Below are 144179 nucleotides of genomic sequence, written 5' to 3'. Positions count from 1 at the left end.
TGCACCATACCCACTGCTCCTAGCACAGTGCCTGGAATAAAGCAGGTGCTCTAAAACATTTCTAAAACAAGTGAATTAATTAATAATGTGCTAAGTGTTTCAGGCACATACACAGAGGGGTAAAAGCCTGGAAGAAAGGCCCGTTGATTCTTTGGAGTTTAGGAGTGGAAATGGAAAGGAGACAGGACATGAATGAGTCCTTGGATGGTGATGCCAATGGCTTCCACTTTTGGGCCCAGTGTCACAGGAGTCTGAGTGACTGGTCCCCTTTAGGGCTCTGGCCCTGGAAGGTTGAGTCCTTTGCTCAGTCCTGATATCCCTTTTGTGTATCCAGTTTTCTTCTTTGGTGGAGGTATCCAACCCTGCTAATTTTTTTTTTTTTTTTTCCAAGAGAGTGAGTCTTTTGAAGCGATGTGTGGACTGCCTTGCCTCAGCCTCCTGGAATGTGACCTCATTCCTTCCCCAGGTCAGTCCCCTCATTAAGCGGCCTGCCCAGTCCTGCTCCATCAGGCAGCCTGCCAGGCATGCACTTGGCATAGGAGTGCCAACTCAGGCACCGACGCAGCCTTTACTATTTAAGAGCATGGACTTCAGACTCAAACAGACCAGATTTTTGGATCCCGAATCCATTGCTGATTAGCTGTGTGGTCTTGAGCAAGTCCCTGCCTTGACTCGATCATCTGTAAAGAGGAGTTAACAATAGTGCCTAGTTCATAGCATATTTGTAAGGATTAAATCAGATACGCCATAAGCCTATACCACAGGGAGCTCAAAAACAGGTGGAGATTATTTTTCTGCTGAAGGACTTCTCCTGTCCTCGGCAAGTCATGAATTTCTTTGGGATGGAGCAGGGATGAGGGAGAGAAGGGGCAGGGGTAGGGGGTGGGGAGCATGTACTGAACACTTACGATGTACCAGGCACTGGGCTGGCATGTCCACAAGAGCTATCTTCCCCACACCACACAACAGCCCTTTTGCAGTGTCTAACATTAGCCCCATTTTCCAGCAGAAGGCATGCAGACTGTAGAGGAGACAAACCGTCGGAATGCAGGTTCTAAAACGCACTTGCCATGTGAGCCTGGGTAAGGCCCTTCCCCTCTCTGGGCCTCAGTTCTCCACCGGTTCCTGTTTGATAGGCTTTCTGTGTGGGCTGAATGAGTCAGTGCTACATAAAAATGCTTACCCGAATGATGCTTGGTATGTGTGACTTCCTTCATTCCCAAGGGGACCCTTGGTTAAGAGCAGGGTTTGAATGGAGAGAGGGAGCACATGGGGACATGGCAGGAAGAGGCATCCCAGGGCATCACGATTCTGGAGGGGACGCATTCTTTGACTCTGCAGAGAGGTGGGCTGCTATAAACACCATGAGTGGATGTCCCTGTTGGGCTGGCACAGAGACTCTGATGGCTGGCCATCTCCATTCCCGACCTTTGGGTTTACTAATGAGTAACGGTAATCACACCAAATTATAAGCTGAGGTCCTCAAAAGCAAAAATTCGATCTTTTTTCATCTTTCGCACCCTAGAAGGCACTTAGAGCGAGCTAAACAAGTGAATGCGCTCTGCAAAGAACTGTGCCCAGGTCGAATCCGCTGCACTTGATGAACATCACACACACACCTACACACACACACACACACACACACACACACACACACACTGGACAACTCCTCTGCCACTTTCCTTTGTGTGCCAAAGACAGAAACTTGTACTAATGTAGGTAGGGGAGAAGCACTGGCCTGCAAGGCAGGAGCTAGGTTTCTTTTTTTCTTTTTCTTTTTAATGTTTATTTATTTTTGAGAGAATGAGAGAGACTGAGCACAGTGAGGGAGGGGCAGAGAGAGAGGGACACAGAATCCGAAGCAGGCTCCAAGCTCTGAGCTGTCAACACAGAGCACGACGAGGGGCTCAAACCCACCAAGCGTGAGGTCATGACCTGAGCTGAAGTCGGACGCTCTACCGACTGAGCCACCCAGGCACTCCAGGAACCTGCGTTTCTAATCTCAGTGCAGCTCTGCTTGCCATCTGATCCCGGGCAAGTCATTTCCCCAAACTGGGCCTTTGTTTTCCCATCAGTGAAAGGAAACAGTTGCGAATAGATGGTGGGGGGGGGGGGGGGGGTCCCCTCTAACTCACAAACTGTGATTGTGTTTGTGTCTGGAGTTTCCTCAGTCAGGGATGCTCTAAAGGAAAGGAGACATGGGCAGAAGGTGGCTGAGCTGGCAGAACTGGCCACCTATAGGTACAAGAGTCAGGGCTTTCCCAATACCCCATAGCTGGAAGAGGGCAGAGTGCCCCAGAGCCAGAACATGGTACCTTTCTCTTTCCTGTGCTTCTGCCCCTCCCTAGAAACCAAGGCCTGTGGTCTCCATTCCAGCTCCTCCCACCTGTCTCTGCCCTGTGATGCCAGCATCTGACTTGAGGCTTTCCTGAAAATAATTAGAGCTTTTGCTGCTTTGCCTATTTAAGCTGGATGCGGATGGGAAACCCTCTGCGACAGGGAGGAGCGGGGAGGCTCCATACACCTTAGCAACGTTGACTTATTTGTCACAAACAGGTTGGCTGAGTTGGGCGGCCAGCACCCTGTTTCCTGTTGTGATTCGTGCTACACGGAGGTAATCCTGACGTTTGAAAAAGTGCTGGTTTGGGACAGCAGAAACTAGCACTTCTGCTAAGCTAAGAGTGAGCAAACTACAAACCACGGGCCAAATCCTGTGTTTGTATGACCACCTGTTTTTATACGGTCTGTGATCTAAGAATGTATTTTACATTTTTCTTTCTTTTTTTTTCATTTTTTTAATGTTTACTTATTTTTGAAAGAGAGAGAGAGAGCGCGCTCGAGCATGAGCGGGGGAGGGGCAGAGAGAGAGGGAGACACAGGATCTGAAGCAGGCTCCAGGCTCTGAGCTGTCAGTACAGAGCCCGATGTGGGGCTCAAACTCACGGACTGTGAGATCATGACCTGAGCTGAAGTCGACCCTTAATCGACTGAGCCACCCAGGTGCCCCTGTATTTGACATTTTTAGATAATTCTATAAGTATGCCCAGAACAGCCATGAATTTTGCTCCTTAGCCAACAAAGCTTAAAATACTTACTATCTAGCCTTCTACAAAAACAGTTTGCTGACCTCTGCTCTAAGTTTTTCACATAGATGAAGTCCTAATCCTCACAATAACCTTAAGAAGTGGGTAACTATTGTTCCCATTTTACAGAAGAGAAAACAAGAGGCCAAGAAGAGTTAAGTATTTTACTGAAAATCAAACAGCTGGCAAAAGGTAAGGTCAGGCTTTGAACTCAAGCAGCTGGTTTCTGTGTTCCTTCTTAAAACCAAAGGAATGTTTTCACTAACTGGCTGTGTGACCTTGAAGAAGTCATCACAAGGTCTCTGCTAAGAGAGGCAAAGCCATTGAACTCCATTAGAGATTCTAAGTTGAGGGTGGGAGGGCCCTTGAGACAAATAAACTCCAGGGAATCCAAGATACCACCAATGGAAACCTGATCAAGGTTAATGAGTTTGGGTAAAGGTTAGTGTTTGTGCACAGTTGCATTTATTTGAGGAGAGAACCTGGCAATCTCCTCAGAAATGGATTCCATGACTCAAAACAGATGAGAGCTACTGGACTAGCTTTCTTGGAAAGTCGTTTCCAGGTTTAACGTTCTTTGATGTTACCAGTTTGGGTTGTCATTTTTGTCCTTCAGGTGTTATCTTTCTAGGCTGCCCACATGTTATTTCTTTCAGTCATTTTTTTTGTGTACACATTACCTATTGGATTGCATTTTTCCCCCACCCCCTACCCTTAAAGCTCTAGGTACTCATCCCTGAGAAACACTAGAAAAAGCCAACACGCTTAAGAGCAAGGGAGGTTTTTCTAGCGACGTGTTCTGTAACTAGGCGAATAACTCATGTTGGTGGGGAGGGCAGGCACAGGACTGCATACCCTTTATTGCAATATTTCATGTTTCTGTGTTATCTGTTCAACAAATATGCACTGAGCCCTGACTTGATGGTCATTGCTGTGTGGACTGTGAGGTCCTCAGAGTCAGGGGTTAGGTGCTATCTGCCCTTCAGCCTCTTGGCCTAGTACGGACCTGGCACATGGGAGGCACTCGTGAGCACTAGAAAGTAAAGCCTGGCTGGCTGGATGAAGAGATGGTGAACGGGTGTATGAGAAACCAGCAGTGTGGGTGGGAAAGGGGGTGCGTGGTGCCGAGCAGGTTAGTTCTGTTGGCTCCCCATTGCCTTTCCAATCAGCAGCCTCCTGTGTTGTTGGAGAAGCTTTGGAAGGCAGTCTTCATTTTCCCAACAGCCACAGTTTGAAAGGTTATAGCTGAAGGTTAGCTGACACAGCCAGGACTTCCCACATGAATCCAGAGAAATGAATCCGATTTCTTGCATCCCACTTAGGCCAGAGGAACAATGGGGGCTTCCTGGTCCTTTTTCTTGGACTCAGACATCCCCCGCATTGGAGAACAATGAGCTCTCCTCTCTCCTGCCTTCTCATTCTGCCCAGACTTCTGAACTTTTCCTCTCTCCCACTCCTCCTTGCCTCTACTTCCGTCCGCAGTCGGACTCACAACTGCTGAGGGTAGGAGTGCAAGCCCCTCCACACAGCTGGCTCCTGGGCTGATGGGTCCGGAGACATCTCCAGATAAACAGCTGCAGAGGCAGGGAAGAGCAGAGGGCAAACCACAGCACAGGACAGGGCGGGGGTGCGCGAGCCGGCGGAAAGGCAGCACAGGAGCTAAGGAAAGTATCTGCTGCGGGGAAGGCTGGAAGGTTCTGTCCTGCTCTTGAGCTTTGGACAAGCCATTAACCTGCGCTCAGCTGGACTTTCTTCATCTGCACAGAGTGCGTAATGCCTTGTCTGTTTCCCTCAAAGGGTGAGTTCAACCAAGATGCCAGATAGCAAAACTGTAAGTTGTCCTATAAAATCGAAGGCGTATCATTACTTGGATTCAGTTGAGAGACTATTCAGATGCTCTGATTCAGTAGCTATAGAAGAAAAAGAAAGTGGTGATGTGGTTTGAATTGGTATAGGAATAAACTTGTACAAAGGTGTTGTGGAGGCTAAAACATTTGTGTTCAGGAAACTCACAGGGTCTGGAGTAGCATGGTGTAACAAAGACCATAATCTCAGAACCAGGCAAAAATGAATGTGAATTCCAGCTCTGCCATTTACTGTCTACAGATTCTCAGGCAAGTGCCCTTTGGCATGAGTTTCTTATTTGTGAGGCAAGAAAAACAGAACCTACCTCATTTAGATGATGTAAGGATAAAGATAACCCATGTGAACAGCTGGCCAAAAACAGGCTCTTAGTATATTGTAGATCTTACAAATACTGCCCAGACGTCATCTGTTCCAAGAAAACAGGGAATTAGTAGATAGGTAGGGGACAGCTGGGGTTACACCTACCCTCCTAGACAGAAGAGTGAGGCAGGTCAACAGAAACAAACCCTCCGTCACAACTTCCACAGGATCCTCGGCTGGTATCTCCCCAGACTGCCTCGTTCCATAACATCATGTGTTGAGCTACAATGTTTTGCATTGCTCCAAGAACGGAAATTCAGATAGTTTGTGAAGATCACAGAGGCACAGGGTTTCCCTGAATATTATGACGAACTTTCTCATGGGGCTGGTTGGGATTGGGCCGGGCTGTCTCGTGGAGAGGATGGTTGATTCATCACCAAAGCAGCGCATAAGCACCTACCTGTTCAGGACTTGGACAAGGGACTCCATACTTTGGGTGGGAGACTGGGATAAAGGACCTCTGATGTCCTTCTCAATAATCCTGAGGAGCATCCCTTGGGCCAGCACTGCCCAACAGGCAGGCTAGTTTGGGAGAGGCAGCAGCAGCAGCACATTTGAGACCTGTCGCCACTGTCCTCACCTTGGAAGGGCCAGAAGTGCTCAGAAACAGCAACACCTCCACACCCCTCACGGGAGCATCACACCTCAGCTGGCTAGCTCTGGGAAAGGAAGAACCATGACTCATAAACATGGGGTTGGAGAAATGTGGCTGCCCTGGGGATGTTGTGATGAGATTTCCCAATCTCTCCTCATTTGCTGCCAAATCTCTCCAGAAACCATGGGCCCAAGAGCCAGTGAGATCAACTACAGAGTGACTACACAGTTGTTGGGTGTTTTATCAGCTTTTTCCTTGAGTGTAAGACCCTTGGAAAAGAAGCCAACTACCACTAGAGGTAGAGACCAGATGCGAGGGGAGGGGGCCAGTTATGGTTTGCACTTCCTGATGGGGAGATCATGACAAGAAGATCATGAAGAGAAGGTCACAGGTAGGAGATACCGAAATGAAATAGTGACACACACTTTTCAGGTGAAACTGCAGTCCCTTTTCAAATCCTGATGGACAACAAAAGCCAAGCAGAGCCACGGATGGCACAGCCAACCTCTCCTAATAAACTGAGTGAGGCCTCACCCAAACAAGCAAACAGAGGAACTATTGTCTTTTCCAGAAAAGTGAAAAGATCAGACATTCCAGTGGCTAGGCAGCCCAGACCCAAACCACACCCACTTTACAGACCACACCCATTTTGCCAATCTTTCCTCTTCCATCTACTCCTGTTCATTGAAGACTCTTCAGCAAGACCCCAAACTTTGTCATAGAAAAGTGCAGATGTCCCTGTCACCAGACTTGGGTTCAAGTCCTTCCTCTGCTGAGTCCTAGCAGGGTGATTGTAAGCTTCAGCTTCCTCATCAGGCAAATGGGAAGAAGAGTAATTATTTTATAGAGTTGCTGGAAGGACAATAGGGGATCTATTTATAAAGTGCCTGGTACAATGTTGGTGATCAATACATGGCAGTTCATATTAATAACAGAAACTATGGAAATGGGAAAAAAAGACAATTAGAAGCAAAAACAGAAATTTTACCCCAAATACTTCTAAAACTTAACTTGAGGGATTGACTTGTTTTAAAAATGTTTTCATTATAAACATTTTAATAATAATAAACAAGAAAATATAGTGAGTTTATCTGTACCCTACCCTAGCTCTTTTGAATTCTAATGCTTTGTAATACTGTTTTAAACATATTTTTAAAGAAATGAAACATTAAAGCTAGAATCATGTACCCCTTATCTTTTTTGTAGTCTGCACCCCCACTCCCCAGCCCCTGGGCTGACTTCCCATTCTTTCTATGGTTTCTTGGGGTCTCCTTCCTCCATCCTGAGCTAACAATCACCACAGCTTACTTCTCTGTCTGTGTTTTCTGCATTCTGGCTGAAGGATCACCCGCTTCCCCTGGGGCTCCAAGCTGTCTCTGAGAAGGAAGGGAAACCCTGACCAGCCTTCTTGCATTGCCCATTGTCTCAGTGACTGCTCCTGATAGAGGCCAGTGCTGACTGTGGTCACAGGCCAAGAAGAGTGAGGCATCTTCCAACCTGGCCCAGGCAGCTTCACAAATGTCACACCATAGAATCCCCACCACGTCACTAAGAGGCAACATCATCGCTGTTCTACAAAAAAAAGGAAACCAAGCAGAAAGACCTGCCCTTAGCCTGGCAGTGCAGAATTCAAGCACAAGCTGTTTCATCACAACAACGGAGACAGCAAGGAACACGTCCACTCTAGCGTGGGAGGAAGTCGTGGTTAATGGCCTAAGTCCTAGGGTTTCAGGTGTGGGCTCTCTGCTATGCCCTACACAAGTAGCTCTTTTTTGCTTTTTGCAAAACCAGAACTTTCTAAGGGTAAGAAAGAAAAAGAAAAGAAAATCCGAGGAACATGAGATGAGACTCTATCCTCTTGACTCCTTCAGTCCTCTTCCATTTTTGTTAATTTGTATGTACATGTGCTGTCAGGAGACCCAGATGCTAGGCCTGGCCTTACCACGCACAAGCATGTGACCATGATCAAGTCCTTCTCTTCTCCTCCCAAGGTCTCTGTTTCCACATTCTGTAAAATAGGGGGCCAGGATGACAAGGGCCCTGGGGCAGCTCCCCTCCCTAACAAACAGCTCCTTGGGCCTGATCTTTGGCAATCTCCACAGTCACCAGCTTTGTGCAGAAACCTTTAATGATCTCAAAGCATCCTCACACTCCTGAGATGGCTGATAATAACAGCTAAGGTTAATTCTACTTAGTACATGCCAAACATTGTGTTGGGTATTTTATATTCTTTATCTTGAGTCATTAAAATAATTATAGATGGTAAGTATTTTTTTTTTACTAATCAGCTAGAGTTTTGTTCTTGTGTTTTGTTTTTAATAAATCACACCCTTATTGGTCTCATACCAAGCAAAGTCAGATAATCAACACCAGTTTAGAAAACAGAGTATAAGAACATATGAGAAGTAGGAACTTCAACTGAAGAAAAGCATGTTCATAATCACAAGGTGGGAAATTATCCTTTTCACAGATGTTAGGGAGATGGAGACATTAAGTTTTAAGAGATAGACATGAAATTTTATAATTAAGGAAACTGAGGCTCCCAGGGGTGAAGTAACTTGTACAAAGTCACACAGCCAGTAAGTTATGTGAAACTAGGATTTGAGCCTGAGTCTCACTAGATCCAAAGTCCATTTTCCTTCAACCTCACTGGACTGCTTGCCTCCAGAATCCCCATCTGCTCATAGACTGTCAGACTCTATCTCTATTCCCTATAGCACAGTCTGATGAAAGTTTGGGATCATGCATAAAAGCAAAAGTAACAGTTCATCATTACTCAGTCTTCCTTGAAACTGGGTGTTTGAAGGTTGCGTTAGGGTGAGGATAGAGATTCATGGCTGGAGTAGGCGATGAGAAATGGACAGCAGAGAATTGAAATGGTCACAATGAACACTCCCAGGAATGTATATTGATACTGTAACATTCTGGGAACAACTCAATGTTAATTAACCCAATAAACATTACCGAGCCCCTAATATATGCTGGCGCTGGGGTTATAGTGCTCAGATATGGTTCTTGTCCCTGGTATACATTTGACAAGGCTGAGTTCATGGAATGCTTTTGTTAAATACTTGAAAATTAAAATGAAAAAAAAATACAAAGAGCTAAAGCTAACACGTGAAATTTTACAGACATAGTCAGGAAAGGGATGAAACGAGAAAGGAGAATCAGAGCTGAGGCTGTGCTTACTTAATAAGCTCATCTTAGGGGCGCCTGGCTGGCTCAGTCAGCAAAGCATGTGACTTTTGGTCTTGGGGTTGTGAGTTCAAGCCTTATGTTGGGCATAGAGCTTACTTAAAAAACTAATAAAATATTTCCCAACTAACTCCCAAAAGAATCTATACAAAACAATAAAAAAACAAGCAGCACCAAAACAATCAACCAACTCTTGATTTTGGTTCAGGTCATGATCCCAGGGTCATGGGATCGAGCCCCATGTCAAGCTGAGCATGAAGCCTGCTTAAGATTCTCCCCCTCTCCCTCGGCCCCTCTCCCCCTCTCCCCCGCTTGTGCTCTCTCTCTAAAATAAAGTAAAAATCAAAATAAATTTAAAAAGTAAAAACAAGACAAAAACATTACTTATCATAGTGTTTGTGTGCCTGTTGGGGGAAAGCCTGGCAGATCATAGAATTTAAGAAAGGAAAGAGGGTGGGGTGGCCCTCCATGTTCCACAGAGGATACTGAGAATGGGCTCCTTTTATCCGCATCCTCCAAACACTTACCATGGATGAAAAAGGCCAAGGTTTGGAGACCTCAGAGCTCTAGCCTGAGAAAGGTCCAGCCATTTGGGGCTGACCTAGCTAAGCAGCCAAAAGCACCATTGTGGACATTGCTCAGCCCTGAGAACCCTTCCCCATTAGCTTTCCTCCTGCCAGCCTGGGAAGCACTGGACTAACCAGCAGGTAGCTCTGCCCCGTATAGAGGATTGTGGCTACGTAGTCAGGAGCTGGTAGAACAAAAAGGATATTTAAAAAATAAAAATGCAACCTGACATGTTGACCGTGTCTTACATTTTACAAAACTTTGGTATTTACCGTCTCATCTATTTTAGATTTGGTTGTTGGAATGTCTCATGAAATAGACAGATGCTACTATCTCCATTTTACACGTGGGCAGACAGAAGCCCAGAAAAGTTAGTGTCGCTGCTCTGGTGCGTTACAGGATTTAGGAAAGCACAGAGAGGGAGCACTCCCCTGAGTGCGATAGACAGGGCCTCTCAGGGGAGGCTTCCTGGAAGCGATCCAAGGGCTCAGTAAAAACGCACAATTATGCACTAAATAGATGAGGGGAGAGTACATGACTTGACAAAGGCTTGAAAATGTGAAGAAGACTGGAGACACTAGCAAAATCAAGATGAGGGTGCTGATGGTGGTGGTGACCACGACAGCAGCTGACCCCTATCCATGCTAAGTGCAGACACTGTTAGAACAGATACTGTTCTAGGCAGTTTATCTACGTTAATTCTCATACCTACCTTGTTAGGTAGGTACTTTTATTATCCCCATTTTACAGATGAGGAAACTGAGGCATAGAGAAGTAGCTTGCCCAAGGTCATATATGATCTTGTTTGCCACTTAAAAAGTGTGACTTCTACGGGTGCCTGGGTGGCTCAGTCGGTTAAGCATTCAACTCTTGATTTCAGCTCGGCCACGATCTCGCGGTTCATGGGTTCGAGCTCCACATTGGGCTTTGCGTGGACAGTGTGGAGCCTGATTGAGATTCTCTCTCTCCCTTTCTGCCTCTTCCCTGCTTGTTCTCTCTCTCTCTCTCTCTCAAAAATAAATAAATAAACTTAAATTGTGTGATGGATAGCTTTCTTTTAAAAAAAAGTGTGAATTCTATACCAAGAGCCAAGAGCACCTCCCACTCTGTTCTCCGCAGAGATAGACACAAATTTGTGATTTAGAAAGCCTTCTCTGACCACAGGGAGGACTGGGTGTTGGAGAAGGGAAAAGACACTGGAATCTGACTAGGCTTTTGGTTCAAGAACCTAAACAGAGGGGGGTGCCTGAGTGGCTCAGTCACTTGACTGGCTGACTCTTGATTTCGGTTCAGGTCGTGATCTCAAGGTTGGTCAGATGGAGCCCTGCATGGGGCTCTGTGCTGACAGTGCACAGCCTGTTTGGGATCCTCTGTCTCTGTCTCTGTCTGCCCCTCCCCTGCTCGTATGCACATGCTCTCTCTCTCTCTCTCTCTCTCTCTCTCAAAATAAAATAAACTTAAAAAAAAAAAAAAAAAAAGAACCTGAACATACAAACAGAGACAGTGGTGGTAGAGAGCCAGGGAGCATTCCCACAATGCCCGGGGCTTATGGGTAAGAAATTGCCCCTCACGTGACTCTGCTTTCTCTACCTATAAATGCAGAATGGTGTATTTCCACCTGCCCGCCTCAGGAATTGCTTGAAAATTAATGGGGTAGAGGCCTCGCTGGCTTTCATGCGTTAAACAACACCCTTGTACCGCTCCTGGTGTTCATTAAATGCTGAACACATAAAATGTGCTTTGAACGGACGAGCTGGGAATAATTACAGCTTGCTAATTATTGTTAATTTTACCACAGCTTTGAAACCCTGGACTTTCTCAATGATTCAAAAAAGAGATTGCAACCCCTCCATCCCATTAAAGTAGCCACACAGAGGCAGACCCAGCCAATTTCCCACAGTCTGTATTCTTTCCTCATTTGCAGTGGTGCAGCAACTTATATGGGACACAGAGAAAGAAAAGCAACGATTTACTCTTTTAGAATCAAGTTGCACAAAGAACCCCTTATATTCTTGCTTGTTCTTTTTAAGAACTAGTTCCTTTTTGTCTCCCGATACTCAGTTCACGTATAAACATTATTTGTGTTTGTGTGTGTGTGTGTGTGTGTGTGTGTGTGTGTGTGTAAAGGAAAATGGTGTTTAACAGAACTTCTGACGCATTGGACACCAGGGCACCTGGGTTTTACTCATGATACGGTGAGTAACAAAAACTCCCTAACTTTCAGTTTCCATACACATTGATGTAAGTTTTCATAACTGCCAGTCAGAATACCAAAGACCCCTCCGAAGGATCTGAGGATATTGACGGCTGAGTGACTTTACGCCTCGGCCTCGACTGCATTGCTTATAAAATGGGTCTGAAACATTGTCCATAATACCTGTCAGGACCTAGGAGAGGATGAGATAATGCTTGTGAACTGTAAACTATGCAACTGACTGCTACTATAAGACCTGGGGGTAGGGTAGCGATAGAGGGTAGGAAACGGAGCGAGAAAGGCAAGCGGATAGGGGACAAAAGCGAGACGACCTCGCGCGAGACGACCCTACTTTTCAATGAAATCCCTAAGAATTCCCGTCCAGGAGGGCAGCCAGGACGCCCACGGAGGTCTGGCTGGAGGCCGCACCGACCGCGGCCCCTCCCCAGGTGGGGTCGGGCGGGCCGGAGGCGGGGCCCCCGCAGCCCGCAGGTGAGTATCGGTTTTCTTCTCCCGGGCTTTCGGTCCGGAGGAGGCGGGAGCAGCCACCGCTCCCCTGATCCTATCGCGGGCGGCGCAGGGCGGGCTGTGCCTTCCGTGGGACGGTGACGGGGGGCGGGATGTGTCACCCAAATACCAGAGGGTGAGTCGGCCGAACCAGCCGGGCAGGTCGGGCGGAGTATAAGAGCGGGAGGGAGCGGCCAGCGGCAGATGCCCGGAGACTGTCCCAGCTCGGAGCCGGAGCCCCGCGGAGTCCCCAGCGCCTGATCCGCCCGCGTCCCGTCTGCGCTCCGCGTCCCCACCATGGCCCGGGAGCCGGGCCTCGCGCTGCCGTCGCTCCCGCTGCCGCTGCTGCTGTTGCTGCTCCTGGCGGCGGCGACCGGCCCTGCGGCCGCGCAGGACAACTGCACATGCGCCACCAATAAGATGACCCTGTGCCGCGCGGACGGCCCCGACGGCCGCTGCCAGTGCCACGCGCTGGGCTCGGGCTTCCCGGTGGACTGCTCCACGCTGACCTCCAAGTGCCTGCTGCTCAAGGCGCGCATGAGCACCCCCAAGAGCGGCCGCGCGCTCGTGCGGCCCAGCGAGCACGCGCTCGTGGACAACGACGGCCTGTATGACCCCGACTGCGACCACGAGGGCCGCTTCAAGGCCCGCCAGTGCAACCAGACGTCGGTGTGCTGGTGCGTGAACTCGGTGGGCGTGCGCCGCACGGACAAGGGCGACCTGAGTCTGCGCTGCGACGAGCTGGTGCGCACCCACCACATCCTCATCGACTTGCGCCACCGCCCGGCCGCCCGCGCCTTCAACCATTCGGACCTGGACGCCGAGCTGCGGCGGCTTTTCCGTGAGCGCTACCGGCTGCACCCCAGGTTCGTGGCGGCCGTGCACTACGAGCGGCCCACCATCCAGATCGAGCTCCGGCAGAACGCGTCCGAGAAGGCCCCCGGCGACGTGGACATCGCCGACGCCGCCTACTACTTCGAGAGGGACGTCAAGGGCGAATCGCTGTTCCCGGGTCGCGGCGGCCTCGACGTGCGCGTGCGCGGCGAGCCCCTCCTAGTGGAGCGGACGCTCATCTACTACCTGGACGAGAAACCCCCAGAGTTCTCCATGAAGCGCCTCACGGCCGGCCTCATCGCCGTCATCGTGGTGGTCGTGGTGGCCCTCGTCGCCGGCGTGGCCGTCCTGGTGATCACCAACCGGAGGAAGTCGGGGAAGTACAAGAAGGTGGAGGTCAAAGAACTGGGGGAGTTGAGAAAGGAACCGAGCTTGTAGGTACCGGCGGGGCAGGGGGGCGTGTAGGGCGGGATACCCAGACCAAAGTGAGCCATGCTTCTTGACTCGTGGCCTAAAGGAGACATTTCTCTTTTCCAATTCCTGCCTCTCCCCACCCCATCAAGTCTAATAGATTCTGGGCTCAGGGTCACCTCTTTCTGACTTCTGCCTTCAGAGAAAGCATTTCTAAAATTCCTCCCCTTTGGGTCCAACAAGAAACCTGGCTCGAAGAGTTAAAGAAAGTGTGGCGCAGGGTTCTAAGAACCACGTGTCTGTATTACAGTCCAGCGTGGTTTGCAATCGATGTTGAAGGCTTAAATGCGCTTAGGTGGGGGGAACGGCGCTTTTACTGTCCTGGGTTAAGTTATTTGATTAGTTCCACCTGTGTCGTGGCCTTCCTGGTGAGAAGAGGATTTCGCCAACTGAGCCCGTGTCGTGTCCTCATTTGCTGTTGTTTGTATTACCAACCACATGTGCTTGTCACCGGGAAAGAAGCCTGTCTCAACTGCCTGAACACATTTGAGATGTCTTTTGAGGGCAGACTCTGCCCCCGAAACTCCGCGTCTGTGCTTCAGCCCGCCCTTATTATAGCTGATATTATAATGTTTCTTTTGTAAAATGTTTGTACATATTTTGTCGTTGATAATGCTAATGTGATTTTTTTAAAACACAAATGTAATAAAATATGGAAAAGGCGCAGACCAAAAGATGGGAGTTTGTGAAAACTCGCTCCAGATTTGTATCACTTTCAGGTCCTCTCATTTCCCTGGGCTCAGATTTCTCATTTCAAATCCTAACACCTTTTTTATTTTATTTTTTGCAGGAGCAGGCATTTCATTTTGCCTCTCCTGTTTTCCTGAGATGCATTAACAGGCTGGTTTAAATACTGGCTTTTCTAAATAAGATTGGAAGCCTCCCTCAGACTGCATAAGGGTGGGTCTGAAGGAGGCAGCTAGAATTAGCTGCTGTTGTAGGGAAAGGGGACCAGTTTTAGGTTTGCTCAAGAACCTCCAGTGGAGAAAGAAATGCGCTAGTTCTTTGAATGCCTGCCCTGCCTGAAGTAGTGGTATTATGTCCATTTAGCCCCTAGCAGTTTACTTGATTGCCAAGTATTGTGGCTCCCAGACAGGTTAAAGGAAGCTTCCAAGTAGTTACAGCCAGTCTGTAGTGGGCCTCACTCTCTGGCTGTGGAAGTGCGGGGGTGGCACGCACCCAGGTTGTTTTCCTAAAATTTCACCAATAATACACTTTAAAAACTTCTGCTTCCTATTAGCTGTAAAAACTAGCAACCTGGCTCCTTCATGCTTACTTCCTCATTTTCACCCCTTCGCATTCATTTATGTGGAGTGTGTTAGAAGGTCACTGTTGGGGAGCCTGCAGGTAAACAAGTTAGGGTAATTACTGGGAAACTGGGGCAACCATGGGTGTGCACAAAGGAGGGAGTGGTTGCTACCCCTGACAGCAAATAGCTAAATCAGGATTTCAGTTTCTTCCCCTGGAATCCATCTTGCCTCCTCCCACTCCTACCCTGTGGTTTCTGCCTGCCCCACAAAGGTTGAAACACAGGTAAGAAATGGGGGAGGTATCTTTCAGCTGCGGCCTTTCCGGCTTGGGGCTGTGGCTGGCGGATCCCTAAATCTGTAAGCACACCTGCTAGGGCGCCGCCCCCCCCCCAAAGTCCTCTCTGGTTCAGATGGGGCTTGGGGGGGGGTGGGGGAGGGGGAGAAGATGGATGTAGGCTGGCTTCCTCAAAGTGGAAGGGGCCGAGGCCAGAATGGGAACTGTAATAGTGTGAGACTCCACTCGTGCAGCTTCCCTGAGTCACTGAATAGCCAGCTTAGCTCAAGAGACCATGGCCCCTCAAACCTAGCCCCTCGTTTTACAGAGGGAACAGGCTAGTGACTTCTGGAGATGAATGTTCCCGTGGCACAGCTGGAAACTAGACAGGCTGGCATTCTTTTTACTACAGCAGACTGCCATTGTTTCAAGAGTCACTTCAAAAAACTCACCTGACTGCCTACAAAATAAACAGATTGAGGGTTGAGTGGGCGGCTGAACAAAGGAAAAAGCCCTGAAAATGCCAATTTCTTCATAGACTGTCCCTTCTGGATAATTTCTAAATTTCTGCATTAATTCAGGACTAAGAGTCTTTGCACTTTATTGCACTTAATACTTCACAAAAGCACTTTGTACATGAATCGTCTTTGAGACATGGGCTTCCTGGAAATAACCCAAGTGATGACAAACCTGAGTTCGAATCCTTCTCCACTAGGCAGGTAAGTAGGTAAGTCCCTTACCTCTCTGCAGTTTCCCTTTGTGTTGCATGAAACTACAGATCTCTTTCATCAATGCAAAGATTAAAGGAAGTAATTGATAAAGTGCCTGGAACAATATGAGCACTTAGAGTTCAGGGTATCTTAAATTAGTTCCTCTCCTATAGACCTTATCTATTTCACGTGACAGAAAACCGAGGTCCAAAGAGCTTGGGTAGCTCTGAATCACGCATCCTCGGTGTGCTAAAGCCAGGGTTGAGAACTTTTGTCTTTGGCCTCCTAGCCCAGGCTGTTCTCCTAGGCACCAAGTGGGTTGAGACACCTTTCTTCTTTACTTGTGTTAAGGAAGAACCCCTCACACGTATGTTTTGAAACTCAGCTTGCATCTGCTGAGGGCAGGAGTATCTAGAACTAGCTATATTCCGGGGTTTAGTCTCTACCTCCAGGAGTTCCCCTCAGAATTCCTCTTCACTGCTGTGTGCACAGGCCTGGGACTGCCCTTGGAAGGAATGTGAGGAGCAGGTGTGGCTCACCAAACAGGTCACGGCTTGTCTTGTGAGCCCCGTGGGAGGCTCATCTGGCTTCCTTGTTTCGGTCCCGGGACTTTCTCCACTCTTGCTATTTCCTTAATTGGAGCGATTTGAAAAATCATAGCCTTTTCCCGTGCTCACGTATTTTTGGCTTCACTGTTTTCCAAATAGAATCACCACACGTCAGAGCTGGAAAAAGGATCATTGAATCCGCGACTCCATTTTGCTGATGGAGACATAGAGGCCCAGAGAGGAGAATGGATTTTCCCAAGTCAGGCACATAGTCGCAGCATTACCCTAGAGCGCCAATACTCGGATTTCTATCTTGTCTAGTGTTTGCTCCGCTTGTCTCCCTAGTTAGTCTCCTGTTTATTGTTTTCTGGATCATTTCTGTTCTTAAATTGTCGTGTTCTTTAGCTTTTTGGTATCACTTAAATGGGAGAGATACTTTGGTTAGGTGTAAAATGTATGGGATTTGAAGTTACGTGGTCTTTTAGACTCCCATTTTTTCTTGTGTATATTTTTAAGTTATTTATTTATTTTAGAGAGAGAGAGAGAACACATGAAAGGAGCAGAGAGAGGGGGAGAGAGAGAGAGAATCCCAAGCAGGCTCTGCTCTTGAACCCACACATCGTGAAATCCTGATCTGAGCCGAAGTTGGATGCTTAACTGACTGAGCCAGCCAGGCGCCTTTGTGAAATAGGTAGAGTCTTATCTAATATGCTTGATTTTATAGATTAGATAGAAGAGGGGCGCCTGGCTGGCTCAGTTGGTGGAGCATTCGACTCTTGACCTCAGGGTCATGAGTTGAAGCTCCACGTTGGGGATAGGTTTACTTAAAAAAAAAAAAAAAGATTAGAGGACGCCTGGGTAACTCGGTTGAGCACTGACTTCGGCTCAGGTCATGATCTTGCGGTCTGTGAGTTCAAGCCCTGCATCAGGCTCTGTGCTGACAGCTCAGAGCCTGGAGCCTGCTTCGGATTCTATGTCTCTCTCTCTCTCTCTCTCTCTCTCTCTCTGCCCCTCCCCCGCTTGCACTCTGTCTCTTGTCTCTCTCTCAAAAATAAATAAACATTAAAAAAAATTAAAGATTAGATAGAAGACATGAAAAATTGAGTATGTATTTGTAAATGATCACTCTTGTTAGAATGACAGCAAGGCCCCCAAGAACCTGGGGAAAAAATAACTAGAAATGGTTAAGCTCTCTCCAACAATGTGAATAGCACTTCCATTGTACTTTCTTAAGGGGATGTCTCTGTCCCTGGACTTGCACTATTAGGGAGCTAGAGCAACCTTGGAAGTCACCTATTTACAAAGGCAGAGCCATGGCCACCTGGTTGGTATATCGGATAAAAGGGCTAGTATCCAAAATCTATAAAGTCACCAAACTCCACACCCGAAAAACAATCCAGTGAAGAAATGGGCAGAAGACATGAATAGACACTTTTATAAAGAAGATATCCAGATGGCCAACAGGCACATGAAAAGATGCTCAATGTCACTCCTCACCAGGGAAATACAGATCAAAACCACACTGAGATACCACCTCACGCTGGTCAGAGTGGCTAAAATGAACAAATCAGGAGACTATAGATGCTGGAAAAGATGTGGAGAAATGGGAACCCTCTTGCACTGCTGGTGGGAATGCAGACTGGTGCAACTGCTCTGGAAAGATGTGGAAGTTCCTCAAAAAATTAAAAATAGATCTACCCTATGACCCAGCAATAGCACTGCTAGGAATTTACCCAAGGGATAAAGGAGTGCTGAGGCATAGGGGCACTTGTACCCCGATGTTCAACATTAGCCAAATTATGGAAAGGGCCTACATGTCCATCAACTGACGAATGGATAAAGAAGATGTGGTTTATACATACAATGGAATACTACTTGGCAATGAGAAAGAATGAAATCTGGCCTTTTGTAGCAACGTGGATGGAACTGGAGAGTGTTATGCTAACTGAAATAAGTCAGGCAGAGAAAGACAGATACCATTTGTTTTCACTCATATGTGGATCCTGAGAAACTTAACAGAAGACCAGGGGGGAGGGGAAAGGGGGAAAAAAGTTACAGAGAGGGAAGGAGGCAAACCATAAGAGACTCTTAAAAACTGAGAACAAACTGAGGGTTGATGGGGGGTGGGAGGGAGGGGAAAGTGGGTGATGGGCAGTGAGGAGGACACCTGTTGGGTGCCAATTTGACAATAAATTATATACAAAAAAAAAAAAAGCTGCCCTTGCCAAGTGGCCCACCTGTATTATGATATGAGAAGGAAATAAATGTCTTGCTTTTGAAATTATATTATAGGTCTCTATAATAGTCTTTTATTTTACTTTAACATACTCTTTCGCTAGTTTGAGTGGCTGTATTATTATTCGTGTAACTGATGAAAAAATTAAGACACTGAAGGTGAAATTAGTTGCCTGTGGTCACAGATCTAGTAAGTGGCACATCTGGGATTAGAACCGGGCAGATTGGCCCTCAAATCCAGTGTGCTGTACTGCCTCCCAATTTGTAAATTTGCAAGCCAGAGCCTATTAGTTTTTGCTAATTTCCTGTGTTGACACACATTCATTATCTGCTAATTCTCCAGGTCAGAAGTCCTATGTAAATCTCAGTAGGCTAAAAATTAAGCTGCCTGTAGGGCTGTGGTCCTTTCTGGGGATGCCAGGGGAAATTTTATCTTCCGTTTATTCAGGTTGTTGGCAGAATTCATTTCCTTTTCTGTTGTAGATCCCAGATCTCTGCTTTCTTACTGGCAGTGTAAAGTAAGGGCTTTCCCCAGTCTGTAGTGGCAATCCACTTTCCCTGGCTCATAGTCCCATCCTTCCTCTTTGCAGCAAGCAATGGCAAGCTGAATTCTCACACTACATCCCTCTGATCATTCTTCCACCATGTCTCATCTCTTTCTGGCCGCTTCTGGGCAAGGTTCCCCATTCACGAGGACTTGTGATTAGACTGGGTCTACCCACATAATGCCAGATTAGATTATCCCATTCTCTAGGTCTCTAACCTTAATCACATCTGCAAAGTCCTTTTTGCCATGTAATGTAACATATTCACAAGTTTGGGGGATTAGGAGTGGGCATCTTTGGTGATGGGGGGCATTATTCTGTCTACCACATAGAAGATGGCCCCCAAATCCATGTGCATAACCAATATACTATCTTGCCTCTGTGGAATCGTAAGGCAGGGTGCATTTTTGTGTTTAGTTACAGAAGAGCTGTTTCTCCCATGGCCCTCTCCTCCATCCTTTTTTGAACAAATCCTTTCCAAGGGGAAAAAGGGATTCTGGGGGAGTTATTTCTATAACCCACACTGGGTTGTCCAGGGTGCCTGGCAACTAATAAGCTCTCAGGAAAGTGTGTCAAATTGAACTGATACCTATGGCTGCCATTTATTAAGCACATAGGACATGGCAAACACTGCCCTACGGTGTTTTCATCCTGATGCTCTCATTTATTTCTCAATAACCCCGTGAACATGAAGTATGTTTTGCTGTTCCTGTTTTACTGATGAGGAAACTAAAGCAAAAAAAAAAAAAAAAAAAAAAAAAAAAAAAAAGACTTTCCAGCAATGACATCGCTGGTAAGGAGTACAGCTAGAGTTCAAATCCAGGGCTCCCCTCCTTAGAGTCTGTGTTTTACCACTACACCCTACCCTATGACACTGCAGGGTAGAGACCCACACTCCATGCCAAGTAGTGAAGACGCTTAGTCCCAGGGACTTAGATAGAATCCCTCCAAGGACGTTTGGGAACATAATTGATTTCTTTTACAACCAATAGAGAACCCTGGTGGACATCTTCCAGCTGTAATTTCCCTCCTGAAACCATTCTGTCTTTGCTAAATACCACTAGACGTTTCTTGATTGCTTTTTTTTATGACAGTCTTCAGGAAGGAATTGTCGAGAGGGTGGGAGGGGGAGAGGGCTGGGCCCATTCACTTCTAGGGTACACTGAAGGCAGGAGAGCTGCCTCCCCAGGTACCACACAGCCATATGTCCTCGATTTAGGGGGAAATTCACATGCACCCTGTGCAAGGAGGCCAAACCGAGATGGGTGAGAAGGGAAAGAGAAAAGATACTCAGTGATGGTTTGAACACATTAACAGCAGGCAGCTTACCAATCCATGGCATCATGTCTCCTTGGAAAAGACAGAGACGCCAATCCCTTGGCTGGTTCATGCTAACCCTCAGAAGGCTTGTGCACTCAGGGCTCCCACACTGCATGTGACTCAGTCTCCTTAGTACTACCCACTACTCTCAAATCCCTTGTTAGCTGATGCTCTTTGAGGGAACGTTGATGGGAAGCACATTATTATATGCCATCGAACCACAATGTGATATAGGAGGTATCAACTAGGTCAGCAGGTTTATACTTTATGTCTTGGTTTTCTCTTTTCAGCTAGGTGATCTTAAATGTGGTAGTTCACCTCCCTGAACCTCACATTGGCATCATCAGATGGGTGTGATAATATCTACCGATTCTACCTCACAGAGCTCTTGTCTTCTGATCTTGCCTAAATAAGCTTGACGGAATGGCCAGTTTGCCTGGTTCTGGGTATACCTGCAGTGTAGACACCCTGAGTGACTGTAGGTGGTTATCCTGAAGCAGTCCCAAGTTGGACAACCTGTGTCTTTAAGGATGCTGAGGGTAGATCACTCGTTCATTCCTTCAAGTATTTTTTGTCTTATTTTAAGTCAGATATTGTGCTAATAGGGGGAATATATCATGAATTGAAAGATTTGGTTTCTCTGGTGTTCATTTGTCAGTTTTTTTTTTTTTTATCCAACTTACCTGGCATCCCCACAACCTTCTCAAATGGGGGAAGCACCTCATTTTGTGAATCTTAGTGGGAGGCCCGGTGACCCTGTTCCCTGGCTGGTGGGATACGGCATGTGACCAGGCACAGCCATCGAACCTTCCTGCCTTGGACACTGACCTAAAGGACATGAAGGTACATCAGGCCACCTGTTCAATTACTCCCAGCAAGGTGTACAGCTGTTCCATGGCTGCCATGTACCCACTGGTAGCAGCATCAGTGAGGCGTTTCCATCAGACTGTCTCATTGCTTGACCTTGGCCATGTTCCTGCTGTCCAGGGAACCTTAGTTGCTTACCATTTTCTGAATCTGGTTCTCCAGTCTTCCCATTGACTCTGTGAACTTACTCATATCCTCCCAATAATTTTTTTTTTCATTAAATTTAGCTAGAATCAGTTTCTTAGCACCTGGCCGGTTAGCTCAGTTGGGTAGAGCATGTTGCTATTAGAATGTCTCTGTTGCTTACAACCAACAATCTGACTGGTAGAGTTCTTGCCCTTGTGGAACTTAAAGGCAAGAGGCAAAGATATTAACTCTACAATCACATAAGTAAGGGCACAACTTAAAAATGAGGTAAGTGTTGTAAAGAAAATGAGCATGTATAGAATTCTGACCTAGTCTTAGCAAGAGTCACATTCTTAAGGAATTGACATTTAATCTGAGATGTAAGGTACAGTAGATGCTATTTGTGAGTGAGGAGAAGCATTTTGGTAGGAAAGAACAGCATGTGCAAGGGTCCTGGGGCACAGGGAGTGTGGTTTAGCACAGGGAGTACCTGAGAGTAGTACAGCATGGCTAGAATATAAATAACAAGGGGAAGGTGGTACTACATGAGGCCGGAGATGTAGGCTGAGGACAGACTATGGAAGGCCTTTCAAGCTTATTAAATATTTTCACCTTTGTGCAAATTAGCAAAGGGCATGCCCTCTGTGCAGACATAAAATGGCATCCTTTCTAGTTGAACTAAACCCTGCCATGCAAGGACTGGCATATGGGCTGGTGAGAACGTTTGCATGGAGAAAAAGGGGTCCCCTCCTCCCTAATGACACAACTTCACCCCAGACAAGAGCATAGGGAAATATGCACCAGACAAGAGCATAGGGAAATTGTTGAAAAAAATATTTTTCAGGGGATGACATAATCATATTGTGTTCTAAAAAGATCACTGGCTGGAGTACGGAGAACAGACAAAAGGAGAGAGTAGAGGAAAGGAAACAACAGAAGACGAGAAAAAAAGAATCTCAGAGAGATGAAGATAGTTTGGCCTGAGAGCAGGTGTATAGGATGGTGGGAGTGATGGAGAAAAGTGGGTGTTTTGGAGGGATGCTTAGGATACAGAATCAGTAGGACTTGGGAATGGATTCAAATATAGGGGTGGTAAGGAGGAGAGAGGTGTCAAGAATGGTTCCCAGGTTTCTGTCCTTTGTGACTGGTTGGTGGTACCATTTGTTCCCTGTGGCAGAGGACACAGTGAGAACATCTTTGGTGGGAGTGAATTGGTGAGGATCGTTTTCAGACATACTGGGTTCAGCCAGGCGTTGGATATAGATGTCTGGTGTTTTATGGGCTGGAGCTGGGAATTCTGGAAGCACCGGCATATGGGTTTTGAAAGGCACTGGTAGTAGTACTTAAAACCACAAATACGGATGCCGTTGCCTAGAGAAAGGTAAAAGACTGAAAAGGGAAAAGAACTAGCACTGTGCCTCCAAAGACCCCAGCTCTTCAGGGGCAGAAAGAGGAGAATGAGTTGTAGAAGGAAATGAGGAAGGGTCAAAACTAGAAATGGAGACAGAAGGACAAGCCCAGGTTGGCACCAGGAGACAAGGCCATGTCAGAGGTTGGGGGCCACTGACCCGTGGAGGAGGAGGGTGTTGGTAGCAGCAGAGCCCCAGACCGAGAGACTTGAGTGTCTGCCATTTGTGATTATCGTCCATCCACTGCCTGCTGTTTAGGGGCAACCATCTGAGAACAGGGTGGGAGGGCTGGAGTAGGCAGTTCAAGTGACCAATCTGTGAGAGTCCTGTAGGAAGGCAGGTGGCTGAGACGTGTGGGTGCAACTTCTGGCAAAGCTACTTGTCAGTGGGTGAGCTTGGATCTGGGTACTTACACTCCTCATGCCTCAGTTTCCTCACTTGTAAAATGGGGACACTAGTATACCTACCTCCTCAAAGGGTTGGTGAGATAAGTAAATACGCTAGTGCGTGTGAGTACTTAAGCTAGTGCCTGCCACACTGTGAGCTCTCATAAATGTTAGCTAATGTTAATAGTTACTTTAAACTTGAATACACAGTGTCCAATGCAAGTTCATGAAAGAAAGAGCTGTTTCTTTTTATTTATTCACCTCTGCATTTTCAAATTCTAGCACGGTTCCTGGAACATAGCAGGTGCTCAGTACTTAATGCTCAATAATTAATATTGATTAAATGGCTGGATAGATGAGGTACGTATAGATGTTCCCCCAAATGGCTAGTTCTGGCCTTCGACATCAGGGATTAACCATTCAAGGAGGTAAATTTCATATGCTTCTTCCCATATGTCACCACTCAAAATAATATTCAGTCGCAAAAGGAAGAGAAAGAAAGCCACTTAGAACTCCATGAAGGTTTTGTTAGTGAAAAGCAATACGGAATGCATTTGAATAATTGATGAGTGGAACAAATACAAAATAATAAGCAAGGAAAATACAGCACAAAATAATATGCAAAAAGTTAATAGCTTTACTATATAAAGAACTGAGACAAATTGATTAGAAAAACAATGATCTAATCAAGGCCTTAGCTAGGTACCTTTGTGCAAATTAAAAAGGGCTCCCCTCTCTGGGCAGATAAATTAGAAAAAGACACCCCATGTAGTTGGACCCAGTCTTATAGCGCAGGCTTGCCAAGTACACAAGTAGGCAGGAGCCTTTGTAAGAAGGAAAAAGTGTCCCTCAGTTGAGGGTGCACAGATAGGTAGATGATTGGAGTCAGACTTGATTTTAGCCACTGCACCCTGTTTGTCTTGGTGCAGTTCATACACAGAACAACCTTATGAGATGGTCCTGACTTCAGTAGGAAATGGGCAACGGTCCCGAACAGACAATTCCGGAAGAAGAACTAGAAATGATAATAACCATCTTTTTTTGTTTGTTTGTTTCTTGAGTTTTATATATTTACGTAATCTCTACACCCAACGTGGGGATTTGAACCCAAGACCCTGAGATCAAGAGTCACATCCTCCTCCGACTAAGCCAGCCAGGTGCCCCGATAATAAACATCTTTTAAAAATATATCTAACATCACCAGTAATTACCGCACTTCAAAGCAAAGTGGGATAAAAATTCTTCTCTGTGAAATTGATACAACGGGTCTTATTCAGTGCTGGTGAGGGACGTGTTCATTGTATAACCTTTCTGGAAAACAAGCTGGTAATATCCACCAAGGACCTTAAAAGTGTTTATTTTCTTTGATTTCCTAATTCCATGTCAAGGAATTTATGTTGGGGAGATAAATAGTGATGCACACAAAGGTTCACAGATAAGATCTGTCTCCTACAGCAGAAAACTTATAATAACAAAACGCTGAAAGGAGCCCAAATATCCAACAGCAGGGGGATGGTCATACAGGTCCACAACTCCTCAAGAGAATGTTGCCCAATTCAGAATCTTGGGTTTTTAGGAGAACTTGGTACATGTTATCTAGCCCCCTCAGTAGGGTTTGCGGCAGCATCCTCAACAGAGACGGGTTTCTGCCATGAAACTTATTTATAGTCACACTAATTGGTATAAATAGACCGTAAATAGCCGTAGGCCACTTCAGGTCAGCTTTACTGCCACCTGAGCTGGCACCAAACGTTCAAAACAGCATTTGGTTTTCAGAGCAATTTGGATTTGAAGATAAGGAATTGTGGATCTGTACAAATTATAGTATAACCCTTGAGGACTTTCTAATATGGGGCTGGGGAAGAATAACAAAATTATATAATGATCCCACTCTGTTTTATTTAATTAAAAAAAAATTTTTTTTAATGTGTATTTATTTTTGAGAGAAAGAGAGGGAAACACAGAATCCGAAGCAGGCTCCAGGCTCTGACAGCACAGAGCCCAGCGCGGGGCTGGAACCCACAAACCATGGGATCATGACCTGATCCAAAGTCAGACACTCAAGTCACTGAACCACCCAGGTGCCCCCCACTCCATTTTAAAAAACAAAAATGGGATTTGTTACTTTATATGCACAATTTGCTGTTTTATTCACATCAAAGCTGGCCATAACTGCTTTCCTTTCCTTTTTTCCTTTTTTTTTTTTTTAAATTTTTATCAGGGTCGGGATCAATCTTTGCTCACTCAGTTTTCTTTGAACAGCCGCTGAGGCAGAAGAAAGGGAAGTCCTCCCTGGCCCCAGGCCTTTAGTGGAAGCCAAGAATGGGCCTTTGGATATGCAAAGGAAGGGCCCTTGCTTGGGGGAGGAGCAAAATAACCTAAATTGCTTTGCATCCAGAAGCAAGAAGGAATTTTTTGGCAGTGGGTGGACGCTGGGGGGGGGGGGGGGGGGGGGGGGGAGGAGGGCATGGGGGTGGGGGCAGAGAAAGGATCCCTTGGCCAGGGGTTGGAGTCTCTATTAGTTTCCTGGAGCTGCCAGGATTAAGCACAACAAATTTGGTGGCTTCAAATAACAGAAAACAATTATTTCTCATAGCTTTGGAGGCTTGAAGTTCAGAGTCAAGGTGTCAGCAGGGTGGTGTTCTCTCTGAAGGCTCTAGGAAAGCATTCTCTAGCTTGCTGTGGTTGTCAGCAGTCCTCGGTATTCCCTGGCCTGTGGCACCAAAATTGCAACCTCGGCCTCCTTCCCGAGGGGGTCCTTCCCCAATCTCCCTCTTCTTGTAAAACACCAGTCATTGGATTACGACCCACGCTAATCTAGTGAAACTTCATCTTGACTTGATTACATCTGCAAAGACCCTTTTTCCTAATAAGGTCACGTTCACAGGTTCTAGGTGGACATGATTTTGAGGGGTGGGGGGGGGATACTATTTAACCCAGCACATAACCCCTAGTGTGTGACTTGACTGAGAAAAGGGAATTCTAATATTCCATTTTTTTTGAAAGGCTATTTCTGCTGAATGAATGAATGATGCATATGGACCTGTGATGTGAATTTCCTCCTTGCCTTTACTGCCAAATTTTCAGTACAAATTGGCCGTGAAAGTGTGCTGTATGGGCAGTGTCATTTGTGTGGAAATCAAGAAGGAAAAGGCATTTCTTTGTTTCTGTGGGATAAAGGACCATGAGAAGTGAAATCAGGAACCCCAGAGGAGCGTAAGGTAAGAGCAGGAGCTTCCTTGGGGGTAAGAGCCAGGATCTGAGCTGGTGTCTGGTTATGGATGCACACAGAAATAAAATGCAAATATTCATTGATGGGGATAATAGAGCTTTCTGTTGTCTCCAGCTATGCTTTTATGTATTTCCTAACTTTTCCACAATGATTATAACTGGTTTTAATAATCAAGGAAAAAATGCAGAAATTATTTAAACGAAGGGCAGTTTGTGGTGCTGTATTATTTAGACTTTAATTCAGATCTTCAGGAAATGCTTAAAGAATTGGCAAACTGGGTTCTTCCATTATTTCGTCTAATCAGACCACTAAATACTATTAAAGCAATAATTTTTATCCTTCATGAGTATAATTATCCTCTTCTAATTACTCTCTTTGATCAGCCTGGGGAGTTTAAAAATGTATTATTATTATTTCATTAAGAAATCCTAAGTAAAAGCAATTACTAGCTTATATACTAAAAATTAATCAGGACATATTAAACAACTGTCTAGTAGCCACACAGAAATAGTTAGGCTTGGTCATTGTTTATTTTACTATACTTTTCAGAAAACAAATGAATATTCTAAGTTGTGAGTGACTAGACATTAGCCACTGACTATATTTCATGACTGTGTTGCATTAGTGATTTGGGGACAGGAGGATCAATACAAAGGCAATTGCAATAATGTGGGATGATTGTTATGAGAAAGGAGGACGGGGCTATGACAACATCCATTAGGGAAAACTGATGGAATCTGGGGTGGAGGTGGGTATCAGTTTAGGGAAGATCTGCTTGAGGAAGTTCTACTTGAACTGAGACCTGGGGATAAATAGGGATTTGTCAGGTATGAGAACAAGAGGGAGGGAAAATGGATCGAGGGAGACAGCAGATGTGCAACACTGGAGTGTATCAGCAAGGACTGTTCCAGTTGCAAGTGTTAACAACTCAAACTAGTGTAAGCAAAAGAAATTTGTTGACTCGTAACTGGAAAGTGAGAAGGGGAGATGTTAGCTTCAGGTATGGCTGGATCCAAGGGCTCAACTAATGTCAGGTTTCTATTTCTCTCTTCATATCTTTATTCTGCTTTTGGGTTGGCTTTGTTTTTTAGGCCAGCTTTGTCCACATCATGGGCAAGATGGCCACCAATAGTTCCAGTCCTATATTCTAATTTAAGGGCCTCAAAGGAAAGTTATCTCCTTTAACTTTCCTTTGGAAATAGAATTGTTGTAGTTGTTAATTAAGGATATTTATTTATAAATAAAGACAGTGTGTGAGTGGGGAAGTGGGGCAGAGGAAGAGAGAGAATCTTTTTTTTTATTATTATTTTTTTTAATGTTTATTATTGAGAGACAGAGAGACACAGAGCATGAGCAGGGGAGGGGCAGAGAGAGAGGGAGACACAGAATCCGAAGCAGGCTCCAGGCTCTAAGCTGTCAGCACAGAGCCCGACGCGGGGCTGGAACTCACAAACTGTGAGATCACGACCTGAGCTAAAATCAAGAGTTGGATGTTTAACCAACTGAGCTACCCAGGGGCCCCTAAGCTGAAGATCTTGAGAGGCCATCATTCTGGACTTAGGGTGGGCCCCCAATTTAATGACTGGTGGGTGTCCTTATAAAAAGAGAGGACGCACAGAAACACAGAGCAGATCATGACATGGAGACAGGGGCAGAAATTGGAGTCATGGATCTACAAGTCAAGGAGCTCACTTGTATGGAAGCATGTTAGTGATTTTGTTCTGGGATTTAGAGTGGGCCAACCTGGGTCTCAGAGCCACCACTTATAGTCTTAGTAGGAATGACATGAGCACAAAATGCTCCTGGTGCACAGAAAAGTGGGACAAGTCACCAGGCCTGGTGCAGATGCATACAAGACTTGCCAGAGTGGGCGACTACTGCCCTGTGTTTTGAAGAATAAATTAGCCAGGTGACAGTAGAAAAGGCATTTGTAGCAGATGCTACTGGTGCCCACTCATACCTACTGGCATGTTGGTGCCTGGCCCATATTTCTGCACATGCTGGTTCAGCTTGCAGCTGTCAGCGTCTGAATCCCTTTGCTGGAGGCTTTTTCTGAGCTTCCAGGAGCACATGAAGGAGGCTGGAAGTGCTAGAGAATTAATCATCCCCAGGACAGCCCTCAACCAATGAGTAGCTGGAGTTAGTGGATAAATAGACCAGCAACTTCATTCCTCTGTTTGGAAACTCTGAGGTGTGTGTTACATGGTCTTCCCACATTCATCAGAGGGACTCTTTCCATCTGCCCCCAGTTGTAACTCGTTTGTTAATGCATCATTTATTGGCTTCCTTTCCTTCCCTGTCTCACTTCTCTGCTCCCCAACTGGTGCTGCCTGGGATCACTTCCCAAATGAATGATTGCATCTGATTCCTTGTCTCAGGGTGTCCTTCTGAAGGAACACCAAATTAGTCTTCCACACAGAAAACATGGCATGTGCAAGAGCCTGGGAACGTAAGTGTGGAAATCTCATGACACATTTAAGTGATTGTCCAAATTATTTGAGAATCTGCTGTCCTGGTCTTTTGGCCTACTGTGTGGACTCACCTGGGGCTTAGAAGTAAGTGGGTACCATGTTGCAATGACTCCTGTTTTATTTTGAGAGTTGTTGGAGTTTAGAATAGCAGGGGATTGTTAGTTTTCCCTGGACTCTCCAGACAAACACAGTGCCGGGCACGCAGTGTGCATTCCGTAAGTGATTTTGAATTAGTGAACTTGTTTATTTTATTGAAATTAGTGTATTAAAAAATTCCAGTGCCTACTGTATAATGCATGTTCAATAAACGTTTGTTGAACAGAATCTAAGGACATCGGGAAGTCAGACTTTCTTTGAACAGGCGTTGCGCCACCTAGTGGTGAGTTTGAGGAGGAGGGGGGGGGACTTTGCAGGCACTGGTCTTGTGCTCTAGAATTTCCGGGACTTTGATTTTAGTAAGGGTTCAAGGTTGTAAGCTGAGATATTTGTAACAGCAAAATGACAGGGACAGCTTAAATGTCGAGGGACAGCGGGGTGATAAATTAAATGATGCAATATCATTTCCATAGAACACCATGCAGTGATTAAAATGGATTAAGGTGATCTATATACATTGGTCAGAACTTTTTCCAAGACCTGTTGTTCAAGTGATAAACTGGAAGGCACAGAGAATACATATAATATGATGTCATCATGTTAAAAAAAACCCAACAACACGAAAATTCATTCTGTATCTTTGGTTGTTCAAGAGGTGGGCTCAGCAACAGATTGGGTGGGGTGACAAGATGGTTTTTAAGTCCCTTCCAGTTCGGAGATTTTATAATCCTAAGGAGTCAAAGTTTATAGTTCCTTTAAAAAATATACTGCTTTGACCCATATAAGAAGACTATAAAACTTTATGGAGGGACATAAAAGAAGACCTGGGTAAATGGAGACACATGTCAAGTTTCCTGGATTGATAGAGTCAACCTTGCAAAAGAATAAAATTCCTCAAAATTAATCTAAGTTTGTTTATTTATTAGAAAAATTTTTAACATTTATTCATATTTTGAGAGACAGAGCGTAAGTGGGGGAGGGGGAGAGAGAGAGGGAGACACAGAATCTGAAGCAGGCTCCAGGCTCTGAGCTGTCAGCAGAGCCCGACGCGGGGCTTGAACTCACGAACCTTGAGATCATGACCTGAGCGAAGGCAGATGCTCAACCCACTGAGCCACCCAGGTGCCCCTTAATTAATCTAAGTTTAAAAACAGCAATAACAGAATTAAAGTCCCAGTGCATTTTTTTTTGGTAGGGAGGACTTGAAAAGTTATTCCAAAAGTCCATCCTGAAGGTCAAATGTATTAGGAAGAGCCAGAAAATATTTGAAAATAAAATCTGTACTGTAAAATTAGAACCACGCACTACTGCCAGAACAGACAGACAAAGGAACAAAAGAGAAAAGCCCAGAAGCAGAGGATTTAGTATATACCAAAAGTGACGCTTCAAGTCAGTCAGGACAAGATGGGTTATTCAGTAAACTGTTGGGACAGCAGTTACCTTGGTGATCCTCCCATGGGCACAGCACCTGCATGTGTCTTTTGTAAAAGCTCCACTGGCCTGATAATTCAGAAAATATTGTAGGTTATACTCTTCTGTCTGATCTTGTACTGAAATGAATTCCTGATGAAGATTTAAGAGAGAACAAACTCAAATACCAGAAGAAAATATTGGTAAACATATAATCTTGGGTTTGAGACAGACGGTAAATAAATCTCAAAGGCAGAAACCACCATGAGAAGACAGAGAGATTTGTTTATACCAAAAATTTTTTAAAGTACGTATATCCGCATACACGAATTAACAAAGTTGAAAGACAGATGCCAAGCAGGGGAAATGTTTATTACGCAAACGGCAGACAATTCTTAACTATGTAAAGCACTTTTGTAAGACCATAAGATAATAAGGAATATTTTATAGACAAATGGGTTGAGGGCATGGACAGGAGATTTGCCAAAGAAGAAATCCAAAAAGCATATAAGCATGGAAAAATGTTTACATGGTTAAGAATCAAAGGACTGCACATTAAAAGGACAGCGAGAAACATTTCATTCTATCCAAGTTTTAAATACTTAAAGTAATTTTAATCTTGACTTCCAAGAGAGTGGCATATCTGAATGTTAACAGTGATTAATTATCTTTGGGTAGTGGGTTAAGGGTACTTTTCTCTTTTTTGTTTCATTTTTCTTGGTATTAATAGTTTTCTTTTGGGGCGCCTGGTTGGTTCAGTTGCTGAAGTGTCCGACTTCGGCTCAGGTCATGATCTCCTGGTTTGTGGGTTCAAGCCCCATGTCAGGCTCTGTGCTGACAGCTCAGAGCCTGGAGCCTGCTTCGGAATCTGTGTCTCCCTCTCTCTGCCCCTACCCCACTTGTGCTCTGGCTCTCTCTCAAAAATATTTAAAAAATGGTTTACTTTTGCAATAAAGGAGTAATAGTTTGTGCTGACTCTTAGAAAAGTGCTCAACTGGAATCTCTGGAAAACTCATCCCAGGGTAGCGAGCAAGGTTGTGTCCAAGCTGTGGCCTTGGAGTTGTTGACCCACATTGTATCATCTAGGCTTCAGCTTCAGGACCTGGGTCCAGGTGGCTGCTGGTTAGACAAGAGGAATGAGGTGAAGGCAGGAAGACCACTCAATGAGCTAGAGCATCACAATTCAGGTGGCAATAACATACCACTGTTTTCAGTGTGGTGTGACCACTGTTTTCAAGCCAAAAAAAAAAAAAAAAAGGAAAAGAAATTAAAGACATGTCTGTTCATGTTCTGTGGGAAGAAAGGCTGGGCTGAGAGAAGAAGAAAGTAAAGTCAGTCAAGCCCATGGATGAAGAAAATGCTGAGCTACTTTTTGTTGGAGTAGAACAGGCAGTTGTCTATATTGCTGCAGTTGTCTATGTTGGGTGACTTCAGACCCAGAACCAGTCATTTCCAACATCTGGAACAGTCATTCCTGGCACATGTTCAAGAAAAATGAAAGGCCACTTCAGTCAAGGAACCACCTGTCCATTACAGCCTACCAAACTTGTGACCCTTCTCAAGTCCTGTGGCCATCTTGTGTGGCTCTCAACATGAACTGAGATCAGTAGAGTTGTGCTATCTGTTGAGCTTCTTTCTGTCTACACCCGGTTCTAACACAAGCCAAGCCTCACAATTCTTCAGAGTTACTCAGTATTCAGCTTCTGGTACTTCCTCTGGGAGGTATAAATGAAAGTCTTTCTGTATCCAAGCAGCTTCCACTTCTGGAGAAAACCCGAGTTACCTTGGGTTGGGTTCCCTGGAAACAGACTCTGAGTCTCTGTGTTCAGGGTTTTTGGGGTGCAGTGGAGGGGTCCTCAGGGACAACACCTATAAGTGAATAAGGGACAGAGGCCTGGGCAGAGGGAGAAGTGGTTCTTCTTACCAATCCTAGGGAGAGCTCTGGAGCTGGGGTGGCCTTATGGGGTTGTCTCAATTGAGGCACAGGGGCCAGGCCTTTATATCTCCTAAATTAATCAGTCACTGCGGCCGCTTGGGTGTCTCAGTCGGTTAACATCCAACTCGTGATTTCGGCTCAGGTCATGATCCCATCCAGGGTGGGATCACACTGGGCTCCACACTGAGTATGGAGCCTGCTTGAGATTCTCTCTCTCTCTCTCTCTCTCTCTCTCTCACACACACACACACACACACACACACACTCAAATAGGAAAGGAAAAATTAAAAAAATAAAAATAAAAAACATCAGCCACTGAATGCATGCTGTTTCCTGGGGAGAAGGCATATTCTTTGATGAGGCCGGTTATATCAACCTCAGTCAAGGGAAGTCTCCAGGGAGGAAGGCAGCTGAATTGCCCTAGCAGACTGTAGGGGAAGAAAAGAGGTCCTGAGGGAAGTGAGCTTGCTCGAAGGATTTATTGTGTGGAATCAAAAGGTCAGACAGAGGGTTATGCTCCACAGGAGGTCCAAAGGACAGGCCATACTCAATGGCAATAGGAAATGCACTAGTGAGAGAAATACCAGCATCACTAAGAAGTTCAGAGGGGGCTAGGGTAATCTCTAGGGTAATGATAGCATCCTGAAGCGATAGAAGCTAGGTGGTGACTTTAACCACCAGAAGCCTGGAGGCTGTAATTACTATAATAGCTGGCAAGTTAAGAGGGGCTGCATGGGTACTTGGCCCTCAGGTGCTGTGAAGGTATTTAATAGTACAAGGTGTCCATAGGGGAAAAATAGATGGGCAGCCAATAGGGCGCTGCTTGATATCTATAACCAGAAGAAGGCAAGAATGGCAGAAGAGGGGTCTGAGGGTGGTTGCCTTAATAAAAAAGTCGCACTTCCTGTACAGTTCTCAGATCTAAGTCAATCTTCAGACCTGGACCACAGAATCCATTGACTGAGAAGAACCCATTCCCTAAGAAGAAGAACCCTGCAACACAGAAACAGATATTACTGCAATGATTACTCTGTGGCCTATGGCCATTTTCACAGCCAACTATATGTTAGGGAAAGAGAAGTACCCAGAAATTTTGCAGAGTCCAGAGGATCTTGTTGCCTAGAAACTCAAAGTGTTATCATGGCCTCTTTTTAAGAGTGGGGACTTATGGGGGTCAGGTAATGAGCACAGGTCTGTATAATATCCAGTTTACAGTGAGTCCATGGGAGCATGGACCTATCCACTAGTCTTTCCTCAGTCCCTGAGTGCATAATTGGGAGTATATATTGAGAGCAAGCTCCACATTAGGTCTTTGGCCTTGATTTCTCATGGTGAGGAAAACCAGGTGAAAGCCACTAAAACTGTCCCTTCCTTATCGAGTTGAGATAATAAATAAGAACCAATATTTCATCCAAGGGGCTAGGATGATGATGGTAGAGATTAATGCCACCATTAAAGACCTAATAGATACAGAGTACTTGTCCCTGTCATGTCTCCATTTAATTTGCCAGTCTGGCCACTTCAGAAACCAGGAGAATGGTTTATAGACAACTGAAGATGTAATCATGTAGTAGACTTGATTATAGTCATTGTGCCATCTCTGCAATCTGTCATAACACAGTCCAAAAGGATCGGGACCACCTGGACATCCCAGAGAACCTATCTGTTCTATTGATAACAGCCTGCTAATAATATAACCCTATCTGTTCTATTGATAACAGCATGCTAATCAGGCATGCTGAGCAAGAGATAGCTAGTACATTGGAGACCTTGGAAAGATACACGCACTTCACATAAACCCATGAAGATTCAGAGACCTGTCACTTGAGTTGTTAGGGAACCAGTGGTCAGGGTTCTGCCAGGATAGTTCCTTCAAAGTAAAAGGCAAATTATAAAACACAAATAAGCAAGGTGAAAGAAAACATTGCTTATAATCCTGTAAAAGCGACACGTAAAATTGTTCATAGTGTTTATATCTTTTAAGATATTTTTCATTGTGCAGAGAATATAAATATAACAAACTAATACAGAATCATATCACTATCTGATACCATGTTTATTTGCTTGTTTGCTTGCTTATTGCCTAGATCTCCTCACTGTGATACAAGCTCCATGAAAGATGCACTTGGTGCTGGATAAATATTTTTTGGTGGCATAAATGAGACATACCATACCCATTGTTTTGCAGCCAGCTCTTTTCAGTTAACTTCTGGATGCTTCAGGTTATACTTCATTTTTCTTAAACTGTGCCATTCCAGAAAGTCAGGTGAAAGCAAAATTCTCACACTCCAAAGACTGCTTCTAGCACTGCAACTTTAAAACCACGAAACCTTAGTCTTTGGGCTCCAGAAACCCTCTAGAATCTCTTTTCTTTTGGCCAGCACTGCCTTAGAATCTTCAGCGGTCACAGCCTTGCCTGGATCATTCTTTAGAGGAGCCAAATCAGGTTCCAAGGACGTGAGTGAAGAAGAGTACCAGGCAAACAGCACAGCCCGCAGGCACGTCCCTCGTCTAGCCACACGGGGGCGTGAGAGCGTCACGGTCCGCTCCCGGTCGGCGGCCCTCGGGAAGGAAGATTATGGGCGGGTGTGTCGACTGCCCGCTGTGGGCGGAGCAAAAGGCGCCAAGGACCGGGCAGAGGGCAGGAAGTAAGGAGGCGGGGCTTCTGGATGGGGTACGCGCTTGCGCAAAGGGCCGGTCTGAAGAGTCGTCTTCGCTTTCGCCACTCCTAGGGTCTGTCGTCTTTGTCCCCTTTTTATGAGTTGGGCCGGGCCCAGGGGTGGGGGCAGAGTGCGAGAACTTGGAGGGGCGCCGGGGTGAGGGGCGGAGCCCTGTGAGCACGGGGAGGGGAGTGGGGTGGCGAGGCCTGGGGGGAAGGGACGGAGGGGCGCCGGGTGTGTGTGGGAGAGGGTTGGGGAGAGCCGGGGGAAGGGGTGAGTGGAAAAGGGGTACGGGAGAGTTGTGTCTCATCCCTCCCCTCCCCCCGCTCCCGGCGTGAAGTGCAGGGACCCCAGGGTGCTACTCTGCCGGCCGGGAAGTTGCTAGTTAGCAGGTGGATGTGGTTTCCGAGAAGATACCTCCCTCTCCCCTCATCCTTTCTCTTTAGCAGCTCCTTTTTTAAAGTAGTATTTCTTATTAACACGGACGGCACGGTGTGCCTCACTTCGACACCTTCACCCGTGCAAAACCGCTTCCAACCGCCTACAGCAACTTGAGAGGCAGTCCCTCTCTTTCCTCCTCACTCTTAAAGTAGACAACATAAGTTTTCCTACCTAAACTACCTGCAATGAAGAACCCAACATTTCCCGTGTAACCAGTGCAAAGGCGTTTTGATACTTTCTTCATAAACTTGTTTACAAAAAGAGCTTTTTATACTCTTTAAATAATGTCACTTGCCTGTGTAAAGCTGAGCAACAGTTTTATTGTGCCATGCAGTCCTCAATGAGCAATTTTAGTCCGGGGCGACGAAAAGACCTCATTTGGAATTCAGGGGTTGATCCACCGTAGGGACCCCAACCAGTACCGTGTATCCCTCGCTGAAATGCAGTGGGTTTATATCCATCATCTCAGCCGTGGTGACGGGGTGCACGCAGTCTGACATTTGGAAGCTTAAGAACCAAGGCTGTTGCCTTCCAATTTATTTTTTTTTTTTTAAGTCTTCCATCATGTGTGTACTTTGCTTGAATGATTATTTTAAAGTACATGTCCTATTTTTGCCAACCTGACGGCTGTTTCCATAGAAACTAGAGAAGAAATAGTCATTTTCAGCAGAGTTGTTAAAACTGTCTTCCAGGCTTCAGCTGTGAGTGCCAGTGAGTGCTGTACTTGCTCATTCTGAGATGGTACTTAAAGAATTAAGGATGTGAAATGGTCTTAGAGGCTAACCATCCAAATTGCTTAATTTTCTCACATCATTACGTTAGTAATCCTTGAAGTTTGCCAGCCATGTTTGCTGACCTGCTCTCGTTCTTTGAAGAGGATAGGCCAGCCCTGAATCTTTCTTAGGCTCTGTGTAGTCTAGCGTTGGCTCTGTGAAATATATAAATAGGTTTCTTCCCCCAATTTTTTTTTTTTTTTTTTTTTTTTTACCATTTCTCAAGGATAAGCCAGGGATTGCAAAATATCAGGCTCCATTTCTGTTCTAAATGACAGTTTATTGTCAGTGATGTCAATGATAATGTTTTTACTTATGTTCATGTAATGTTTGGGGCTTTTGCTTGTACCTCCTGTGTCAGAATTTTTTTTTTTTTTGTAATTTCACATAAGTCATGAGAGATGAGCAAGACTTTGCTTGCTATAATTGCAGAGCTAAGCTGTGCAATTGATGCACATAGATATTAGAGATGAGAGGTTTTCTGAGGGGTGTAAGTAAATCAGTGGGTCTGGAGCTTAGGAATGGGTGAAGGACAGCCGGGGAAGGTGGCTGGAGAAATGGTAGGAGGTGGCATTATGAGAGGCCTGGTCTTTCATATGCAGGAGTTTATTGAAGCCCACAGAAACCGTTGGGAATTACAAAAATAGTTGTTAGTTTTGGGGCTTACAAAATAATACACCTTGTAAAAATTTGAACAGCACAGAAATACATGAGATGAAAATCCTTTACAATGACTCAAAATAACCACTATGAATAGTTTGCTATGTATTGCTTTAGATTTATTTGTATTTGTGTATGTTAGCATATTGCAGCATTACTGTTGCTGCAAATTGGGCAGAGATTTTTGTCTCTTTTTTTGTGGTTATCTCCAGCATCCAGAATGGTATGATACGGTATGTAAGACGCGCTCATTAAATATTTAATGAATGAATGACATCATTTAGATGGAAAACTGAATGGGGTCTTGTGTATGTTGGTTTGGTCAAGGTGGTTAATAAGCTTTGTTTTTGTTTTTGTTTTTGTTTTTGTTTTTTTTAAGTTGGTTGCCAGCATTTTAAAACTGCTAACTTCCACATAAAGTTTGAATTGCTTGCTTTTCTTGAAAGCATTGAACTGTTTGGTAACACTAAGTTCAAATTCCATTACACTTGTTGCATCTTCTTTAGATAGGCATGAATCTGCATTTATGTCAGGATGGCTTTGCCTGGACTCTACAGACTAGCACTGTGACTAATACAATAGCCACTAGTCACCTATGGCCATTTTGTTTTAGATGAACTAAAATGAACTAAAGGGGTGTCTGGGTGCCTCAGTTCGGTCGAGCATCTGGTTTCGGCTTAGGTCATGATCTCATGGTTCATAGGTTTGAGCCCTGCGTTGGGTTCCTTGTTGTCAACGCAGAGCGTACTTGGGATTCTCTCTCTCTCACTCCCTCTGCCCCGTCCCTGCTCAGGCATGAGCGCGCGCTCTCTCTCTTACAATAAATAAATGAACACTAAAAAATTCTTTTGCTCAGTCACACCAGCCACATTTCAAGTGCTCAGTAGCCATAGGTAGAAGTTAGCACATTGGACAATGAAGACACATTTCTATGACTGCAGAAGTTTCTGTTGTGCAGTGCTGGTTTACACATCTGAGTTTGCCATTCCTGATATACAGAATTTTGGCAAGTAGTATTATTATTTTTAAGATTTGTATATCTTTGTCATTATACAAATCTCCATTTTAAAAAAAAATGGTTGCCTTATATTTAGCAATGTAAGGCTTATGTGAGTTGTGGGAGTAGGATTCTGTTGTCTGATTTGTAGTTTAGATAGCTTTACTTCTTGTTTGGGGGGGACGAACTGGAGGGGTAGGAGTTGGTGGTAAAATGGGCAGAGAGATTGGAGGTTATATAGTCATCCACAGCCTAAGGCCACAGAGCCCAGGAAGGGCTAGATTGAGACGTTAAGGAGGCAGAATTGACACGACTGATTTAATGTGGATTGAGATCTGTTGTATGATAAAGTCACTGCAGAGATAATCCACTACTAATCTGGAACTGATTCAGTGTTGAAAATCGGGAATTTGGCTTTGCAAAGTATAGAAGGAACCCTCAGTTGTAATAAACAGCATGTATATTAAAATGTTATTAGCTTATGTATGAAGTGTATAACTTTTATACCTCGTAACCTCTTAAGTCAGAGGTCATTTATTTATGAGATACTCTTCCCTTTAAAGAGAGGGAATTGTTTTAGGGGTAAAGTAAAAGCTCATGTAGCTCAGTTAAATTAGAAAGTACAGTGGACTCTTGGGAACTGGGTATGGAGGGTATGAATCTTGCCCCCTCTCTTTCTCTTTCTCTCTTTCTCTTCTTCTCTCCTTCTCTCCTTCTCTCCTTCTCTCCTTCTCTCCTTCTCTCCCTGAGGCTTCATGATCTTTTACTTTCTGCACATTGATCGATTCCATCGTCCTTTCTCTTGATCCACTTCTTTTGCAAGGGTTTTGGTTCCCAGTTCTTGTTTGCGTGCTACTTTGTGTAGCACCAATTACAGCCCCAAATTATACATACCCTTGTACTTCTTTGCCTGATACTGCCTCACCAAAAGTCTTGTCAGTGTCAGATGTCCACGCCTGGCTCTGTGGCCAGTGGAAGGGGTCTCTGGGGAAGATTGACAGTCTGGGCCTATCCCTTAAATTGAGGCTATAGGATGCCCTTAGAAAGTGGGCATGTGATTGGACAAGTGTTTGAAGCTTATCTCCTATAGTAAAGAATGTGGGTTTGTGTTGTTTTTGTAGTATGACTTCTAGCAAAAGACTTTCTGTTGTTAAACCTTAAGTACACTTCCCCATTTGAAACAATCCTTTAAAAACTTTTTTTTTCTGCATCTACCCAAACAGCATAAAAAACAATAGTTGCTTTGAACTATTGTGCTACTCATGGAAGTCCTTTCTTTTTTAAAAATTCATAACAGTGCATAACGCTTAATAAGGAACTGTATTTTATTATTCCATAATAGTCTTACTTAGATACATCCCCCCCCCCCCCCCCCCAACTAGATTATGACATCCATGAGGGCAGGGACTGAATTTCATGCTGCATCTGTAACTCACAAGCCAGCTAGCCAATGAAGAAACTTACTGGTTCTCAAATACTAATTTTGAAATGATTTCTAGACTTCAGTTATTTTACTACTTTCAGCTTGGTTTAAAAAAGGAAAAAAAAACTAGAAAGTATCTTGTTAATAACATCCGATTATTATGTATTAAGTGTGGACTCTGATTTAAAATTGGTAGTAATTCCAAAAGGGTTAACTTGGAGTTAATGTTTACTTATCACGCCCTTTATTCACATTTTATGTTATATGCAAGGGTGGAATGTTATATAAAAAATGTTAGTAACTTTTAAATAGTCTAACATGTAGGTAATACTGTTTAATAAAACTGATTTTCTGAAGTTATTTTTCTAGATAATATTGTATTAGTCTAGGTTGAGTTAGATTTACATATTTTCTTCCAACTTTAATTTTGAAGATTTTGAAACAGAAGAATTGAAAAAAAAATTAATGAACACATATATAACCAGGACTTAGATACCATTGTTAATATTTTACTGCATTGGCTTTATGTCCTATGTAAGAGTGTGTGTGTGTGTGTGTGTGTGTGATACAAGTTGAAAGTAAGTTTTATTCATCATAAAGAGATACCTCCGCAAGTGTCTCAGGTATAAATTATTCACCTGCATAACCACATCATTATAACCTAATAAGCAATACTTACCTAAAATAACCTAAAAACAAATCTATATGTGAATTCCCCCATTAATACCAGTTGTCTTCCAAAGCTGATTTTTTTCTTTCAAACTAAGATCTAATCAGAGTTCACACATTGCATTTGTTACCTGTTTTTAGTATCTTTTGAAAAACAGCTTAATTGATTTATAATTGACATAAAATAAATTATGCAGACGTAAGCTATATAGTATAAGTTTTGACCTCTGTGTACACCTGTGAAACCTACATCACAAGCAAAATAGTGAACATATTCATTGCCTCCAAAACTTTATAATCCCTCTCCTGATCCTCTTTACTTTCCCATCCTCAGGCAATCAGTGATCTCTCTGTAAGTAAGTATAATTACTTTGCATTTTTACAGTTTATATTATAGAGCTGGAATCATAGAGTATGCACTTTTTTGGCGGTAGTAAGGTCTGGCTTCTGTCACTTGTTGGTATATAGAGATAAAATTTGTTTTGTATGTTGCTTTTGTATCCTGACACCTAACTAAAGTCATTGTAGGAGCTTTTTTTGTAGATTCCTTTGGATTTTTTATAGAGATGATCCTATTGTGTAGGCATAAAGACCACTTCTATTATTTCTTGTCTGGATGCCATTTATTTAGTTATGTATGTATTAATTCTATTGTATTGATTAGGAACTCCAGTATAATATTGAATTTAAGTGGTGAGAGTGAACATCTGTGCTTTTCTCCTGATCTTAGGAGGAAAGTATAGTCTTTCACCAATAAATATGCTGTTATAGTTTTCTGTAGATGTCCTAGTTTATGAGAGTTTTTTGTCAGGGTTGGGTGTTGGATTTTATCAAATGCTTTTTCTGTATCTATTGAGATGATCATATGGTGTTTCTTTTTCAGTGCATAGGGTGGATTACATTGATTGCTGAATTTTTCTTTCAACCTTGCATTCCTGGGACACACCTCAACTGGTCATGATGTACTGTCTTTATATATATTGTTGAATTAGATTTTCTAAAATATTAAGAATTTTTTCTGTCTGTGTTGATGAGAGATAGTACTTTATAGTCTTGTAAGTTTTTTTCTGGCTTTAGTATCATGCATGGTAATGCTGGTCTTATGGAATGAAATGCAAATTATTCATTTCTTTTCAATTTCCTGGAAGAGTTTGAATAGAATTATTTTTAATTATTCCTTAACTGTTTGACAGAATTCCCCAGTGAAGCTATTTGGGCCTGGAGCTTTCTTTGTGGGAAGGTTTTTAACTGTAAGTTAAATTAAAATAATAGATATAGGGCTGTTCAGATCAATTTCTTTCTGAGTTAGCTTTGGTAGTTTGTGTTTTTCAGGAAGTTGATCCATTTCATCTAAAATGTGAAATTTAAGATTTTCTCTTCCATTGGTTTTAAGAAATTTAACTAGGATATGCCTTGGAGTAAGTTTCCTTTGTGTTTACTGTGTGTGTGTGTGTGTGTGTGTGTGTGTGTGTGTGTGTGTGTTTTAAACTTGTTGGATTTGTTGGTTTACAGTTTTCATCAAATTTGGAAAATGTTGGCCATTCTTTTTTCTTTTTATTGTCTACCTACCATGCCTTCCCACTTTTCAGGGACTCCAGTTATACATATGTTAGGCCGCTTGAGTTATCCTATACCTTGTTGATGCTCTGTGCATTTTTTCTCTTGGTTTTCTATTTTGGTTTTCTTGGTTTCTATTGATCCGTCAAATGCACAAGTCTTTATTTCATTGTTATAATATCTAATCTGCTGTTAGTCTCATATAGTGTATTTTTCATAGAAGACACTAGTTTTCTTGTCTAGAAGTTCAATGTAAGTCTTCTAAAAAAACATATTCCATGTCTAACACTCTCAAATTACCTTTAGCTTCTTAAACACATGGAATATAGTTATAGTAAGCACTTCAATATCTTTGTCAATGCTGTGATTCATGCTACTTAAGAGTTAGTTTTTATTAGTGATTTTCTTAATTAAGGTTTACATATCCTGCATCTTTGCTGCCTGGCAATTTTTAATTATAAATTGTACCTTGTTAAGTGGTGGATATTTTTGTATTCTTAACAACTGTTTTTGAGCTTTTTTCTAGAATGTGGTTTAGTTACTTAGAAACAGTTTGATCTTGTTGAGTATTGCCTTTAATCTTTGTTAGGTAGGGCTAGAGTAACTTTTATTCTAGGACTACTTTTTCTCTAATGAGGCAAAACCCTCTGAGTACTCTACCCAGTGCCCCATGAGTTAAAAGGTTTTCTGCTTTGAAGAGTGTAAATAGGCCGGATGCTCCATGAGTCCTGCATGTTGCTCCTCTAATCCTGTCAGGTGATTCTTTCCCACCTCCAAGGACTTTCCTCACATGAGTGCCCTGATCAGAACTCAGCTGAATATAGGAGGCAGATTTTTTCTGCAGGACACACTCTGGAGTTCTTTTTCTGCACAGTTGTGTCTTCTCTCATACTGTGCTCTGCGAGGTCTAGCTACTATGGCCTACTTGAACTCCCAGCTTCATCTCTCCAATTTAGGGCCACTTGTGGGCTGTGCTAGGTTTGCCCTGTCTGCATAGTGGCCGGGAAACTCTCCAGGCAGGAACTTGGGGCAATTGTAGGACTCAGTTAATTTATTTCCCATCTCTCAGGCGTCACTTATTCTTCATTGCCTAATGTCCAGTGTTTTGAAACCATTGTTGTATTTATTCTGTTTTTTCACTTGTTTTCAGTTCCTCTTATTCCATCTTGACCCCAATTAAAAGTGCCAGGATTATATGTGAAAGGATCAAGTTTGTATTTTATTTTATATTTATTTTTTAAATATGTATTTTAAATTTACATCCATATTAGTTAACATATAGTGCAATAATGATTTCAGGAGGAGAATCCAGTGATTCATCCTCTGTGTGTAACACCCAGTGCTCATCCCAGCAAGTGTCCTCCCTAATGCCCCTTGTCCATTTAGCCCATCCCCCCACCCAAAACCCCTCCAGCAACCCTCAGTTCTCTATATTTAAGAGTCTTTTGTATTTTGTCCCCCCTCCCTGTTTTTATATTATTTTTGCTTCCCTTCCCTTATGTTCATCTGTTTTGTATCTTAAATTCCACACGAGTGAAGTCATATGATATTTGTCTTTCTCTGACTGATTTCACTTATTTTTTATTATTATTATTTTTTTTTAATGATTTCACTTATAATACAGTCTAGTTCCATCCAATTTGTTGCAAATGGCAAGATTTCATTCTTTTTGATTGATGAGTAATACTTCATTGTATCTATATACCACATATTTGTTTTTAAATGTTTATTTTTGAGAGAGAGAGAGAGAGAGAGAGAGAGAGAAACAGAGTGTGACCGGGGGAGGGGCAGAGAGAGGGACACAGAATCTGAAGCAGGCTCCAGGCTCTGAGCTGTCAGCACAGAGCCAAATGGCCCGATGTGGGGCTTGAACTCGTGAACTGCAAGATCATGACCTGAGCTGGAGTCCAATGCTTAACTGACTGAGCCGCCCAGGCACCCCTCTTCTTTATCCATTCATCTGTCGATGGACATTTGGGCTCCTTCCATACTTTGGCCATCGTCAATAGCACTGCTATAAACATTGGGGTGCATGTGCCCCTTCAAATCCCCACTCCTGTATCCTTTGGTTAAATACCTAGTAGTGCAATTGCTGGCTCGTAGGGTAGTTCTATTTTTAATTTTTTGAGGAACCTCCATACTGTTTTCCAGAGTGGCCGCACCAGTTTGCATTCCCCCCAGCAGTGCAAAACGGTTCCTCTTTCTCCACATACTCGCCAATATCTGTTGTTGCCTGACTTGTTAATTTTAACCATTCTTACAGGTGTGAGGTGGTATCTCTTTGTGGTTTTGATTTGTATTTCCCTGATGATGAGTGATGTTGAGCATTTTTTCATGGGTTGGTTGGCCATCTGGATGTTTCTTTGGAGAAGTGTCTATTCAGGTCTTTTGCCCATTTCTTCACTGGATTATTTGGTTTTTGGGTGTTGAGTTTGACAAGCGATTTATAGATTTTGTATAGTAACCCTTTATCTGGTATGTCATTTGCAAATATCTTTTCCCATTCCATCAGTTGCGTTTTAGTTTTGCTGATTATTTCTGTTTCCTATGCTGTGGAGAAGATTTATATCTTGATGTGGTACCAGTAGTTCATTTTTGTTTTTGTTTCCTTTGCCTTCAGAGACCCGTTAAGGTAGAAGTTGTTGCAGCCGAAGTCAAAGAGATTGCTGCCTGTATTCTCCTCTAGGATTTTGATGGCCTCTTGTCTTATGTTTAGGTCTTTCTTCCATTTTGAGTTTATTTTTGTGTATGGTGTAAGAAAGTGGTCCAGGTTCATTTTTCTGCATGTTGCTGTCCAGTTCTCCCAGCACCATTAGCTAAAGAGACTGTCTTTTTTCCATAGGATATTCTTTCCTGCTTTGTTAAAGATAAGTTGACCGTACGTTTGTGGGTCCATTTCTGAGATCTCTATTCTGTTCCATTGATCTGAGTGTCTGTTTTTGTGCCATTACCATACTGTCTTGATGATTACAGTGTTGTAATACAGCTTGAAGTTCGGGATGGTGATGCCTCCTTCTTTGGTTTTCTTTTTCAAGATTGCTTTGGCTATTCGGGGGCTTTTCTGGTTGCATACACATTTAGAATTGTTTTTACTAGCTCTGTGAAGAATGCTGGTGTTATTTTGATAGGGATTGTTTTGAATGTGTAGATTGCTTTGTGTACTATTGACATTTTAACAATATTTGTTCTTCCAAACCATGAGCATGGAATGTTTTTCCATTCTTTTGTGTGACTTCTTCAGTTTCTTTCATGAGCTTTGTATAGTTTTCATTGTATAGATCTTTTATCTCTTTGGTTAGGTTTATTCCTAGATATTTTATGACTTTTGGTGCAGTTGTAAATGGGATCGTTTCCTTGATTTCTCGCTTCATTATTGGTGTATAGAAATGCAACCAATTTCCGTGCATTGATTTTATATCCTGAAACTTTGCTGAATTCATGTATCAGATTTAGCAGTTTTTCGGTGGAGTCTTTAGGTTTTCCACATCGAGTATCGTGTCATCTGTGAAGAGTGAAAGTTTGACTTCTTCTTGCCAATTTTGATGCCTTTTATTTATTTGTGTTGTCTGATTGCTGAGGTAGGACTTTCAACACTATGTTGAATAACAGTGATGAGAGTGGACATCCTTATCATGTTCCTGACCTTAGGGGGTAAGCTCTCAGTTTTTCCCCACTGAGGGAGATATTAGTGGTGGGTTTTTTTTGTGTTGGCCCTTATGATCTTGAGGTATGATCCTTCTATCCCTACTTTCTTAAGGGTTTTTAATCAAGAAGGGATGCTGTATTTTGTCAAATGCTTTTCTGCATCAAATTTGTATTTTAAAAAATACATTTTAAAACTTAGATCTTACTATTCCATTACATGCTTTTCTGTAATGCCTCCTAGTTACTGCCAATTACTAAAGTTGACTGTTTTTGTTTGTTTGTTTAATCCATTTCTTAATCCCCAGTAATTTAACTGTTAAAATAAAAAGACTTCCCCCAAGCAAAACTAAAAAATGAAAGAAGAAAAAAAAAACAACAACCAAGTTTCTAAAGTATATGTTGTAGAGTAAAAAGAAGTGAGCAAAACCTTTTTTTTTTTTTTTTTAACCTCTTTGGTTTGTATTGCTGAGAGGCATTGCTATAGGGCTGGTGAGTAGAAACCTAAGATAATTCAGTCTGAGATGTGTCAAGGGAAGAACAACTGAACAGCAACAGTTTTATAAATAAGTATTTCCAGAGGTATTTATAACTTATTTTTTGTGTTCCAGATAATCCAGGAGAAGAAAGATGAGCTTCATCTATGGACTGCAATCTGCTACTAGAAACTGTGTTTTCTTCCGATTTCATTTGCTGACCAACTGGAGACTGTGTAACACACTAGCTGTCACCTCACCAGACTGCCATCAAGTACAAATTACTCATACAGTTAATAAGTATCAGGGTCTGGGAGTACGGCAGTGTGATACGTTGACTTTTCTGCCTAAAAATTTTTATTCTTATAGGACTCTTAATACCAAAAGACCAGGATGCCTCTTGAGCGTGAGCCATAAAGAAATTTGGAAGGTTACCCCAACATGTGGTGCACGGAATGACTCTTTTTCAAGACAACTCCTGATAGAAGAAGTTGCAGGAGCTCCTTTTCTCTCAGTATTGCGTCCCCTAAAGTGTCTTCGCATGAGACAGAGAGACATCAGGAGTTTCCACACTTCTCCTCGGTTTCAAGCTGCTCCGGTTCCTCTCTTGTTGATTATTCTTAAACCAGTGCAGAAACTATTTGCAATCATTGTAGGCAGGTAAAAAGCTTTGAAAAAAAAAAACAAAAAACAAACAAAAAAAACTTAAAAGGTATTTGTAAAACTATACTTTTAAAGAAAACTTGTTAGATATCCCTCCCATATTTAGCTCAAAATTAAGTTTCCAAATGGTTGGTTCTACCCAGTTTTGTTAGAAATGATTTAATCTTGAAATAATTTACTACATATTATAGTATAAAAATGAGATCTTTAAAAAATTATATAGGACACTTTTTAAACGATCTTCTATTTTGATTACAAGAATGAGAAATGTTGGGTATAGTTTGTAAGAACAATACTTAAAAACATAACTTTTTATTTTACGAAATCTGAGGCAACGGGTCATGAAACTGGGAGTTCACTTATTTAAGAATAGGCCCATTCCTAGCCAAGTTAATGCTTAATTAGCATCTATTTTTCAGTTCTATTTCCATCACATCTTTGTTATTTTCTTTTGGGTAGTCCTTCATAATAATTATGTTTTCACAGCTAAATAGTACCTTTTATTTAATTTAAACCTCCCCCCATAATTAATCTTCTTTTCTCTTATTTGCTCCATGAAGAACAAAGAAAGGTAAAGTTAAGCATTGTCTCGTCATACTTACATTTGATGACTGTGAAGGCCTTTCTAGCTCTCTTACTCCCATACTAACCAACCCAGTTTTCTGTGATTTGACACCGGCACCCAGAAAATATACAGTTGTGTTAGCTCTAGTTGTAGGTAACGACTGTCAGAGAAGACCAGAGCTAGAAAACAGTTAAAGCAGTAAACACAGATTTATGCAGAACTTTTGCAGTAGGGGAAGAGAGACCTAAGTATAGAACCAGAGTTAATCTGAATATACCATGGGCAAGTGGGAATTTATAGCTGAGAAGCAGGGTGGGGTTTGGTGGATAGAAAATTACTCAGACGAAGCATCAGGAATAAGTGGGGATTCTCCCTAACCTGACCCCACTAGGCTTCTTGCTAAAGGCAGGTGAGTGTGATCAGACATCATCTGGAGGCTGGAGACTGATGAGGAACTCGATCAGGTATCGAGGGTGATAAGATACGGAGGATGGGGAAATTCTGTTTAACCTGACTTAGGAGGATTCTTGCTAAACCTGGACAATGCAGAGATGAATATGGAAGTCCAGAAGTGAGGCCTAGTTGAAAAAAGTTCAGGGGAGCCTGAGTAGAGTCTGGTGCAAGAGAGTATCTTTGTCATAACTCAGCCCAGGGTCTTAGGCCAATGGCTCTTTCTCATCCTTTTTAATATTATTTTTAACTTTTTGTTGTTGTTTCCATTGTAATCACTTAACATTTTCTTTTAAGCTGTGTTTTCATCATACATTGAAGGCAGATGATAAGTCATATGAAGTTTTAAATGGGAAATAAATATACTTCATGGTCTGGCCTAAGTCTTTTCAGGTTGGGACACTTTGAGGCATCTTAGGAGTGTCACTTAATAAAATTAAAATAACTTGAAGTTATTTTGTAAGATGGATTTTGTCAAGAGAATGATGTATATATCTTAAACTTTTGTTGTGATTTCACAGATGAACTCACTAGGAAAAATTCTGTCTTGTTGAAAACATTGCTTGTCAAAATGTCTGTGATCTCTGATAACCAGCAGGGAGTATTGTTGCCTGGTAGAAATTAGACCTCCATGTGTTAACTACACAGTCTCTCATTTTCTCGTTTACGATGTTTATGCCCTTATTACCTTTCCTTTATTATGTTCTTGAGGGGATAGTGAAGTTTCTGCTGGTGAGCAGTGTTTATTTCTAAAATCAATGCTGAGGTAGTTTCCCTTGTACCTTGCTGAAGTACTGGCAGATTGTGCTGGAAGTCTGATGAGCAGGGGGTGTGAATTGTGGTTACAGGTATAGATGATTGTGCTGTAACCCCTCAGATGTTTATTTGAACAGATCATCCCTATCAAGTGGTTAAGTACCCATACTCTAGGATCACATGGTCTTCCTTGCCTGGTTTTCCCTTATCACCTCTGCAACCTTGGACAAGTCCTCGGACAGTTCTCTCTGTCTCAGTTTTATCTTTGGTAACAGGGTTTTTGTGAAGATGAAGTGAGATGACACATGTATAACAATTAGAACAGTAGCTTGCATGTGGTAAACAGTCAATAAATGTTAACTAGTGGTAGTTGTAAAATAGCTACTCATTTAGTGTTCACCTTTAAAATAAGAGGAAACTTTAAATGAGCTTTAGAATTTTTATAACTGGCTACTTTATCATCATTTAGCTAAGAATTTTATAAATGGAGAAAACCCATCTATACAGAGAAATAATTCACAAAAATTCAAGTATTTGATGACATAGAATTCTAGTATAAGATTAAGTTTTGTTGATATGTGCTGATACTATTGTCAGAACTTTGAATTTTTCTTTCTGCTCTAGGGGCATAAGGAAATGGTGGCAGGCACTTCCTCCTAACAAGAAGGAACTATTTAAAGAAGGTTTAAGGAAGAATAAATGGAAGTTATTCCTTTGTTTCAGTAGTTTTGGATTGCTCTTTGTAGTGTTTTATTTTACTCACCTGGAAGTGAGTCCTATCACAGGAAGGAATAAGCTACTATTATTGGGGAAAGAACATTTCAAACTTTTATCCGAACTGGAATATGAAGCAGTAAGTAGTGAGAATTGTTTATAATTAGATTGCTTAATATAATACTCAAAGCGGCAAAGTTTCTTAAGTATGAAAGATGCACTACTTTTTTATGTTAGTCTTTGATAGAAAATTCTCATTTTCCCAAAAGGCCTCCAAAGTTTCATACTTAGTATTCCTGCTACCTACATTGCATTTCCTTTCATTCATCCAGCTAATTCCTGCTCATCACATGCCACCTTAAATGTCACTTTCTCAGGAAAGTCCTCCTTGATTATCCAGACTGGGTTAGGCAGGTTGGCTACATTATGCTCTAGTGGGAATCCTTCATACAGACTGAATTATGAATCAGCTCATTTATAATTGTGTCCAGTGCTTGGCTATATTGGGGTCAGGTCTCCTGCTTTTATTTTCTTTTTGCATACTGTACTTTTCCTTTGAATCACTTATCATGGAGGTAACATAATTGTTATTTGCATAATTATTTCTTTACTGATCTGTCTCCTTTGTTAGACTAAGCTCTTTGGGAACCAAGACCCTGTCTGTTTTTATCATTTTATATTAAGTACTAGCACAATGTAGAAGGTAGTGTTTAGTACATATTTTTTGGATAAGTAGATATGTAATATGAATTTTTGTACCTTGAAAGTAATGTAGAATACGGTAATTTTTTCCAAAACCTCATTTTTGGCAATTATATTTTTTGAATGCAAAATCAAGTTGGAATTCAGAAGCCTTAAGTCTTTTTTTTTTTTTTTAATGTTTTTTATTTTTATCAAGAGATTACAAGCAGGGGAGGGGCAGAGAGAGAGGGAGAAAGAGAATCCCAAGCAGGCTCCATGCTGCTAGCACAGAGCCTGTGGTGGGGCTCAAACTCAGGAAACATGAGATTATGACCTGAGCTGAAATCAAAAGTTGGATGCTTAACTGACTGAGCCACCCAGGAGCCCCAAGAAGCCTTACTTCTTTAGAAAGTACAGTAACTCAGATAGTTAAGCATTTTATACCACTAGTGAGTTTCTTGAGGACAGACCCTTTCTCTAGTTGTGAGCACACACCTAGTATATACTCGATGAGTATTTATTGAATTGATGTCTCATGGTCTCACTTGACCACTTTGGTGAAGTCTTTATGTCTTTTTATTTCAGTTAAGCTTCTGAGTTTGTGAGTGGAAAGTTACCTTAAAAAAGAAATAACAATGTTTTTTCACAAAAAAGATGCATCTTTTCTAGTAGAGCTTTTACAGAGATTGGAGATGTTTCTAGGGTAGTCTTGTCTGAAGCAGGTTTGAGGAGAGTGTTCTGGAAAGATTGAGATAGGCCTAGTGTTAAATTTGTGTATCTTCCACCATTTGTCTCACTCAGAAGCTTTAAAAAATAATATATATGTACATAATACTCTTTTTTTTTTAGCCTACAAATATAATAACCTGCTTGATACTAAAATTCAAGCACATGTTCCTATAAGGATATGGTAAAGTACTATAATTATATATAATTTTGCTTGTTTTATTTCCTTCATATGGGTTAATAGTTGTTTCAGTTTATTTACATTGGTGACTTGTGCTTTTAAAAAATGGTATTGATATAAAGACTATTGCAGATTCAATTCTACAAAATCATCTGTTTTTAATACATCTAAGGGAAGAAGATTCTAAACTTCTTGATCTATATGTGAACGAAGCTACACATTTTATGGAAATTAATGTGATATTTTCAGAACACCCTTAATTTTCCTATACTTGAAAGGGTTTCTCATGAATATAGCTTCAGAAAGTGTGTTCGTACAGTGGCTAGTCCTGCTCTACATGGTGTAGAGAAAATGACATGCATGTTAGTTCTAAAATTTCAGTAATTTCCTATCATTCTGTGTGAATAAAACACTTAAAATTAATGAAATGTCCTTTTTTTAAAAATTTTTTTAAATGTTTATTCATTTTTGAGAGACAGAACAGAATTTGAGCTGGGGAGGGGCAGAGAGAGAGGGAGACAGAATCCAAAGCAAGCTCCAGGCTCCAGGCTCCAAACTGTCAGCATAGAGCCCGACGCGGAGCTCAAACTCACTGACCTCAAGATCATGACCTGAGCCGAAGTTGGATTTCTAACCAACTGAGCCACCCAGGTGTCCCCAAAATGTCCTTTTCTTTTTAGAAGTTTAACTTTTTAAATTAAGTATAGGGTGTTTTTCTAGTCAGTGGGTTATGAAAGTAATTTTCTTTTATATTGTTCTTCCTTATATGAAATCTTTGTTTCCTAGGCAGTATTTTGTTTTCTAAAATATTTAGGAAAGTAGAAATAATATTTAAACATTTTATTTGTTTATAGGCTAATAGAAAAGATGAAAGTTTTATTTCAACCAATTTATATGAAAAATCTTAGTTATTAGAATTTATTCCATTTGTGAGAAAGCACATTGCCTTTGCATGAATAATTCAAATTTAAGAATTGAAGTGTTTTGTATATGTAGATTTTTACATAATTAAAAATTAAAATGTTCAACAATAAGTAGCCATTTAACTCTTCATGAAGCAATATAAACATTTTGCTGAGCTAAAACTCTCTTAAAATAAAGATGACTTTTTAATCTTTCAGTGGATGGAAGAGTTTAAAAATGATATGCTAACTGAGAAGGATGCCCGATACCTAATGGTTAAAGAAGTGGTTTATCATTTGATTGAGTGCAATAAAGATATTCCAGGGATCTCTGAGATCAATTGGACTATTCATGTGGTTGATTCCCCAGATATAAATGCCTTTGTGCTTCCAGTAAGTAAATGTTCTCCCATCTAACTTTAAATCGTAAATTTAATATCCTTGTTTTTTTTAAGGTGTTCCAATTACTTACATTATTTTCTTTATGGTGCAGAATGGACAAGTGTTTATCTTCACTGGGCTTTTAAATAGTGTAACTGATATTCATCAACTTTCCTTTCTTCTGGGCCATGAAATAGCACATGCAGTACTTGGGCATGCTGTAAGTACCTAGGATGAATGTTCAGTTGTTGAAATACTGCTTTGAAGTGTGCAAGTTAAATCTTGTAAAACTGAATCTTTTCAGTTTTCTTTTTCTTTAAAAGATGGTATGTTAGTTTTTAGCAGTTGACTTACTCTGTTACCTGAAAAAATATGACTGGCTAATTTTGAGAATTTTTATGGTCTTTAGTATTTGATACCTGAATAATTAGTGTTTCTGTTAAGTACTATTTTTATCAGCTGTCTCTTTTGCTAAAAAGTAATTATTCTCAACCTCTAATTATTTCAAATTAGATTTTAAACTCTCCATAATTATTAACATACTTGTAATCTAGTCTGAAAGTTAACTATATGAAAGTGATATTACTATTTAAGTGGGTAAATCAGTTTTCTTGCTTTTTTATTCATTCTCAGAAGATGGCTTGGAGCATCTCTGAAAATCTCTAGAATGATATGCCATATATAATTAATGCAGAGTAATAATAATGATACCTTGCCATTTTACAGTTTGCTGAGCTTTTAAATACTTACCTTCTCAATTATAATTTTAATACCATCCTCATTAAGTATGTATTTAATATCCCTACATTATGTATGAGGAAACTAATGTTTAAAAAGACTTGGAATAACATGAGTAATGTGGTCAACTGGCCAACTGGGACTTTAACCCAGGTCTTCTGTTTGCAAATCCAGCCCTGCTTTCTTTTACCACACTTACCTGGGTATTGGCAGCCTTTTTTTTTTAATGGATCATAGAATTCAGGTTGATTTACGGTTCTGTAAATACACATCTGTTTAACTTGGTATGAGTACAAAAAGCTAATGTATTTGTTTATTCATATATTTATTTTTATTAAAAATAAGTATATTTTGTCCACATTAACTAGAGAGAGGTGTATTTTCTGTTGAAAACATGAAGGTAAATAGTGAAAGGATTGTGAAATGTTATGTCAGAAATGTAAGTAATATTAACTTTAAATGGAAATGCTAGTGTTATTAATCTCCTTAAAAGTCATTTCAAATTCTGTCTATTCCTTAAAGTACTAATAAGTTGAGGTGGGTCACAGTTGTGCTTTTCTGAAGCACAAACAGTAATTATCTCATTTATTTCTTCTGAATTATAGAAAAATATAAAAAAAATTTTCCTTAAATAGATCTATATAAGAATAAATCTAAGCAATCGAAAAAGATTGTCTTTCAAGAAAAGACTTCATAACTGCAAAATCAGTTTTGGCCAATTTTAGCATTTAAAAGATACTCATATTACATACACCTTTATTTTTCTGGCCTCTAGTTCACTGTCTCATTCAGCATATTGTTGTCATCTCTGTCAGTGCAGAACACTAATTAGATAAGACATAAAAAGAAAATAACAGTCTTAAAAATTGAAAGTAGTTATTAATATTTGTTTGTAGAGGCCTTAGACATCATCAGCACTATATTTTCTCTTTTAGCAGTCTCCATGTTTTCTTCCTTCCACAAATACATATTTAAAAATTTTTTTTAGTTTTCTAAGACTATGTAACGGGTAATTATATTCTTTAATAATTAATAATAAGGATTTTCTCTTTTATAATGACTTCATCATTTGTAGTGTTATTCTTTTGTGCTAAAATAATTCCATAATTGTTTTTCATGACACACAGTTTGTATAATGAAGCAAAGAATGCTTTGTGAGGACAGATTATATTGTTACAAGAAGTGTTCTGTGTGATTGTTTTTAGTTGTCAGCCATGTTTCATACGTTCAAGTAATGATTCCTGTATTATCAGCATTTATTAATCATCTTTAATGGGGAATGTGAACAATCCAGTGCGTTAAACTTGTATTTAGAAATTATTACTTAAAACAACTGTTTTAAGTAAAATTGGTTAGTTCTATAAATATAAAACTTTATAGAACTCAATTTCCTAGTGAGAAATACCAGAGTGATAAAATTGCAAACTTGCATAAATGAATCATACTGCATATATTAGGTCATGAAGTCCAGAAGTTTTTTACTAAAAATAAATTTCCAGTCTTTTTCTGAATTTTTCTTAACTATTTCATATGTTAAGCAGTGTTTAGTCTATCCAAAGGTATAAGGTATAAGCATAATGAGCACATTTATTTCCTTTAAAAAAAATTTAACAATAACATTAGAAACTAAAACTTCTGGGTTTGATTCCTTGTCCTTTTACTAATAGCTGTGTGAATTTTGGCAACTCTTTTAGTTTCTCCCATCTTAGTTTCTTTATAAAAGAGGGATAATCTATTTCACAAGATTATTATGCTTGTTAATATAAGAACTATAGGTTAGTGAACTTCTATTCATATCTGTGAACCTGTCATTGTATCTGAGTGATAGTAAGTGGTTCAGTACATGTTAGTTGAATGAATGTTTATACCTGTAAGCAAGGGATGGAAAGAAAAACACACAGAAGAAAAAGAACATGTGATCTTAGTTGGTGAAGGTAAGTTTAAACATGTAATTATTTAATGTGATTACACATCATGAGCTAGAAAATCTAAGGTTACACTGTCTTAATTTATTAAATGTAATTTTCATTATTTTGATTATTCTCAGGCAGAAAAGGCTAGCTTGGTTCACTTACTGGATTTCCTAGGTATGATTTTGCTCACAATGATTTGGGCTGTTTGTCCTCGAGATAGTTTTGCACTCTTGGGCCAGTGGATACAGTCTAAACTGCAGGAGGTAAGTGTGAGACAATAAGTTGGCTTTTAAAGGTATGTGGTGAGGATATTTTAAAGGTTACTATAAAGTAACAGATACAAGAGATGTTTTCACTTATCATGAAATATAGCTACTAATTTTTAGTCATATGTTTTCTCATTTTTAGGGGACATTCTTAAAAATGAGCATTCAAATTAGAAAATACTACATCTTTTAAATGATGGAGATAGATGGGTTTCAAGGGCAGAGCAATTTTTGGCTAACATAATATTTAGGGGCAGAGTGTTTTATATAGTTATTGGTCTTAGAGAAAACCCGGTCACAGATCCTTTCTATCCTTTTGTCACTTTACCTTCAAACTTTTCACTTTTGTCTCTCATAGTGACTGTGGTATACTTTCTGGATGACTCTCCCTTCTCCCAAACGTTTGCATTTTGATGTAGAACTCTTAAAACCTGTAAATTTTTATGGGCACAGGATTAGCTAAAGCTGCTTTACCATCCTCATCCTCTCACTCCCAGTTATACTAAGATTACCTGCACAATAGCGAAAGGATAATCTTACTAGGTGTTTGTTCCCTTTCATTTCTAGTACTTATGTATAATGGTGTTCATGTCATAAAATTTAGAGGCCCGCATTTTGTTCAAAACACTTCACTACTGAAAGTAGGTCTTGCAGTTTTGATAATTGCTTTGTTAACTATGATTAATTATTTTATTTTACATCTTTCTTCACATGTTTCCTCTTGTCCTGGGAGGTTTGGTTATTCAGGAACAATCTGTTATTTGTTTATTTAATGATTTGTGGAGCACCATCATTGTGCCATCTGGGTACTGTTTAAATCTAATGTGTAAAATTCTTTGAGACAAATTGCTTTTGAAATCGGATAACTAAATCTTTTATTCAGTGTTACCATATCATTTGGCTGCATTTATATTGAAATAAAGGCTCTTAAAGGGGAAAAAAAAGAATGGTTATTGCTTAGGTTATAGGATTTCATATTTTGTATTTTATTTCCATTATGTGTCGGGAAGTCAAAGGAGTTAATGTAGTGTTTACCCCATTTATCAATACATCACTTTTTTCTGTATTGGAATCTGAAGATTTTGTTATAGGAAATGTAACCTGTGGCTGTTTTTTCTTTAAAATAGTTGATGAAGGGGTGCCTGTGTGCTTCAGTGGGTTGAGCATCGACTCCTGGTCTCAGCTCAGGTCATGATCTCACAGTTCAAAGTTCAAGCTTCAGGTCAGGTTTTGTGCTGATGGCTTGGAGCCTGCCTTGGATTCTGTCTTTCCTTCTCTCTGCCCCACCCCACTTGTGCTCTCTCTGAAAAAAATTAAAAAAAAAAAAACTTGATGAATCCTGCTACTTCATATACTAATTAATAATTAAACTAAAAATAAAGTGATTACTTCTCTTTGAACTTTCTTCCTTAAATCAAGCCCCACCCCCACCCCCATGATTTTGGTGATGGGGAAATGTTTCTTTCTCTAGAAAGCCTTGTTCCTTGTGATTGAAGAGCAGGAGGGGATGCTGATAGTGAATCATTAAAGAGGGAGAATTGCTGACATTTATTTGCCAGAGAAAGGAAGAGATGAAGGAAGAAGGAGGGGCCTTTACATAACCAACCATTGGGGAGTCCTCTATTTTTGTAATTTTAAAAGATTTAGGTATAATGTAGCAGCCGTCATAGCGTGCTACCAGGTATTAATTAGTAATAATTACAATAGCTAATATTTATTGAGTACTTACTATATGTTAGGCATTAGGATAAGCACTATAATTATGTACAGAGGTTAAGAATACAGGCTGTGAACAGATGGACTTGTGTTTGAATTTAGGCTGTTAGACCTAAGTTCTATACTGGGCAGATTACTTCACTAATTATAGGTCTCAGTTTCTTCATCTACAAATGGGCATAATACTGGCTACTCAAAGCACTGTTGTTAGTTTAATGGTACATTTAAAATAGGACCTATTTTTTTTTTTTTTAAGTTTTTATTCATTTTGAGAGGACAGGGGAGGTGCAGAGCGCAAGAGAGAATCCCAAGCAGATTCCACAGGGTCAGTGAGAATCCCAATGCAGGGCTAGAACCCACGAACCTTGAGATCATGACCTGAGCCAGAATCGAGAGTCGGATTTACGCTTAACTGACTGAGCCATCCAGGCATCCCTAAAGTAGGATCTCTTCATCTAAACACTGTGACATTTTGGACTGGATAATTCTTTGTTGTGAGGAATTGTCCTGTGCATTGCAGGATGTTCAGTAGCCTCTAAACATCTACTGTAAATATCTGACCTCTACCCACTAGATGCCAGTAGCACTCCCCCTGCCCAGCAGTTGTGATGATCATAAATGTCTCCAAACATTTTTATATGTCCCTGGGGGACAAAATCGCATCCAGTTGGGAACCAGTGATTTAAAGCACTTAGCACGGTACCTAGTACAAAATGACTCAATAAATAGGAGTTATTATCATTTGCTCATTTTATCCTGTCTGCAACTCTAGGAGGTTGGTCCTGTGCTACTCCGTTTTACATATGATGCTACTGGGCTTAGATGGGTTAAACAATTAGCTGAGGGTTAACAGTTAATAAGTATCAGCATTTCGACTTAATGTAAGTTTCCATCCTTAAAAAAAAAAGCCAATGTTTTAAACCAGTTATACTATCAGTAGACTTGATGTACCCCTGCAGACTGCTCATTGAGAGTGAAGACACTATATAATATAGTTCAACAACCTAAAAAGTCATGATCAAGAAGGAAGAAAGTCCTATCTCATGGTTATATACTAGATTGATTATATTATTTCTAGACATCACTGACATGTAGCTACCTCTGTGAAATTGTTTCCCCTATTAATAACTCTGTTCTCAAAAGTCCTGCTTATTGATCCATCTCCTACAAATTTTAGTACTTACTGAAAATTAGAATTTAACTGGAAAGCATTCACATAAATACAAGTAATTAGGGAAGTTAAAGTTACGATATCTATTTGTATTTTTTTATTGAAGTTGGAAGAAAATTTCATTTTCCTAACTAATCAATACTTAAAAAAGAAAGACGGAGTTAAGATAATTTATCAAAGAAGGAAAATTCTGCTCTCTGGTTAATTTTCTAACTGAAATAAATTCTCTAGTAGTGTCAGTGGTTATTATATAGCCATATTTTTTCAATTTTCTTTTAAAACTGCAAGGTCAGAATGTTCCTTGGCCATAATAAAAGCTTGCGTTAAGAAGCTTTCTTAGGAAATCCTCTCCTTCCTTAAAATTCATGTTATGTCACTTCACCTTTAGGCTTTTTCATAAAAGCAAACATACTCTTTGGATTTCTTTTGGTTAGTGAGAACACGTTCTAATGTACTTCTTTTGCAAAAGCAAAGTAGCATAAGGCAAACTTTTGAAAGAGGGGTATACCTGTATAGTAGTAACTCCTCCCCCAATATTATCCATAGGGCTGAGGGAGGGTGGGATATATTCCCACCAGTGGTTTCCTAAAGCCTCAGATAGTACCATATCCTATTTACAGTATATTTTTTTTTCTATACATACATACATACCTATGATAAAAGTTTGTAAGTTAAGCACAGTAAGAGATGAATTGTTCTATAAATAGAACAATTATAATATACTGTAAAAAAAAGTTACATGAGTGTGGCCTTCTCAGAGTATCTTACTGTACTGTATTCACCATCTTGTGATAATGTGAGATGATAAAATGCCTATGTGGTGAGATAAAGTGATGTGAACAATGTAGGCACTGTGACGTAGTGTTAGGCTGCTATAGACCTCTGACAGTATGTCTGGAGAACCATCTGCTTCCAGATCACAGTTGAGTGGGTATCTCCAACCGTGGAAATTGAAACTGTGGGTAAGGGAGACTACTGTACTCTATAAGATACTATAGACTCTCTAGTGTAGGCCTAATTTTTTATGTTTTTAAAATATTAATATCTGATGGAGGAAATAAAGACTGTACTTTATGTTTTATACCATGGTGTTCTTTCTTTCTTTCTTTTTTTTTTTTTTTAAATGTTTGTTTATTTATTTAAGAGAGAGAGAGGCAAGCGAGCACAAGGAAAGGGCAGAGCAAGAATCTCAAGCAGGCCCAGCACTGTCAGTACAAAGCCTGAGGCAGGGCTTAAACTCACAAACTGTGAGATCATGACCTGAGCCGAAATCAAGAGTCGGATGCTTACCAGCTGAGCTACCTAGGCGTCCCTACCATGGTGTTCTTTAAGTGTCAGTCATCGCGAGCATAAAACCTTTATCCTAGATACTCCATGAAATTAATTTTAAAAATCTCACTTTGTTACTTATTTTGTTGTGAAATGATAAATATCCTTAATGAAACTTCTCTTTCTTACTTCTTAGTATATGTTTGATAGACCATACAGTAGAACTTTGGAGGCTGAAGCTGACAAAATTGGACTACAGCTTGCTGCAAAGGTAAAATGTTTAGTAGTTGAGACTACACAGTGTCCTTCACACAGTAAAAGATAAATACACATGGTCTTAATGAGCTGTGGTATGAAGAGAGAATGAGAGCTGAAATTTTTCATTAATACCTCTTAAATTTGTGCCCTCTGTAAACTGATACACTATCTTTATTTCACTATTCTCCCTTGTTTCACTGATCTAAGAAGGCTTGAGTAAAATAAAGTAAGACTATTTTTCCTCCCCTCAGAGAAAGGCTTATGCTGTTGTAGCTATGATCCCAGATGAGCAGATTGAATTTTTACCTTTTAAATAAATGGTAGAAGAGCAGACTTATTACTCTGTGTCTTTGAGATTATTTTTGTTGCAGCCAATGACTTACATTTGCTAGGCACAGAGAGCAGCCCTGGGCCTTTACTATGATTTAGGTTGGCTTTGTTCATGTCTCCTTTACAGGACATTTCATGTCTGGCTCCTATTTTTATCATCTGTGATAACTGATATTATTAGTAGTAGAATTTAATATTAGAAGTAAAACTGCATTTTTAAAGCGGAGTAAAAACAATGCCACTTTGTACATTAAATTCAAATTGTATTTGATCTTTGTTGAGTTTCCAGTAGTTATTAAAAAGTCCTAGGTATAAAAATAAACTATTATATGAACTTCTAGTTAGTTTTATGGATTTAATTTCATAAATGAAGATATTACTATTCACAAAAGAAAAGTAGTTATTTGAATGTTACGTAATAAGACTTAAGTGAATTCTCTGACTACATAGATTAAGAGGTTCCCAAATAGTGGACCACAGATTGGCTATAAAGGTAAGAGTGTTTTGTGTTCTGGTTAAGAAATCTTGGCCTATTTCAATAAATTGTTCCTGTTTTATTTCCAAGAAGCTTATTGTTTTATTAGCTTTTTAAAATATAAAATGAGGAAGAAGTCAAGATAATTTTTTTCCAATGTGGATATCTAATAGCCTCAGGACTGTTTATTGAAGAGTTATCTTTTTCCACTATTCTTGAGTGTCTCTTTGTCATAAATGTGGGAGGCTATATAGGAATCTATTTCTGGACTCCTTATTGTATTCTCTTGGCTTCTTAATCTGTCTCTGAGCCAATACCGCATTGTCAGGTAGCTTTGTAGTAAGACATGATACCTGGTAACTTCTGTCTTCCAGCGTGGTTCTGCAAGATTGATTTGGCTATTCGTAGTCCTTTTCCTTTCCATATACATTTCAGAATCACTTTATCAAATTACATACCTGTATAAAAATACGCTTGGAATTTTGATGGCAATTGGGTGAATTTGGAGATAGTTGACTACTGTCAAAAATATTGAGTCTTCCTGGGAAGCGTGGGTGGCTCAGTTGGTTGAGCATCCCACTCTGAATTTCAGCTCAGGTCATGATCTCAGGGGCATGCAATTGAGTCCCACATCAGGCTCTACACTGACAGAATGGAGCTTACGTGGGATTCTCTCTCTGCTCCTTCCCTGTGCTCTCTCTCTCAAAATAAATAAACACTGAAAAAATAATATTAAATCTTCCAATCCATGAATGATATATTTGTCCATTTATATGGATATTCTTATAATTTTAGTGATGTTTTTAAATGTTTGTGTGTGTATGTGTATAGGAATTATACATCTTTTGTTAGATTTATTGCTAAATGTTTGACATTTTAATTGTAAAGTGTTATTTAAAAAATAAATTTCTTCATATATAGAAATGCACTTTATTTTTATAAATGACCTTGTATCTAAAAACCTTGCTAAATCCACTTAATTCTGATAGTGTGTAGATTCTTTTAGATTTTATATATACACGTTTATGCTGCCTGTGAATAATGACAGATTTAGTTCTTCCTTTCCGGTCTGTGTACTTTCTGTTTTTGTTTTTTTGTTTTTTTTTTTACCTTATTGCAATGGCCGGGAACTTTAGTACAATGTTGATGGTGAGCACCTTTGTTTCTTCATCACCATTTTTCACCATTCTGATGTCTAAGTTGTTTTTCTTTTAATCTGACTTTTTAGAAGAGTTTCCCTGCTATTTCTAATATGCTAAGAGATTTTTTAAAATTATGAATAACAAATTTTATCAAATACATTTTTTATATTGATGATTATATCATTTTTCTCCTTTAATCTCTTAATGTGGCAAACTATATTGATTTTTTTTATGCATTAGGACAACTTTTATTTTTGAAGTAAACCCAATTTTATCAATAATATTGTTCTTCCAATATATTACTGAAGTTGGCTTGCTAATGTTTAGCTTAGAATTTAGAATGTTTGCATCTGTATTCATAAAAGATAATGGCTTGGCCTTTTCTTTTCTTGTAATGTCCTGTCAGGTTTTAGTATCAAGATTATGTTGGCCTCATATAATGAGTTGGGAAGTGGTTTTTTCTTTTCTCTGGAAGAGTTTGTGTAACGTTAGTGATATTTATTTTTTAAATGTTTGGAGATTTTGTGGGTAGAAACCATACAGATTTATTTTTTTTAAGTTTATTTATTTTGAGAGAGAGAGAAAGAGAGCAAGTGAGTGGGGAAGGGAAGAGAGAAAGAGGGAGAGAGAATCCCAAGCAGGCTCTGCACTGACTATGTGTAGCCTGACACAGGGCTCGAACTCACAACTGCGAGATCATGACCTGAGCCAAGATCAAGAGTCAGATGCTTAACCAACTGAGCCACCTAGGTGCCCTGGGCCTACAGGTTTCTTTGTGGGATGGTCTTTAGTTGTAGATTCAGTCTCTTTAATAGATATAGAGCTATTCACATTTTTCTGTTCTGTGTCAGTTTTTATAAGTTTTGTTTTTCTAGGAACTTCTGTTTTGTTTAAATTTTCAACATTATGAAGTTTTCTAATATACATATATATTTGTGTTTTGTATTTTTTATTGAAGTGTAGTTGACACAATATTACATTAGTTTAATGTATACAAGACAGAAGTTCTACAACTCTGTATGTTATGCTCACTGTACGTGTAGCTCCATCTGTCGCCATGCGATGCTGTCACAGTACCATTGACTATATTCTCTGTGGTATACCTTTCATTCTGGACTTATTCATTCCATAACTGGAAGCCTGTTTCTCCTGCTCCTTCATCTATTTTGCCTGTCCCCTCACCCCTCTCTGCTGCCAGCCATCAGTTTGTTACCTTTACCATATATGCATTTTTTAGAAGTTTATTTATTTTGAGAGAGAGAGAGACAGCATGAGTCAGGGAGGGGCAGAGAGGGAGGTTGAGAGAGAGAATCCCAAACAGGCTCCATGCTGCCAGCATAGAACCCAACGTGGGGCTTGAACTCACTGAACTGTAACATTTTGACCTGAGCCGAAACCAAGAGTCGGACACTTAACCGACTGAGCCACCCAGGTGCCTCCCTCCCTTACTATATTTTTAATGTCTCAAGGATACTGCATTCCACAGATATATTTTATTTATTTTTTTAAAAGTTAATACAGGGGCATCTGGGTGGCTCAGTTGGTTAAGCTTCCAACTTTAGCTCAGGTCATGACCTCACAGTTTGTGAGTTCCAGCCTCCTGCTCAGAGCCCACATTGGACTCTGTGCTGACAGCTCAGAGCCTGAATCCTGCTTTAGATTCTTTGTCTCCCTCTCTGCCACTCCCCCACTCACACTCTGTCTCTCTCTCAAAAATAAACAAACATTTAAAAATTTTTTTTAAGTTAATACAGTTTTTAAATATATTTTTAAAATGTTTGTTTGTTTTTGAGAGAGAGACCTGACAGCACAGAGCCCGACGAGGAGCTCAAACTCATGAGGCTGGAACCCACAAACCATGAGGTCATGACCTGAGTGGAAATCAGACGCTTAACTGCCTGAGCCACCCAGGCGCCCCGAAAGTTAATATATTTTTATTTCAGGAGTTTCACATGTTGTGATTCCTCCCACTGCCAACCGCCTTGGTTCTTCCAAAGTTTAAGTCGTAATTTTTAAGTCAGCCCTTTTTTTAAAAAGAAGTTTTGCTCAGTCCATAGTTCTTTTAGTTGAGCTTCTTTGATCTCCACTTGAATATGGACATGTTGTAAAAATTCTCCAGCTGTAGTATTTGGGATCCAGTTTCTTCAAGCAATTTTCCTTAGGGCCATGCTTAGGATCTGAGTAAATAGATCTGCCTAGTTCTCAATTTCAGACACCCTCTAAACATGAATAAGTTCAAACCATATTTACTGTTAAACTGTCACACCCTAGAATAGTACAGATTGTTGGAATGTGCCAATACCTAAGATTAAAATAATTTGACTGTTAACAGATCTGTTTCAGTTTCCACAGATAACACACGTTTCAGGATGTATATTTTCTGTCATTGCCTTGTAGTTCATTAATCTTACTTTCAGCTGTGTCCATTGTGCCATAAACTCATCTTTGACTTTTACAGTTTAGTTACTGTATTTTTCCTTTCTAGAATTTCCATTTGATTCTCTTTTATAAATTTCAGTTCACTGGTGAAATTCTGTTTTATCATAATTTTCTTCATATTTTCTTGAATATGTTTATCATAATTTTTTTAAAACTTCATGTTTGTTAACTATTATTTTTGTTAACTTTCGGTCTGTTTCTTTTGTCTGTTTTTTGCCTTTGGTCTTGTTTCTTGGTATGCTTGCCCATTTTTTATCAAATTCTGAACATTTCATATAAACAGTACTTTTGGCTCTGAATGATAATTTATTCCATCATTGAGGATTCTGCCTTTAGTCTGGAGAACAACTAGAATAAAGCAGATTCCTTCAGTCAGTCACAGCCTGAGCTGAGTCTTCTTAAATTTCAATTTGCTTCTACTTCACCTTCATTCATAAGGATATTGCTGTCGGGAAGTCTACTGAAGGAATGGAGGATTGACTAAGTTCCTTCTCTGTAGTGGTTTTTGAACTTCAGTTTTTTGTTCTGCCAGCACCATGAGGATGTTGAAATCTCAGTTTTCATCCAGTTTTTGTTTTAAAAAGTGCCCTATGCAGCTTTAGAATTGGTAGGCGCCTTGGTGAACTGGCATCTGGTGTTGTCTTTGCCTTCCTGTCTTTCAGATCTTGACTTCTCAAATTTGTCTGCCTCATCAAGCCTGACTTGTAAGTTTTGACCTTTAGTCCTGCTGGATAGCCATAAGCACTCCTTAGTCACCTCTTTCTGCTTGGATTTCTTTTGAGTTCTGCTAGTTTTCTTAGCCTCTGGCCCTTCACTCCTTAGAATTTAACAGATTTTGCTGAAAACAAGAGCAACACACGGATAAGTCTCCTCTCCCTGAGCTTTCCTTCTTCCTAGGATTTTGGCTTTTCTAGTATTGGCTAACTCGGTAACTCTCCAATACCTTGGAACAAATATTATTTATATTTTATCCAGATTTTCTTTTTTTTGTTGTTGAAGTAAAATTGGCATGCAGTATCCTATTAGTTTCAGGTGTATATAATATTGATTCAATATTTTTATACATTACAAAATAATCCCCATGGTAAGTATAGTTACCATCTGTTGCCAGTTATTACAGTATTAGTATATTTCCTATGCTAAGCATGATAATCCCAATGATTTATTTATTGTATAATTGAAAGTTTTTACCTCTTAGTCCCTTTCACCTGATAGATTTTCTAATTGTGTTTGATAGGAACATTGGTCTGCTATAATTTATTTACTCCATCACTGCTAGAAGAGGAAGTCTCTTAGTCTTTTTAATAGCGATTCAGTATTCTATAATGTCACTAATTCATTTAATCATGTGTCTATTAATGAGTTTTAGGGTTATTTCCAGAGTTTTTCGTTATTGTTTAAATTGCAAATAATACTGCATTTGGCATCCTTATATACATATCCTTATGTTCCTTGTGCTTTTCCAGTATTGCCTTTTTATTTTTAAAAGATACTCCCAGGGGTGCCTGGATGGCTCAGTTGGTTACGTGTCTGACTCCTGATTTTGACTGAGGTCATGATCTCACAGTTGTGAGATTCAGGCCGATAGGCCTCTGTCTGCATGGGGCATGGAGGCTGCTTAATTTTCTCTCTCCCTCTTCCTCTGCCCATCCCCAACTCATACTCTCCCTCTCTCTTGAAAAAAAAAAAGATACTCCCAGTTATTACAGAATGTTGTAGCAAATCTTAACCAGTGACATATCAGAATGCCTTTTTTTTTTACATGCATATCAGCACTGTTTCTAGTATCTTTAATTTTTGTTAATTTGGACAAAAAATGGAATCTCATAGCTTTTAATTAAAAATTTGCATTTTCTTGCCTAGTAGTAAAGTTGAGGATGTTTCCTTTTTATTGGCTATTTTATTTCTTGTTTTGAAGATTGCTTTTTTTTAAATGTTTTTCTCAGTAGATTTTAAGAATACATATTCTAGGCCCCACACTTGGAAATTCTCAGTCAGTAGCTAGATGATGAGACCCTGAATCTAAATGTGTTTAGAAACTGCCAAGTGATTCTGCTGTCTAGGCAGGTATGGGAATTACTACTTTGAGTGATCAAATGCCAGTTTTGTGTTTTTGGGTGACTTGGTAAGTTAAATTTTCTGTTTTATTTAAGAAAGAAGAATGGAATTAGGTTAGTAAATATTGATATTCTTTTGATTATTTATAATATGGAAGCCATACATTTTTTATCCAGTGCATCTGGATAGAGAAAACTATCATTTCATTTTCTAAACCACATCTAAATATTGTGTTGTGGAGTAGATGACCTTTTGCCAGTTGTGATATTATATTTAGTTCAAAGGAGAAAACGATATTGCTACAGATGTTAAGTCATGAATACATAGTGATACAGGTAATATCTTTGTTATGGAGCACTTAGGATATAAAAACACCATCTCTGAGTATAAGTATTTTTTTCCTATCAAAAGGGAGAAACCTCAAAATTAAATAGTTTAAGAACCTCAAATATTATATTTATACTACATTTTAAATGTATATATTTAAATATATTTTTATATATTAAATATAATATATACTATTTAATATATTAAATATATTTAAATATAAATATATACTACATTTATATGTCACATTTTTTCTGTGACATCACCTGTTTAGATAATAACACCATTATCTGCCATTTCATAATACTCTTTTTTTTTTTTCCAATGTTTATTTTTGAGAGAGGGAGAGAGCATGACTGGGGGAGGGTCAGAGAGAGAGGGAGACACAGAATCTGAAGCAGCCTCAGGCTCTGAGCTGTCAGCACAGAGCCCAACGTGGAGCTTGAACACAGGAACCATGAGATCATGACCTGAGCCGAAGTCGGACATTTAACCGATTGAGCTACCCAGGAGCCCCAATACTTAACATATTCTAATAACTGAGCTTAAATTTTATGTGTTGTCTAACCTAATCCCATAGTAGCTCCATGAAGTAGTTATTATTATCATTATCTCCGTTTTATTGATAAATGAACTGAAGCTCAGACAGGTTAAGTTACTTTCTTATAGGTGCAGAATGGTAAAATCATGATTCAAACCCAAGTGTGTATGTTTTCAAAGCCCATGCTCCAGTTTTGTTTCTGATCTTACCCCTTTACCACAATTATATTTCACAATATAAACTTGTCTATCTCCTGTTGTCATATACCATGCTTACTTTTCTACCTTTATCTTGTTCTTTCTCTTAGTAGCATTTGACACTATGAATCATGCTTCCCTTTGAAAATATGTGTATATTTGCGTGTGTAGCCACACATTTCGTTTTAGTATAGAAGGTCATTTAGTATTGTAAACTCATAATGGGAAATAACAGCCCTTACTGCCCATCTGCCTTATACCCCAGAAATAAAGTCACCTTAACTTCTTTAGTTATTTACCTCTATATTTCCATATAATATGTTTATTTTGTAACTTCATGACTCATTAGGTTTAGACATAAGATTTCTTGTTATGGAAGATTTAATCTTTCATAACCTAACTAATGTTTTTACGTGTTTATGTGTTATCTCTGTTCCTCCTTGGTTAAGTATCATTCAATTTTTTTTCTCCATATTCTAATAGGATTTTCTCTTTTCTTATGGTGGACTTTGGAGTATTCTTTACACATTTTGGATACAGTCACTTGTTGATATGTGATTTGAAAATAGTTCTTCCTCATTTGTGGCTCATATTTTCTAAATTTTTTTTTAATGTTTATTCATTTTTGACAGAGAGAGAGAGAGAGAGAGAGAGAGAGAGAGAGGGAGAGAGAGAGATACAGAGCATGAGTGAGGGAGGGGCAGAGAGACAGGAAGACACAGAATCCGAAGCAGGCTCTAGGCTCTGAGCTGTCAGCACAGAGCCCGATGTGGGGCTCGAACTTACAGACTGCGAGATCATGACCTGAGCTGAAGTCAGATGCTCAACCGACTGAGCCACCCAGGCACCCCGTGGCTCATCTTTTCTTAACAAACTTTGTTTTTTTTTTTGTTGTTGTTGTTATTGTTTGTTTTTTGCAGAGCAAACATTTTTAATTGTGATGAAAACTAGTTTAAGGAACCCAAGGAAACTCTGCCAATTTCTGGGATGACCTTCCTTCTGATGCTTTAACCCATAAATTCCAACTACTCTTGCAGCCCTAAACTCTTGTCTTTAACTCCATAGCTGAGCCAAACTTACCATGTTCTCTGCTTGGGTTCTACCCCCTTACATTGTGGTCAGGAAACTGCCCCCAGGCCAAGAGAGCAGGAGCAAGTCTGGGGATCACAGTACATAGTATTTCTCTTTATGTCAGGAATCAGTCTGCGGCGCTTGGGTGGCTCAGTCGGTTAAGCGTCCGACTTCAGCTCAGGTCATGATTTCGTGGTTTGTGAGTTTGAGCTCTGTGTCAGGCTCTGTGCTGACAGCTCAGCGCCTGGAGCCTGCTTCATATTCCATGTCTCCCCCACTCGCACTCTCTCTCTCAAAAATAAATAAACATTAAAAAATAAAAAATAAATAAAAGAATCACAGTCCTGTCTTGCCTCTTGTCCAGTACCTGAAAATGTTTGCCTTATGTAATCTGTAAGGCAAATGTCCAGCTTTATGGTTATTTATAGTGGGAGGACGAATCCAGTACCAGTTACTCTCATGGATGGAAGTGTATATCCCCAAATTTGTAATTCACGATTGTCCATCCATATTTTATAAGAAGGCACTAAGAAACTTTTCAGAAGCTCTGTGTACATAGTTTGGGATAGTGGACTTCACTATAAGATGATAGGGCAGTGAGCTAGCTCTTTCTTTGGGAACTTTCACCTGGAATATAGGCTCTTTTTCTTGGCTTTTCAAGTGTCTTTGCAGAAGAATCTTGTAAAGCTGGCTGTCATTGTTTAAGGGTTAGAAAGGGAGAGGGTGGTGGGGTTATTCCATTCATTGTGGAGTCTCTTGTTTAATTCTCTATTTGAACCTTATACTTCTACCTTTTTTTCTTGAGTACCAAATACTGAACCTTTCTGGAATCCCCATGATGTGAAGGTATCAATCATCTGCCAAAGAAGCAATGTAATATAGTGATAATTAGTGAGCTCAGGAACTTGACTGCCCAAGTTTGAGATCTGCTTTGCTAGCTGTAGAGTACTAGCTGTGTGATCTTGGGTGAGTTTTTTATCCTTTCTAAACCTCAGTTTTACTCATCTATAGGATAGGAACAGTAATAGGACCTACATTATAGAAGTAATACAATTAAAGTCCTAAGAGCACTAGTCTTCTAATCATTTATATTTAAATATATGCCTATGTTTCGACTATACTCAGAAAAACTAAAACCAAAATACGGGGGGCCTGGGTGGCTCAGTTGGTTAAACATCTGACTTCAGCTCAGGTCATGATACATGGTTCGTGGATTCGAGTCCCATGTAGGATTCTGTGCAGACAGCTCAGAGCTTGGAGCCTGCTTCCAATTCTGTGTCTCCCTCTCTCTCTGCCCCTCCCCCACTCATGTTCTGTCTTTCTCTCTCTCTCAAAAATAAATATATGTTAAAAGTAAAAAAAAAAATTAAAAAGAAATCTACCTGTTATTTATTCTATTACACAAGTATCTCAAACCTAATATAGTCATTGTATCCCTAATTTTCCCTCACATCTACTTCTAGTCTTCCTTCTATACCACCTTCTATTCAGTTGCTTTTGGAAAAAATTTCAAGTCCTCCTTAGTACTTCCTTCTTCTTTATCATTCACATGGAATCTTTCATCACGTGTCAGTAGTTATGCCTATAAAATATATCTCAATATGTTTCTGTCTCCATCATTAGCATTTTACCCAAAAACTATCCCAGTCTCATGACAGCTTTCACTGACTCCAAATCGTATTCCCTTCCACTTTGCCATAAATAAGAATTAGGTCTAGTTAGCTAGGATATTCACTTTCTCAAGGTGAGACTTAAGTGGACACTGGCCAGCATTTGCCACCAGATTTTTCAGATTCTGGGTTGACCAACCCCCTACTATTGATTGGCACATTCTTTTTCATATTTGTTAATACATGCTAATCATCTTCTAGGATGTAGGGTTACATAATACCTTGATGAAGGTCAGAATTTGCATTAAAAAAAAGACATTCAATAAATGATTTTTATGCCTTAAAGTATAATGATAGAGATACACAGGATCCCCTGAAAGAGTAGAGTAGAGATGTCACATTAGTGAGGGATGAGAACTTGGCCTAGAGATTAGACTGAGGAGATATTTACAGCAGACATCTGAAAGCTAAGTAGTAATTATCCTGATGAAGATGCTAATGGGGGTGCTTTTGGCATGGTGGACAGCATGTTCAAAGGCAAAAGAAAGGATTGCTTAGTCCAGGAGTTAAAAATTCAGTATGGCTAAAATGTAGATAGAGTTCAAGAGCACCAATGTCAATAGATAAAACTGAAAGGTAGAGCCTTCTTTGTTAGCAATTTTCAGGATTTTATATCTTATCCAGCATAGTGGTTGGGATCTTGGACTCTAGAGTCAGACTGACATGTATTTGAACTCTTACTTTCTTTGCATAATTGTAGACAAATCACTTAACCTTTTTGAGACCCGTTTTTAGTCTGAAAAATGGGAATCACGACAGTATCTACCAAAAAGGGTTATTTTGCATGTCCTATTCTTGATTCTTATTTGTGGCTTATAGCCTTTCTTTGAACATTGATGAATCAGACTTTCTTGACTTCTTGCCACTTAATATTCAAATCACAGAACATAATTATCTTATTCCTAATTCTGTCCTTATTAGGTAACCTTCTGATTATAACGTGGCTTCCTTCGTACCATGCCTAAAAGAGAGAGAACATGATGGCTTGAGGACACAAATGCTCTGTGCCCTTGGTAGTTTTGGCAGTTAGAGTTATTGCAGCAAATTAATAAGGTGATATTCTGCTTTTCTATCAATCTTGTGAACTTGGTTAATGGGAACTGTTCCTGTGAGATGGATCTATTGGTCATGTGCTGTCCCATTAGATTTATGTGATTTCAAGGCCAAGGGCTAAACAGACTATGGAAAATTCATTAAAATCAAGTTACTCAGGAGGCCTCTTTGAAAATAGGCCGCTTGTCTCCCCTTTTTTATTGCTTTGTTATTGGGTGTGAGCTTATTTTGTATATTTACATTTCTATGGTTTTAATTTTTCATTTATAAGACATTAAATTTATCATTAAATAAATTATCAAAAAGGCTAATACAGGGTTGGTAAAAATTGGTTGAACTAAGGTGTGACTTAATCACAGAATAATAACAAGATGTTGTTTACTAGCTGACAGTCAAATTAAGTCTTTGATTTTGTGTGTGTAGATTTATTTGTCACTGTAGAGGTAATTTGACACTTGACACTCATTTACAGAAATGACTGATTTCACTAACAGCTAAATCATTTTTATTTTTAGTATCTGTTTCTTAAATATGAAAAAGGAAACATTTTCTTTTAGTGGTTGTAATGCAGGAGCGAGCAGCCTTTTAGTAGACCACTGTATAGGGTTGTTTTGATGGTCACAGTGATTAGAATAGTAAAGATTACTGGTGTTTAATGGGCATGCAGGAGTGAGAGATGGCAGGGAGGTATCTTAAATACCCTATAATGGCCTGGAGAGCCCTCCATAGGGAAGAATTGTCTAGCCCCCAAAGTTTCTAACTGCTCCTGTTGAGAGATGTTGCCAGATGAGTTCTTCAAGTAATATGGATAACTATGCACATAGCACCATCTAGTGACAGAAATAGGTAATAAATAAAATCTACTTTAAATTCTAAACTTTCTGTAAAATAATAGGTTAAAATCATAGACTTTTGTAGCCGGAAGGAAAGTTGGAGATTATCTAACCTTACCCTGTTACAGATAGGAAAATTAGGTCCAAAGAGGTAAAGCGGTTTGTCCTGTAACATACACCTAGTTAGGAAGAGCCCATGCTAGAATCCAGGTCTCAGAATTTTCCAGGTTAGTAATCTGAGCCTTTGTCATAGCAAACTGACTATTTTTGTTCTATTTGGGTTGATACCTTAGATGATTTGTGTGAGAAATCACACAAAGATTTTAAGATGATTTGCTTAGTGATTTGTGTGAGAATAAAAACCAGTAAATGAGAACATCTCATTGACTAGTGTGTTATAAATGTCAATTTTCATAAAGTATACATACATCATGCTTTACATCTTATTTTGAGCCTCATTGTGTTACCTAAAGAAACAAGACAAGCTTTTGTGTATTCATTTAATTTTTTACTTGCAGTGATTTTAGCTTTCAATGTTGAGTCTTATGATAAAACTTTATCTAGGATAGGGAAAATATGTACATGAAAGTTTATTAAAACCTTATTGTATTGATTGAGGAACTGACATGTCAGCAGTCAAAAGGTGCAAAAAACTTTAAAATGAACTGAATTACAAAATGTTGGAAATCTTTCTGTTTCTCTTAGGGCATATAACATAGTTTTAATAAGTCAATGTTTTTTTCTTATTGTTGTTTGTTTTTGTTTTTAATGAGAGGAATTGGCAGATATTGAGAATGGTTTAGCTGAAACCATTGGAAAAGAGCACTTTTTAATTATTGACTAGAAAATGTTGAGACAAGAACTGCGTTCCAGATTAAAGTGAGCTTTAGAGAGTGATGTCATCAGAAGTAATGGGAAAATGAATGTATGAAAGAGACCGAAATGAACCAGTTTCCTGGTAGTTGATGCTGACATTGATGACAGTTGTACTGAGAATGCTGATGATATTGACAACAATGGCGGTAATGTTAATTAACGTCTCTGTGCTGGGCACTGTTCTGAGTGTTTGCATGTGTTAATAACTCTTTAACACATGAGGTATAGGTGCTATTATCATCCTCATCTTACAGATGGAACCAAGGGATAGAGAAATTAAGTAACTTGCCAAAGGTCTCACAGATAGTGAGATTTTTCTCTTCGAGGATGAAGGTACGTTTGTTTCTGAAATGGAACTTTTTATAATATTTTAATGCACTAGGAACAATTTTGGCTTTCTGTAGCATTGCTCCTAAGATGGCCATTTCGATATTTGTTTTGGTGCCTTTAAGTCTTACTTTAAAATAGCCTCAGTGTATTCTTCTACCTCTGAGGAGTCCACCCACCCTTTTGTCACAGTCCTTTGTAATATTATCTCACATGACTGTTTTACCTACCACGTGTCTGTGTGAAATACGAATGAGGATGCCAGAGGGACTGGGACAAGTGTATGGTGTTAATGGCATTCTGAAAAATGACTCAGAACTGCTAATGTCAGACTTCACTTCTTAGGATTATGGCTGGCAAGAGTTTTATTGCAGAGTCTAGGTGAATAGAGAGCAAATTTTAGAGACACTTTCATCATCACATTTCTAATGAAAGCTTTGGCTACAGGTAGGATATACTAGGTCTAGGTTTATTTATACATTTTTTCTGGCATTGAACATTGGGAAATGTTCAAATGTAAGAATAGAGTACTATTGTACTCTTATGAATATCATATCCCACTGAGTTTCTAATTGAATAGTAACAAATTTGTTGTCAATTAATATGTCCCTTAATGCATATTCGTGCATATTGGTATTATAGGCTGAATTAAACTAAATCCTTGTTTAGTTATAAATTTGTAATACCGTCACTTATGACCAAACCTAACATCCTGCAATATTAGTTGCTCACCAGGGGAAAGTAAGAGTAGAAATAGTACCCACTGTGTTCTGGGTTCTGGGCTCTGGGCTAAATATTTTACAAAAGTTATCACATTTAATCCTAATGATCCACTGCTTTAATTTCATTTTTACAGATGTATCTGAGACACCTGGAGACTAAGTTATTGGTCCAAGGTCACAAACTTTTTAACCAGTCTACTTGTGTTATGTTACTTTCAGCAAATTGTTTGACCTCTGTGGGCCTTGGTTTCTTCATCTGATCTGTAAAATGAGTGTAATAGTACTTACCTCATAAATTTGTTATGATGATTCAGTGAGTTAATATTTGTTATATGCTTAGAACAGTACTTGACATATAGTGCCATGTAAGTTATTATTAGTCAAAATAAATAAGTGCTTGTTTTAAAAGTGTTTATTTTTGAGAGAGAGAGAGAGCGAGCACATGTGCATGTGCAGCCAGGGGAGGGGAAGAGAGAGGGAGTCAGAGGATCTGAAGTGGGCTCTGCGCTGACAGCAGAGAGCCTGATGCAAGGCTAGAACTCACAGACCGTGAAATCATGACCTGAGCCAAAGTTGGACGTTCAACCGACTGAGCCACCCAGGTGCCCCATAAATAAGTGATATTTTGAACCCGGTCTTTCTGTTTCTAAAACCTGTACTCTTCTCATTATGCCAGTATAATGCCTCAAAAATTATTCCAGGACTAATATATTTCACTGAAATATTTTATATATTTCACTGAAGTATTTTCTTATTTCCCTGGTCAACTGTGACCATTACTGGTTTTAAGAGTTTTACTTGTCTAGAAATTATCCCATCTTTCTTAATATACTTCCAGACACTTGGTAAACACAGGTTCCTTACTTTGTCATAGTTTTTATTGAGGCAAGTGAATTAGATTTGTGATGGGCTGAATATTTTTAAAATATTTGTTTCGATCTATGATTGTCACTTTTTCTCTTTTTTTCTTGTGGTGAGAACATTTAACCTCAGATCTACCCTCTTAACAGATTTTTTTTTAATATATGAAATTTATTGTCAAATTGGTTTCCATACAACACCCAGTGCTCCTCCCAAAAGGTGCCCTCCTCCATACCCATCACCCACCCTCCCCTCCCTCCCACCCCCCATCAACCCTCAGTTTGTTTTCAGTTTTTAACAGTCTCTTATGCTTTGGCTCCCTCCCACTCCAACCACTTTTTTTTTTTTTCCTTCCCCTCCCCCATGGGTTTCTGTTAAGTTTCTCAGGATCCACATAAGAGTGAAACCATATGGTATCTGTCTTTCTCTGTATGGCTTGTTTCACTTAGCATCACACTCTCCAGTGCCATCCACGTTGCTACAAAGGGCCATATTTCATTCTTTCTCATTGCCACGTAGTATTCCATTGTGTATATAAACCACAATTTCTTTATCCATTCATCAGTTGTTGGACATTTAGGCTGTTTCCATAATTTGGCTATTGTTGAGAGTGCTGCTATAAACATTGGGGTACAAGTGCCCCTATGCATCAGTACTCCTGTATCCCTTGGATAAATTCCTAGCAGTGCTATTGCTGGGTCATAGGGTAGGTCTATTTTTAATTTTCTGAGGAACCTCCACACTGCTTTCCAGAGCGGCTGCACCAATTTGCATTCCCACCAACAGTGCAGCCTCTTAACAGATTTTTAAGTGTATAGCATAGTACTGGTAACTATAGACTCAATGTTGTACAGCATATCTCTAGAATTTATTCATTTTGCATAACTGAAACTTTCTACCTTTTGAATAGCAACATCCCATTTCTTCCTGTCTCTTGCCCGTGGTGACCACAGTCTACCCTCTGCTTCTGTGAGGTTGACTATTTAAATACCTCACCTAAGTGGAATCATGCAGTATTTGTCCTTTTGTGAGTAGGTGTATTTCACTTAGTGTAATGTACTTAAGGTTCATCCATGTTGTTGCATATGGTAGGATTTCCTTCTTTTTAAATTAAAAAAAAAAACTTTTTTTTTTGGGAGAGAGAGAGAGCACACGAATGGGGAGGTGTGGAGGGGGACGGGAGAGAGAGAGAGAGAGAGAGAAAGAGAATCCCAAGCAGGCTCCACCTTCCACACTCATTTCTTTCGTATAAATACTCATAAGTGGGATTGCTAGATCATATAATAGTTCTTTTAATTTTTGTTTTTAGGAACCTAAATACTATTTTCTGTAGTGGCTGCACTATTTTACATTCTCACTGACAGTGTACTAGGGTTCTACTTTCTCTGTGTTCTCACCAACACTTACGCTTTTTATGTTTTTAATCATAATCATCCTGACAGATGTGGTGATCTCTCATTATGGTTTTGATTTGCATTACCCTGATGGCTAGTGATATTAAGCATTTTTAAGTATACCTATTGGCCATTTGTATGTTGTTTTTGAAGAAATGTCCATTCTGGTGTTTTGCCCAATTTTAATACTGTTATTTGTTTTTTCACTATTGAGTTGTAGGAGTTCCTTGTATTTAAATATTAACCCCTTATCAACTGTATGGTCTGCAAATATTTTTTCTCATTCTGTAGGTTGTCTTTTCATTCTGTTAATTATTTCTTTTACTGTGCAGAAGCTTTTTAGTTTTATGTGGTCCCATGTGTCAGTTTTTGCTTTTGTTGCTTGTGCTTTGGGTGTCTTATCCAATAAATCATTGCCAAGATCAATATCATGAAGCTTTTCCTCCTATGTTTTCTTTGAGGAGTTTCACAAGTTTCAAATTTTGTGTTTAAGGTTTTAATTAATTTTGATTTTATTTTTGTGGTGTAAAGTGAGGGTCCAATTTAATTGTTTTACATGTGGATATCCAGTTTTCCCAATGCCATCTGATAAAGATACTATACTTTTCCCATTGTATATTTTTGGCACTTTTGTCAAAGATCACTTGACTACATGAGTTTATTTCTGAACTTTCTGTTCATTTGGTGTATATGTCTGTCTTTATGACAGTATTGTTTTAATTATTGTAGCTTTGTAGTACATCTTGAAATTAGGAAGTATGATGCCTCCGCCTTTCTTCTTAAGATTTTTTTTGCCTTTTTGGGGTCTTTTGTGGTTTTGTGTGAATTTTGGGATTGCCGTATTCTATTCTGTTTTAGAGAGAGGGAGCACAAGCAGGGTAGAGGGAGGGAGGGAGAGAGAGAGAATATTTAAGCAGAGCCCGACACAGGGCTTGGAATTCTGTCCCATGACTGTGGGATCATAACCTCAGCCAAAATCAAGAGTCAGACATTCAACTGACTGAGCCACCCAGGCACCCCTAGGATTGTTTTTTCTATTCCTATAAAAAAAGCCATCGATATTTTGATAGACATCATATTGAATCTGTAGATGGCTTTGGATATCATGGGCATTTTAACATTGTCTTCCAATCCATGAACACAGGTATCTTTCTATTTATTTGTATCTTCTTTATTACTTTGATTAATGTTTTGTGGTTTTTAGTATACAAGTCTTGGACCTTCTTAGTTAAATTTATTCTTAAGTATTTTATTGTTTTTGATGCTAAGTGGGATTCTTTTTTTTTTTTTTTTTAATTTATTTATTTATTTTGAGAGAGAGCAAGCAGGGCAGGGCAGAGAGAGAGAATCCCAAGCAGGTTCCGTGTTGTCAGCGTAGAGCCTGACATGGGACTCGATCTCACAAACCATGAGATCATAACCTGAGCTGAAATCAAGAGTTGGATGCTTAACCGACTGAGCCACGCAGGTGCCACAGGATTATTTCTTAATTTTCTTTTCAGACAGTTTGTTGTTAGTATATAGAAACACAACTGAATTTTATATGTTGATTTTTGTAATTTGGTGAATTCACTTATTCTAGCAGTTTTCTTTTGTGGCATCTTTAGTGTTTTCGACATAGAAGATCATGCCATCTGCAAACAGGTAACTTCTTTTTTTCTGATTTGTATACCTTTTTTTATTTTTCTTTCTGCATAATTGCTCTTGCCAGGAGTTCTGGTACTATGTTGAATATAAGTAATAAGAATTTTTAAAAAATTTTTAAATGTTTATTTATTTATTTTGAGAGAGAGCTTGAGTGGGGAAGGGGCAAAGAGAGAGGGGGAGAGAGAGAGAACCCAAGCAGGTTCCACACTGTCAGTGGAGAGCCCGATGTGGGTTTCAAACCCACAAACTGTGAGATCATGACCTAAGCTGAAATCAAGGGTTGGACACCCAACTGACTAAGCCACTCAGGTGCCCCAAGAGTGTTCTTGATCTTGGAGGAAGAGCTTTCAATTTTTCACCATTGAATATGATGGTTGCTGGGGTTTCTTCATATGTGACTTTTATTATGTTAAAGTAATTGCCTTCTATTCCTAGTTTGTTGACTTTTTTTTTTTAATGCAAGGGTGTTGAAGTTTGTCAGATACTTTTTCTGCATCTGTTGACATTATCATGTAATTTTTATCCTTCATTTTGTTACTGTAGTATATTACATTAATTGATTTTTGTATGTTGAATCATCTTTGTATCCCAAAAATAAATCTTACTTGGTCATAGTGTATGATTTTTTTTTCAGGCTAGTACAATTTATTTTTAAAATTAAAAAAAATTAAAGTATACTTGACATATTAATTTCAAGGATACATCATAGTGATTCAACAATTATATACATTACACAGTGCTCATCATGATACGTGTAATTACAGTCTGTCACCATACAAAGTTATTACAATCTTATTAACTATATTCCCTATGCTGTACTTTTCATCCCTGTGACTTATTTATTTTATAACTGGAATTTTATACCTATTTACCTATTTCTCCTATTCCTTTACCAACCCCCTCCCCCCCCCCCCAACTGGCAATGAGTTCTGTGAGTCCGTTTCTGGTTTTTTGTTGTTGCTTGTTCATCTGTTTTGTTTTGTAGATTCCATATTAAGTAAAATCATGGTATTTGTGATTCTCTCTCTGACTTATTTCACTTAGCATAATAATCTCTGAGTCCATCCATGTTGCCATGAGTGGCAAGATTTCATTTTTTTTAATTGTTGAGTAATATTCCACTGTATATATATATACCACATCTTCTTTATTCATCTATTAATGGACATTTAGGTTGTTTCCATATCTTGTCTGTTGTGAATTAGTGTTTTCATTTTTTCTTTTCTTTTTTTTTTTTTTTTTAATTTTTTTTTTTTTAATTTTTTTTCAACGTTTTTTATTTATTTTTGGGACAGAGAGAGACAGAGCATGAACGGGGGAGGGGCAGAGAGAGAGGGAGACACAGAATCGGAAACAGGCTCCAGGCTCCGAGCCATCAGCCCAGAGCCTGACGTGGGGCTCGAACTCACGGACCGCGAGATCGTGACCTGGCTGAAGTCGGACGCTTAACCGACTGCGCCACCCAGGCGCCCCTCATTTTTTCTTTTCTGAGTAAATCTCCAGAAGTGAAATTTCTGTGTCATATGGTATTTCTGTTTTTAATTTTTTGAGGAAACTCCATACTGTTTTCCACAGTGGCTGCACCAGTTTGCATTCCCACCAACAATGCAGAAGGGTTTCCTTTTCCTCACATCTTTCCCAACACCTGTTATTTCTTACCTTTTTGATACTACCCATCTGACTGGTGTGAGGTGATATCTCATAGTGGTTTTGATTTACATTTCCCTGATGATTAGTGATGTTGAACATCTTTTCATGTGTCTGTTGACCATTTGCATGCCTTTTTTGGAAAAATACCTATTCAGGTTCTCTGCTCATTTTTTGATTGGATATTTTTTTTGGTATTGCATTGTATGAGTTTTTTTATTTTGGATATTATCCACTTATCAGTTGTATCGTTTGAAAATATCTTCTTCATTCAGTAGGTTACCTTTTTATTTTGTTGATGGTTTCCTATACCATTTACAGTTTGAGGTCATCTCAGTTTTTTTTTTGCTTTTGTTTTCCTTGAAGGAGACATATCCAGAAAAGTATTCCTAAGGTTGATGTTCAGGAGATTACTGTCTGTGTTTTCTTGTAGGAGTTTTATCAATTCAAGTCTTATATTTAGGTTTTAATCCATTTTGAGTTCCTTTTTGGATATGTAGTAATATCGTAGTACAGTTTCATTCTTTCCCAAGTAGCAGTCCAGTTTTCTCAGCATCATTCGTTGAAGAGACTCTCTTTTCCCCACTCTGTATTCTTGCCTCCTTTGTTATAGATTAATTGACCATGTAAGTATGGGTTTATTTCTGGGCTCGCTGTTCTGGGTCATTGATTTCTGTGTCTACTCTTGTGTCATTACCATACTGTTTGATTACTATAGTTTTGTACTATAGTTTGAAATCTGGGATTGTAATACTTCCAGCTTTGTTCTTTCTCAAGATTGCTTCAGCTAACTTTCTTGTCTGAAGTGGTTCCATACAAATTTTTGGATTATTTGTTGTAGTTCTGTGAGAAATGGTATTTTGACAGGGATTGTATTGAATCTGTAGATGGCTTTGGGTAGTTATGGGCATTTTAACAATACTAATTACTCCAGTCTATGAGCATGGACTATCTTTCCTTTTATTTGTGTTGTCTTTATTTCCTTTAATCAATTTCTTACCATTTTCAGAGTACAGGTCATTCTCCTCTTTGGTTAAATTTAATGCTAGGTATTTTATTCTTTTTAATGCAGTTGTGAAGGGGATTGTCTTCTTAATTTCTCTTTCTGCTGTTTCGTTAGTAGTGTATATGAAGGCAATAGATTTCTGTATATTAATTTTGTGTCTTGCAACTTTATATGAGTTTGTTTTTTTTTAAATTTATTTTATTTTATTTTTTTATTAACGTTTATTTATTTTTGAGACAGAGAGAGACAGAGGATGAACGGGGGAGGGTCAGAGAGAGGGAGACACAGAATCTGAAACAGGCTCCAGGCTCTGAGCTGTCAGCACAGGGGCTCGAACTCACGGACCGCGAGATCATGACCTGAGCGGAAGTCGGCCGCCCAACCGACTGAGCCACCCAGGCGCCCCTATGAGTTTATTAGTCCTAGTAGTTTTTTGGTAGAATCTTTAGGGTCTTCTGTGTATAGTTTCTTGTCATCTCCTACGTTGTTTAATTGGTTGGCATGTAATTTTCCATAGTGGTCTCTTATAATCCTTGGTATTTCTGTGGTGTTGGTTTTAACTTCTTTCATTTTGATTTCATTTATTTGACGCTGTTTCCTTTTTTTTTTTTTTTTTTTTATTATTCTGGCTAAAGGATTTCCGATTTTATCTTTTCAAAGAACCAGCTCCTAGATTCCATTTATATCTGCTGCGATCTTTATTATTTCCTTTCTTATACTAACTTTGGGCTTGCTTTGTTCTTTTTGTAGTCTCTTTAGATGTAAATTTGGATTATTTATTTGCTGTTTTTCTCGTTTCTTGACATAGGCTCGTATCGCTATAAACTTCTTAGAACTGATTTTGCTGTCACCCAAAGATATTGAACTGTTTTATTTTCATTTTCATTTGTCTTCAGATATTTTTAAATTTTCTCTTTAGTTTCCTCACTGACCCATTGGTTGTATTGTAGTATGTTATTTAGCCTCCGTTTTTGTTTTTTTTTTTTTTAGTATTTTTCTTGTAATTTATAATTTCATACTGTTGTGGTTGGGAAGATGCTTAATTTCAATCTTCTTAAATTTATTGAGGTGTATATTGTAATATAGCATGTGATCTATGTTGGAGAATGTTCCATGTGCACCTAAAAGAATGTGTATTCAGCTGTTTTGGGATGGAATGTTCTGTATATATCTGTTAGGTCCATCTGGTCTAAGGTGTCATTAGAGTCACTGTTTCTTTATTGATTTTCTGTCTGGATGATCTATCCATTGATGTAAGTTGGGTGTTAATGTCCCCTGAATAATCAGCTCATAGCCTTGCAGAGTTTACCTTGCACATAACTGTTTGCTCTTCTCTTACTGCTTTTAAGATTCTCTCTTTATCTTTAATTTTTGCCATTTTAATTATTTGTCTTGGTGTGGACCCCCTTGTGTTCATCTTGTTTGGAGCTCTCTTAGTTTCCTATAACTGGATGTCAGTTTCCTTCTCTAGCTTAGAGATGTTTTCAGCTATTATTTCTTCAAATAAATGTTCTGCCTCTTTCTCTCTATCCTCCTTCTGGGACGCCTATAATGCAAATGTTAATGTGCTTAATGTTGTCACAGAGGTCCCTTAACCTATATCCTTGTTATAAAATTTTCTGTTTATTTTTTATTTTAAAAAATTTTAAGTTGAGTACAGTTGATGCATAATGTTATATTAGTTTTAGGTGTACAACATAGCAATTCGATATGTCTATATGTTATGCCATACTCACCACAAGTGTAGCTACCATCTGTCATACAATACGTTTCAGTAGCATTGATTATATTTCCTGTGCTGTGGCTTTTATTCCTGTGACTTATTTATTGCATAACTGGAAGCTTATATCTCCCATTCTCCTTCACCCATTTTGTTCATTCCCCCACCCTCTTTTCTCCATCAACCATCAGTTTGTTCACTGTAGTTATAGATCTGATTCTGCTTTTTGTTTATTTTATTCATTTGTTTTTAGATTCCACATTAAATGAAATTATATGCTTTTTCTCTTTCTCAATCTGACTTTTTTCACTTAGCAATTTTTTTCACTCTGGTTCTCTACATGTTGTCACAAATAGCAAAATCTTATCCTTTCTTATGGCTGTGTAATAATTGCATTGTATGTATGTGTGTATATATATCGCATCTTCTTTGTCCATTCATCTATCAATGAACATTTGGGCTGCTTTTATATCTTGTTCACTGTAAATAACGCTGCAGCAAACACTGGGGTGCGTGTATCTTTTCAAATTAATGTTGTGTTTTCTTTGCATAAATAGCCAGTAATAGAATTATTAGATCATATGGTTTTTCTGTTTTTAATTTTTTGAGAAACTTTTATACTGTTTTTCACAGTGGCTGCAACAGTTTGCATTCCCACCAATAGTGTGTGAGGGTTGCTTTTACTCCATGTCCTCACCAACGCTTGTTATTTCTTGATTTGTGATTTTAGCTTTACTTATAGGTGTAAGGTGATATCTCATTTTGGTTTTGATTTGCATTTTCCTGATAATTAGTGATGTTAGCACTTTTTCATGTGTCTTTTGACCATTTGTATGCCTTTGGACAAAGATCTATTCAGGTCTTCTGCCTGTTTTTTAATTGGGTTATTTAAGGGGTTTGTTTGTTTGTTTTGTTTTGTTTTGTTTTTGGAGTGGAGGTATTTAAGAAGTTCTTTGTGTATTCTGGATAGTAACCCTTTATCAGATATCATTTACAAATATCTTTTCCCATTCAGTAGGTTGACTTTTTGTTTTGTTGATGGTTTTCTTCTCTGTACAAAAGCTCTCTATTTTACTGTAGTCCTAAGAGTTTATTTTCGCTTTTGTTTCTCTTGGTTTAGGAGACCTAGCTAGAAAAATATTTCTATGGCCAATGTTAAAGAAATTACTGCCTGTGTTCTCTTCTAGGATTTTTATGTTTTCAGGTCTCACGTTTAGGTCTTTAATCCATTTTATTTTTGTGTATGGTTTTAGAAAGTGGTCTAGTTTCATTCTTTTCTATGTACCTGTCCAGTTTTCTCAGCACCATTTATTGAAGAGACTGCCTTTTCCCCATTGTATAATTTCTCCTCCTTTGTCATAGATTAATTTACCATATAAGTATGGGTTTATTTCTGGGCTTTCTATACCATTGATCTATATGCCTATTTCTCTTCCATTGATCTATATGCCTATTTTTGTGTCATAATTTCATTTTTAAATTATTTTTTCTTTTTTTTTTTTGTTTATTTCTTTGTTTGTTTTTGTTGTTCAGTTTCGTTGCTCTTCATTACCCAGTCTTCTAGATTGCTGATCTGTTCTTCTGAATTCTCTAATCTGCTTTTGATTCCCTCTAGTGTATTTTACATTTCAGTTATTGTATGGTCAGCACTGACTGGCTCTTTTTTATATTTTCTATTTCTTTATTGAAGCTCTCACTGAAGTTTATCCACTTTTCTCTCAAGTCTGGTGAATATGAACATTACATTAAACTCTTCATCAGATAGATTACTTACCTCCATTTCATTTAGTTCTTTTCCTAGGGTTTGTCTTGTTCTTTTGTTTGGAACACAGTCCTCTGTCTTCTCGTTTTGTCTAACTCTCTGTGTTTGTTCCTGTGTATTAGGTCAGATATGTCTCTTGGTCTTGAAAGTAGTGGCCTATGTCAAAGGTGTCATGTAGTGCCCAGTAGCACAGTCCTTCCTGGTCACCAGAACCAGGTGCTCTAGGGGTATTCCCTGTGTGGGCTTGAATGCATTTTCCTGTTGTGGCTTGGTTGTGAGTACTCAGGGTGTGTTGGTGGCCAGAGCTGGCCTTTAGCCTTCCCATCAATGGCAAGTGGCTGAAACTACTGTGGGCACGCTGGTTGACATGGCTTGCCCCTCGTGCAGCTGGCTGAGGATTGGTGGCAGTCACTTTGGGTATGTTGGTAGATGGGGCCAGCCCTCAGCCTCGTTGTCTGTGATGACCTCCTGTGACTGCTGTAGGTGCACTGGTGGGCAGGGCTTATCACCTGGCTGAGAAACCTGGCTGTAGGTACTATAGCCATGCTAGGTGGTGGGATTTATTGCTCCCCTCTCCTGGACAGCAGTCACTTCAAAGGGGCACTGCTCCTGGCCTGGCTGCTTGCCATGTGTGGCAGGGCGGTTGCTTCTTTGGAGTGCCTGCTGGGGTAGGTTTGTAGAGGAATGCTGAAATGGGGCAGATGGTGCCAGCACAGTGATGGAGAGTGTCAGAACTGGCTCCCACAGCATCCAACCAATGAGGCTAAAGGAGGACAAGAAGAATGGAGCCTGTCATCACTTCTGTTCCCAGAGAAATCTGCAGATTCCTACCGCTCTGGCATATATCCTAAAATTAGACACTAAATCACCTTCATGTAGAACACAGATGCTTTTCAAATTGGTGCTTCTGTGCTGGGTCTCTGACTGAGTAATACAGGGCCCTGGCTTTTTAAGCACAGAGACTTGGTTCCCTATTGCCTTCTGGCTCCCCTGGAATTTAGCCCCTTTGATTTTCAAAGCCACTTGTTATGGGGATTTGCCTTCTTGGTTCAGGTCCTCAGGGTTGGAAGTGCCAAATGTTGGGCCTGATCCCCTACCTCTTCCACACCTGTTACTATTTCTTCTCTTTACTGATTGCTATGCCATAAGTTTGGTTCCCTACTGTGTCTGTGCCCCTCCTACCCTTCTTGTTGTGACCTTCCCTTTATGTCTTCAGTTGTGGAAGATCTGTTCTGTCAGTCTTCAGGTCATTTACACTGTGAGTTGCCCAGCATGTAGTTCTTGCCTTGATACATCCATGGGAGGAGATAATCTTAGGATCCTCCTACTCTGCCATTTCTCCTCACTCCCCCTGTTCTACAGTTCTTTCAGTAAGCTCTTGAGTTCGGTTTGCTAGTATTTTATTGAGGGGTTTTGCATTTGTGTTTATCAGGACATTTGGTCTGCAGTTTTCTTAATATTTCTTAATGTCTGGCTTTGGTATCAAGATATTGCTGACCTTGCAAAATGATTGGAAGTGCTTCCTCCTTGTCAACTTTTATGTATGATTTTGACAAGGATTGGTGTCAGTTCTTCTTTAGATGTGTGGTAGAATTAATTTGTGAAGCCCACCTGGTTCTGGACGTTTCTTTTCTATTAGATGATTGAATCTTCTTGCTTGTTTTAGGTTTGGTTAGATTTTCTGTTTCTTAATGATTTGGTCTGAGTAGGTTTTATGTTTCCAGGATTTGTCCATTTCTTCTAGATTATGCAGTTTGGGGGCATGTAACTGTAGTTTTCTCTTAGCATCTTGTTTATTTCTGTGACTTTAGTTGTAATGTCTCCTCTTTCATTTCTGACTTTGTTTATTTGAGTCTTTTTTTTTTTAGTTCTAGCTAAAAGTTTGTTAATTCAGTTATCTTTTCAAAAGGTTAGCTGTTATTCATTGATTTTTTTTTTTCTATTGGCTTTACTTTTCTCTATTTTGTTTATTTCTCCTATAATCTTTATTATTTACTTCCTTCTGCTAACTTTGTACTTACTTTCTTCTTCTTTTTACAGTTCCTTGAGGTATAAAGTTGGGTTGTTTATTTGGGATTTTTTTAATGTAGATGTTTATTGCTGTAAACTCCCCTATTACTGCATTGTGTAAGTTTTAATATGCTGTATTTTTGTTTTTGTTTGTTGCAAAAATATTTTGTAATTTACCTTTTCATTTTTAATTTTACCCATTGGTTGTTCAGGAGTGTGTCATTTAATTTGCACATATTTGTGAATATTCAGTTTTCCTTCAGCTGTTGAATTCTACTTTCATTTCATTGTGGCTGGAAAAGATACTCTTTGTGACCTAACATGTGATCTGTCCTGAAGAATGTTCCATGTATGCTTGAGAAGTTGAGTATCTGCTTATGTTAATGTATATATGTATTAGATCAATTTGGTCGATAGTGTTAAAGTCCACTGTTTCCATCTTGATTTTTCTATCTGAATGTTCTGTGCATTACTTAAAGTAGCTTCTAGCATTCTCCCACTGCTATCGTATTGCTGTCTGTTTCTCCCTTCAGTTCTATCAATGTTTATCTATTTAGATGCTCTGATGTTGGGTGCATATATATTTATAATTATTATAGTGTCCATGTTTATTGATCCTTTTGTCATTATATAATGGCCCTTTTCTCTTGTGACAATTTTTGTTTTTAAGTCTATTTTGTCTGATTTAAGTATAGCCACCTCCACTGTCTTTTGGTTACTAATTGCATAGTATATTTTTTTCCTAGTCCTTCACTTTAAACCTGTATGTGTCCTTGTATCTTTTTATTTTATTTTTTATTTTTTAAAATTTATATCCAAATTAGTTAGCATATAGTGCAACAATGATTTCAGGAGTAGATTCCTTACCCATTAGCCCATCCCCCCTCCCACAACCCCTCTAGTAACCCTCAGTTTGTTCTCCATATTTATGAGTCTCTTCTGTTTTGTCCTCTTCCCTGTTTTTATATTATTTTCGTTTCCCTTCCCACCTGTTTTGTTTCTTAATGTCCTCATATGAGTGAAGTCATATCATTTTTGTCTTTCTCTGACTAATTTTACTTAGCATAATACTCTCCACTTCCATCCACACAATTGCAAATGGCAAGATTTCATTCTTTTTGATTGCCGAGTAATACTCCATTGTATATATATTCCACATCTTCTTTATCCATTCATCCATTGATGGACATTTGGGCTCTTTCCATATTTTGGCTATTGTTGATAGTGCTGCTATAAACACAGGGGAGCATGTATCCCTTTGAAACAGCACACCTGTATCCCGTGGATAAATGCCTAGTAGTGCAATTGCTGGGTTGTAGGGTAGTTCTATTTTTAGTTTTTTGAGGAATCTCCATTGTGTCCTTATATCTTAAATGAGTCTCTGGTAGACTGCATTTGGTTAGATCTATTTTTTAATTCTCTCAGACATTATTTTTTGAGTGAGGAGTTTCATGCATTTACATTTAAAGTTATTCCTGATAGGGAAAGAACTTACTGTTGCTATTTTAATTGTCTTCTCTTTGTCTTAATAGTTCTTTACTCCTTTTGTCACTGTGGTTTGCTGATATTTGTATTGATACTCTTTGATTCCTGTCCTTTTCTTTTGTGTATCTTATATAGGTACTCTGTGGTTAACGTGGGACTTACATAAAATGTTTTATAGTTAAAATAGTCTATTTTAAGCTGATAAGAGTTACATACAAAAACCCTATGCTTTTACTTTTCCTCCCCCCACCACACCTTATGTTATTGATTTCGCAGTTTACATATTTGTATATTGTATATGCATTAACATATTCTTATTATTTTCTTTTGTTTTTTATCTAATAATTTATTATTTTTTATAATTTACATCCAAGTTAGTTAGCCCATGGTGCAACAATGATTTCAAGAGTACATTCCTTAAGCCTTAGCCCACAGCCCCTCCCTCAACTCCTCCAGCAATTCTGTTTGTTCTCTATATTTAAGAGTCTCTTATGTTTTGTCTCCCTCCCTGTTTTTATATTATTTTTGCTTCCCTTCCCTTATGTTTATCTGTTTTGTATTTTAAAGTCCTATAGGAGTGAAGTCATATGATATTTGTCTTTCTCTGACTAATTTCGCTTAGCATAATACACTCGAGATATATCCACGTAGTTGCAAATGGCAAGATTTCATTCTTTTTGATTGCCGAGTAATACTATATTGTATGTATACATATACATACATATACATATGTATACATATACATACATACATATATATACATACATATACATATGTGTACATATACATACATACATACATCTTTATTGATTCATCTGTCGTTGGACATGTGGACTTTTTCCATACTTTGGCTATTGTCGATAGCGCTGCTATAAACATTGGGGTGCATGTGCCCCTTCGAAACAACAGACCTGTATCCCTTGGATAAATATCTCGGAGTGCAATATCTGGGTTGTAAGGTAGTTCTATTTTTAATTTTTGAGGAACCTCCATACTTTTTTCCAGAGTAGCTGCACCAGTTTGCATTCCCACCAGCAGTGCAAAAGAGATCCTCTTTCTCCCCATCCTCACCAACATCTGTCGTTGCCTGAGTTGTTAATGTTAGCATTCTTACAGGTGTGGGGTGGTATCTCGATGTGGTTTTAATTTGTATTTCCCTGATGATGAGTGATGTTGAGCATTTTTTCATGTGTCGGTCGGCCATCTGGATGTCTTCTTTGGAGAAGTGTCTATTCATGTCTTTTGCCCATTTCTTCACTGGGTTAGTTTTTTGGGTGTTGAGGTTGATAAGTGCTTTATAGATTTTGGATACTAACCCTTTATCTGATAGGTCATTTGCAAATATCTTCTCCCATTCCATCAGTTGCCTTTTAGTTTTGCTGATTGTTTCCTTCACTGTGCAGAAGCTTTTAATTTTGATGAGGTCCCAATAGTTCATTTTTGCTTTGGTTTCCCTTGCCTCTGGAGACATGTTGAGTAAAGAGTTGCTGTGGCCGAGGTCAAAGAGGTTTTTCCTGCTTTCCCCTCTAGGATTTTGATGGCTTCTTGTCTTGTGTTTAGGTCTTTCATCCATTTTGAGTTTATTTTTGTGTATGGTGTAAGAAAGTGGTCCAGGTTCATTTTTCTGCATGTCGCTATCCAGTTTTCCCAGCACCACTTGCTGAAGAGACTGTCTTTATTCCATTGGATATTCTTTCCTGCTTTGTCAAAGATTAGTTGGCCATACGTTTGTGGGTCCACTTCTGGGTTCTCTATTCTGTTCCATTGATCTGAGTGTCTGTTTTTGTGCCAGTACCATACTTTCTTGATGATTACAGCTTTGTAATACATCTTGACGTCTGGGATTGTGATGCCACCAGCTTGGTTTTTCTTATTCAAGATTGCTTTGGCTATTCAGGGTCTTTTGTTTTAGCTCTGTGAAGAATGCTGGTGTTATTTTGATAGGTATTGCATTGAATATGTAGATTGCTTTGGGTAATGTTGACATTTTAACAGTATTTGTTCTTCCTATCTAGGAGCACGGAATATTTTTTTTTTGTCTTCTTCAATTTCTTTCATAAGCTTTCTATAGTTTTCAGTATATAGATTTCTCACCTCTTTGGTTAGGTTTATTCCTAGGTATTTTATGATTTTTGGTGCAATTGTAAATGGGATTGGCTCCTTGATTTCTCTTTCTATGACTTTATTATTGGTGTATAGGAATGTAACCGATTTCTGTGCATTGATTTTATATCCTGCGAATTTGCTGAATTCATGGATCAGTTCTAACAGTTTTTTGGTGGAATCTTTTGGGTTTTCCATATAGAGTATCATGTCATCTGTGAAGAGTGAAAGTTGGACTTCCTCCTGGCTGATTTGGATGCCTTTTATTCCTTTGTGTTGTCTGATTGCTGAGGCTAAGACTTCCAATACTATGTTGGATAACAATCGAGAGTAGACATCCCTATCTTGTTCCTGACCTTAGGGGGAAAGCTCTCAGTTTTTCCCCATTGAGGATGGTATTAGCATTGGGTCTTACATATATGGCTTTTATGATCTTGAGGTATGCTCCTTCTATCCCTACTTTCTTGAGTGTTTTTATCAAGAAAGGAGGCTGTATTTTGTCACATGCTTTCTCTGCATCTATTGAGAGGATCCTGTGGTTCTTGTCCTTTCTTTAATTGATGTGATGTATCACATTGATTGTTTTGCAGATACTGAACCAGTCCTGCATCCCAAGTATAAATCCCACTTAGTTGTGGTGAATAATTCTTGTAATGTATTGTTAGATATGGTTGGCTAGTGTCTTGTTGAGGATTTTTGCGTCCATGTTCATCAGAGAAATTCGTTTGTAGTTCTCCTTTTTAGTGGGGTCTTTGTTTTTGGAATCCAGGTAATGCTGGCTTCACAGAAAGAGTTTGGAAGTTTCCCTTCCATTTCTATTTTTTGGAAAACCTTCAAGAGAATAGGTGATAACTCTTCTTTAAATGTTTGGTAGAATTCCCCTGGAAAGCCATCTGGTCCTGGACTCTTGTTTTTTGGGAGATTTTTGATTACTAATTTGATTTCATTACTGGTTATGGGTCTGTCCAAATTATCTATTTCCTCCTGTTTCAATTTTGGTAGTTAATATGTTTCTAGGAATTTGTCCATTTCTTCCAGATTTCCCATTTTATTGATGTCTAATTGTTCATAATATATTCTTATTGTTTGTATTTCTGCTGTGTTTGTTGTGATCTCTCCTCTTTCATTCTTGATTGTATTTATTTGTGTCCTTTTTTCTTTTTTGATCACACTGGCTAGGGGTTTATCAGTGTTTTTAATTCTTTCAAAGAACCAGCTCCTGGTTTCATTGATCTGTTATGTTTTTTGTTGTTGTTTTGATTTGTGGTGTTTTTTTTTTTTTTTTTTTTTTTGGTTTCGATAGTATTGATTTCTGCTCTAATCTTTATTATTTCCTGTCTTCTGCCGGTTTTGGGTTTTATTTGCTGTTCTTTTCCCAGCTCTTTGAGGTGTAAGGCTCGGTTGTGTATCTGAGACCTTTCTTCCTTATTTAGGAAGGCCTGGATTGCTATATACTTTCCTCTTATTACTGCCGTAGCTGTGTCCCAGAGGTTTTGGCTGTGGTGTTATCATTTTCATTGGCTTCTGTGTACTTTTTAATTTCCTCTTTAACTTTTTGGTTAGCCCATTCATTCTTTAGTAGGATGGTCTTTAGTCTCCAAATATTTGTTATCTTTCCAAATTTTTTCTTCTGGTTGATTTCATGTTTCATAGCATTGTGGTCTGAAAATATGCACGGTATGATCACAATCTTTTTGTACTTGTTGAGGGCTGATTTGTGTCCTAGTATGTGATCTCTTCTGGAGAATATTCCATGTGCACTGCAGAAGAATGTGTATTCTGCCGCTTTAGGATGAAATGTTCTGAATATATCTGTTAAGTGCATCCGGTCCTGTGTGTCATTCAAAGCCATTGTTTTCTTGTTGACTTTTTGTTTAGATGATCTGTCCATTTCTGTAAGTGGGGTATTGAAGTCCCCTACTATTATGGTATTATTATCAACGGATTTATTTATGTTTGTGATTAATTGATTTATATATTTGGGTGCCACCACATTTGGAGCATAAATGTTTACAATTGTTGGGTCTTCTTGGCGGATAGACCCCTTAATTATGATATAATGCCCTTTTTCATCTCTTGTTACAGTCTTTATTTTAAAATCTAGATTTCTGATACAAGTGTGGGTACTACGGCTTTCTTTTGTTGACCATTAGCATGATAGATGGTTCTCCACCCCCTTACTTTCAATCTGAAGTTGCCTTTAAGTCTAAAGTGGGTGTCTTGTAAACAGCGTATAGATGGAACTTGTTTTCTTATCCATTCCGTTAGCCTTTGTCTTTTGATTGGAGCATTTAGTCCATTGACGTTTAGAGTGAGTACTGAAAGATATGAATTTATTGCCATTATGTTGCCTATAGAGTTGGAGTTTCTGGTGGTGTTCTCTGGTCTTTTCTAATCTGTTTTGCTTTTGGACTGTGGTTTTTTTGTTTTGTTTTGTTGTTTTTGTTTTTGTTTTTTCCGTCTTTTCTCCCCTCAGAGAGCCCCCCTTAAAATTTCTTGCAAGGCTGGTTTAGTGGTCACAAACTCCTTTAATTTTTGTTTGTCTAGGAAACTTTTCATCTCTCCTTCTACTTTGAATGACAGCCTTGCTGGATAAAGAATTCTTGGCTGAATATTTTTCCAATTCAGCACATTGAATATATCCTGCCACTCCTTTCTGGCCTGCCAAGTTTCTGTGGATAGGTCTGCTGCAAACCTGATCTGTCTTCCCTTGTAGGTTAAGGACTTTTTTTCCTTTGCTACTTTCATGATTCTTTCCTTGCCTCAGTATTTTGTGAATTTGATTATGATATGCCTTGTTGATGGTCGGTTTTTGTTGAATCTAATGGGAGTCCTCTTTTCTTCCTGGATTTTGATATCTGTGTCTTTCCCCTGGTTAGATAAGTTTTCCACTTTGATTTGCTGACATAAGTTTTCTACCCCTTTTCCCCTCTTCTCATTTTCTGGGACCTCTAATGATTCTGATATCCTTTTTGATGAGTCACTGAGTTCTCTAATTTCTATATCATGCTCTTTTGCCTTAGTCTCCCTCTTTTTTTCTGCCTCATTTTTCTCCGTAAGTTTCCTCTGTATTGCTGATTTGCTGCTCTGCCTGATCCATCCTTGCCCCTGTGGTATCCAATTGAGATTGAAGCTCATTTATAGTCTTTTTTATTTCATCTTCAGTAGCTTTACTTCTTTTATCTCTGCAGAAAGGGATTCTAATCTTATCTCAACCCTAGCTAGTATTCTTATTATTGTGACTCTAAATTCTGGTTCAGACATCTTGTTTGTATCTGTATTCATTACGTCCCTGGCTGTCATTTCTTCCTTTTCTTTGTTTTGTGGTAAATTCCTTTGTTTTGTCATTTTGAAGGAAAAAAAAGAATTAATAAAGTAAAAAAGAAAAAAAAAACCCTTAAAATTAAAAAATTAAAAACGTTCAAAGAAATCAAATAAAGGATGCTAGATCCTCAGTGTCTTTTGGTCTGGTTGTTGAAAGAAGCTGGACAGATTAGAGAAAAAAGGGAAAGATAAGAAAAGATAACAAAGACAAAAGAAAAAGAAAGGAAAAAGGAAAACGTTTGAAAATTTGAAAAATGAATACAATAAAATGAAATGAAAGTAAAATAGAATTTTAAAAATTTATGAAAAAGTAAAAAATATAGTAGAAAAAATGAAAGAAAAATCTTTTTAATAATAATGGAAAATAAAAATAAAGTCTTTCTTTCTGTATTCAAAAATGAGAAAATAGAAAAAAATTGAATAAAAGGACCAGCAAAGAGAATTAAGAATGATACAACTGGTTTCCCATAGAAGTCAAGCTACAAAGCAGTTTATGGTCTGTAAACTAAGCAGGTTGAGAGTCTTGTGTTTGTCAGGAGCACTGTTGGCCCAGTTGGGCGGGGTTTAGTGTAATGGCTCAGTTCTCCACTAGATGGTGCTGCTTAGCTTACTGGGGTGGATTGCCGTGGTGTGTTTAGGCATGTATGTGCATGCATGGGAGGGGTGAAAATGGTGTCACCCTGCTACCCAGTCTCTAGTATCAGAACTCTGTGCTCTCCACAACTGGCAGTCAAGCACCCCTCCTTAGTCTCTGGCTTGTGTCCCCTCCCCACTTCTACACTGTCTGTGACTAAGCTGTCAGGCTGCCAGGTAGCACCTCCATCCTGAGTTTTATCTCAGATGTGGCTTTGTTTCCCAACACCTCACTTCTGAGGGACTGTGGCTTTGACCCACCCAGATCCTCTGGCGGAGGGTCTCGCTGAGCAATGGCTGGGTGTGTACCGCCCCCAGGAATGTTTGCAAGACTGTGCTGCTGCTGATGCCCAGAGACTGCCCCTGGGTGCCAGCCTGCCTCAGAAAATGTTTGCATGATCTTTTAGCAGCAGTGTTTCAGGGTTTATGGAAAATCACAACACTCATCTGGCTTCAGGCTTCGCTCTTAACATCCTTGTTCCAACACCAGTGAATGTCGTTGTTCTTCGGGGTCTGCTGGTACCTTTGCCTGTGGGGTGGCTGCACAGCCTCTACCAAATGTCCCCAGCAGGGGAACTGCCACTCCCCATGTGTCCCATGGACCCCTTGGACCTTGGTCTCTGCTCTTGGGGATTCATCCTTCCCACCAGAACACTGCCAGGTATCGAGCTGCAGAGTTTCAGACTGTGCTCCCCCTCTTTATATAGAGTCTTAATGGAATTTAAACCCTCTACTTTCTCCTTTCTCCCTTTTTTGTTCAGTCCCTGTGGCTGTTTCCACTTTTCCACTTTCTCTCCAGCTCCTTTTGCTGGGGGGTGCTTTTCCCATACTCTCCCCCCCACCCCCCACCCCCACCCCCCCGTCTCTGTCCTCTCTCTGCAAGTAAAAACAGCTCCCTGCCCTCTGTGGCTTCTCTCTCCTCTGGTTCACCTCTCCGTGCTGTGTACCTGCCTAGTTCTGTGGTTCAGGTTGTGCAAATTGTTGTGTTAATCCTCAGGTCAGTTTTCTAGGTGTGCAAGATGGTTTAGTGTTGATCTGGCTGCATTTCATGGAGTAGAGACGCAAAAAATCTTCCATGTTGTTCTGCCATCTTGGCATGATGGATTAGATTTTAAAACCTTTCTTTTATGAAAACAAAATACTAATTTGTGTGGAAGATTTTTGCCCTCAATATGTGTTCTTAATATATGTCATACTGACAATAATGGGTTATCTTTGGGAGTGAGTGTACTGTCAATGTTATACATGGAGAGAGAAGGTGGGCATTCTCTTCTGGGCTTCTCTAATACTATATTTTATGAGCTTTTTAAAAAGTAATGAGTATATTATTCTTTTATTAAAATACTGATAGAAAATTTTTTTTCATTCCTATGCCTTTTTCTTTGTTTCTTGCTACTTTTTTTTTTGCTTTTTTTAAGTTTTTAATTCCAGTTTACATACAGTGTTATATTGGTTTGAAGTGTATAATACAGTGATTCAACACTTTGATACAACACCTGGTGCTCATCACAAGTGCATTCCTTCATCCCCATCACCTGTTTAACCCATCCCTCCACTTTCTCCCGTCTAGTATGAGTGTGTCTTATATAATTAAGAATCGGTTTCTTGTTTTGTGTCAAGTTTTTTCCTTTGCTTGTTTGTTTTGTTTCTTTTTTTTTTTTTCAGTGTTTGTTTATTTATTTTGAGGATCACAAGTGAGAGACGGGCAGAGAGAGAATCCCAAGCAGGCTCCACGCTGTCAGCACAGAGCTTGACCTGGGGCTTGAACCCACAAACTGTGACGTCATGACCTGAGTTGAAATCAAGAGTTGGACAGTTAACTGACTGAGCCACCCAGGCACCCCTATTTTGTTTCTTGAATTCCACATATGAGTGAAATCATATGGTATTCATCTTCCTCTGACTGACTTACTACACTTAGCATTATGTCTTCAAGTTCCATCCATGTAATTGCAAATTGCAATATTTCATTCTTTTTCATGACTGAATAATGTTTCTTTGTATATATATGCCACATCTTCTTTATCCATTCATCAATTGATGGACACATGAGCTGCTTCCATATTTTGGCTATTGTAAATAATGCTGCTGTAAACACAGGGGTGCAAATATCCTTTCGAATTCATGCTCTTGTATCTTTTGGGTAAATACCCAATGGTGCATTGCTGGATCATAAAGTAGTTCTATTTGTAACTTTCTGAGGAGTCTCCATACTGTTTCTCACTGTGACACCAGTTTGCAGTCCCACTAACAGTGCACCAGTGTTCCTTGTTCTCCACATCTTCACCAACACCTGTTGTTTCTTATGTTTTTGATTTTAGCCATTCTGACAGGTGTGAAGTGATATCTTGTTGTTTTGACTTGTATTTCCCTGATGATAAGTGACGATAGGCATCTTTTCATGTTCTGTTGGCTATCTGGATGTCTTCTTTGGAAAAATCTCTCTTACTGTCTTCTGCCCATTTTTTTAATTGGTTTATTTGTTTTTTGGATGTTGAGTTTTTATATTTTGGATACCAGTCCTTGATCAGATATATCATTTGCAAATAATGGTAGAAAATGTCTTTAAAATGTAATGACATAAAGATAAATTTTTAAAAATGTTCTCATAATTAAGTTCATTTTTTTCTGTCATTAATTCTTGTTCTAGGCTTGTGTGGACGTCAGAGCCAGTTCAGTGTTTTGGCAGCAGATGGAATTTGCAGATAGCCTCCAGGGTCATCCCAAGTTGCCAGAATGGTTATCCACACACCCTTCTCATGGAAATCGAGCTGAGTACTTGGATAGACTCATACCTCAGGTGAGCTAAGACTGTATAAGGCAAGACTTTATTTTTACTGTATCACTTATTTTTAATGTTGTTACTTCTTATGTTTAGAAAAAGAGAATTCTAGTCTAGCCTATCAATTATTTTGATTACTGTAATCATGGGTTATCAGTTTTCAAAAGACTTGACTGAAAAGTAAAATCCTGTTTGTCCACAAGTCTTGGGGAATAAATTGGAGTAGGGTTGACTTTTCTTGTTGGTGGATGGTTTAACCTTTTTAGTATCATACCTTTTAAACTTAACTGATTTGGCTAAAGTCTAAAACTCAAGGCATTTTTTTTTTTTCAACATATTGATCCTAATTTAGTATCTTCTTGGTGATTTAACCTTTGTTAAAAAGCTTGTTAAAAATACCCATTAATGACTTGTACAAAATTTTTAGGTCAGTTGGTTATCTTGATATTGATGCTAGAATTTGTTTTCTTAGAAAAAAAATCTCTTTGTATTAGTTTCTTTTTAGTTATTTATTTGTTTATAAAGGTAGAGTAAAGTATGTGCTGTGTAGTGTTTTGGTTTTTTTGTTTGTTTGTTTTTGGGTAGAACTCCTGAATGGATCAAGTTGAAGCAGCTTTCCCTCAAGTAGTTTTTACTATCTTCTGAAAATCTTTTGACTTAACATCATTCAAAATGTGTTCTTTAGTTATCACATCAATGCAGAATTGATGTCAGACATCTCTAAGCCAGGCTACATCTCTTTTCTGTTTCACTTGCATTAAATTTGCTGGTTGGTTGTAAAAGTGGAATATTCTTTAGAATTTAAGAATTGGTATTGGGCTGTTTGCTAAAGGATAACAACAGATCCAGGTGTATTATAAAAGTATCTTTCAGTATAACTTCAAATTCAACTTAAGAAATATTGAGTACATATTATAAGAAAGAAATGATGCTAGTAGGTACAGGGGATACAATAGAAGTAAGATATGGTTCTTGATACTTTCATGCTAAGTACAAATTGATTCTTAATACAACAGGGAATATGACCTCTCATAAGAAAAGTTGAAATGTAGTGGTATGCAATTTGAAGGAATAGTAGCCTGCATCTAGTTTAAGATAAGAAACAATCCCAAGATTCATTCATTAATTTATGTGATCAGTATTTGTTGATACTTATTACTAATCTCCTATTCTGTGTTCTATTGCTGGGAATGAGCAAGGACAAAACAAAACAGGCTTTGCTTTCTTGGAGCTAGCATTTTACTCAGGTAATGCAAATAATAAACAAACATACGTGTGGTATGTCAAGTGGTGATAAGCACGATGGGAAATATAAAGCATGTCAAAGGTAATAGAGAGGGCTGGGCAGTGGAGAAAGTCTGCTAGTCTCTGTTCATGTGTTAAGAAGGGCCTCACTGAATAGAACCTGGAAAGAAGCCAGGGAGCCAATCTTATGTATATTTGGAGGGAGTCTTTTAAGCTGTGGAAGCAGCAAGTACACAGGACCTAAAGTGAGAGCATGTTGGGTGTGTTCATGGAATAGCAAGGAAGACATTGGGGCTGAATGGAGTAAGGAAAGGTGGGAGAATGCTTGAAACTTAAGGGGAACAGACCATGGAAGGTCATCTAAATCACTGTAAGGACTTGACTTTTATGTCAAGTGATGGGGGAAAGCTAGTAGAGGGTTTTCAGCAGAGTTGACCTGACTCCTGTGTTTTACAGTGATCACTGGGGCTCCTGTGTGGAGAGTGGACTGTAGTGGGGCAAGGGCAGAATCAGAGAGACTAGTAGGATCTTGCAATAATCCTAGTAAGACGTTATGGAGGTGGAATAGAGAAAGAGAAGTGGTGAGATTTTGGATATATCTTGAAAGGAATAATGAGAGAATTTGTTGACAGTTTGGGCATACTTTGTACCTTTCATGAGTACTGGGGGATAGCCAGACCTTTCTAAATATACTTTGTTTATACTCCCAATTTGAAGAAAAAAATTTTGAGGGAGAAACATAAGTGAAATTTACTTGATATAATGTATAATAATCCTTCATCTTAAAATAGGGCAACATAGAACTGGGATCGTATGTGTTTCATTAGTAATTTATGAGTGCTGAAGGTCACTGGCTCTGAGAATCTTCTTGGTCCTCCCCGAGACCCGGGACCTTGTACCACCTTGGGAAGTTTAGCTTATCTCTAAAGTCATAATAACCACATGGTTTTCTTTCAGAATTTCTTTTCTTTGCATATTTGCTCAGTGAAATTCTAAAAGTATATGGTTTGCGTAAAGTGAATAATGACTTCTAGCCAACTTTCATCTGAAGCCTGTCCTAAAGTCTGTAAGAAATATGCATTAGAGAACTCTTTAAAATAATAATGAATTGATTAGTAAGTATGAGGAAAAGTGATTGGAGAAGCAAATGTTATTTGGCAACCAATGATGAAAAACACTGGGAGATTTTTTTCTTCTAAAAATAAACTATCCTAGTTTAGAAACTTAATTTGAAAACCTCATATAATTTCTTATATTTTCCCCCCAAGTGATTAAATTCAATTTGAAAGTAATAAAACTCTACTACAATATTGGGAATAATTCAGTGGTTGAAGTGAAACTGATAGTACAAGAGTATATTGTTAATTAGAATACTTAGTCATAATTCAGAGATTGGAATTCCCTAACATTGTAAGTCTAATTTCTGTAATGAAAGAAAGCAGTTCCTCAGGCAGTATATAGAATTACGTGAATCTATAGACTACTACTAATAAAGACTACTTTTTGTTGTCGTTGGTTTTTTGTTTTTTGTTGTTTTTTTGTTTTGTTTTTTACTTAAGTGAGTGCAGTGTTATATTCTATCTAAAGCTTCTGTCTTTGACATTGCTGACAGTAACCCTGAAGTGATACACATCTCAAAGATAGTTGGGAATACCGCGCCATAGGACAGAGAAATCTAGGCAAGAGATGAGGATTTCAGAGCTACTTGAAAATGTTACAGTTGAAGCAGAATGGATGAGTTCACTCAGGAAGTAAGCAGAGAAAAAGATGCTGGACAGAGTTAATTGTATAAGGTAGTTTCCCTATTTAATTAGTAGGATAAAGATTGAGTTTCTGGTAAATCAGATTTATAAGAGGAGAAAAGATCAGGAAAATCAGGAAAGTAAGATGATTTGGTTCTATGAGAACCCAAATCTTGATAATTTTTATTTTCTAAAAAAATTTAGCTTATTAAAGATTATATATTTCTTATTGGATTCCTTGAATATCATCAAAGAAATGTATTATTTTCTACCATAGCATATCAACATTTATTTTAAAATCTGTATTTTGTGCATTCAACAAATATTTATTGATTACATGTTATGTCAGACCATAGATGTTATGAACATAATAGACAAAAAACCTTGCCCTAATGAAGCTTATTATGCAGTAAAGGGAGACAGACAATAAATAGCATTAATTAATAATGTATAGAATAAATTACTGATACATTTCATATTAGTAATGACTGTTGATGAGGAAAATACAAGAAGAACAATGTATTAGCTTGGGCTGCCACAACCAGAGATTGGGTGGCTTAAGCAACAGAAATTAATTTCTTCACAGTTCCGAGGGCTAGAAGACCAAGATCAAGGTTCTGACTTAAGCAATAGCAATTAATTTTTTTGTAATTCTGAAGGCCAGAAATCCAATAATTTTCTTGCAGATTCAGTTTCTGGTAAGGTCTTTTTGGTTTGCAGATGGCTGCCTTCTAGAACATTGTGTCCTTACGTGGGGGGAGATAGCGCGTTGATGTCTCTTTCTTTTCTTGTAAGGGCATGTTAATCCCTTCATGAGGGCTCCCCCCTCATGACCTCATCTAAACTTAATTACCTCCCAAAACCCCATCTCTAAATACTGTCATAACATTAGAGGTTAGGGGTTCAATGTAAGAATATGGGAGAGGGGGAACAATTCAGTCCATAGCAGATAGATAATGTGTGAGCACAGGTGGTAGAGGTGTTGGAATAGCTCTTTGAAATGGGGCCAGTCCGAGAAGGTTTCACTGAGAAGATGGTATTTGAATGAAGAATTGAAATAAATGAAAGAATGAGCCATGTGGCTTCCTAGGACAACAGCTTTCCAGGCAGAAGAAATAGTAAGTACAAGGCCCTAGGGCAGGAGTGAGCCTGGTGTATACGAGAGACTACAGGGAAACCAGTGTGGCTGGATGGGGAAGCAAGGGAGAACGTGGGGTTTGTAGTCAACGTAAGGACTTTGGATTTTGCTCACAGATGGGCCACCAGTGGAAAATTTTGAGCAGGGGACTAGAGAAGTAATAGGATTGACTTATGTTTGGAAAGAATGTGATCTATAGCTCCTACAAAGCACTAAAATCGTATAATTTTGAAGTACTTTAGTATATTGTTTAGAAAATAGACTAGTTATTTGTTTTGTTGTTTTGCTTTTAAATCAAGAAAATGCCCCCAAGTTAGAAAAAATATATACCCTTGCTATTCTTTTAATGTGTATAAAGCATGTAGAAATGCCTATTAAATATAATTCACTAGCATTTAAAAAGGATAAGTATAGGGTTATAGTATTAATAATATTTGTAGTTAATAAGATGATATGCTATAATTTTATTTACTTGAAATAATCAGTTAAATTTAGGAAACAAATACTCCACGTATTTTGGTTACCATAACAACTTGGGTGAAAAATTGAAGAACAGATGTTACATCAACCTGTTGATGTTTAGTGGTATGACAGTTTTAAAATTCTACTTACACTGTTCAGATTTTAAATTTATGTATAACATAAGTTGTCCTTGAAAGAGATAACGTTATTTAACTTTCTTCCTATAAAGACTGTTATAAAATATGGATGAATAGATGTGAATAAGGGAAATTGTAAGATAACCCAGGGTAGAAATTTACCTGAAAGATTTATTTTATAACCAAAAGCATTTAGACTGAATTTTTTATTTTCTGTTTCTCTCACCATCTTACTCTCTGCCATCCTTTTCTTGGTTAGGGGGAAGAGGTGGAGAATGATAGAATATAAAGGAAAAACATTTCAATGGCCTTATTGTTGTTTGGGGTTATATTATTATAATAATTTTGAATAAGATTTATTTTTTAATGTTTCTTAGAGCTTTCAATGTCAGCCTTATTTTTAAACTGTTTTTTAAATCTTGATGTTCAAATTTACCACATTCAGTTTTTATAGCTACTAGCAGGCTATAAATACATTCATTTTAATCTCATTTTATCTTGAATTCTTTAAACTTTCAGGAAGCTGGGAGTTGAACTCCTGTAAATCTCTCTTATGCATTTATAATTGGACAAAGTAAATGCATAAATCGTTAATATTACACATCTCACGAGTTAGGAAATATGAGTGTTTAACACTGAAGTGAAATGTCGTTGTTGGCCAGTGTACACAAGCATACACTGTTCACCTTACAGAATTTCATTTTGTCTGACATGGAGAGTGTGGAGGAAAAGGCAAATATCATAGCAGCTGCTGTAATTGAATTGGCCTCTGAATCATATAAAGCCAGGAAGCCTGACAGTAACATTGTCTAAAACCTTAAAAAAATATTATGGTGCATGTGATGTGTATCTACTTGAGGCTGAAGTGAATGGGCTATTAGAAAAAAAAATGCTTTTAGAGGAAAGAAAAGTATGATATCTTTAGAAAACATTAAAAAATTGGAGGTGGTTTTTTTTTCCTCTTGAAATGACTTGGTTTCTACTTTCAAAGGAAGCTTTTAACCTAATTATAAAGCTTCTGTGGCCAATAGTTTTTTTCTCCTGTTTTTTTTCTTTTTTTAAAACCTAATTATTATAGTTTTATTTTTTATGAGTAATTGATAACTGTTTTCCTTGACATATACAGCCCAGAAGAGTCCTGATGTGCACTAGCAGTTGCATAAATACTTCAGTTGTTACTGGGAATAAAATACAGCCATTTCATAATATATCATTCTCACGTCAGGAGTGTTTAATTATAAATTTATTTGAAAACTTTTTCTTACCTTTCTAGAAGAAAATTGACCTGTGCCAAGTTGGCCTTAAATTTAATTGTTTGTATTTATTAAAATTTTAGTTGTTTATAATTAATTTTTAGACCCCTTAAAAAACTAATCCGACTCCAATTTTCATTGCAGTTTATGAAAGAAAATGAATTAGAGGGAAAAAAATTTTTTTAAGGTAAAATCATGACTTACGCAAATATAAGATGAACAATATCTGAGATTTTCTTTAACTTATTATTACTGAAAGAGCCAGTAATAGGTTACAGGGAGCTTACAGGAGAATTTAAGAACCATAAGAATATAGACAAGTAGGAATGCTGAAATGACTTTACAAATAAATGCAAAATTGATCTGTTATGAGGCAATAATCAATTGCATTCCACCAGATGGTTCACTTACATTTCTGTGGATAAGTATTTGCATTGTTAATAGTTTTCTACTACTTACAGAGTTGTAAAACAACTCTAGGGCCATGAAAGGCAGAGGTGACGCTGAAGGATGCACTTGAGAGGATACCCCGATGATCTTTTTTGCCCATTTCCAAGTCTTTCACATTTTTTTCGGTTTTTATTTTCTGTTGTCATCCGTTTGTCTTTCAAGTAAAGATCATAAATCAAATCATCCTGTCAGGCTTATATATACATGGAAGGATTTGTTATTTTTAAGTAGTCACATAGCCATCATCTTTGTTGTATTTATTTTCTGTCTCTTTTTTTTTTTTTTTTTTTTTTTTTTTACTGCTTATTTATTCTTGAGAGAGAGAGACAGAGTGTGAGTGGGTAGGGGCAGAGAGAGATGGGACACAGAATCTGAAGCAAGCTCCAGACTCTGAGCTGTCAGCACAGAACCTGACATGGGGCTCGAACTCATGGACCGTGAGATCATGACCTAAGCTGAATTTAGACCTTTAACTGACTGAGCCACCCAGGTACCCCATTTTTGTTTGTTTTTAAACATGCCATTGACTTGCTCAACAAATCTAGCCCCACAGTCTATATTTATTGATTGTTTTGTTTTGTTTTTGGTGAGATTGTCTAACCTAACTTGTGTTAAAAAACAAAATTCAGCTGAGTAAATTTAAAGATTAAATTAGCTTTCTTCAGTGATTAATGAATTGGGCAGTATCCCATGTAGCAATGGAAAGGAGCTCCAAAGAGCTGAATGAAATAGCGACTTCTGTAGGCAGAAGGGCACAGGGAAAGAGGGGTTACCTCATCCTTCTTTGGGGGACAGAAGGGGACTGTCTGGCAGATTACCTCACTAAGTGCTGACCAGGAAAATCCAGATTTACTGGTTTAAAATTCTGTTTCTGGAAGAGGTTGAAACTGCAGTTAGATTAGTAGTTAAAGTCTTGGTTTGATGATGTGGGGCTTATCAGAGGTGACTCCATTTTGGGCCTATTCATTCTTTTTTTTAACACTTGTTTCTCTATATACCTATAGACAGAAGTTAAGTTTTGACAAGAATATTTTATAGGCAGTGAAGCTATGCTTTTCATATTAGGATTCCCTTAATCTGGCTGCTCCACATTAGTGATGCCACATTTGATCAGGGATTTGAATGGTGGTGGCCTGACCCTTGCTTTGTCAACATGGTTTTCTCTCGTAAGGCCAGTACGTGATTGTGGAGTAATGCTTTTAGGACTCTGTAGCCAGGTTTTCATCAACCTGAGAAGTTTCTTGATTGAGGGGACTATCATTGTCCGCTGTCTTAAAAGGCTTACCTGTATGTGCGTCTTCAGGAGGAATCTATATAGAACAATGAAGAAGGAGCTCAGACCAACCAAATCAAATCTAATGGAATAAAAGATGTTGCAGCCACATTTTTCTCACATGAAGAGTAGATTTAAGAGGTAGTTAAGAGAGGTTTTTAAAACATCACAATGATGATGAGTACATAATAGTTGGAAAGAAAGATGATCATAGGTAATTGTATTTAAAAGACATTTAGCGTCTGAGTGCCCTTAACTAATAACACCAAAAAGACCCTCATCTAAACTAAATCTAAAATAACAATCACAAAAAGCCTCTGAAATGCCCATGAAATGCCCATTTTCTTCCAGTAGGATAAACTTCAAAGAGTAGAAAAATCTGAAAAAAACAAAAAACAAAAACCCCAAGTCTCAGGTATAATTTAAAAGCTTTACTGCATTGGAGAAGACAGGCTAGGTGCCCCCTGAAGCTGGCATGAGAAGGCTGATTTAACTACATTGAAAGTGACAGAAGAAGAAAGAATGATTTTACAAACGTAAGATACATCCGTTCCAGAAAATTGCTAAACTTGTGAATACAGCAGACAAGCTCTAAAAGTTTCAGTGGAGGCTGGAAAGAGCAGAATTGATGCCCCAGAGCAAAGACTTATTGATGCTGGAGATAAAGAAACATAGCACAACCAAACTAAAACACCCACATCTAAAAAAAATATCTGAAAAATGGAAGAATACTGAAAAGACACAAGTCAGGCTGCATATAACAGTGGTAAAGTCCAGAACCTTCACTTACGCCTTAGTTTCTTTGACTGTGATTTCTGTATCACATGGTTGATTTAGATAACACTTCTCTCAGAGTGGGTTTTTAGAAGAATCCCAAAGCATTATGGCTGAGAAACCCTGAAATGATGTTGCCTAGGTATATAAATCTATCAAGTGTTTAATCTTCATTGCAAAGACAGGATTTTACAAGCTGCCATATATAAAGAGAAAATTTAAAGACACATATGAGTAAGAATGACTTTAAATTTTTCCTTTTAGACTTTGGAGAAGTATAAGAGTTTAGGGGAAAAGAGATAAAACAACGAACAATGGAGGTAATACACTCGAGTATGCTATCTAGCCAAACCAGCTTTTCTTTCTTTTGAAATAGAAGAAACTTTAATACATGGAACACATAAAACAATATGCCACGAAGTATTCAGCAGCAGTTCTCTTTCCAGAATCTACTGACGATCAAGAATTAGATAGAGTGTGTAATTTAGTTTGTTTATCTATGACTGTGATTATAGCTTCCACCCTACTATTCTTAGAAGACTACAGATCAAGTAAGGAATTAGCAAAGAATTGAGTTGAAAATATGAAAAATAAGATTCAACTGACATAAAAAACGAAATGCTAGGAAAAAGATGTATTTTTTCATAAAATACAAATACATAAAATATAAAACTTTCATAAAAATATTAGTCGTTAACGGGCAGAAACGTGTATACTTAATATAAAAATGTTATGGTTCAAATTATCAGAACATAGTACATTAAAATTAATATAACAAAAATTAAAATATGGGCAACTACATGAAAATTAAAATTGTTGTATATATAGGACAATAAAGAAATACATAAACAGTGAGAACATGCCTTAAAAAAATTTTGTAGTGGTTGTAGTTATATTTTCATGGATTGAGTGTCAAACATATATGTCAAAAAAATTATCAATTTAAATGTCTGTGTTAGTAACAGAGAAAAAGAGAAAGGAAATTGAGAAATACAGTGTGCTCCAGACAGGGAAAATAAAATTAAGTAGAAATAAACAAAATTTTAATAGTTAATTGTTTTAGAAATTGTGTCAAAGTGGGAATTATTGAATCAGACAGACAAAGAGTAAAATATAAATAGGATCAGTAGAAAAGCTACAATAATTAAAATGCAGGAAAACCAAAATACTTGAGAGCATGTTATTTTTAGGTAGAAGGTGTTAATTAATGGCTCAGGTCAAGATCAGAAATAATTAAAATGTGTGCATGCATAAGCATACGTGTAAGAGAGAGAACTGCCTATGTGGGTACATCTAGAAGTAGAAATTGTAACGAGAATGTACCCCCTCAAATTAATTCTCGGGGAAAGAGGTAAGGTATAATTAAATCAAATAAATAAAAACGACTGTATTAGAAATCCATAGTCATAACAAATTAGCAAAGAAAAGAGCACCTAGCTAGGCCTGGTGGGGATTTACTTTGAAGAATTTTTTGAAAGTTTGAAGAACCGTTATTCAATGAATAATTAACTCTAGCTTCAAAAAAGGGACATTGTTAATTATTCATTTTATGAACATTTTGTTTTCACAAATTGATTAAAAAAATACCTTTAAAAGAATTTATGGACTGGGCATGAACCAACAAACAATACAGTGCCAAGTAACAATAATTATTTCCTCGGAGCAAGCAAATTATCCTCAGATACGTGGGTAGCATATGAAAGCAATGCTGTTAACACAGGAGAGAATTCAGGAATCCTTTTTGATCCCTCTCTTTCCTCTTTCTCTGTGTCCTCCCACAAGAAGATTCTGTGACTTAGCCTTTTCCATCCCTGCTGCTACCGCCCTAGTAAAGTCACCAGCATCCCCCGCTCCCCCAATTCACTGCAGCCAGCTCATGTTTAATCCTCCTGCTCCATTTTCACCTCAACCCCGACAGCCTGTTTTCAGTATAGCAGCCAGAACGATCTTTTCAATGTCATTTCCCTGCATAAAACCTTTCAATGACATCTCTTGAATTTAGAATGAAAATCCAAATTCCTTACTCAGTCTTTGAGTCAGGTGATTGGGCCACTGCTTCCTTCTCCAGTGTTTTCATGTGTCCCTCTCCCCCAGGTTTTCCTTGATTCCACTGATTAAACACTGTGCTTGTTTCCTCCTCACAGCTTCTCTACTCAATCTTCTTGCCTGAAATATTCTTCCCTCAGCTCTTTACACAAACGTCATCTCCCCTGGGAGGCTTTGTTCGATTCCCCCCATCTCAAATAGCCCTTCTTCCATGCAGCTGGTCTCTAAGAAAGTTCACGGTTTTGTTTCTTCATGTACACAACGAAAGTGATCTTGTTTACTTGTTTATTGTCTTGTCTCCTCCCCTACAACGTAAGGCCCTTGTTCGCTGTTGTATCCATAGAGCCTGTGACAGTCCCTGAGATGCTTAATGAATATTTGTTAAATGATTGCATGCTAGGTCATAATAGGAAAGATAGGTTAAATAATACTGGGTTAAAAATAGAAAAATTGGGCAGTACAGTTGAGTAGTAGTTACATTCCCTCATGGAAATTTAGCATGTAGGAAACTAATAGTTGATAATGGGAAAAGGATGCTTAAGGGAAGTACAATAAAAATAGCAGTGGTCTTGGGAGCTTTGGGTTTTAATTCGGATCTACCACCCACCTAACTTTGCAGAAGTTACCTAATCTAACCTTCAGGTTCTTCATCTGTAAAATTGTGATAATAATATCTCCTGTTTTATGTACATACTTAAGTATTTGTGTCGTAAGGTCCTGCCTTTTCCCCTTTTTCCTTGCCTCTCTCTCTTTTAAGACATTTCAATGACAAATACTCTACATCGGGCCCAAGATTTTAAAAGTGGTTCATATCAGGGGCGCCTGGGTGGCACAGTCGGTTGAGCGTCCGACTTCGGCTCAGGTCATGATCTCACGGTGTGTGAGTTCGAGCCCTGTGTCGGGCTCTGTGCTGACAGCTCGGGGCCTGGAGCCTGCTTCAGATTCTGTGTCTCCCTCTCTCTCTGCTCCTCCCCTGCTCACACTCTGTCTCTCTCTCTCTCTCTCTCGAAAATAAATATTAAAAGTGGTTCATATCATAACGCCAATTTAGATAAGTAAAATACCTGGTACAGGACAAGGCACATAGAAAATGAACAGTATATGTTAGTTTCTTTCATGTCTAGTGGGAATCCTTAGGTTGGCTATTTCCATATTTAACTCCAAATCTTCCTTGGGATTCTTAGAAGTGTGTATTTTTGTTATTAGAATACATTCCTGCTTTCTCTTAGACTCTCAATTCTTAAAGAGTGTTTTCCCTATGACATTTATTATAATGATTTATTCATAGCTTGTGTTTTACAGGTGTTTGTTTAAAATTCACCATGTATTTATTAAGTACGTGTTATGTAGAGTACATACAGTTAAATGCAGAAAACGAAGTAAAGGCAACAGAAAGGCATATTCTTGTTGTATTGTGGGAAAATATTGCTGACTTTTAAGGAGATGAAGCTATATTTAATAAGATAGATTTGAATTTATAAAAATAAAAGATGTTGACACCCTGAAATGTAATAAAATAAACGTGGAAAGGACAGTAGAAAATAAAAATTTTACCAACATATGTGATAAAATCTTACTGTGCAAAATAGATGAAGATTTGATAGAAATGTCTATGGTCTAATAGGATTTTGCTTGCTCGATAGTTGGAGGAGAGGATTCACACATGTAGAAATATTCATAGAATACCTTTATGAAGAATATATAGTTTTTCTAGCAATTAAACGTAGGTCGGACATCTCAAAAGTACGTTTATTCAGTAAAAGATTTACTCAAGAAACAATGTGGTGCAAAAAATTTAGTACAAAAGCATGTAGTGTAAGAGGATTAAAAACAAAACAACAGAAGTAGATTCTCATCCCTTTTTTTCCCCTAAGTCTTCTTACTTTTGTGCCTCTTCCCAAATTTTTTTTTAAATTAGACTATTTTTAAGAACAGTTTTAGGTTCACAGCAAAATTTCATGGAAGGTACAGGAGAGATTCCCCATATACCCCTTGCCTTTGCTCAGTCTCCCCCACTATCAAAGTCCTGTGCCAGAGTGGTACATTTATTACAGAAGGTGAACCTACACTGACCCATCTTTATGACCCAGAGTCCATAGTTTATATTAGGGTTCACTCTTAGTGTACATTCTGTGGGTTTTGACAAATGTATAGTGACTTGTATTCACCAGTACAGTATGACATAGAGTAGTTTCATTGCCCCACAAATATTCTGCCAATTCGTCCCTCTCTCCTTGCTCAGCCCTAACAACCATGGATCTTTTTAGTGTCTTCATTGTTTGCCTTTTCCAAAATGTTATGTATATAGTCAGAATCATATGCTATGTAGCCTTTTTAGATAGATTTTTTTTCACTTAATATGCATTTAACGTTCCTTCATGTGTTCTCATGGCTTGATAGATCATTTCTCCTTAGTGCTTAATAATATTCCACTGTCTGGATGTAACACAGATTCCTTATCCTTTCACCTACTGAAGGGCATTTGGCTGCTCCAAGGTTTGCCAATTATGAATAAAGCTGCTATAAACATTTGCCTAGCAATTTTTTGTTCCCTGCCAGTCACTTAACCTCTTTGGGGTTTAGATTTCCTCAATCTGTAAACTGCAGCTGATGATTTCTGAGGTTTCTAATTTTGGAATTATATGGTTATTACCTAGTTAAAAATCATAAAATCTTATGTTATACTGATTATGAATAACTTAGTTAATAGGCCTGTATGCTGAAGACATTATAAGTTGGTAAAGCCTTTCTGATAGAAAGCAGTCTGGTCCTGTATAAACTAAAAGTATACCCTGTTCACATCATTCTTTTGGCAGGTATACTTCAAGTAAACCCAAATGGAAGTTATAACATTTTTTTTAGGCAAAGATTTTCATAGGGTCATTTATTAACAAGTAAAACAAAATGAAACTATGGAAACAATTCAAATGCCCAGTGATGGGGAAATGCAAAGTAAATTGTGTGAGGGCAGGGATCATGACTATGTATCCTGACTGATGTGTACCTAGCAGATCATTCAGTGTGGTGTTCTAAATATTGGCCATTTAAAACTATGTAAAAATACTGAATAAAAGAACTTAGGGGAGAGAGAAAAGCTTTTACCGAATATAAAAGATTAGATGGCATTCTGCTTTTCCCTTTGCTGCTTTGCATCTCTCATTGCTAAACTCAGCTTTACCAGCTGTTACTTGCTAGGCTCCATACTTGCCCCTTTACTGACACCAGTGAAGGTCTCAGGCATGTGATGTAGCAACCATAACATAGCGGCTTCTCACTTGGAAAAGGACATCAGCATGGCTGTAAAGGAGTTAAAGCAAGAGTGGACTGTGTGTCCCCATTTTGCCAGGGCAGGCTCAGTTTGTGCCTGATGTCTCAGTGTTTTAATAGCATCTTACACTCTCAAAGGTGTTCTGCTTTGGGCAGTAGGTCACCATTTTGCTGAGGGTCTGACTTTCTGTTTATTTCAGTGCTATAGTTGTGAAACGTTTTCTTGATTTTTCAGTTAAGTTTAATGAACATTTTTTTAATGTTCAGTAGATGATTGTGAGATACAAAGAAAATTCAGACGAGGCCCCTGTCACCACAGAATTTCACTTCAATGCTTTTTCCTCTTTAGTTTATTTTGGTAAACCATAGCCTCCTTCAGAATCAGAAGTGTTCCTAGATCTAAGCTCCTGCCCTGGCATTACCCATTTAGAAGACCTTTTTCTGGTTTTCCTCTGGTTGCATGCCCTTCTCTCCTTTGGAACTTAAAGGAATATTCCCATCTAAGAACCTATGCCCCTACCATGTGGCACTGTGGGTATTTGGGATAATGGAATTCCTTGCCCAAACACTTTTGAGCCTGCTTCTGGGCCTGTGTGGATCTCTTCCCTTGGACACATGCACACAAAGCCCCTCATAGTGCCCAGGAAGCCAGGGATAGGAGAAGGGAGTGGACAGCAGGCCAGTGACAGGAAGTGGGTAGGTTCCCTGCAACCTTACACATTCCAAAATTCAAGAATTCTAGTTTTGTACCTGCCTTCAGGGTCATTTTGAATGTGTATTTCTCAAAGTGGGAGAATAGAACATGTTTTCTACAGTAGTTTATTAGCTTGACTTACTGCTTTTAGATATTTAAACATATGGTATCTGAGTGTTTCTATTCTTGCCATGGACCCCACAAATAGCAGAGGCAGCCCCACTCATAGTAAAACCTAAAACCCTATGACCTGTGAGAGCCTACATAATCTGCTCTTGCCCATGCCCTGCTCTGCTCCAGCTGTGCTAGCTTCCTCACTGTTCTAGAACAGTCCAGGCACACTCCCATCTCTGGTCCTTGCATCCCTGCTGCTGGTACTTGGAATGCTCTTTTTCCAGGTACCCACATACCTCTTCCCTCTTGTCCTTCAGCCTTCAGGTCTTCTCCCCAGCTACCCCTCCTCCTCTCTGCCCCCATCAGTATTTAACAGTGAGACCTTGGTAGGCTAATCTTTCTAAAATTTTACTATCCCCACAAACATTGATTGTTTCCTTCCAGCTTTACTTACATCCCTTAACATCCATCACTATAAAAAAGTTAAAAGTGGGGTGCCTGGGTGGCTCAGTTGGTTAAGTGTCTGACTTCAACTTAGGTCATGATCTCTTGGTTCCTGGGTTCGAGCCCCACATCGGGCTCTGTGCTGACAGCTCAGAGCATGGAACCTGCTTTGGATTCTGTGTGTGTCTCTCTCTGTCTCTCTCTCTGCACCTCCAGCCCCTGCTCACGCTGTGTCTCTCTTTCTCTCAAAAATAAATAAACATGAAAAAAAAATTAAAGTTGTAAGTAATAAGAAACTAAACTAGCTCCCTCCCCTAAATATCTTTCTTTTAACCCCCATTAGATATAAAATGTTTTTGCTTTAAAAATTCACTATTTTAGGGGCACCTGGATGGCTTAGTCGGTTAAGCGTCCGACTTCTGTTCAGGTCATTATCTCACGGTTCGTGGGTTTGAGCCTGGTGTCGGGCTCTGTTCTGACAGCTCAGAGCCTGGAGCCTGCTTCGGATTCTGTGTCTCCCTCTCTCTCTGCCCCTCCCCTGCTCGTGTTCTCTCTCTCTCTCTCTCAAAAAATAAACATTAAAAAAAATTTTTTTTTAATTCACTATTTTAGTTTTTATGTCTTAAAGTCCTTTATGAAACCACTGTAAAGAATCACATAGATCTTCAAGTCTAGTTATTTAAAGCTCCAATCCCCCTACCTGCCCTCAGTTTTAAGGGTAGCCATTTCCAGCTCTTAAATAATTCTTTTGGTATTTCCCACCACGTCTACCATCACATAGTCATATTGCTACTTCCTAACTTTCCAGTTTTAAGCATTTCCAATTTACTTTTCCCCGTAGAGGATGAGAACAAAGGGCTCCCTTATCACTGATACACCTGTGCATGCACCCACATGTATCCAGCTCTCCCTCTTCCAGTTGTTTGTTTGTGATTTGGGGTAGATCAAGATTCATTGTTTTTAAAACTGTAAACACCAGTCACAGCTGAACCATGTCATCATTCTGTGATTACTTTTCCTGTAGCATTTTGTTTTTCCGGGAATTAAAAATTGTCATGATTTTGATCTGCTTAATCTTGTAGGTTATTAGCATCAATGTTCCCTCAGACTGTTCTAGTTACATGTACCTTCCTTCAGTATGTTCATATTTCTATATCCTCTTGTTTTCCTTTCTTTGAGAAAGTCTTGGAGTCTTCAGATCTTTTTAAATCTGAATGGTTTTCTCACAGTCAGCTCTAGTGTGACTGAAATCATAGAGATACCTTATCCCTAATAGGACATCAGACAGTCACTGCAGATATTTTTTTCAAATATATTATTGTATAAACAAATAATAAAAATGTAACTATTTACCAGGAATGTCTCTATGGTCCTCTTTCACATGTTGTAATTAAGATACTTTTTATTCCAAAAATATAGAATGTATTCTTATATTTCATTGTTTTGCATAGAGCATAGTAGGAATTACTGGAATAATTTGTATATATATTTATATGTATATATAAATTTATATATGTGTGTGTATATATATGTATGTGTGTATATATATATGTGTGTGTGTATACACATATATATACAGAGTATTGTATTCTTCATTTGTAGGCCCTTAAAATTAGAGAGATATGTAATTGCCCACCACTTTCTGGACCAGACCCTCGATTACTGTTCAAACTCAGCATGAAGCATTTTCTTGAAGAATCGGAAAAAGAAGACCTAAATATCACTGCTAAGAAACAGAAAATGGATACTCCTACCATTCAAAATCAGAAGCAAATACCCTTAACATATATAGTTGAGAAAAGAACTGGCAGTTGAATTAAAATTTATGAGACATGGGATATATGAAGAATGCAGCAATTCTTAACATTTTTATGTTCCTTTTAAAAAAATGATGTTTGAAATACAAAAATTGTATATTCAGGGTCAAATCATGTATATTACAGGTATTACCTAACTTCTTCTACTAGGTATTTTCATGAAATATTGATGTATTTTAATCTATTTTAAAATATCTTCAATGAAGAAAATGTCACAGAATAAATTTGTATTATGTTTTACTCTGTCTCATACTTGGTTTTGATTTGGAGGCAGACCTCTAGTGGATGAGAAGTCAGAATGTGCAGTAATTCTTGTTGTAGAGAGAGTTCCACCTGAACCTAAACTGGAGCTCAAAGTCTGGGTGGTTATGGTGAACTGGGAAACTGACCATCAGTCTGAAGCACTGTTTATAGAAGTTGATTTGCACTTGGATAGGATTATGTGGAACAGGGGACCTTGGGATAGAGAACTTACTGGTCTTCTCTTATGGACTCCGAAGGGAAAAAGGACTGTCTAGGCAGAAGCTGAAGAAGCTGTTTTCATAGGAGGCAAAAGGAGTGCTCTTTGTGGTCCAAGTGACAATGAGAAACACAACAAGGAGGTAGGGTCATTTCCTTGCAGACACAGTGTGCTGCTAATGTTGTGAAGTCCTAACAAAGTTGTGTCATCTTGGCTCCTTCACGACATTACAATTTGGGAGTCTTGGGGGTTCTCAGAGAAGGCAACCACCCTGTTGTCATCGAGGGTACCACCAAAGGTGTGGGAGAAGGTGCCACCCACAAATTGACCTCCGTGGGCAGCAGACATCAGTAAAAGGTTGGAAGGAGGTGGGAGAAGAAGCTCTAGGCACAGCCCGAGCGGTACTCAGAAATTACTGTATATTCTGGAAATCTGGAAATAGGGTTCTAAAGTGTATTATTATGTGTATAAAATTATTTGTACTCCCAAACTGATGCAGTCTAGTGATGTTGAGGTTCTCTTCCTGGTAGGGACATTTTTCTAAAGACACATTACATTAAATGGTTTCTTAGAGAATTGTCGGGGAAATAAACGATCTTTTATTGACTGTCTGCTATGAGCTGGACCCGTTTATTCCAAAACCCCATGAAGTAGGTTGTAGTGGCCTCATTTTACAATGAGCAGCAGGCTTGGAGAGGTTATGTGGTACACCCAGGGACTCTCACCTAGAAAGAACAGAGCTACATCTGTCTGGCTGCAGATCAGTCTGTCTCCACAGCTCTCAGATATGTAAAACTATGCTATCAGAGGGAACAAATGCCATCCTCGGTTGTGTCTTAGCGTGCTCATATAGGGCTTCAGTATAGGTAAAAATCTCCTAATTATAAAATCAGGATCACCTACCTGCAGGATGACTTTCTAGGCACTCCTCTCACACCTTTCCATCAAGAAATGTACACTAAGAGGCAGGGGGTGAGGCAATTTAGGACAGTGGAGCCTCTCCCCGCTGCCTCTGAAAGCCCGTGACTTCGCATTTGGGATGTGTCCTGACACCTCTCCTTAGACAAGATATGTACCTAGTTATGAGGAGAATTTCAGGGGCTGCTGCTTATATTTTCCAAGGCTTACTACAGATGAGTGGGAAGGACTTTCTTGATCTGCACACAAGATAACATTTGTAAGGAGGAGGTTCAGATAAACTGTTGTAGTCATTGCAGTCCTGTCTGAGGCATTCCATAACGTGTAAAGACGTTTGGAGAATGTCACCTAGAGGTAAACAGTAAGACACGCCGTCAGATTTTCCTGTATATTTCCTGAGAAAATAGTGTCGTGGAGGCCCTAGTCGATTTTTCCTTCCATCCCGTTATCACATCTAATTGTACTGTTCGGACTTCCTAGGAAACATATATAAGTTGACATGTCGGAAGGAACAGAGAAAGTATCAGAATTCCTTTATAGTGCCTGTGAAAAAGACATTTTTTTAACCCATGGGGTCAAAATACAAAAGAAATGTTACATTTCGGTTCAGGGTTTTAGGAGAAATTAAATAGTTGGATGTAATATGTGTACATATGCTCTAAGTTCTATGTGGAAGAGACCTCTAAGCTCTGCATTTAGTTGCATACCATACTGACAGGGCTTTTCATATGCCTATAGGATTTAGGTGCCATTGGTTAGTTTCTCAGTTGTTAGGAGCATGATGCCAGTAAATACAAGGCACAAATTCAATCTAAACTCCCCTGTAATCTGGGTCATTTCCTCTAAAACTAAATTCAAAAAGAATATGTGTATTTACTGCTATGTCTCTGGTAACTAATGGTTTTTGACATAGGTATCCAATTGGTATTTTACTCATGATGTACACTTCACATCACCGGGGCAAAGGATGATGAAAAAAATAAAAAAGGAGAAACAGTTATATGTTATGAAATCTCTGCCTCTTTGTAGCCATAGGACCCTGGACAAGTCACTTCAAGTCTCTAACCCTCATTTTTCTTTTCATTTGTAAAATGGGGATAAGAAATCCTACCTTGTAGGGGTGCCTGGGTGGCTCAGTCAGTTAAGCATCCGACTTTGGCTCAGGTCATGATCCCACGGTTTGTGGGGTCAAGCCCTTTGTCAAGCTTTGTGCTGACAGCTCAGAGCCTGGAGCCTGCTTCGGATTCTGTGTCTCCCTCTCTCTGCCCCTTGCCTGCTCACACTCTGCCTCTCTCTCTCTCAGAAATAAAGGAACACTTAAAAAAAATTATATAAGAACAAAAATTGTCGTGAGGTTGACATGATGCTTAAGGAAGGTGATGTACTGAAAGCACTTAGCATAATGTGTAGAGCGCCAAACATAACACAAATAGCCACAATTTATTGAGGGCTTACTTTGTACCACGCACCATGCTAAACATTCTTCAAGCACTGATGAACTTCACTGCAGCCCTGTGTGTGATAGGTATTATTTTACCCCCCATTGTAGATCAGGATAGTGAAGTTGAGAGGGTTAATGAAACTTGCTCAATGTTATATGGTGTATTTCTTAAGATTATTTTACTTGCAAGAACAGGAAAAAAAAAACAACTCAAAATTTATTGCCTCACCTAACAAAAAAGCCCAGAAGTGCACTAGCTTTGGACATGATTTAGTCCAGAGTATTGAGATACCGTCAGAGCAGTGGCTTTTTCTCTGTGATTTTTCTCAGCTCTGGTTTCACTCTTCCCTGCTGATGTCAAGATGGCTGCGAGCAGCTGCCAAGGTTACCTTGCAACTATTGAAACAAAACCTTCAATACTAACTGCAATCTCTAAAGAGCAACCCAGAAACAGTAACCACCACAGGGGACGGGTGATCCCGACAGGCTGGAGCTGAGGATGGTTACAGTCGGCACCCTACAAACAGAGTGGCTCACATACAACCACAGCGCCTGTTCAGTAACTGGAATAAAAACCTGTTCCGTTTCTCCTCTTTCAGCAGGCAAAGAAACAAGATAATTCTTTGTAGATTTGGTTCAGAAATGATAATCTGAGCAAAAACAATGTTGCCTAAGTTTTGTTTCTGTTGATAGTAAATTTGCATTAGTGTATTTGCTTTATCATCCGTAAGATATTTTTTTTCTGTTGCTCCTATCATCAAAACCAGCCCATGTAATTGGAAGGACAAGTGGTGTTATTTACTCATAAAGAAGAAGACTAAAGCTTGGAGGACCTACATTTTTTTATCTGGAAACCAAAGCTCAAAGATACTAAGCAACTGTGTGCCCAGCACTACTCCGCTCATAGTTGCAGAACTGAGATTCAAACCCTCATCTGCTGACTCCAAAGTCTGTGCTCTCCAGCTAGTTACTGCTACTCCAGGTGGCAAATCTCAGAAAGGAAGTGGTGAAGAGTGTTCATTTCCTTCACCCCTCCCTTGGGAACCCCCCTTTCTCTTAAATGCATTCATTTTAATACTCTATGACAGGTGGTAAAAATATTTAAGTACATTCATATATGGGAGGGCTAAAATTCTTATTAATCATCTTATAATGTGTTTTTTTTGTTGTTTATTTTCAGAGAGCGAGAGAGAGAGAGTAGGGGAGAGGGACAGAAGGGAGAGAGAGAACCCAAGCAAGATCTGAACCACCAGCACAGAGCCTGACACGGGGCTCGAACTCATGAACCATGAGATCATGACCTGAGCCCAAATCAAGCGTCAGAAGCTTGACCGACTGAGCCACTCAGGTGCTCCTTTCGTTGTTTTTATTTGGACCTAGAGAGTTCCTTAATCTGTGGTGAGAAATATCTCTCACTTCATTACTGGAAGGAACCCTGTCAGTATATACCCCTTTACACCAACCCCTCACTTCTATCCGAGAACCAATAGCCTTTAGAGGTAGGCCAGTGACTCCCAGCCTTTTAGTCAAGGACCCCTTTTATATGACCCGACTGTGTGCATGGACTTTTACAGCACACAGTTCTGTCTTGAAGGAGTGGAGGGTATAGACTCGTGACTAGGGTTTCTTGCTGTGCTGGCTGTTTAGGAGTTGAGTTAGTTGGGTGTGGGGCATAAGTCACAGTGTGATCCTGCTTGCATGTCTCAGAATTTTTGTGATATCATCAAACACCAATCAGGACCTCTGATCATCATGTGATTTCTGCTATTATCAAAATTCTAGCCAAGAGAAAAATTTGTGATTTTAATTAGTCTGGGTGGCCTAATTATGTGAGAGAAAATATAAAATTTTTAGTTAGGCTCTCTGAAATATTAAGCATAGCTAAAAGATTCCCAGTGCCATCTTTGTGGACCATAAGGGGCCTGGGACCTCATCCTGGGCCACACGGGTCTGAAGTCAGATTGCCGTCTTCTTCTCTTCAGAATATAAAAGAAAGTAAAATTAACATGTATTAATTTTGACCAGTATATTTTTGTAGGTTAGGGATGATGGATGGTCTACTTAAGTGTTCTGTTGTTCTATATTTAAAGATATTTTTTAAAAGCAATTATTGTTTTTCTACACAGACAAGTTGAATTTGATTTTTTTTCTACAACTCTTCTTCTGATGTTATAGTAGCCTTGAGAGATCGAGGACAACATGACTAGTCTTATTTTGGGGGGAGCAACATGGGATTGTAACATCTGCCCTGATTACTTCCCAGGATTATTATGGGTTTTGAGTATAGTTAACATGTATATGCTTTTTACAGCATCCAAACAGCTATACCCCTGCTGATTCTTATATTCTAGCATTGTCTTAGTCTGGGCTGTAAGATTATTAGTTAAGAGAGGTCATTTCCAAAAGGATGGCCATTGCCTGATCGAGTACAACACAGAATTGAAGATGATCTATTCTTTTTTTTTTTTAATTTTTTAATGTTTATTTTTGAGAGAGAGAGAGAGTACAAGCAGGGGAGGGGCAGAGAGCGAGGGAGACACAGAATCCGAAGCAGGCTCCAGGCTCTGAGCTGTCAGCACACAGCCCGACGCGGGGCTCGAACCCATGAACTGTGAGATCATGACCTGAGCCACCCAGGCACCCCGAGAGGTGCCTCTTGAATCAGTATGAGAATAGAATAGTAGAAAAAAAAAAATAGAATAGTGACTAGCATCGCCTTTCAGCGTTGTCTGGGCAAGCTCCTCACAGTGTGAGTCTCCCAGTTCTGTCCAGCAGGCTAACGTTCTGGTTAGGCTTTCCCTTAAGAGCCCACGCGCTGCAGTCCAAGCTGGATTTGATGCCAGCTCATTCTGCATAGGTGAGTGTCCTCTGTAAAAGCTCGATTTTCTTCCCCTGGAAAATGGACATAGGAACGGTTAGGGCTTCGTGATGGGTATGAGGCCCAAATATATGCCCAGGGCTCAGGATGCCAGCATGGAGGAGGTATGTGCATCAAGAGTGTGTGACAGCAGTTCGTGGGTTCAAGCCCCACTTTGGGCTCTGTGCTGACGGTGTGGAGCCTGCTTGCAATTCTCTCTCCCCCCTCTCTCTACTCCTTCCCTGCTCTCTCTTTCTCTCAACACCCCCCCCCCCAAAACCAAAAAACAACACCGAACAAAAAAGAATGCATGTCAGGACCACCTGTGAGGCCACCCCTCTGTCCCCTGGTCCCCTTGGCCCACCGAACTCACCTGCAGCCAGGGTGGAGAGTTTCCAGACCTGTTCTCACCCTGCTGCCTCCTTTTCTGCCTAACGGTTTTTCTGGCACCACATGAACCACATGATTTCACTGATCCACAAGCAGGGGCACCTCAGAAGGGCACCCCTGGTGTCCCATATCCAGGGGATCAATGTCCATGAGTAAATTAACATAGGGCTTGTTCCACAGTTTGTCAGCAGGTCCCCTGTGGGACTGGGTCCCCACTGCCCAGAGCTTTAACCCCCTCATTAATGCGTACTCTATAAGCTTCCCTCCCTTCCCTCTCTCTTCATCCACTTCTTCACATGTGCTTCCCTGAGATCACTGCCAAATAAATGACCTGGTGCCCACCTACCCTACCATAGTACCTGCCTCAGGGCCTGCTGTGAGGGGAAACCAAACTGTGAAGTCCACTGTCAAACTTGTCATTATTGAATCTCCACAACAACCCCCCGTAACAGATGAAGACACTCACATTCCGAGGGGTGAAGTAACTGGCCCAGGATTACACCGCAAATAGTTCTAAGAATCCTTAACTGAGGATTGTTTGGAGGAAGTCGTAGGTCAACTCTCAGACATAAATGGGCCTCGTAAATGGTAGCACTGGGTGTGAGTTGCTTATTGTCCCTTCAGAGTGCTACCTCTTCTAATGATGGTGACACGGAGAGCGATCCTCAGATGCCCAGAATAGCCATAAAACATGCCCAAGTTACAATAGCTAATCATCCCTCCTTCAGGCCACACAGTCAATTCCCACAGCAACCTCTCAGTTTGAACCTATTATCTGTGATTCATGGGCTTCGAATCTGGAGTGACCCTAATAGCCACCCAAGCAATGGGAGTTTTGACTTGGAAATCATAGTCCAGGCATAAAGGGGTATTTACACGCAAGTGACAGCTCGTCTGGGAGCAGGAGAAGTTTATTTAACAGCCAGAACAGATTGCAGAGTTACTGCTCAATGGCTGGGTCCAGAACACGGAAATCTGTCAGGAGTCCAAATGGGAAGGAAACACAGCTTGGGAGGACAAGCCCGTCTTGGGGAGGCCTGCTCACCAGCACTCAAACTTAATCTGCAGAGGACATTCAGGTCGGACTCTTCAGGAGACGTGGTCATCAGGGCTCAGCAAGATGAAGGTTCTGACAGTAAGATCAGTAGCTACAGCAATAATAAGAGTACCATTCACTACTGAGACCTCTGACAAATCAGGACCCACAAGCCCTTGACATATTTGATTCCTGCAACTATTCTTTGAGGGGGATGTAACTGTCCCATTGTCCATATGAATGAAGAAATCAGAGCCCAGGGAGCCTCAGTGACCTGATGCAGACATCACGGTTTGGACTATGTAGGCCTTCCAAGCTTTTGGGCCCCAGATTCGTGCCACCTGGAGGTGTTAGGTGTCTTCTATTTCTGCTTTGCAAGTACTGTGTTAAGACATGATGCTTGCTGCTGCTGTGGCCTTCTAATGAACCTGAGAATCATGAAGATACGAACCAAGAACTCTAATATCACCCTGTCATTGAGCCAACACTGGCATTGCTTCCCTTGAAACTTTTTTGTGAAGTGAGATTATTAAATGTCTTTATTGTTTATGCTGCTATTAATTGAGTATTGTCTTCCTTGCACCCAAAAGAATTCCTGCTGATAAAATATTCTATTTTCCATTTTATGAGCTAAAGAATACATTTTATGGGTTAAATAACAGTGTCACAGAGCTAGTAAGTGAAACAGCTGTGCTTTAAGCCAGGTCTGCCTGAGCCTAAGCTTTTCACTGCTACTATTCTGCCTGGAGCCAAGTCCGAGGCCCAGGTAATTACATTCCAGGACAATATGTTGGCCCCGTCAAATAAGAACTCTCCACTGGGTAGGTATCTCTCTGTCACTGGAAATGTTCAAGTGAAGATGACTAAGGGTTGTTGGGGAAGAGGGTAAGGATCTGAGCAGACAAAGTGAGGAAGATGAACGCCAAGTAAGAGGCAGGTGCTCCATAAATGTATTCTGGAACAGAACCAAAGGGACCCAAAGACCAGGTGAAAAAGAAGTTGCAGCCTTGGCTGACCAGCTTTTCAATCTCGGAAAGTGTCTCAGGCATTTTTTCAAGGAATGCTCAAGGAATAAGCATGGTGATTCGGCTCCTGGATTACTGAGGCCCACGGTGTGGTGACCGATAAAGCTCAGGTCTGGGTCTATATCAGAGTCCTAACTCTGACATTTCTTAGCTGTGAACCTCATCTTCCTCCTTTGTCCAATGGGAAAAATGGACTTGGTGTACCTCACAGGGCCACTGTGAGGATTAAAGGAGATTATTGTACACTTCCACAAACATTTTCTGAGGACCTACTTTGTGCCTAGCCTTCTGTTGAATCTTGATGTCTGTGTAAGCTGTGAAGAACTTTCCAAATTTAAAATATTAAGTAGTAGTCTTTATTGTTAAAAATTATACAACTTCTGTCTCCTTCCTACCCCAGCAAGGGAGCAAAAAAGGATCTCATTCATCTGTTTTGAAATAAATTGAGCTCTCATCCAAGAAAATAGAAGAAATGGCTCCAACAGACAGAGTTTCCAGTGAGACAAATCCCCCAATGGCCTCTCTCTGCCACCGCTCAATAATGGTGTTTGCTATAAATCAGAGAGCTTCTTTATCAAGTGCCTGGGAAACGCTTGGGACCGATTTAGCCCTAGAGTGAGATTAATCACAAATGCTGCTTTAGAAAGAGTGATGGGTATGACTAAGAAGGTCCAGTGGACATCATTTTGATTCACCTTGATTGCCATAGATAGCTGGAGTTTGCAGAACTAGGGCTCTAAGTTTTTAAATGTTTCTCAGTTTGGGAAAAAATACCTGCATCCAAAAATAGATGTCTATATCCCTAACAATAACCTAGTGGAACAGAGGAACAAACTCATGGTTTTCAAAACACCGACTATGTGTATCAAACATTGTGCTTATACCATCTCTTTTAGTCTCCATAACAATTCTGTGAGATGGGTCTGGTTATCCTCACTCTAAGGATGAGAAAAGTGAGACCTATCACTGTGAAATGACTTGTATAAATGATCATGTGGTAGAGAGGAGAAGAAAATGCAGTTCTGGTTGACTCTAGAACCATAACACAGAGCCTCTTGGAGACTTGACTGTAGATCCCTCACAGCTGAGCTCCATAGAGTCACCAAGAAATGAATGGAAGTGGCGTACCAAGACTGCTGGCTCCAATAGCAATGCTTGAAAGAGTACGTTAGGACCCATCTTTAATAACACTTTCTATGATGGCCTTCTCAACCATCTCACTTTGTTTTCAAAAGTAGAGGACGAGTGAATGAATGAAAGTCTGCCAGGCACGGTAATAATCTACCTCCTCTTTGCCCATGACTACATACTCTGATCACAGTATGATGGTCATGGAGGGTTTGGCACCACTCAGACCACCTTCTTCAAGAGAACCTACTGTGGGGAACATGGGTGACCAATCCTCCACATCTCCAGATCCACTGTGATGCTTAACTCAGACTGCCCTCAGCCTGCGACTGAGCACAGCAGGAATACCAGGATTGGGTTGGGCCATTCCTGCCTCACATGAGGGTCTTATAATGGATCTTTTTTGCTTAGGGACTTCCTGTTGGCCTTACTGAGACTCTTAGAACTGTACTACAGTCAGAAGCTCTTCTGACTCTTTCACTATTTGCAGATGACATAATATTCTAAGTAGAAAACCCAAAAGACCCCACCAAATAATGGCTAAAACTAATACATGAATTTTAGTAAAGTCACAGGATACAAAATCAACTTGCAGAAGTCTATTGCATTTCTATACACCAATAATGAAGCAACAGAAAAAGAAATCATGGAATTGATCCCATTTGCAATTGCACCAAAACCAGTAAGAAACCTAGGAATAAAGAGGTAAAAGATGGATACTCTGAAAACTATAGAACACTTATGAAAGAAATTGAAGATGACACAAAGAAATGGAAAAGTATTCCATGCTCATGGATTGGAAGAACAAACATTGTTGAAATGTCTTTACTACTCAAAGCAATATACATATTTAGTGCAATCCCTATCAAAATACCACTAGCATTTTTCACAGAGCTGGAGCAAATAATCATAAAAATTTTATGGGACCAGAAGGGATCCCACATAGCCAAAGCAATCCTGAAGAAGAAAAAAACTGGAGGCATCATGATTCCAGATTTCAAACTATATTACAAAGCTGTAGTCATCACGACAGTGTGATACTGGCACAAAGACAGACACATAGATCAGTGGAACAGAATAGAAAACCCAGAAATGGACCCACGACTATATGGTCAACTAATCTTCGACAAAACAGAAAAGAATATCCAATGGAAAAAAGACAGTCTCTTAAACTAATGGTGTTGGGAAAACTAGACAGTGACATGCAGAAGAATGAAACTGGACCACTTTCTTACACCATACACAAAAATAAATTCAAAATGGATGAAACACCTAAATGTAAGACAGGAAACATCAAAATCCTAGAGGAGAATACAGGCAGCAACTTCTTTGACCTTGGCCACAGCAACTTCTTACTAGACATGTCACTGAAGGCAAGGGAAACAAAAGCAAACATGAACTATTGATACTTCATCAAGATAAAAATCTTCTGCACAACAAAGGAAACAGTCAACAAAACTAAAATGTAGCCTAAAGAATGAGAAAATATATTTCAAACAACATATCTGATAAAGGGTTTGTATCCAAAATCTATAAATAACTTATCAAACTCAACACCCAAAAAACAAATAACCCAATCAAGAAATGGGCAAAAGACATGAATAGACACTTTTCCAAAGAAGACATCCAGATGGCTAACAGGCACATGAAAAGATGCTCAACATGACTCATCGTCAGGGAAATACAAATCAAAACCACAATGAGATACCACCTCACACCTGTCAGAATGGCTAAAATTAACAATACAAGCAACAACAGTTATTGGCAAGGATGCAGAGAAAGGGGAACACTCTTGCATTGGTGGTGGGAATGAAAAATGGTGCAGCCACTCTGGAGAACAGTATGGAAGTTCCTCAGGAAACTAATAATAGAACTACCCTACAATCCAGCAATTGCAGTGTTAGGTATTTACCCAAAGGATACAAAAATACAGATTTGAAGGGGTACATGCACTCTATTGTTTATAGCAGCATTATCAACAATAGTGAAACTATGGAGGGAGCCCAAATGTCCACTGACTGATGAATGGATAAAAAACATGTGATACACACACACACACACACACACACACACACACACACACACACACAATGGAATATTACTCGGTGATCAAAAAGAATGAAATCTTGCCATTTGCAATGATGTGGATGGAGCTAGAATGTATTATGCTAAGCAAAACAAGTCAATCAGAGAAAGAAAAACACCATATGATTTCGCTCATATCTGGAATTTAAGAAGCAAAACGCATGAACATATGGGAAAGGGTAGTAAGAGAAGAGAGAAATAAACCACAAAAGACTCTTAATGATAGAGAACAAAGTACGGGTTGACAGAGGGAGGAGGGTGAGAGATGGGCTAGATGGGTGATGGCTATTAAGGAGGGCACTTGTGATGAGCCCTGGACTTTGTACGTATGTGATGAACCCCTGAATTCTCCTGAAACCAATACTGCACTGTATGTTAACTAAAATTTAAATTAAAGAAATTCTTCTGATTCAATCCTCTTTCTCCCCACTCCCCTTGCACATGTGTGAGACCTGTATCATGGTCTGCAGACTCTCCCTGCCTATTCCTGCCCACCACACCCCTTATCATTCACAAGTTTCTCCAATAACTCTCTTGCACATCTAATCCTATCTTGGTGTCTGCTTCTTGGAGAACTCTGAGGGACAGACTTAGTGATTCTATTTTCCAAACCCAGTGTCTACTGCCAAGAAAGCAGATCAATATGGTGATATTGTCATGGAATGGAATATGATAAAGCAGTGACAAATGGATGAATTAGAGATACAGGTATCAACATGGAGACATCTCAAAATATAATGTTGAGCAAAAGCAAAAAAGGTGCAGAGTGATACATACAGTATGTACTGTTTATATAAAGTTTTCAAATGTATAAAATAAATGGCCCCTAAGGGCAACCTCATTTGAAAAAAGGCAAAAGTGTGGAAATGAATACCTGGAGGGCAAAAAAAGGGGGGGGGATGCATCATTTGTACATGCATACATATGTAATAAAAGTATAAAAACATACCAGGAAATGATAAGCACCAAATTCAGAAGAGAGGTTACCACTGGGGATAGAAAGGAAGGAGAATGCAGTCAGGTTTTTTTTTTTTTTTTTTTTAAAGACAAAGCATTTTTTTTTTTTAATTTTTTTTTCAACGTTTTTTATTTATTTTTGGGACAGAGAGAGACAGAGCATGAACAGGGGAGGGGCAGAGAGAGAGGGAGACACAGAATCGAAAACAGGCTCCAGGCTCCGAGCCATCAGCCCAGAGCCTGATGCGGGGCTTGAACTCACAGACCACGAGATCGTGACCTGGCTGAAGTCGGACGCTTAACCGACTGCGCCACCCAGGCGCCCCAGTCAGGTTTTTATTTTAAGCTGGATAGTTGGTACATGGTTGTGCATTGTACTTATGCTTTTTATATGCCTGAAGTATTCCATTAAAAATATATATTAAACCATACCCAACAAATTGCCTCTTTTGAAAAAAAATATTAAATTGATTTGGAATTGGGTTCAGTGGAAAATCTTGGATCTGTTTTGTCACATGCCAGCAGCTGGGCCTTAGTCTATTGTGGCTATTCCTGCCCTGAGTAGCAATTACTTACTTTGGTCCTTGTTTTTACTCTCTCCCTCTCCCAGACCCTTACTGGACCATGAGCTCTAAGAAAGACAACTCTCAACAATTTGTTTCTGAATCCCCAGTGGCTATGACAGTAGCAGGAGAGCAATATGTGTATATTATGACTTTAATAACCAGAAGATGATTGGGGCGCCTCGGTGGCTCAGTCAGTTGAGCCTCCGACTTCGGCTCAGGTCATGATCTCATGGTCTGTGAATTCGAGCCCCATGTTGGGCTCTGTGCCAACAGCTCGGAGCCTGGAGCCTGCTTCGGATTCTGTGTCTCCCTCTCTCTCTGACCCTCCCCCTTCATGGTCTGTCTGTCTCTGTCTCAAAAATTAATGAACATTAAAAAAATAAAAAAATAATCAGAAGATGAGAAACTGGGGATTGTGAAGACAGAAGGCAGGTAGAGCAGAAGGCAGAGCATAAATAACTAATTTTTTCAACATAGGTAGGAAGGCTTCTGCCTTTGGGCACCACTGCATGTGGGAGTCAGGTCTGTAGTGAGGTATGCGAGGGGCCAGGTTGGAGGGTCTGACGTATTTGAGTTCCTACTACTGTACTCCAGCCAACTTATTAAGGGCTTCATGTGTTTCATTTCCAGTCTTCCCCCACTTGGAGAGTTGGGCATTTATCACCCCACTTGGAGAGCTGGGCATTATCACCCTTTTTTACAGATAAAGAAACTGAGGCTCAGCAAAGTCAAGAACTGCCAGAACCATCCAACTGCTAACTAGCAGAGCCAGGCTCACCCAGAAGTCTTTGTGGTCTCAATTGTCCACCACGGGGCTCTGTATCCAGGTAACGTGTCCTCTCCTGGACAACGGTGAGCCTTGCTCATCCCACTGTTCAGCTCCTTCCTCTTCCGGGGAGCCTGCCTGACCAAGCCCACATCTACCACATTTGCTTCATACTTTATAGTTTATTGGGTGACTTTATATACATTACTTCCTGTAATTCTCACAATTTAGTGATGGTGGTGTTATTATCTCATCTTATAGATGAGAAATAAAACTTAAGAGAGGTTAAATAACTTTCCCAAGACCACACAGCTAGTAAAAGGCAGAGTTCAGACTTGAACACAAATCTAGAAAGTAGAATTCCTATGCTTGCTTTCTGTTGCTTATATTTCTCTCTGCATTGCATGTTTCATTCTTTCATTTAGAATATAAGAACCTCAAGCACAGGGGGCCATGATCCCACTTCATTGTAGTCCCTCCCAAACACCTCATGTACACATTAGGTGCTTTCTAAATGCAGTCTGAGTAAAAGCCAGTGTGCTTAAGATGCAATTCTATATGTCAAACTCTGGAAAAGCCCTGTGCAAATACAGACTCCGTGTGTGTAAGACAGCACTCAAAACTGATGCCTTCTCTGCATACACATGGTACAGCGGGTGTGACACCTTTAAGGAAACAGCTCTGTTTGAAAAAACGAAAACCAGCTCTCCTGTCTGTGCCTGCTGGCGGCTGTGGATCTCTTCGCCAGATGCTCTGCTTCCCTATTTCTGCACTGTGTTCTTCCCTGTTCTCTCCTCCCCACAGTCCAGGTTCTGCATCTCCTCCCACTTAGTATCCCCACTTCCTTGACCCCTCCAGCTGTGACCTCAGCTTCTCTCTTCTAAAATTGCCTCTTCCTAGCTTTGGGGCATTCACCCAGTGTCTCTCAGAGCCAGCTCCACAGACATCTTATGGGCAGCCCCACCGTCTGCCCCGTCTCAGATTCCTAGGGACTACTGAGACACATGGCAAGTGCATGTACAGACTCATCTGTATCTGTGAAGCCAGGGACTTGCACAGATGGATCCACCTGGCCGCACAGATGCATGTCTGCTGGGCCAAGAGCAAAGACAGAGACATGCATTTTTGCCTTTTGGGGCAAAGGGCACAGGTGCAATCCCACTCATGTTTTGTATACAACAAGGCATGCCCAGATGCACAGGTCCATGTACACACAGACTCACGTGACTGTATGCATTTGAGACTGAGTCTGTGGTGCACAAACCTCTCAGAATGTGGCTACCGATGTATGCATACACAGTGCTATGTGCACTTACGTGGAACACACATGCACGGAAGGGCAAGGAAGGCAGACTTAGCCTCCTCCTTCCCAAGGAAGATTCCATCACAGCATGGAAGACACAGGTTCACACCTTCTCCTTGGGGCCAGCTCTGCCTTTGTCAGGTTGTCTGGCCCTAGGAACAGAGCTGGAACTTTTGGCCTGGGAGTCCCCAGGTGCCCACACACTGGCCTGTCACCTCTGCATTCAGCCACTCCTCTCACCAGGCACTCTCGGCTCTCAGCAGGGAAGGCGCTAAGGCTTGAGGTAATTAAATCTCTCTGCGCTTCAGCAACATTGATCTATACAGGGACACACTCTGACTCCAAAAGAAACAAAGCTTTTAATTTCCCAGCTGGAATATGCTGTTCTTAGACTTGTTTCATGTGTGAGTCATAAGAGTAAAAATTACAGCACATACTCTCACCTTTGGAGCCTGCCGTAGCTTGTAAGGCACTTTTGTACCATTTCACTTGCATCTCACAATAAGCCTATGGGAAAGATAGTATATGAATCGGTCCATTTTATAGATGAGGACAGTGAGGCTAAAACAGCAACAATAGCCGTCACTGGCTTCCTACTATCTGTCAGGCCCTGTTCTAAGTACTTTGCATGTTTTAACTTTTAAAAATTCTTACAACTACGAGGTAGGTCTGTGTTCATCCCTATTTTACAGACGAGGAAACTGAAATACAATAAGGTCACATAAACAGCCTGAGGTCACATACTTGGTAAGCAGTCTGGCTTCATCGAATGCTATATGCAGTTAAAGGGACTTGGCACAGGGTATTTGTCTTTTGCATAAAAATCTAAAGCAATGACTCACCATGCTCTGACCACCAATGACCATATATATGATTTTCATATATCACTGACTCCACCCTTAAAAGATTTTACTTATTACTAACGCTGTATTCATTAAGAAATAGCCTGTCTTGCACAGAGCCTGCTTGGGATTCCCTCTCATCCTCTCTCTCTGCCCCTTCCCCACTCACACTGTCTCTGTGTCTCTCAAAACAAATACATAAACTTAAAGAAATAGCCTGTCTTATAGCCATTACTATGAGACTTTTGAAGTTTTGAAAATAGCTTGGGGAACACCGAACCTCCAAAATATTGCTACTGATTGAGATGCGTGGTGATCAAAGGGATCCAGGCTGGAGACATTTGAGATATGGAAGAGAATTTAGTTAAAGTACTTCCTAAGACTGACCTGGGTTCAAATCCTGGCTCTGTCATTTACCCCTTTTAATTTTTTTTTTTTAACGTTTATTTATTTTTGAGACAGAGAGAGACACAGCATGAACAGGGTAGGGGCAGAGAGAGAGGGAGACACAGAATCAGAAGCAGGCTCCAGGCTCCGAGCCATCAGCCCAGAGCCCGACGCAGGGCTCGAACTCGCGGACCACGAGATCGTGACCTGAGCTGAAGTCGGACACTTAACTGACTGAGCCACCCAGGCGCCCCCATTTACCCCTTTTTTAAAAGGTGTCGTTGGGCAAGTAACATACCTGTCTGAGTCTTGGTTCAGTTTCCTGCCGTGAGAGATGGAAACAATAGCACCCATAACTGTAGCATCAAGGGCACAGTGGAGTAATCATGGATGCCCCACAACACATCTGAGGGAGGAAAGAAATATTTGTAATCGTCAGAAACAAGATACAGCCAGCAGAAGTGTATGAAATCAGTTACGTGAATTGTGAACTATATGTCAAAGTTCTATTTGTCCTGAGACAGGGTGGAAATCAGCACATTTCTCATCAAGATAGAAAATAAGAACAGAGAAAAAACAGGAGCTCTTTGGAATAACTCAGCTGCAGAAAGACTTTATTCTCATCATGGGCATTCTGTTGGGACATCCACAGGACCACCATTGTTCATCTCAATGCTTGCTTGCCTCTGTGTCCCTTGATGTGCACCTTCTGACTCTTTTAGCTATTTAGTTAATGAGAGTTGGTTGTGGTTTTGTCCTTAGTTATTGTGCTTATGTGAAAACAACTTTAGAACACATCTGCCTTTCTCCTTGCCAATCCCTGAGTGTCTCTGGCTTTCTAAAGCCTTCGTCTCTGATGTGTCTCCATCCTTGCTCTCTCCTTTCTCACCGATCTTGCATTTTCTTACTTAGAATTGTTTCAAGAGAATCAGTGCAAGTCTCAACCACATTAGGAAAAACAGCTGGTTTCCAGATAAATCCTTGTGGATCCTGAGCCTCTACTGACCTTGGAAATTTTGAGCATCCAATACCAATGTATGCGTATTTCTTTGTTTACAATTGTATGGTTTCTTCTCTACTAGTATTTTATGCATAAAACATACACAAATAGCGATTTTTAAGATGGGGATTTTTAAAAAGTGTGAGATAAAAATAAACAGTAATTTTAAAATAATTTATTAATGAGACAAAAATGCTTGCTCTCACTAAAATAGTATGTTTTTGAAAATCTTGGTTTCTGAGCTAGTTATTCAAAGATCTAGTCTGACATTCAATTTATACCGGAGATTGAATTTAATAATTGTCTTAGCTGTAAGAGACTACCGACAACTGCTTTCATCACAGAAAATGTCAGCAAATTGCAAACTCTTGACTTTTTGAAAAATAATTGTATATCTCATCCTTATTTTATACAACTTTTTAAAGTATTTAGCTCTGGGATAACTAGTGAACTTCTATGTGGTATAGAAGATTTTCATTATCTTCACCCAACTCTAGTATTTCAGATAATATAATCTGTAAATCCACTTAACTGTACATATGCCAGCTAAAATAAATCATGAAATATTGAAAACCAAAAATTGAATGAGGATTTCAGAGGTAGCCCTTCTACATTTTAAGACACTTACAGTTTCCTTAAGATCCCTCACAAAGAGTAGGTAACAAAGAGAACATCAGAGCATCAGTGTCCATCTGTATATTACACATTAGTAAACCTTAATATTTACTTACTTTAAATTTGAATATATAAATATTTTCCCCTAAAGCTTCCATGAATCATTCTGCATGCCGTCTGGGTAGGTCAACCTCATTTTGGAGATCACTTGGCTAGACAACAATGAGATTCAGGACTATGGACAGCTGATAGGATCATTGTGAGAAATAAATAAATGGCATAGTAAACGTTCAATGAATATTAATTCCTTCCTTCCCTTTCTCTGTTACTCAACCTGAGGCTAAATAAAAGAAAGAAGATGTATTCAGGGAAGATATTCTGGCCAGAAATTAAACAATGCAACTTTGGAAGTATTTCTGAGTAGGTCTTTCTGGTGCTTCCCTCCCCTTAGGAGGAAGGCTTTATGCACAATAAGTTCATACTCTTTGATAACACAGATGATGTGCCCTTTCTATCCTGCCCCACATATATACATATATACTGTTGATATTTCTCACTGGTGCCAGTTTCTTCATCTGATAAGGTCAGGCCTTTTGGTACCCTCCTAGATCTGACTGAAGCTCCTGGATGGTAACATGGTGTTTATATGTGTAGACTTTATGCCTTTAACTCTGGTTGATCCATCCATGCATTCTGCCTGAAGGGAGCTCAGGACACTCAGTCCAGTTCATACTTGTGGTAGTTTTAATATATGTCCACAAATTCATTGATACTTCTCTTTTTAAAATGTGGAGTTTAGTTCATCTCTTGGTCCAGTGAGGGCTGGATCTAGTGACTTGATTTAATACAATAGAATATGGCAGGAGTTATGGTATGTCATTTGTAAGATTGGATTATAAAAAAACTGTGATCCTCTCTCATTTGCTATCTCTCCCCTTTGGGTAATTTCCATGGGGAAAGTTAGCCTCCATGCCTTAAGAACCCTCAGAAAGCCTATGTACAGGACCGAGTGATGAATACCCAACATGACCAACCAACAGCCAGAGAGAAACCAAAGCCTCCTGCCAACAGTCTTGTAACTAAGTCCTCCTGCCCCAGTCAAACCTTTAGCTAACACAGCCCTGCCAATATCTTCATCTGATATTGGCTCTTACAGCAGCCTTGTAAGAGATTCTGAGCCAGAGCCACCCAGCTAAACTGCTTCCAGATTCATGACCCTCAGAAACAAGGAGATAATAATATTTGTTGTTTTAAGGCACTAAGTTTTGGGGTAATTTGTTATGCAGAAAAAGTTAATAATAAAACGTCCAAAATCCTGGGCCCACTTTCCTTGTTCCTCACTGATTTTATTTATTTATTTATTTTTTAATGTTTATTTATTTTTTGAGAGAGAGAGACAGAGCATGAGCAGGGGAGGGGCAGAGAGAGAGGGAGACACAGAATCCGAAGCAGGCTCCAGGCTCTGAGCTGTCAGCACAGAGCCCGACGTGGGGCTTGAACCCATGAACTGTGAGATCATGACCCGAGCCGAAGTTGGATGCTTAACTGACTGAGCCACCCAGGCGCCCCTTATCCTCACTGATTTTAATGTTTGCTTTCTTGAGTTTTCGAAAACAAGTGAGTTCTGAGTTTATTTTGTGTTTTTCATCCTAAACCACTATTGTTTGCTCTCTTATTTAGAGCTCAGTTTCTCCATCCAAAACGACAACAATGGCTACTGAATATTGAGCATTCATCCCATTCTAAGGATGTGCACACCTGCATTATCCTGCCACCAATCTACCAGAATATGAAGTGGCTATATCATTATCCCCATGTGATGAATAAACCCAAGGCTCAGAGAGATTAAAAAAACTGGCCCACGTTAGTATTTAAACATTAATAGGTCACACTGTAAGCCATATACTTTAAATTACTTTGCCTTTCTGGGGCACCTGGGTGGCTCAGTCAGTTAAGCATCCGACTTCAGCTCAGGTCATGATCTCATGGTTTGTGAGTTCAGCTGTGCTGACAGCTCAGAGCCTGGAGCCTGCTTTGGATTCTGTGTCTCCCTCTCTCTCTTCCCCTCCCCTGATCATGCTCTGTCTCTCTTTTTATCAAAAATAAATAAACATGAAAAAAAAAATTTTTTAATTACTTTACGTTTCTACCTGGAACTTTGATCCTGGTTCCTTTCACTTACTTGTAGGTTTTAGAATAGGACAGTGCCTGGCTCCACAACTGACCAGGTGATCACTGTTTCCTCCTTTCTAAAATGAAGGAAGGGGCTCCTAAGTGGCTCAGTCAGTTGAGTGTCTGACATGTGATTTAGGCTCGGGCCGTGATCTCATGGTTGTGGGATCAAGCCCCATGTTGGGCTCTGCATTGACAGTGTGGAGCCTGCTTGGGATTCTTTTTCTTTCTCTCTCATTCTGACACACACTCTCTCTCTCTCAAAATAAATAAAGATAAACACTACAGTATAAGTATATTCCATATATTGCTTGGAATATATTTAGACTAAAAAAATTATAAAAAAACGGAAACAACATCACCTCAGAAAGTTCTATGAGGATTAGATGCAAGAATATAGACATAGTGTCCACATGTCCCGCTAAACCAGTGCCGTCCAATAGAACTTTCTGTGATAATGGAAGTGTTTCTTGTCTATCCGTTTTGCTTGCTGCTAGCCACAGGTATCTACTGAGCACTTGAAATATGGCTAGTAGAAAAGAGGAAACAAATTTTTCATTGTAGTTAATTTAGTCAGTTTAAATTTAAGTAGCCACCTATGGCTAGTGGCCACCATACTGGACTGCACAGGACCAAATGTAAGCTATAGGAAGGCAGGGACCATGCCTCTTTGCCTCACTGTAGCATATTCAGCCCGTATCACGGTACCTGACACAAAAAAGGCACCTGTAGTTAATTGGTGAATTAAAGAATGGATGTACAAATGAGTGATTAGTCCACTGTGGGCATTCGATAAATGGTGTCTACCAGCTGGGCAGAACATCGATGTTTAGCAGACCCCTCCTGCCCGTGTGCTTCTCGCCTTCTCTCCCCTCATCAACAGCAGCCAATTATGCTCTCCTGCAGAAATGTCACTGGAGCCAGGAATTGGACAGAGACCAGATTTCAGGTGACCAGGGGGACAGAGGGAGAGAAGCCCCCTACATCTCTAATGGGCCACAGAGGACAGGAAGCCCTCTCCTCATCCCTCCAAGGCTGACTAGAAAGTTTGCCTGTAACAGAGATGGTTAAATTAATGATGAGGCTCAGTGACAGGGAGGCCAGAGCAACCCCCTAAATGTCACCTTCGTTATTTTTCAAGCCAACACGATGAACTGCCTTCCTAGTCAGCTTCCATGTTGTTACTGTTCTGCCTCAGGGTGGAGGGATTTTTTCCCCTAATCCCTACAACATGAGCTGTGTAAGTTCAGCAAGGGCAGGAGACAAGATGGCACAGGCCGCTTAATAAGGGGTTTGGCTGTCACTGAGCAGGAGCTGTTGTGCAGACATGAAAAGGTGGTGGGGTGAGAGTGGCCTGCTGGGGCTCCCTTCCTGGTTACCTCGCTGTAATGCAGCATCTGTCTTTCCAGTCCTGGGAACAAGAAAGCGCCGTCTGACACTCTGACCCAGTACTGGTTTTTTTTTTTTTTTCTTCCTTGCTGCTTCTTCTCTAGATCAATATTCTAGTCTACAACAGAATGAGGCATGGCTGGGAGCAGTGAGTTCTGGGCTGAGGGTCCAGAGATACAGGTGGTCTGGATTCTAACACTACTGGTGTGGCTGACCTTTGGAAATTCACTTTCCACCTCCAAACCTCAATCATCTACTTTGCAAAACGAGAGGGGATTGCATGTGGCAATCCCGAAAACCTCTTTCAGCACCAAGCTTGCATAGTGGCTAAAAGTATGGACTTTGAAGTTACATAAGCTACAGTTTGAGCCCGGGCTCTGCTCCTTCTTAGCTGTTACTTAGCCTCTCTGAGACAATAATAATAGAGGCTCATAGGGATGCTGTAAAGATTCCATGAGGTAATGAATTACAGGGGTCTCAACCCTGGCTGCACATTAGAATCACCTGGAGTGCTTTAAAAATATAGCAGTGCTGGGGTGCCTGGGTGGCTCAGTCGGTTAAGCGGCCGACTTCGGCTCAGGTCATGATCTCGCGGTCTGTGAGTTCGAGCCCCGCGTCGGGCTCTGTGCTGACAGCTCAGAGCCTGGAGCCTGTTTCGGATTCTGTGTCTCCCTCTCTCTGACCCTCCCCTGTTCATGCTCTGTCTCTCTCTGTCTCAAAAATAAGTAAACGTTAAAAAAAAAATTAAAAAAAAATACAGCAGTGCTTACAGCCTCCCCCCCCCCCCCCCCCCCCGCCCCCCAGAGATACTGACTTGATTGTCGTGAGGCCGGAGTGCTGGGATTTAACACATAAGCTTCTCAGGTGCTTCTGAATCATACAGTCTAACGGGGGGTTTCATACATAGCAGGAACTTCGTATTTGGTGATTCAGTGGATATTTTTAAGATCACTTGCGTCACCATCTTTCTCCAAAACTGGATGCCTGACCCTAAATTACACATGCCAAAAACCAGCCCTAGGCTTGTGAAATACAAATCCCCACTGATTCCTCCTTCTCCCATCCTCCCTCCCTCTTACCTAGTCCTCAGACTCCTCCATTCGCACTGCCTGCACCGCTCTGGGCCATCATTAGTGCACTTCTGGATTCTTTACTAGCCCGTTAAATTATTTCCCACTCCCAACATTCATTCTCAGATGCATCAGGTAAATGATATGATTATGAGCATAGACTCTGGAGCCACCCTGGGTGCTAATCCCAACTGAGATATTTACTAGCTGTGTGGCCTTGGATGATTTTTTTTTTTTTTTTAACCTCTCTGGGCTCAGTTCCCTTGTCTGATTACTGGGGACCCAAAGATCCCAGTCTTTGTTTGAAATCAGTTTTTCTCCTCTGTGTGACCCTTTTACAGTGTTACCCTGCATTAGGAGAAGGAAAGGAAACTGAGCAATAGAAATATTAAACAATAGTGGAATGTTTTCCACACCTATATCATTTCATCGCCCCAGATGCCCATGGGTAGACATGCACATTTCACGGACAACAAATGCAAGGCACAGAAAAGTTAATGAACCTGCCCAAAGTCATGTAGTGAGTAGAGCCAGTGCCAGGGTCCTGCCCAAGACTGTCTAACTCCAGAATCCATGCTGTGGGCTTCTGATGTAAGAAGAAGGGCCATCCCTTTGGGGACATTTCTTTGCTTTGACTGACCTCACAACTCTGGGAGGGTTGCCTGTGGCATGGAGCAGGGAGGAAGGACACCCTCACCCTCACCTGCTTGTTTAACCACAGTTTCTGAATCAACTCTCTATTGGATGACAGTTATCAAATTAGGGGATATATCGGTCTTTTTTTTTTTTTTTTTTTGAGGAAGGACAGTTAGGAGGCAATAGACTGCTTCAGTAACCAGCCTGAGATTTCCCAGCAAACTCATGAAGAATTAAATACAATAGCATTCATTCCTTCTTTTGCGTATCACTTTTGAATATTACTTTGTAGTGATAGTGAGGTGGTAGGAAAGGCGAGGAATTTGAGTTTTACAGAATAGATGACTATTTGAAGGCAGGAAGAGTGTGTGACAAAACATTACCTTTCCCCCCAAAAGAGGATGGTCCTTTATTGTCACAAACTGTGTCTAGAGGGTTGTTGTGTCAGGGAGTAGGCAGAATGGAATCTCAGAAAGGTCTGTGCTAGCAATGACAAGGCAGTGGCCTCTCTGTCAACACCTGGGTGAGGAGGGAGGGTCCTAGAGGTAGTGGGGAGGAGCAGGCTGACCCTCTGAAAGCAGGGAAGTGTGCCCCTCAAACTCTGATTCCCTCTCCTTTTCCTGCCCTGGTGCCTGCTTGCCCTTCACAGATCCGCCCTCCCATGCCCTTCTCTGGCCTGGCCCTTCATCTGTCAGCAAAGCTGTTCTGTGTTGCTTTGGTTGCCTTTGCTCAAGGTGAACTTTGAGTCTGGGTCAGCGACTCCTCCGGGCCTCCTTTGGCACCAGCAGGCCCCCTGGCCTCACCCTCTCTGAACCCTCCTCTAATCTTAAAGGTATTTCTGGTCACCAGTCAGACAGCTGGATGAGGTGTCTTAGTACTGAGGCTCAGAGCTTGCTCTAAACTGCACTCGTCCCTATAGCTGGATGCATGGTTTTGACTTTGTCCCCGAGGGAGTGTTGTATATCAATAGCTCCCCATTGCTGTGAATGAAATCAAGTGGCATTTTTTTCAAAGTGCCTGCCCTTGCTACAGCCCCTGGAAGGAGAAGCTCATAGCCCATTTAACCCTTCCTAGCCCACTTAATCCTTCACCCGGTTGTTTACTGAGCCAGACAGAGGTGGGCACGTAACCCCAGCCCAGAATTATGTGGCAGACTCAAAATGTTGGGCCCAGCCAATTGATTTATTTCCCCAAAGTATGGAATTGGAAATGTAAAGAGACTGCTCCCAGTACATAGTAGGCCCTGGAGTGGGAAGGTCTTGTGGACTCACAGCTAGAGGATTGAGGGGACACACACGAGCTGATATGCAAGCTGAAGAAAGCAGGAAGGGTCTAGAGAATGGGACAGACTCACTGAGAAAAGCAGAGATCTGCAGGCCCGGTGAGCTAGAGGTCGCAAATTAGGCTCTGCTGAATTTCCTCTCTGGTTCTGTGAGACCCCTGAGAAGCCCTAGGCTAAACGCCTTTGACCCTGGCTGGCTCCAGTGGGTTTCTCTTCCATCCAGTCACGAGTCTTGATGGAAACAGGGCATGAGGGCAGCTGCCACAATGACATGCAGCCCCTAGAGAGCCAGCTGGGGGAATTGAGCATAGATTCCCACCAGCATATTAGAGGCTGGCTCCGAGGCGACTTATTGCACCGGGTCTCCCTAAAGTCTCTGCAGCACGCTTCAGGATGCAAAAGGACAGGAACCTTGAGAGGTGGGATTCCAGGTAATTAGTGAGAAGGCCTATAGATTTAGATAGCCTGAGAGGAGGGAAAAAGTCCCTTCAGAGAGGGTACAGTGGGAGCAAATATATGCATATATTTATTATTGTTATACAAATTTACAAACAAACTTCCTTTTTCTGGGTTTGCAGTTCTGGTAGTTTTAATATATGTGTAGATTTATGTAACCATCCTCATAAGAAGAACACAGAGCAGCTCATGCCCCCAGAAACTCCCTCATGTCCCTGGTGGTCAGGCCTTCCTACCACTTCTAACCCCAGTGCTCTCTGTCGCTGCAGTTTTGCCTTTTTCTGAATGTCGTATAAATGGAGTCTTACAGCATTCAGCCTTTAGAGACTGTCCTCTTTCACTCAGCATGATTGTGATAGAGCACCCCCCCCCGCCCCAAGGAAGGTGGTGAAAACCTCACAAGAGAAGACAACCTGGCTGTGTGTGCATGCGTGACCTTCCTCACGACTCTGTAACATAGACCGCCCAACCAGACTGTATGTTACCATATATGGGAGACAAAGGAGCAAAAATTGTACAAAAGACAACCCCCCCCCCCCTGCACTCAGCGCTCAGCCTTTTGGGGTCTTAGCCCGCTGAGCATGTGTGGGCACGAATAAAACTGCTTCCTGGAAAGAAAAGCCTTGGCGTCAGGACTCTCTGTGTGTGCCCGGCTGCTACATTACGCCTCTGACATTCATCCCTGTTGTGTGTTTTTAATTGTTGAATAGTATCCCAATGTTTGGATGTACTGTAATTTGTTTATCCTTTCCATGTGGTTTCCTGTTTTGGGTAATCATGAGTAGAGTTACTATAACATTTACATGCAAGTTTTTGTATGAAAATGTTTTTAGTTTTTCGTGGTAAATACCTAGGAGTGGAACTCCTGGGTTATGTGGTAATTGTAAATTTAACTTTATAAGAAACTGCAGACTGCCTTGCAGAGTGGCTGTACCCTTCTGCATTTTGACCAGCAATCAATGAAAAGTCCACTTGCTCCATATCCTTGTCAGCACTTGGTTTTGTCATTTATTTTTAAGAAAAATTTAGCCATTTGCTATGGTCTGTATGTTTATGTCAACAGTAAGAAAAATAAAAATCAAAAGATAGTGGGGCCTAGGTGGCCCAGTTGGTTGAGCATCCAATTCTTTAAAAAATTTTTCTTTTAATGTTTATTTATTTTTGAGAGAGAGAGCACAAACAGGGCAGGGGCAGAGAGAGAGGGAGACACAGAATCTCAAGAAGGCTCCAGGCTCTGAGCTGTCAGCACAGTGCCCGACATGGGGCTTGAACTCACGGATCCGTGAGATCATGACCTGAACAGAAGTCAGAAGCATCCGATTCTTGATTTCAGCTCAGGTCATGATCCTAGGGTCGTGGGACAGAGCCCCACATTGAGGTCTGCACTGAGAGTGGAGCTCGCTTGGGATTCTCTTTCTGTCTCCCTCCACCCCTCCCCTGCTCACACTCTCTTTAAAATAAAATAAAAAAATTAAAAAGTTAAAACAAACAAAAAAATGAAAGAGAAATTAAATCTGGAAGAAAATATTTGCAACTCACATATCCCAAAAGGACTTGTATTCCGAATATATAAAGAAGTCTTCTCAATACAGGTCCTTTTTGGATATGAGAGATTATGTTTTTTATTGTCTCTCTTATCATAATTATATTTATGGTAAATTTTCTCATCCATGTTTCTACTTTGATAGGAATCTAGCCCCTTTAGCTTTCTTATGACTAGTATTTGTACGGTGTGTCTTTTTTCATATTTTTATTAAAAAGTACTTTTTATCTTGGAATAATTTTAGATATTCAGAGATTTCTCATATAACTTTCACTTAGCTTCCCCTAGTGTTAACTTCTCACTATACCATGGTACATTTGTGAAAACTAAGAAATTAACACTAGTAAATACTATTAACCAAATTACGGACTTTATTTGGATCCACCAGTTCCTTCACTAGTGTCTTTTTTCTGTGATATCCAATTCAGGATCCTATATGCATTCAGTCATTGTGTCTTTCTGTTCTCTCATGTGTATGGTTTTCCCAGGCTTTCCTGGTTTTTCCTGACCTCAATAAGTACTGGTCAGGTCCTTTGTAAAATGTTTCTCAATTTGACTTTGCCTAATGTTTTCTTTTTCTTTTTTTTTTTTTTTTTAATTTCTAATGTTTATTTATTTATTTTTGAGAGAGAGACAGAGACAGAGAGAAACAGAGCACAAGCAGGGGAGGGGCAGAGAAAGCAGGAGACACAGAGTCCAGGGCAAGCTCCAGGCTCCAGCTGTTAGCACAGAACCCAAAGCAGAGCTCAAACCCATGAGCCACGAGATCAGGACCAAAGCTGAAGTCAGATGCTCAACTGACTGGGCCACCCAGGTGCTGCCTGATGTTTTCTGATGATAGACTAGGGTTGAACAGGTGAAGGTCCTTCTTATTGTATTGTATCAAGGGTACAGGACTTCCACCTCTTACCATTGCCCTTGTTAGACTTCATCACTTGGTTATGGTATTGTCTGCCAAATTTCTCCAATGTCCAGTTACTTTTTATCCCCCCTTCTATACTCTGTTCTCCAGAAACGAGTACTAAATCCAGCCCACCCTTGAAGGGAGAGGAATTAAGCTCTGCCTCCTGCAGTGGGAAACCACTCTTTGAACCAGACTTAGAAGGAGCTTCTTCTACGTTCATCAAATACACAGTTCTAGATTTTAGACCGCCTTTTAGTCTGGACAGAGAAATACTGGAGGAAAAATCAACAAGAAATTCAGCACTAGTTTGTGTTACTTGAAGGTGTATTTCCTTTGCAGATTTGCCTACTACCATTTACTTTGTAGAGTCCTCAGAGAGCTACCCCATGCTTTCTTTCTAGTGTTTTAGTTGCTGTCAATAGGGATGGGGCAGAGTGAGGGCACACACTCCATCTTGACTAGAACAAGAAACCACTCATTCATTTTTTATTCACTGATTTCTTCAGTCACTCCATTCACTTACCCTCATTTGTCAATTCTTTCATTCATTATTACTTCTTTGCTTGTAAAGAATATGTATTTCAATCAATACACCTGCTTTGAGAACTTATTTATTTACTTTTTAAGTCTAAATCCAAGTTAGTTAGCATATAGTGCAACAATGATTTCAGGAGTAGATTCCTTAGTGCCCCTTACCCATTTAGCCCATCCCTCTCCCATAACCCCTCCAGTAACCCTGAGTTTGTTCTGCATATTTATGAGTCTCTTCTGTTTTGTCCCCCTCCCTGTTTTTATATTATTTTTGCTTCCTTCCCTTATGTTCATCTCTTTTGTCTCTTAAAGTCCTCATACGAGTGAAATCATATGATTTTCGTCTTTCTCTGACTAATTTCACTTAGCATAATACCCTCCACTTCCATCCACATAGTTGCAAGTGGCAAGATTTCATTCTTTTTGATTGCCGAGTAATACTCCATTGTATATATGTACCACATCTTCTTTATCCATTCATCCATCGATGGACATTTGGGCTCTTTCCATACTTTGGCTATAGTCGATAGTGCTGCTATAAACATTGGGATGCATGTGCCCCTTCGAAACAGCATACCTGTATCCCTTGGATAAATACCTAGTAGTGCAATTGCTGGGTTGTAGGGTAGTTCTATTTTTAACTTTTTGAGGAACCTCCATACTGTTTTCCAGAGTGGCTGCACCAGTTTGCATTCCCATCAGCAGTGCAAAAGAGATCCTCTTTCTCCTCATCCTTGCCAACATTTGTCATTATTGTGTTGGTTGTGATCTCTCCTCTTTCATTTCTTGATTTTATTTTTTAGGGTCCTTTCCTTTTTCTTTTTGATCAAACTGGCTAGTGGTTTATCAATTTTGTTAATTCTTTCGAAGAACCAGCTTCTGGTTTCATTGATCTGTTCTACTGTTTTTTGGTTTCGATAGCATTAATTTCTGCTCTAATCTTTATTATTTCCTGTCTTCTGCTGGTTTTGGGTTTATTTGCTGTTCTTTTTCCAGCTCTTTAAGGTGTAAGGTTATATTGTGTATCTGAGACCTTTCTTCCTTCTTTAGGAAGGCCTGGATTGCTTTATCCTTCCCTCTTATTACTGCCTTTGCTGGGTCCCAGAGGTTTTGGGCTGTGGTGTTATCATTTTCATTGGCTTCCATGTACTTTTTTTTTCTATGTACTTTTTAATTTCCTTTTTAACTTCTTGGTTAGCCCATTCACTTTTTAGTAGGATGTTCTTTAGACTCCAAGTATTTGTTACCTTTCCAAATATTTTCTTGTGGTTGATTTTGAGTTTCATAGTGTTGTGGTCTGAAAATATGCATGGTATGATCTTGATCCTTTTGTACTTGTTGAGGGTTGTATTTGTGTCTGAATATATCTGTTAAGTCCATCTGGTCCAGTGTGTTACTCAAAGCCATTGTTTTCCTTGTTGATTTGTTGATTAGATGATCTGCCCTTTGCTGTAAGTGCAGTGTTGAAATCCCCTACTGTTATGGTATCAATGAGTTTCTTTATGCTTGTGATTGATCTATATATTTGGCTGCTCTCACATTTGGAGCACAAATGTTTACAATTGTTAGGTCTTCTTGGTGGATAGACCTCTTAATTATGATATAATGCCTTTCTTCATCTCTTGTTACAGTCTTTATTTTAAAGTCTAGACTGTCTGATATAAGTATGGCTACTCTGGCTTTCTTTTGTCAACAATTAGCATGATAGATGGTTCTCCATCCCCTAACTTTCAATCTGAAGGTGTCTTTAGGTCTAAAGTGAGTCTCTTGTAAACAGCATATAGATGGATCTTGTTTTCTTATCCATTCTTTTATCCTATGTTTTTTGATGGGAGATTTAATCCTTTGATGTTTAGAGCAAGTACTGAAAGATATGAATTTATTGCCATTATGTTGCTTGTAGAATTGGGGTTTCTGGTGGTGTTTTCTGGTCCTTTCTAGTCTTTGTTGCTTTTGGTCTTTATTTATTTATTTGCTTTTTCGTCTTTTCTCCCCACAGAGAGTCCCCCTGAAAATTTCTTGCAGGGCTGGTTTAGCGGTCACGAACTCCTTTAATTTTTGTTTGTCTGGGAAACTTTTCATCTCTCCTTCTATTTTGAATGACAGCCTTGCTGGATAAAGAAATCTTGGCTGCTTATTTTTCCAATTCAGCACATTGAACATATCCTGCCATTCCTTTCTGGCCTGCCAAGTTTCTGTGGATAGGTCTGCTGCAAACCTGATCTATCCTCCCTTGTAGGTTAAGGACTTTTTTTTCCCTTGCTGCTTTCATGATTCTTTCCTTGCCTCAATGAATTTGACTATGATATGCCTTGTTGATGGTCGGTTTCTGTTGAATCTAATGGGAGTCCTCTGTGCTTCTTGGATTTTGATATGTTTCTCCCCAGGTTAAGAAAGTTTTCTGCTATGGTTTGGTCACATAACCCTTCTACCCCTTTTTCTCTTTCTTCATCTTCTGGGACCTCTATGATTCTTATGTTGTTCCTTTTTAATGAGTCACTGATTTCTCTAATTCTTAAATCGTGCTCCTTTGCCTTAGTCTCCTTCTTTTTTCTTCTTTATTATTCTCCATAAGTTTGTCCTCTATATCGCTGATTTGTTGCTCTGCCTCATCCATTCTTGCCACCATGGCACCCATTTGAGGTTGCAGTTCTGTTATAGCATTTTTTTATTTCATCCTGACTAGCTTTTACTTCTTTTATCTCCCCAGAAGCGAATTTCATCTATTTTCAACTCCAGCTAGTATTCTTGTTATCATGATTCTAAATTCTGGTTCAGACATCTTGCTTGTATCTGTGTTGGTTAAGTCTCTGGCTGTCGTTTCTTCCTGCCCTCCTTTTGGGGTGAATTCTTTCATTTCATCATTTTGAAAGAAGGAATTAATGAGGTAAAAAAATTAAAATTAAAAAAAATAAAATTAAAAAATGAATAATAAAAAATTAAAAACAACACATACACATGCACAAAAATCAAATAAATGATGCTAGATCCTAGGTGTGTTTTGGTCTGGGTGTTGAAAGATCTTGATAGATTAGAGAAACAAGGGGGGGAAGGAAATCACTTGAAAATTTGAAAAAATGAATACACTGAAATACAATAAAATGAAATGATGGAAGTAAAATAGAATTTGAAAAATTTACAAAAAAGTAAAAAATATAGTTAAAATTTTTAAAAATATTTTTAATAAAAATTGAAAATATAGATTTTTTCCTTTCTGTATTCAAGAAAAAGAAAACCGACAAAAAGAGAGAAAGAAAAGAAACTTGAATAGGTGGACCAGTGAACAGACTGAAATACGATTGAAATTACTTCATTTTCCCCTATAAGTCAAACTATGAAGCACTTTATACTTTGTAAACTAAGCAGGTTGAGAGACTTGTGTTCCTGAAGAGTGAAGTTGGCCCAGTTAGGCGGGGCTTAATGCAATGGCTCTGTTCTCCACTAGATGGCGCTGCTTAGCTTACTCGAGTGGATTAATGTGGGGCTTGTAGGTGCATATGTTCATGCGCCGGAGTGGTGAAATGGCCTCACCCAGCTACCCAGTCTCTAATATCAGAACTCTGTTCTCCCCATCGGCAGTCTCGCACCTGTCCTTTGTCTCTGGTTTCCAACCACTGCCCGCTTTTACGCTGTCCGTGACCAAGTCCCAGGTGACACCTCCCTCCTGAGTTTTAGCTCAGATGCGACTGTGTTTCCCAACCCCTTACTTCTGAGGGACTCCGGCTTTGACCCATTCTCCCCCTCTGTGGAGGGTCTCACTGAGCAATGACTGGGTACTGGCCACACCCAGGAATGTTCGTGGGCCCGTGCTGCTGCCGACGTCCAGAGACTGCAGCTGGGTGCCAGCCCGCCCCAGGAAAAGTTCACGTGATTGTGTAGCAGAAGCATTTCAGGGATTGTGGAAAAATCACAACTTACATCTGGCACTAGGCTTCACCCTTAATGACTTTGTCCCAGCACCAGCAAATGTGGTTGTTCTCCCCAGTCCACTGGG

The 144179-nt window shown here is 39.8% G+C and overlaps 2 protein-coding genes across 2 annotated transcripts; both read left to right on the top strand.

Annotated features, from left to right (window-relative positions):
- The first annotated feature begins 12585 nt into the window (after positions 1-12585).
- TACSTD2 (tumor associated calcium signal transducer 2) lies at positions 12586-14373 on the top strand. Its single transcript, XM_042951691.1, has one exon. The coding sequence runs from the start codon at positions 12665-12667 to the stop codon at positions 13637-13639; it is 975 nt and encodes a 324-aa protein (XP_042807625.1). The 5' UTR covers positions 12586-12664; the 3' UTR covers positions 13640-14373.
- Positions 14374-35143: 20770 nt separating this feature from the next.
- Positions 35144-112652, top strand: OMA1 (OMA1 zinc metallopeptidase). The gene is made up of 9 exons (XM_042951783.1): positions 35144-35220; positions 45921-46445; positions 48844-49072; positions 51643-51816; positions 51917-52024; positions 54590-54718; positions 59074-59148; positions 95439-95588; positions 112212-112652. Exons 2-9 carry the CDS (start codon positions 45940-45942, stop codon positions 112422-112424), a joined length of 1584 nt encoding a protein of 527 aa, XP_042807717.1. The 5' UTR covers positions 35144-35220; positions 45921-45939; the 3' UTR covers positions 112425-112652.
- The last annotated feature ends 31527 nt before the right edge of the window (positions 112653-144179 follow it).

Source organism: Panthera leo, chromosome C1 (genome assembly GCF_018350215.1).
Source record: "Panthera leo isolate Ple1 chromosome C1, P.leo_Ple1_pat1.1, whole genome shotgun sequence".
Classification (NCBI taxonomy): Eukaryota; Metazoa; Chordata; class Mammalia; order Carnivora; family Felidae; genus Panthera; species Panthera leo.
The sequence above is the reverse complement of the archived record's forward strand: the minus strand, read 5'-3'. Positions and strand labels throughout refer to the sequence as shown.

Bases quoted from the DNA above. Each gene is read 5' to 3' on its own strand.
- OMA1 (XM_042951783.1), top strand. From the start codon at position 45,940: ATGAGCTTCATCTATGGACTGCAATCTGCTACTAGAAACTGTGTTTTC. The intron at 49,073-51,642 runs GTAAGTAGTGAG...TTAATCTTTCAG, and splicing joins CCGAACTGGAATATGAAGCA to TGGATGGAAGAGTTTAAAAA. The intron at 59,149-95,438 runs GTAAAATGTTTA...TTCTTGTTCTAG, and splicing joins GACTACAGCTTGCTGCAAAG to GCTTGTGTGGACGTCAGAGC.
- TACSTD2 (XM_042951691.1), top strand. From the start codon at position 12,665: ATGGCCCGGGAGCCGGGCCTCGCGCTGCCGTCGCTCCCGCTGCCGCTG.